General features: G+C 49.2%; 1 protein-coding gene across 1 annotated transcript; it reads left to right on the top strand.

Annotated features, from left to right (window-relative positions):
• Nucleotides 1-15,121: 15,121 nt before the first annotated feature.
• On the top strand, nucleotides 15,122-92,145 carry CNTN6 (contactin 6). The gene is made up of 21 exons (XM_040994943.1): nucleotides 15,122-15,252; nucleotides 18,850-19,025; nucleotides 34,966-35,061; nucleotides 39,535-39,738; nucleotides 41,370-41,472; nucleotides 52,383-52,567; nucleotides 55,523-55,659; nucleotides 56,280-56,409; nucleotides 57,489-57,639; nucleotides 68,547-68,674; nucleotides 78,843-79,021; nucleotides 79,256-79,373; nucleotides 79,884-80,042; nucleotides 80,159-80,308; nucleotides 80,993-81,063; nucleotides 83,187-83,421; nucleotides 83,526-83,641; nucleotides 84,807-84,993; nucleotides 89,635-89,747; nucleotides 90,470-90,638; nucleotides 92,042-92,145. The coding sequence occupies exons 2-21, from the start codon at nucleotides 18,884-18,886 to the stop codon at nucleotides 92,143-92,145; spliced, it is 2,877 nt and encodes a 958-aa protein (XP_040850877.1). The 5' UTR covers nucleotides 15,122-15,252; nucleotides 18,850-18,883.
• Nucleotides 92,146-144,179: the final 52,034 nt, after the last annotated feature.

The raw sequence follows: 144,179 nt of genomic DNA on the forward strand, positions 1-144,179 counted from the left end.
GACCCTGGTAAGATCATCTCACTGCTCTCTCTCCCAGGGATGTGTTTTCTTGCCAGTTTCCTGTGAGTTAGGGCTCTTGCATTTTTGTTTGTATTCGAAAAGCAGTACTGGCAGCACCGGAACAGGCAAGACAGCTCTGAGTGACTGGTGAGGAGAGCTGGGTCCCGCTGGCTGCTAGCTGCTGGCCGCTGGCTGCTAGCTGCTGGCCACTGGCCACTGGCCACTAGCTGCTGCCTGCTTTACGTGGAGCTGCACTCTGCTACGTTTCTGAAGTCAGGGGGTTGCATTGTTATTGTGCTGCCAATAGAGGGATTGAAAAAGGAGTGAGATAAATTGCCCTTGACAGCTTCATTCCTCTCCCTGCTCAAATACAGATGAAAGAAACTTTGCCATCAGTGCAGAGTTCTGCTTCTTATTACACAACAGGAAAGAGATCTTCCTTCTGTGGGTTCACTCCCCAATGACTGTAACAGGATTCGGTGCTGGGTTTATAGTGAATGTACTAACTATAATGTCAGAACTATGCCTTAGTTGTTTATTCACCAGATGTGTATGTTGCAGTTAGTAGATCCTACGTACTGTGACAGATTTTAAGAATTCAATGGTAGGGCCCAGCATGGTAGCCCAGTAACTAAAGTCCTTGCTTTGAACGCACCAGAATCTGATATCGGTGCCAGTTTAATCCTGACAGCTCCACTTCCTGTCCAGCTCTGTGCCTGTGGCCTGGGAAAGCAGTCATAGATGGCCCAAAGCCTTGGGACCCTGTGCCTGCCTGGGAGACCCAGAAGAAGCTCTGGGTTCCTGGCTGTTGCAGCCACTTGCAGAGTCAATCATCAGACAGAAGATCTTCCTCTGTCTCGTCTCTTCTCTGTATATCTGACTTTCCAATTAAAAAAAAATCTTTTAAAAAAAGAATTCAATAGTAAACAAACTCACCGTGAGTGAAGTATGTGATTGCAAGGATGGGGCCGAAGTCCCCCATGTCTGGCCCTGGCTTAGAGTGGAGGGCGAGTCTGTAGGTAGAACAAGACATTCAGGTCGGTACACACATTGCTCTAGCCCTCAGTGGATCTGTTGGCCTTACCCAAGCACTTGAGGTACAAAAGTGTTTTTCTGAGGCTGTAATCTTCATCTCCAATTCTGCCTGAGAGAATTCCTCAGCCAGATGGTCCAGGCTCTGGTCTAAATCGGCTGTCAGTCGTGCCAGGTCCACTGTGCCTTGAGAGAGGGCCCACAGTGGTCCTCAAGGCCCTGATTGCTGTTGAAACCATGGCTGCTCACGGAGCTTATCGAAGCAGTTCCCAGATAATTAGATCGTTTTGTGTCTAACCCAGTCCATTCTCTGGAGGCAGAAGTGACAGAGGAGCCAGTAATTTCACATCTTATTTTAATCAGCTGACACTGCTACTGGAATTGTTAAAGGCAATTGCCGTGAGAGGTTGTACGTGGTCATCTCTATCTGCAAGGCAAGTATACACATTGAACAATAACTAAGAAGCTCACGATGTCAAAGACAACATGGAACAGCAGCCCGTGCTGCCTTACGTGGCACGATTGGAATGCACGCTAAGTAACGTGGGCGGGGATGAAGCTGTGTCCTGCAGACCACGTGTGGACTCCGTGAGGAAGTGGCCGTCCTGGGCCACTGAGCCTGCTCGTCCATCAGCAAGGGCGGATCGTTTCCCAAGTTATTTTGTTAAGTAATATTCTTCTTTTTAAAAGATCTATTCATTTTTCTTGGAAAGGCAAGTTTACAGAGAGAAAAAGGACAAAGATCTGCTGGTTCACTCCCCAAATGGCTGTAGTGGCTGAAGCTGAGCTGATCTGAAGCCAGGAGCCGGGAGCTTCTTCCAGGTCTCCCACACAGCTGCAGGATCCCAAGGCTTTGGGCCATTCCCGATTGCTTTGCCAGGCCACAAGCATAGAGCTGGATGGGAAGTGGAGCAGCTGGAACATGAAGCTGGGCCCATATGGGCATGTAAGGCAAGGGATTTAGCCATTGGGCCATCATGCTGGGCCCTTGTTAAGTAATATTCGAAAAACACTTTTGAAATCTGCTCCATCGCCTGCATCATTGCACAGTAATTAACGTTACTCTAGGACCCTGCTGTATCCTCCCAACTCACAAAAAGGAAAAATGAATATTTCCTGCTAGAAAATTGTGTGTCCTAATAACCAGAAGGTGAACCTCACCGATGCTTCCCTTCAATAAGGGTGTCAGAGCATCAGAATGAACGGCAGGAGCAGGCTGGGTCATCCCTGGGTCCAGCCAAGTGCAGTGCTGCAGGGACAAGAAGGCACAGAGGAGCGTGTGGGAGCTCCCTCAGGACACCAGGCGTGTTCTCCACCAGCAGCCCTCGGAGAACCCCGAGACATGGCGATAACCTGCATTCAGATAACTTCAAAATACACTGAATATTAGATTTGCCCTTGGAAAATAACAGTTCTGGCTTTCAGAGTCTGAAAATTTGAGAAATCCTCTCATAAAAAGAATAGAAGATCATCTTCCCATCTTCATGCTTCATTTTCCCCAGACAGCCTGCATGGCGTGTGTTAAGCAGGTTGAACTGCAGTGTAGTAGCTAGAGGAAAAGCCCGGCAAAGCTGTCGTCTATCTGAAAGCCGGGAGTGTGCCGGGATTCCTAGGGACAAGACCCGAGGCCGGTGTCGTGAAGAGAGGAGGGGAGGAGAGAGGAAGGGAGGGAAGGGGAGGTGAGAAGAGAGGGAAGGAGAGAGAAGAAAGCAGAGGTGAGGTGAGCACGTGACAGCGGGGCAGGGACCCCAAGGGCAGCGAGGCCAGCAGGAGCACAGACAGGCTCTCCAGGGAACCACTGCACCTCCCCCTCAGCTGGAGGCTTCTCGCCCCTGGACTGTGTAAGAACAAGCTTGCTGGTAGAAGTTCCGCATTGCATGCTTGTCACTTAGGCAGTTCTGGGCAGCTATTTCTGGATGTGGGCTCCAAGTGCGCTTGGCTCTGTTCAATAATCACTATAGGCTTTTGCTCTTCACCTGTGTTGGTGGGCGGGGGTTGGGGATTGAAGGGGAAGAGGGTGTGACAGGAGAGCAAGGCTCCTCCCACCTCCTAGCTCTGTTCCTTTCCTACTGCATTTGTGGACTTGCCACGGAAAAGCCTTGCCATGTGTGAAACACTCAGTTTGTGGAAGGATGGAGCAGCTGCCAGACAACCTCTAAGGAGACAGACGGTATATCACGCAGTGAGGAGAAGCAGTGAGGTGTGTTCAGAGGAGGTCTTCTCCAGGCTCAGCTGTGGAGTCCGCGCAGGTACAGGGAAGCTCTGTGTGTGTGGAGGTGATGGCTGAGGAGGGCAGTGCGTTGTCCTCTGGCTCCGGACCAGAAAGGAGGTTTCATGCAGGACATGCGGTGGGAAGACACAGGCTATGGCAGTGGGAATGGGCTGCTGGGAGCCACCAGAGCAACACCCATGAAGCCCAGCTGTCTGGGTGCTTGGGACCCAGCTCTCCTCCAGGCCAACTTCCTCCTTGTGTGCAGACCATCTCGTATCCGGACTCTCATCTGGAGGCTGCTACTTCCAAAACACATGTTAGTTAAATTCCAGTGCAAACACAGGCTGAGGTCCACCCTGGCCGACCGTCGGCATCAGCCCCTTTGGAATGGCTGTCAGCAGGGCTCAGCAACACCCTGATTCTCTGTCTGGCTGGGTGGCAGGGTCGCTCAAGTTCTCCAGTTGTGTGGGTTCCTCTCCGTGCCAGAAGCTACATCTGCTTCCAGTCTCTCTAAATGCAGCCTCTGCTCCCAGTTCTGCCGTTCTTGAGTTGCCGAAATTGTGGCTTCAGATGCTAGAGCGACGGGTTTGACTTCCTTTCTCTGTAAAGTGAGGAATTAGCATTTTCTCTTGCGGTTATGCAGCAGGACAAGTTAGAGCGTGAACTCAGGAAGATGTCAGAAATGTCTTTCCCACCGTCCACTCCCACACCCAACCTGCACATCCCTGCCTCGGGAAGAACTGCATGACCTCAGAGGACCGACTCAGGCAAAAACGAGCAATGATTGCAGCAACTCTGAGTCCCTTCGTCCCAGGAACTAGATATCCAGAAAAGCGGAAGTAACGCCAGATGCCGGCACAGTATTTATAGCCACAAGGGCGTAGAGCGACACAAGGATTTCACGTTGACGTGTCAGTCACCACATGGATGGCCATGGCATTTTCAAAATTTATTATCACATTGAACAATGAAATCCTAAAGAAGCTAATAGTGCTACACGGTTAACCGAATAGCAACAGCCATTAAACTTTCATGAAATAATACAGAAAGAAAATGCTAGAAGTCGAAGTACTGCTGTCCTCACTGGAATTAATTTGAAATATCACATTGGGTTGTGTTTCTCTTTGTATTCCTGAGCATGCAGATGTTCTACCAAGAACATCCACAATTATTTTTAAGTGTTTACTTAAAAGGCAGAGTGACTGAGAGAGGGAGAAGCAAAGACAGAGAGAGACAGAGAGATGTCTTCCAACCAATGTTTCACTCCTCAGTGAGTACAAGAGCAGGCCTGGACCAGAACAAGCCTGAGAGCCAGCAACGCCATCCCGGTCTGTCATGTGGCGGGCAGACTTGGGCTGTTTGCTACTGCCTCCCTGAGGCTGTAACTGGCCCTGCGAGAGGCGATGTTGCTGTCAGATCATTTATTCATTTTTTTTACTTTTTTTTTTTAATTTAAAAGTCAGTCACAGAGAGGTCAGGGCAGAGAGAGAGAGAGAAAGTGAGAGAGATGTTCTATCCGCTGGTTCACTCCGCAGATGGTTGCCCAGCTGGGTCCGGGCCTGCCAAAGCCAGGCCTGTGATTGCATCAGCTCTGCCGTGGCAGCAGTGGAGGGCAGCCTGGGCAGTGCTCTGTCGCCTTCCCACACAATGTAGCAGAGAATCAAAGCGTGCTTATGGGGGAGACCGGGTTGCATGCAGTGGCTTAACTTACAACGCCCCAATCCTTACTCCCGTCCCTGCTCCCCAGTCAATGACTTTAGGATTGCTTAAAATAATAACTTCAAACTCAAACGCATGCTGGCAGAGCGGAGGCAGCAGCTCCTGCACACACGTGAGCTGGTGCCCAGCAGTGTCTGCTGCTTCTGAGGTGCAGCCTGTGCAGACCAAGATAAACAAGCAGCATGGGGGTGGTGAAGGGCAGGACAGGCGGGGAAAGCCCACGTGCCCCTGCCTGTGCGAAATATTGGCCACTAAGTGAGAAAAACGGAACAAAATTGAGAACTGGCTGGACCTTCGTGGAGTGGACAGAAAATCTCAGACTTTTGTCGCACAAGGCTGGTTTCCCTGCTCATCAAAGGAAAATGAAAGCTGTGGCTGGTTGTGGTCTGAGGCTGTGCCTGCTCTTGGGAGTGCCGGCCCATCTGCTGTCCTGGTTGTCTCATGTCTGTGCTGGGAGGAAGGCTGCACGGCCGGGGGTGGGTGCCGCTTACAGCTCTTCATATTCAGGCCAATGTGGTGCCACTCCAGCGATATTGAGGCTTAAAGGATGACCATGAAGCTGAGGGGATCAGCGCCTGCCTTCTCCACTGCTGGACAGGAAACGCTCCTGTGTGACAGGAGCACCCCTTAATTTTCACCTGTGAGAATCCTTCCTTGTATCGGAAACATTGTCTGTGTTTGAGCAAATGAGCTTAACCCCCGGTTAGGACAAGGGTGCTGAACTTGTTTCACATGTGCGGGGAGAATGGTAAGAGATGAAGCAAGACAGAGCATCTCCCCATAGATGGGAAGAAAGGGCTGGGGCGCTGTGGGCTGGGGGTGAGGTCCCCAGATGGCTGTCACGGGTGCAGCTGCCAGCTGGTGACACAGGAGCTCCTCAGAAGACATGGCTTCTGTGACAAGTGTGTTAGAGTTTCTGCATGGCTCTGAGGGCACGGGAGAGCAGGGAGAACCGACCTGGGGTGAGGTACAGTCTGATGGGCGACATGCAAGCCACACCAGCACATCACCAGAATTCCGTCTGCTAGCAGAAGCCCCCGACTGGGGTGCATGCCCACAGCTGAGTCTTACGCTGTCTTAGCACACTTACCTCAGCTACCATCTTTCTTCTCAAAGCTCCCTTTTGATGTATTGTTGGTGCAGACCGGGGACAGTGCCTTCTGGGGAGACCTAATCCTATCTCAGAGAGTAGCCCATTGGCCACTGTAATGCCTCAGTGGTAACAGCAGGTTGTAAAGGCTTGCTAGCATCTTTACTTTGGGTCGTTTTAGGAAAGCTCTTTCAGGTACTTTGTGTGTTAGCACACTGCTGCCTTGCTAAGGTTAATGTTGAAATGGGAAGTAGTGGGTCAAGTATGAACAACTTCAAAGGGCAGAAGCTGTGTCTCCTACCCATTTTACCTCTTAGCATCAACCTGCAGATAGACTTATGTCTTTCACCTAGACACAAAAATAGTCAGAATGCAACAGTCCTCCCCAAGCCACACAGGAACGCACACTCTCCAGGCCCTGTGTACCACCCCCCACCCCCAGCCAGCTGCTTCAGAGACACCATTAACCACGGCACAGATCCCAGCCCTCATCCCGCCGGAGCTTGACCTGTGCGCCCATGCGTCGTGACTTCAAAGACAAGCACGATGCTCCCAAAAGCCAACACTGATGACGTTCTGTTGTGTTATTTTTTGTAGCTGTCCTCCTCTCTAATATCTTTATCTCTTAGCATTAAGTGTGAGTGTGACTTTTCACAACACCATCCTTATTGAAATGTCCTCGTTATGACTTCCCCCATGCTGGAATCTGCAGGCACTGCCACAGCTCCACAAATGGCCACGTCCTGGTCCCTAGAAACTGAATGTTAGCATTCAAGGTGATTAGGGTTACTAATCATCTAAACGTGAGGTCCAGGTCATCCTGAGTTAGGTTGGGTGGCCAAGGCCAGGTGCGTGCTCCTGGCTAGAGTGGGCAGGTGCACAGACGATGCACACATCAGGACGCCGAGCATGGTGAGGTGCCACACTTGGTGATGGCCTTGAGGGGGAGGAAGGCAGCTGATTCGGGCCTTGATCTTGGCTCTCCGATAACCTGTCTGGAATTCTGAATAACAGGACAATGCACAAGGTGGGCAGGTGCTTTCACACCATGACGGGTCACAGCTACTTATATCACTGGGGGAGACTCAGGATGAGAGCTCTGAGGGACACTCAGGGTGACGGCACTGAGGGAGACTCATGGAGTGACAGCACTGAGGGGGACTCACAGTGTGACGGCACTGAGGGAGACTCATGGAATGACGGCACTGGGGGAGACTCGGGGTGACGGCACTGAGGGAGACTCACGGAGTGACAGCGCTGAGGGAGACTCACGGAGTGACGGTACTGAGGGAGACTCATGGAGTGACGGCACTGAGGGAGACTCACAGTGGACGGCACTGAGGGAGACTCAGGGTGACGGCACTGAGGGAAACTCACAGTGGACAGCACTGAGGGAGACTCATGGAGTGATGGCACTGAGGGAGACTCACGGAGTGACGGCACTGAGGGAGACTCACAGTGGACAGCACTGAGGGAGACTCATGGAGTGACGGCACTGAGGGAGACTCATGGAATGACGGCACTGGGGGAGACTCGGGGTGACGGCACTGAAGGGGACTCACGGAGTGACGGCACTGAGGGAGACTCACAGTGGACAGCACTGAGGGAGACTCAGGGTGACAGCACTGAGGGGGACTCACAGTGGACAGCACTGAGGGAGACTCATGGAGTGATGGCACTGAGGGAGACTCACGGAGTGACGGCACTGAGGGAGACTCACAGTGGACAGCACTGAGGGAGACTCATGGAGTGACGGCACTGAGGGAGACTCATGGAATGACGGCATTGGGGGAGACTCGGGGTGACGGCACTGAAGGGGACTCACGGAGTGACGGCACTGAGGGAGACTCACAGTGGACAGCACTGAGGGAGACTCAGGGTGACAGCACTGAGGGGGACTCACAGTGGACGGCACTGAGGGAGACTCAGGGTGACGGCACTGAGGGAGACTCACGGAGTGACAGCACTGAGGGAGACTCACAGTGGACGGCACTGAGGGAGACTCACAGTGGACGGCACTGAGGGAGACTCAGGGTGACGGCACTGAGGGAGACTCATGGAATGACGGCACTGAGGGAGACTCATGGAGTGACAGCACTGGGGGAGACTCATGGAGTGACAGCACTGGGGGAGACTCACAGTGGACGGCACTGAGGGAGACTCATGGAGTGACAGCACTGGGGGAGACTCAGGGTGATGGTTCTGAGTGTAGACTCATCAAGAGCCTTCTGAGGAAATGGTTTCTCAGGATACACTGCCTCGGAATGCTGGTGCTTTTCTTCCTTCTGCCTTGTCCCGTGCCTGTGTCCGTGCCTGCAGCTCCAGCTTTCTCGGTCCTTCTGACCCTCCTGCCGGAATGACTTCTTAGTGTCCTACTCTGTCTGAATCTGCAGGTCCCCTCCCAGCTCAAGTTGTAGATGCTGTAATCTGTTTTTTAAGTAGCATGAATCTCAAACAAACATGAATTGACACATATGAAAGGCTTGGTTTAGCTAATTAATAAATAAGGGAACTAGTAAAATGTTGCAAATTGTTCAAAGGAGAATTGAGAGAATCACATGCATAGACAATAGGAGATGCTAAGATGAATGCTTAAACAGATGCAAAACAAGCTTATGGTGGGTGGGTGACTTGCCTAGAATGTGAGCTATAGTTCAAGAAAGCTGTTACAAAACAAAAAGCCTAGTTTTTGTGTTTTTTCCACTTGGCGGTGCTGGTGGGGGGTGTTCAGTTGCTGGTACTGCACACAGTTAATTTGCATTTCAATAGCCAAGAATCATTTGCATTCCTAATGGTTTTCTCTTTACTTTGTGGTAGCATAGTTAAAAGTCATTGAAGGCAGAGTTCATCGGAAGGAATTGTGCTATGGAAGGCACTTTCATCTTCTGTATCAGAACTTTTTTTTTTGGTATACATACATTGTTCTCTTCGATGTATCTGCCATCAGATGTTGATTCTTCAGAGGGTTCCAGATTGAGGTGGCATCTTAGGGTGTCATCAGGATGAGTCTCAGGAACCTCGCTGTCACACTGATGTGTGCAGACCCGCAGACACACCCGGTGCAGGGCTCCCCCTCAGGGAGCAGAATCTGCATCTTGCCTCATGACTTCACTCTTACCCATGTCAGCCATCGCATTTTACATCTCATTGCCTTAGTCTCATGCACACACACACACACGCACATGCACACACATACACATGCACACACATGCACACGTGCACACACATGCACACACATGTACACACACACACGCACACACATACACACATGCACACACATGCACACGTGCACACACACGCACACATACACACATGCACACACACACATGCACACATGCACACACACATGCACATGCACACATACACACACGCACACGCACACATACACACATGCACACATACACACATGCACACACACACATGCACACATGCACACACATGCACATGCACACACACGCACATGCACACACGCACATGCACACATACACACATGCACACACACGCACATGCACACACACACACATGCACACATGCACACATACACACATGCACACATGCACACACATGCACACACACACATGCACACGTGCACACACACACACACACTGCCCAGGATCTAGTCCCTGGATCTCCGCTACAGACCCTGGTCTACACCACCGTTTTCTCCGACACGAGTTACCTGCTGCCTGCAGCCTCAGAAACCCAACACCTACTCTTCCTCCACTTGAATTTCCCTTCCGCACGAGGCCTGTCATCTGACAGATCTCAGCAGGTCCCTTTGCTCCCTGCTCCTGGACAACACCCTCCTCTCCCCTCAACCCTTACAATGTCCCCACACACGTCTTGTTTTGGCTGGTTTCTTGATGCATGCCTCAGTGGGAGCAAAGCCTTGTCATAGAAGTAGCAAGACCACTTCTTTCCACTGCTGTAGTTTCAGGCCCTCATATATTTCTTGGAATTTATAAGCCTTGGAATTTATAAACTGTTCAGTATATAAATAAGCATTTTGGTGCAGTGGCTTACTCTGCCACTGGGATGCTGGTTCCAACCCTAGCTACCCTGCTTCCAATCTAGCTTCCACCGAAGGCCCCTGAGGAACTGCAGATGGTGGTGTAGACACTTCAGTCCCCACTACCTGTGTGGGAGACCCAGATGGAGCTCCTGGCTTCTGGTGACCGCAGGCATTTGGGAGAGAACCAGTGGGTGGGAGATTGTGTGTGTGCTTGTGTGTCTGCTTTCCAGATAAATGAGCAAATCTCGGAGTTCATCGGTTACGAGCGTGGGCTCAGCTTGTATCTTTCCCTCAGTGTCTTCTCTGGACAGCCTGGACAGCTCTAGTGGGCACCTGCGGGTTAGCTGGAGCATCCTCAGCTGTCTTCCCCTTCTCACACATCTGCCCTTGGACACTGTGGCCGTCACTTCTGGACACTTGCAGAAGCGCTCTCTTGCCCTCCAGCTCCTCCTCACTCTGACCCTGCCCAGGTACTGCCTTCCCTCCAGGGAGCCACGCATCTGACTGGGGCCTCAGCCTAGGATAAGCTGTGTGTCAGCTGTCTGCTTGTGGATGATCCAGCCACTGCCACGTGCTCTCTGCCTGAGCTTACCACCCTGCCCATGCTTCCCACGTCTCCTGCCTGCCGAGCAGGTGCTGTCACTTACTGGGGATGTTCAGTTCCCTCACTCTGTTTCAGGGGGACTCATATTATTGTTTCACACTTTGCTAAAACATTGCCTCTTTTGTTTTCTTCCAAAATCTCTGTGTACAATGTATTGCTTGCTCCTCTGGGATTCTGGAAAATCATATTGTAGTTTCGCTGCAATTCTTATCTCATGATATTGCCGCTGGGTCACTGCTTCCCTGTGCATTCCCTTGTCTGAACCCTTCAGGAGCTAAGCCCAGCCGACAGTGAGACCCCAGCCAGAGAACAGCCCTCCTGGGTATCATGCAGCCTACAACCACTTCTTCGGGGGCACACGTGGCCTTCCCTCTAAATTAGGTGGAAATTTGGTAGACATTTCTTTCTTTTTCACACATTTAGAATTTGTTTATAAGAGGCGGAAAATTGCAAAGGAGAGGAGGAGGAAGAAAAAAATGGAGATTTCTTTCTGGAGGATATGAATTCTGTGAAAAATATAATTGATCTTAATCTAGGTTGAGGTTGATAGGTTAAACGATGTGAGTTTACAAAGCAGAAAGGTAGTAGAGTAATGGAGCTAAAATAAAGCACAGGAAGTCAGCTCTGTCCTGGGAGCACCTAGGGCTTCAATGGGCAAAGACGTACGGGCTGTGGAGCCAAGTGCAGACACACAGGTGTGGTGCAGTGTGCAGACACAGGCTGTGGAGCCGAGTGCAGACACACAAGGTGTGGTGCAGTGTGCAGACACACAAGGTGTGGTGCAGTGTGCAGACACGGGGTGTGGTGCCAAGTGCAGACACAGTCCATGTAGGGTAGTGTGCAAACACAGGCTGTGGAGCTGAGTGCAGACACACAAGTTGTGGTGCAGTGTGCAGACACGGGCTGTGGAGCCGAGTGCGTACATACAAGGTATAGTGCAGTGTGCAGGCACAGGGTGTGGTGCCCTGTGCAAACACACTACATGTAAGGCAGTATGCAGACACACAGGCTATGGTGCTGAGTGCAGACCCACCCCCTTGTAGTGCCGTGTGCAGACACATCCATGTAGTGCTGTTTGCAGACACACACCCCACGTAGGGCTGTGTGGCCCCTCTGCTTTTGGGTAGCATACAACACACAGCTTGTGACTACATGCTCAAGCGCGACCCCTGTGCCTGTCCACGTGGCCCCTCTGCCTTTATGTAGCCCACAGCACACAGTGAGGGGCTGCACGCTCAAGCCCACCCTGTGCCTGTCCACGTGGCCCCTCTGCTTTATGTAGCCCACAGCACACAGTGAGGGGCTGCACACTCAAGCCCACCCTGTGCCTGACACATGAACTCCCACAGTGGATCATTCCACTGTTCTACCACTCCCACCTTGAGATCAACCTCCTTAGTGTTACACTTTAATATTCATCATGCCCTCATTCTTCCATTATTCATGTGATCCATAGGATAGTTCATTTTTAATTGGAGGCATTTCGTGTGTGAATTACTTGCTTAAGACTCTGCTGGTATTATGTCGCCGCTTACCATCGGGAACGTCTCCTGCACACCACCACACCGATGGCACTCACATTCGGCACGGATGTAGACTGCCTTTGTGTTCTGCTGCTGAAAATCGGCAGTGTGACTTTGCTTTCTCTCTTGTGTGTGAGTTGCCCCCGGCTGAGCTCTTGTTCAGCCCTTCTCTCAGCGTGTCGTGTGTGCTCGGAACACTCCCTCGCTCCTGGGATGACGAGTGTCTCCTTATTGACCGCTCGTGACTGTCTGACACCAAGGATCTTTGTGTGGGATTGTTATCTGTTCTCACCTGCCACTCCCTCCTTTGCTGCTCTGTTTCTGTGCATTCTCAGGCACGTTCATTGTCATCGTCTCAAATCCTTGTCAGTAGCCTGACGTTCAGTGAATGTCTGCTTTGTGTTTTGTTTGATCTCATTGGTTTGTTGATTCTTTAATGTCGCTGTTTAGGTTGTGATTCTGTTTCTCAGGTGTGCTCCCTGTTACCATATCTGATTCTATTGTGTGTCTACACTTCCCGCCTTGCCATTGTGGTGTTATTTTTTTAGAGATTCATGCTCTTGTTGTATAGCAAGGAAGCATTTTGGGGGGTTGTCTGTGTCTCTTGACTGTTTTCCTTCAGAGGAGCACAGTTCCCTGGCCGTGTGCTTTCCTCCGCCATTGTGCTGCAGTTCTATTTGCCTGTCATTCCTTGTGTGTTTCTGAGGTCCTGCAATTTCGGCAGGCTTGGGAGCAAGAGCAGGCTGTGAGACCCTCTGACTGCCTTCTGTATCAGCAGACGTCGGGCCGCCACCAAAGTGCTGGTAGAGCAAGGGGCTGTGAATAACAAGGCAGGCTACCTGAGGGTCAAGAGTGGAATATACTGCAATGACCATAGCTAGCGGGCGGACCTGTATCACTGGGTGCACATGTGTTACACGTCGCCTGCACGGCAAGGTCTGAGTGGGTGGTGACCACAGTGAGGCGGGAGTTTCCAGGACTCTAGTTCTTTTCCTTCTTAAAGCAGATGTGGCTTTGGAAGTGACAGCTCAGCTTCCTGCCTGAGAGTCTCCCGTGTTTGATGATGGTGATGCTGATTGTCTTCATTTAATCACTGCATTTACTGTTGCTGAGCATAACGTGCCATAACTTAGATCATCTGCTGTGAATGCTGTTTCTGTTTTACCACTAAGCACTGGAGATCTGCTGCCACTACCCAAGCCCTGCTCGGCACCCCTGAACTTGCTCTGTTCTCTGCCCTGCTGTCTGCCCAAACCGTAAGGTCTTGGCTGAATGATCATTAGGCCTTCAGCCTGCTGCAGTGGTAGGCTGTGCTGCAGAGGCCTCCCCAACACACCTGTTACACACCTGTTAATGACTGAGTGGCCTAAAATTAACCCCTAGTGAATCAGACCTAGACTTTCTGCTGTGCATTTGCATAAAAACACACAGAATTTCAGCTTGGACTGTGTGTTGGAGCTGGCACAGAGGCTTCTCTCCTCCCCTGTCTCAAGTTTCTTTTCACATTTCAGCCCCAACATCCTGGTGTGAATGAGGACAGCCATGGGGCCCTGTTGAGAGGGAGACAAAATCAGACAGGAGTGGCCAGGGCATGGCTGAACCCTGCGATTTGAAGAGTTAAGGCTCAGAGTGAAAGTGCATGTTCCAGCACAGGAAAGCCAAAGGCACCAGGTTCGAGCTGGCCCAGTCAGCCAGAATTTTTTAAATGAGTAATAATGGATTGTGACTCTACTAGTAAATTAAGAAGCATTGGCATTACCCTGACTGAGTAGACCATACTGCTGGAAGTATGTGGAGGACAGCATTAGGAAATGCTGCATTTACATCATCTCAAAGATTGTACACTCAAAGCACCAATCATGGGCCCTGCGTGATGGCGCAGTGGTTAAGGTCCTCGCCTTGCATGCCCAGAATCCCATTTGGGCGTTGGTTCTAATCCCTGCAGCCCCGCTTCCCATCCAGCTCCCTGCTTGTGGCCCGGGAAAGCAGTTGAGGATGGCCCAAGGCTATGGGACCCTGCACCCACGTGGGAGACCTGGAAGAAGCTCCTGGCTTCGGATCGGCATAGCATCGGCCATTGCACTCACTTGGGGAGTGAATCATTGGACGGAAGATCTTCCTCTCTGTCTCTCCTCTCTGTATATCCCCCTTTCCAATAAAAATAAAATAAAAAAAAGCACCAATCACAAGGCAAAAGCAGAAACTGTGGGGAACCTGCGGCCTGCTGTGCAGAGTCCAGCTGTGGGGAACCTGCAGCCTGGTGTGCAGAGTCCAGCTGTGGGGAACCTGCCGCCTGGTGTGCAGAGTCCAGCTGTGGGGAACCTGCCGCCTGGTGTGCAGAGTCCAGCTGTGGGGAACCTGCAGCCTGGTGTGCAGAGTTCAGCTGTGGGGAACCTGCGGCCTGGTGTGCAGAGTCCAGCTGTGGGGAACTTGCAGCCTGCTGTGCAGAGTCTAGCTGTGGGGAACCTGCAGCCTGGTGTACAGCTGCCATGGAGGCTGTACCTGCCCCTGGTACCTGACACCCAGACAAGCTCAAGCAGAGGGGACTTGGCCTGACAATGCCTTGTATCACCTCAAACTCCGGAACCAGAGACACTGGGGATGGAGTGGTTCAGGGTTTCCTTGTGGCCCTCAGATGGGCCCACTGGTGTGGAGGCCTCTGACGCGAACTCTGAGGCAGTGTCAGTTCTTAATATTACTTCCACTTTGGTTTTGCAGCATTGGCCTCTGTAGGAAGCATAAGCCGTCACTTAGGAATCATTTTTAAAAGTTACCCTCAATGGTTCAGAAAAAAAAAATCTTGTGTCATTCTTGCAATGTTTTCGGTAAAGCTCAGAGTATTTCAGAACAAGTGCATGTAGACTGGCTGCGTAGAACAGACGTGTGCTGAAAGCAGAGCCGAGCTTCTCACGTGGGGCTGTTTGCTTCCACAGGTGATGGTGCTTTGAGCTGCCCCACCTTCACCCAGGAACCACAGGACGTCATTTTTCCTCTGGGTTCATCACTATCTAAAGTCATCCTGAGCTGTGCTGCTGCTGGCAACCCTTCACCCCGTTACAGGTAAAATCTGATCACCAGGATTCACGGTGCTTTATCTTGCCATCTGTAGCACATGCATGCCTGTGCGCACACACACACACACAAGTACAATGCCCGCACGCATTTGGGTATATGTACATGCACACACAACATATGTGTGCACACATACATCCGCACTCATGCATGTACCCAAGTAAAACATGCACACGGTGATGTGTACATGTATACACACATGTATGCACACACATGCACACACCTACACACACAGGTGCGTTAAAGGTGCCCTAAGCTGGGGCAGTTCACAGGGTGCTTCCATGGGAAGCTGTTCAATCCGTAGGCACATCTGGGGCCCCAAACGCCGTCCTCCAGGACTGCAGGCGTTAAGAGCGCAGCCTCCCGTCTGGGTGCCGGTAGACAGGCTTCTCCCTTACCCATGAGCTTCACTCACAGCACTCACTTCCAAGAATGGTTCCAGGAACGGTGTGGTGAGAACTGGAGAGGGAGAGAAGAGTAGAGCAAGGAGGTGGGAGGAAGAAAAAGGAAAGGCAAGGGAGAGCTGATTTTGAACTTGAAGCTGTGAAGTACACATTTATTCTTCATTTGTAAGGTTCCTCAGTGTCTCAGAGGCCAGAAAGGTGGAGGCATCTGTGGCTTTAAGACAGAGAGAAAAAAAGAAGAAAGCATATTTTACTCTCACATATTACCTGTGAATGACAGGGAGGAAGAATCAGCAATTCTTTCCTTGTCTGTGAAGTTTCACTAACGTCAAGGTGTGCTCCATGCTGTGAGCGAAACTCGCATAGTTACAAATACATGCCCGCATCACACTACCTGGAAACAATCGGTGTTTTGCTAAGGAGGAGTGCATGTGTGGTGTGATGGAGGAAAAGAGCAAACATCAAAATGACTTTGCAACATTTGATTTTTTTAAAGAGTTTTAAAAATGTATTTTTAATGGAGAGTCAAATATACAGAAAGGAGGAGAGACAGAGTGTCAGGCCGTTCTGCACACACATGGCTACCACATCTTTGTTCCTCCGAGGTGGCCAAGTCTCACCAAGCTGCCTTGTCCTGGACAGGAAAGTGGGTCACCCCTTGGGCTGTGCCTGGAGAGCCTGCGGAATGAGCTGGCAGTGACCTTTGCTCCAACTTGGAATGTCCATTTAGTTATGGAAAGCGGGTGACACACACAAGCATTTGCACATACAGTGGACTTTGGGGATTTCAGACATGTCGGTGGAGGGGCTCCTCCCTTCCGCCTGGCACTTCCTAACCTCAGTCTGAGTATCCCTAAGTCTGGAAAGCTCAGTGTTCCTCTGTCCTACTCACGCAGCACCTCCTCCACTCGCTGGACTCATGTCATTCCACACGTCTTACAATGGAGAAAAGCAGTTTGTGAGGGAGTTGGTGAGTCATCCCAGGAAACACAGGGTCAGTCAAGGCCGTGTGTACCCAGCCTGCATGCATTGTAGTTACCTGGAATCCTGGCATGTCTCCCTCCAAGGCCAGGGGTAGTCTCAGAACCAGAGCCTTAAATACCTTAATTAGGACAAAGCACATGGTGGGAGTTGAACCCCTGATGTATGTGCACAGTTTAACAATCATTGCACCGCCGTGATTGGAATGATTAGGTGACATTGTGAAAAATTCATTTGCTGAAGCTAATCCCACAACTCAGAATTTGTGTTGAAAAACAATTACTGGGCTTAATTAGGAACATGTAACAATGATGGCAGTGATTTCAATGATTGATTCCAAACTTAAAGAGAGCTGGCAAATTAAGCACGCTGTAGCCTTTGCTTTGAAAGCAAGAGGGCCAAAGGCCGTGACCTGAAAGCAGATCATGCAAGACTACGACAGCGCTGGTGAGCTGGCCACGGGTGACCAAGTAACTCCTGTAGAAAGCTGTGGTCAACAGGTCACGCAGCTGAGATGTGGTCTGGGCTGCTGTCTTCCAACTTCTCTTAGTCAAGCGTAGCTAGGCTGTACAGGAATGGCTAAGAGTGAGCAAGGCGGTTCACCCCGCACTTCACACCCTCAGTAGGGTGGCCGACTCCCAGAGTGCAGATGCTGCTCTGGAGAGCGTTTACAACACTGGGATAGCTACAGTGGTTGTGAACAACACCACTTCTCTCTGTCAGTTGCCCACTGCCAGCCCCATAACACAATGCGATTTCAGTACAAACGGGAGAATCATGGGAGAGCTAGTGTAGACCCAACAAAATGGCTGGAAAGTGACCACAGACCTTAGGAAAAGACCCTAAACCTGTGCTTGTAACTGGTCTTGATTGGTCAGCACACACTGCCCCAAAGTACAGCAATCGAGCATTTGGAAAAACATCACTCCTCCCTTCCCTCACACTTCTACTCTGAGATCACGGAAAGTTCATTCCGAATAGGCTCTGACACTCGGGCTCCCGGGGTCAGGGAAACGCTGTTCAGAAGTACCCTCCCTGCACCTGGAAGAAGGCCAAGGAGGCAGAAAAGACTGGGCTGGGGCTTGCTGTTCCCCTCCCGCCTCAGCCTCTGGGCCCGGCTCTGTGCTGTCACTGCTGCACTGCACGCTCTGCATCAAACCCAGCATAGACACGCAGTGTCCTTGTTCCACACTCTCCACACCTCACCAAGTTTCTGATGAACACACACGTGTGCTTTTCTCAAGCTCTCCTCCAGCCGTAAGTGGAGCAGTGAGGGAGGACAGCTACCATCCACCCTTATACTGGTTGGGAGGTACAGCGCTGTCCAGTGCTTCTCCCTCAAAGGTTTGCTGACCTCCACACAACTGGTGCCATTGGACGCATCTCCTTCCACATGCCAAATTCACACTTCGCAAGCTTGGGAGATTTCAGGGGAGTCAGTGAGTCTGGTGAGAGGCAATTGACTGGTATTCATAGTGTTGAAATGACCAAAGGAAGTTTATAGAACTGCTTCCAGTTTTTGAAAAATAAATATAACTTTAAAGCTGTTTAGCTAGTTAATTTGTCTGCTAAGGGTTTGCTAACTAATAACTAAACCATGAGGTGTTTTGTTCTCCAAAGTAAACACTTGTTGTATTGCATGTTTTGGGGACTCTGTTGGCATTTCTCCGTACCCGGAACTCATTCTGATGTGATTAGCTCTCCATGTAACACGGGGACAAAGCAGTCCGTTTCCACGTACCCAGTTGCTGTTGCCTTGCTGTCAGCCGCACGTTGGCACCGTCCGGTCTTTGCCGGCATTCTTTGTGTCTCGTGATACATGCTTCTCGGACTTTTCTCTCTCAATCATTTTGACATTCAGTTTTGCAGTATCAGTCATGGGCGTTCAGGTGCTGTGTATGTCACTTGAGCATCTCTGAAAGAACAGGACTGGCTGGTGTTATTGACCGAATGCCTTGTTTTTATTTGTCATGTCAGAGCTCTGTTGCCTCTTTGCGCACATGTGAATGTGTGTGTGCGACTTGTCAAGGGCAGGAAATCTTTGGAGTACGTGAGGTGTTGCTGCCACTTCCCTTTGGCGACACTGGTGGGTGCATTCTTTGCCTCTGTCATGGCTGCAGGAGTTGAAACTGCATGTTATGAGAGCAATTAATGCTCCATTCTAGATATTAAAGACAGAATTTGATTTTTTCCCTTGAAGGTGGAAGCAAAATGGTACCAACATTGATTTTGCCATGAGTTACCGCTACAGGCTGGATGGAGGCAATCTGGCCATCACCAGCCCCCGCGCAGAGCAAGATGCCGGGGTATACCAGTGCCTGGCGACCAATCTCCTGGGGACCATTCTGAGTCGGAAGGCAAGACTTCAGTTCGCATGTAAGTGTGGAGACCCTGTGGTCCGTGTGTACACGTAAGAATAACCTCGTGGGTGAAGGAATAGTCACCTATACATACATGAAAAGCTTTACAACATGTGTGCTGTACATCTAGATGCCTGGAGATAATGGAAACTATTCTAAAAGAAAATATGTGTGCATATGTGTATATGCATATCTGTATGTCCATTTATTACTGCTCTGTGTAAATCATAACCAACATAGCTCTAAACATTCCAGATTTAAGTATTAAGGAAATAGTATATGGTATTAGCATACTAGTATGGTGATAGTATATCTCAGCTTTAATTTTGCATTTCACTGTGCTGTGCAGATCCCACAGATAAAGGGGGCCAAGGCTGGCATTTGGGCTAAGCAGATGCTCTAGGGCGAGCGGTCATGCACCCACCATGTGATACAGTAGAACAGTGTTCAGCCATATCACGCAAATGCCATCTGGGTAATTACCTTGATGGCATTCGCAGAACAACAGACATGCTTCCCATCCTGTCCTTCATGTGTGGTGTTCCCAGGGACTGAGATGTTTGTGATGTGCTTTTATGAAAGCCTTGTTGAAAGTAATTATACCTGCTGAAGGGGACAAAGTGCAACTTAGTGCCACTGCTATGCCCCACACAAGAGATCAATGGAATGTGGCTGCACTTCCTTCAGGCATCATGCAGTGTGCACCTGTCTATTAAACAGGGGAATTAGTATTAAATGTATGCCCACATCCCCTGGAGGAATTGCCTCAGCCCTTGGCAACCAGGACGCAGAAACTGGGACTCTTTCTCACTGCTGACCTTACGTGCCAAAGCTCGGTCTACACCCAGATCCAAAGGACCATAGGCCAGCTATGTTAACCTGTATTCTGGTTGTACACACAGGCTGAACACATGAACCTGCACACACAGGCATCTGAGTATGCCCATACACACAGCACACACAAATACATTCACACATCTAGGAATTACACACATCTACAAATATACAAACACATGCACACAGTGCTAATTGTTTCTGAATGCGATTGCCTCTGTGGATAAAGAGGCTTGTGGGCCAGACTGGAATCAGGATCTGGGCTAGTGACTCTTCTGAGACTCAGGGTAAAAATGATCATAGAACTGTGTTTCCATTTCAGCTGACATGTGGCCAGGAATAGGGAGCCAGACAATACAGAGCCTCGGGCTGCAGAGCAGAGCAGTGCTGGGGACTCTGTTCCAGAGAGTGCCCATTCTCCTGCAATACAGGCAGGAATGCACTCAGCGCCAGCCAGTGCATGTGTCCATGCATGGGCAAACTTCTCAAGCACAAAACATGGTGGGCCAGATGCCCGCGGCACAATCGATGCCCCCCGCCTCGCATTTCTCCTTCCCACTTAGGAACATTATGTACATGCCATTATCATTAAAAGTGCATAGAACCAAAACATCCCTGGTGAAGACACATCTCTCTGCCGTGGAAGAGGACGGTGATGTTAGGAAGAAGTGGTCAGTTCCAGTGGAGAGATGGGTGGAGTCCCTTGTGTCCTTGCTGGACCTTCTGTCTGCATGACCATTGACCATTAGCATGGATCACATACACAAGAATTCCTTCCTCATGTGCCACTTGGAAGGAATCCAAAGACAGGCAGGTAGACACTACATTGAAGAGGAGGTGTTGATCTTCTTATCGATAGAAAACAGTAAATGCAGAATTCCCAGTCATATGGAAAAAGGTATGCTTCCACCATGTTCGCCCACTCTTAGAGTCACACTGACCTTCAGAACAAATGGACCTCGTAATGACCTCTCAGAGCCTCACCTGTGTAGGGGAGAGAGTCTGCAGGTGTGTGCCTCCCTGTCAATGACTTTGCTTGCAGCTTTCATGCTGATGTTTGACACTACAGAGGTAGGTTTGGGGTTTTTTATGCACACACCGTGACTCATCACAACTTGTCCGTGAAACGTCATGAAATGTGGTCCTTGCGTAAGATCTCCCTGTCTCTGACCAGCTAGGTAATCAACGTAATCAACGTAAGGCAGTCCCCTCTCTGAGCTCATAGATACACGTTGAAATATTTGATCGTGACAGTCCCTTTAAGCTCTTTAGCATTTGATCTGTCCTTCCAAATAATTAGGTAGATTGTAAATGAACCCCCAAGATCCCTACCCCCCCAAACTAACCCCAAAACGAATTCTGCAAAGACATCTGTCACAGGTGCCAGCTACCACCCTGGTGTACTTGAGTGCTAAAACCAATTTGACTTTGTAAATCACTTGTAGCTGCTTTGATCTCTTTTTTTTTCAGCTTCTCAAGGACTTTAATGGTAAAGGCTGGATATAGAATTCTTTCTTTAATATGTATGCTAATGAATTATTTTGTGCTTGTGTGGTGGACACTGTAGTTGTCAAAAAAAAAATGCCGTTCTTGAGAAAACGAGAAGGGAGTTTTCGAGAATCCCATGACTTCTCTCAGCCACATTTCATCTGGAGGCTCTTAGCAGCATGCTATCAATGGGAAGACAAACATTTAGGATGAAAGCGAAAAATGAATAGGATTTGCATCCTGCACTGTTTAATCTTTAAACACAGACACCGTTTCAAATAAGTTTGTTTCATTATTGCAAAAAAACAAAAAAGGCAGTTAGACCAGAGCCTCCTCTTTGACTGTTTATGTACTTATTTGCCATGAAAGTAGATAACTAATTAGTATGCATCCAGCACCCTGCAGTGTCCCAGCGATGAGAGAAGCTGTTGTCCCCAGTCCACACAGAGCAGACAGGTGGAAACTTTACAGCAATTATGGGCAAAACAAAATGGAAAGAAAGAAATGGAATGGCCAGCACTTGCAGGTGCATTTTGTGTGTAAGTGATGTGTGCAAGTGATGGCCTTACCTCTCAGCCCAGATTCAGTCCCCGTTAATAGTCATATATCACGGCCCGGGTCTTTGTGAGATGAGCAGTGTACTCACAGTAACACGTTGAAAGACCTGTGGGTGCTAATCAGCTTCAAATGTCTTTAGAATTCTTCCTTCTACAGGAAATTTAAAATAGTTATACATGATTCTGATGATATGATGATAAAGTGATTTACATTTGTAAAAGAAATTAAGACGCAGGAAAAGGGTTTCTAAAAGTAACACTTAAAAATGCATTTAGAAATTGTCAAGTGTCTGATAATTGTGAAGTGTGTATTAAGTGGGCAATGCGTATGTAATGGTAAGTGAAAATGCTGAATGGCTTTTAGCTTTCCTTGTGCGTCAGAAAGGAATTAGCTAAACCAAATGCACCAAGAAGCGTGATTTCTTTAATTTCTTAAAAGAAAGTTGAGAAATTGGCATCACCTTGCCATTATAATTTTGAAATGCCAGTAAACAACACTGCCAACATTTAATGTTCTCACCTGTGCTAATGCAGTAGTAGCATAACTGACAACTAGTATCACTCCAAGGAGAAAGCACTACGCTCTTAAAAATAATCTAAAGTGTGAACAAATGAACTGAGCGTCGTCGCGGGGCTGAATCGCAGCAAGCACTGCTGAATTTGTATTTAGTCAACAGGGACGTGGATTATCTAGTGCTTTGGTCTCCATGCACACATCATTCCTGCTGGAGAACCTGTTTATGTACATTCCTCCCAATGCTCACTGCCACGTCCACGCCACAAGAGGTGGTTTTTAACCAATTTAAATCAGCCCATACTTCTGGATGCACGGGCTGAGCAGCAGCAGGAACAGAGATGTAAAGAAGGGATTCATTCTCTCAGCACTGAGAGGTTTTGTTTGTGTTTTCTTTTCTCATGTAAAACCCAAACAGGAATGTGAAGCTGGAATGCTTGCCTATCTTTCATGTAAGCAGAACTCATAAGGGCTTTATTTTTTTTTAAGATTTATTTATTTATTGGAAAATCAGATATACAGAGAGAAGGAGAGACAGAGAGGAAGATCTTCCGTCCGATGATGCACTCCCCAAGTGAGCGCAATGGCCGATGCAATGCCGATCCAAAGCCAGGATCCTCTTCCGGGTCTCCCACACGAGTGCAGGGTCCCAAGGCTTTGGGCCATCCTCGACTGCTTTCTCAGGCCACAAGCAGGGAGCTGGATGGGAAGTGGAGAAGCCGAGATTAGAACCGGCACCCACATGGAATCCTGGCACGTTCAAGGCGAGGACTTAAGCCGCTAGGCCACGCCGCCGGGCCCAAGGGCTTTATTTTTTTAAGATTCACAGAATTGGTTTCAAGTCCTAATTTGGGGATTTATTTGTGTGTCAAGCTTAGAGATTTAGTTGGTACTCCTGAGTCCTGTGTCTGAGGGTCTGGGTTCAAGTCCCAGCACTGGTCCCACTCCAGCCTTTGCAAGTGGAGGTGTCAGCTCAAGTAACCAAGCTCCTGCAGTGCACCTGGGAGACCTGAGCTAAGGTCCCAGCCCTGGCCTGGTCCAGTCTGGCAATTGCAGGCGTGTGAGTTATGAATGGGAAGATGATAGTTTTGTCTGTCTCTCTCCAATAAATAATAATTTTTAAAATTCATATTTGCAGAATTGAATAGGATAAAACATTCTGGCACATGTTTTGGATTTATACCCAATAGTATCTAAAAACTTAGCATCACATGTTTAGAAACACGTAAGAGCAGCAGGGAGTTTTACAAGAAAGCCTTGGCAGCTGTCCCTATGTTTAAGGTATTAATCCATAGCTGACTTTGAGGCGCACTGCTGAGCCCGGTGCACAGCAGCACAACCGCCGACCACTGCGAGCACCCTCCCTCTGCCTCCCCGGAGATGAGTCTGCTGTGGCTTGTAAAACAGATTTGTTCTTGGGGCTCTCTGGGTTTTGTTCAACTCAAAAGCTGACAGCATGTGTTCCTTGGAGCCATGTGGTGCCCAGCTGTGTCTGTTGGGTTCACCTGTGCTCCAGGTTGACTGCTGCCATCCTGGCCTCCCACCTGGCTGCATTCACTCTCCAGGTGAAGGTCTGTTCTTGTATGTGGCTTGCCCTGCTTGCCCTTTGAGGGGACAGTTTAATGTCTTCCTATGGAGTTGCCTTTCTCTGTGCATTTGGCTCTAAATATGAACACACTGCTGCTCTAAGTGCAAAAAAAAAAAAAAAACAAAACAAAACAACACTTAGGGCTCTTTGTCATTGTACTTTCCAAAAAACTTTTGGCAAAGCAGAGTTCAGCGTTGAATCTAGCCCAATTGACCCTCACTGTATAGGATGATGCTTTTAGTAAAGAGATTAAGAAGTATTTTCCCACTTAGCGTAAAGATAGTTTGTGTAATCTTCTAGAATGCATAATATATCATTTTGTCCTTCATATTTAACATTGCAAGGCACCTGGAATCTCTCATTTATTTGCATACTGTGATGCTGATTCAACGTGCAGCTTCACCCTGTGACTAGGGAGTGTGTTCCAAGATCCTTGTGGAAGTCATCGCATGCCACACTCCAGTTCTTTCCGTGAATGGGGGCAGCATTGGCACAGAACTTACTGCTTTTCCATTACACTCTGCATCATCCCTACACTGCTTGCAGTGCCTGATACAATGTGAACGCCTTGTAAATAGCTGTTGCTCAGTAAAGGTGCAGCTTGTGCTGAACTAATGCCTTTGATGGGTGATTGGGTGAGCCTTGGAGATGTGTCATAGAGACCCAGAGGACAGCCATGTGCCTCCCAAAGCCACCTCTGACTGCAAAGCCTGCTCTGCAGTCTGCTTTGTGTGCGTGCTTTCTCTTTCTTGGCTGTGCATGTCTATGCCGATCCACATTGTGTGTTCTTACTGTAACAGCTGTGGCCAGAGTAGCCATTCACTAGATTCCTAACGTCCTTGATTTCTCCTAGAAACCTCAAACTCCCTCGGGTCTACACCTCAGGCAAATCAGTTCATCATTTTCAGCCAAAGTCATCAACTGTTCACAGCCATATTGAAGTGCCGTGCCCTTTACCAGCAACCCTTGGACTTTTGGAAAATTCTATACACTTTCCAATGCTGATTTAGAAGGAAATTCCAGTGTTTTCATTTTCAAAGTCATGGGATGTGGTTGAGGGGACTTTGAAGTGCAGGCCATTGGTGCTGGATGTCTTCCAGCCTCTTGACCAAGACTGACTGGGTGCTGGTGTTGTGGGAGCACAAGTGGCATGCCCAGGGTCCCAGCTCCAGGCATGTGTGGATGCCAGCCTGGGCTGCCTGGTGGCAGGAGCTCTGATAAACATCCATTGCAGCTCATGTGCTGTCTGTGGTCAGTCCTACCTTGTGGATACCGAACCCTGTGCACTCTTCACAATGGGTCTAGTTGATTTTCAAAGGTGCTGCCTGATGCCAGGGGAATACTTCGGGTCTAGAAATAAATCCAAAATAACTTTGGTCATCAGATAAAATCAGATACAGATAGCTATACTCATGCTTTTAAGTGGTTACATTATAGGACTTCATTGTAATTGTTTTAAAGAATGGGATGATATTGAATTTTACTAGACAGTCACATTGTAATTATCTGTTATAGATTCCTTCACTAATGTGTCCAACCATATCCCTAGAGTAGCTATGAGGAGGTTGAATTTCTGGTACAAAACGAATATACAGTTAAACGTGGAGACATCATAACCACAGGCAAAAGCAGTAGCTGTGCCTGCAAATGCTGCCCATCACCCTGGCTTACGGAGCAGGTTTGCTGACCAGATCTCTGTAGCAGAGGACAAAGGCAGCCACACCTGGACATGTGATGTGGCTCTGTGTTAGCAAGACCAGCTTGCAGATGTGGGGTTGAGTTTGCCAAGCTCTGGAGTAGACCACCTATAGTGTGATGGTAGCAACCCACAATCACAGGGCAAAGGCTCTACCTGTGGGACACAGAGAGCAGCATGGCCTGGTGGGCAAACACGGAGCCTTACCTGCCAAGACAGAGAGAGCAGCATGGAGTGGTGGCAAACACAGAGCTCTACCTGCAGGACACAGCAGCATGGAGTGGTGGGACACACAGAACCCTACCTGCAGGACACAGAGAGCAGCATGGAGTGGTGGGACACACAGAACCCTACCTGCAGGACACAGAGAGCAGCATGGAGTGGTGGGACACACAGAACCCTACCTGCAGGACACAGAGAGCAGCATGGAGTGGTGGGACACACAGAGCTCTACCTGCAGGACACAGAGAGCAGCATGGAGTAGTGGGACACACAGAACCCTACCTGCAGGACACAGAGAGCAGCATGGAGTGGTGGGACACACAGAACCCTACCTGCAGGACACAGAGAGCAGCATGGAGTGGTGGGACACACAGAACCCTACCTGCAGGACACAGAGAGCAGCATGGAGTGGTGGGACACACAGAGCTCTACCTGCAGGACACAGAGAGCAGCATGGAGTGGTGGAAGAATTGGGAGCACAGGGAGGAACGAGCTAGTCTCTTTCCTGGCTGAGCACCTAAATGCAGAATTGCTTGTACAGATGGGTGAGTGAGTGAGAATCATACATATCTAACCAGAGAACAGACAGTAAGATTAGACGTCATTATCTGCTGCATACACATTCTGACACAATATAGAACAGCAGATACTAAAAGGCCACTTCTTCTTAAAACAGGGCACAGTAGTTGTGCGTATTTCTTGGCTACAGAATGAGACTTCAGTACGTATGTATGGCGTGCAATGTCCAGTTCTAGTTATTGGGCATATTCAAAATTTGCCCAACCTGTATGCTCTGAAATACACAGTTGTGATCCACCACAGTCCCCTGCTGTGTGGTAGAGTTCCACCCAACTTTACCCACAGGCCCATGTTGATAGAGTCCTGTCCGTTCCTGTGAGAGCAGCACTTTAGCCAAAGAACAAGCCATTTGCGGAAGGAAAGAACTCTGGAACATCAAACGGCTCTTGTGTTTCAAGCGGTGTGGTGACAAAAGCCAGGGAGCTTCCCAAAGATAGAACCTCAGAGAGGGGTGTGCATGTGTGCCTGAGGCTCCTATTTGGGGCGCCAGAGCCAGACCGTGGGAGCTCCCTGAGTCCTGAGTGAGCAGCACAGTATACTTGTACGCCCAGGGGAGCCAGGTGCGTCCCAGCATTCGTTGAGGGCTCCCCAAGGTGAGCTCAAGGAGATCCAGGCTACTGGACCAGAATGTGTCATGAGGTTTTCTTGGATGTTTTCATGAGGGCAACCACAGCCACACCATTCCCGTGGTCAGGGTTTCAGGCTGTAATTCACAGAGTCGAATTGAGGTTGGCATGGTGTACATGCTCTGCCTTATGAGGGTATAATTAAGGACATTGCTGTTCACACCTACTGTAGGCTTTCAGAAGATTCATGTGTGTCATGGGAGAAACATTAAACCAACACTGATTGCCTGCAGCACAGAAATAAGTGTTGTGTCACCTGTCTGTGTTCTGGGCTCCTGGAGTAGTGCCTGGGCCTCACAGATTGTGGCGTCTGTGGCCCAGACTTCGTCTGCATTCCCTCCTGAAGTCGACCTCACAACAGGGCTGTGGCTTACTCAGTGCATTTGGACAGCAATCCCAGCACCTGTGGAAGTAGGGGAAGACTTCCCAGGATATGGAAGACACAGGGTAAAGGGTAGGGTGGTAAGCAGGCCCACTGCTGCCTGGGATGGCTGGTCTCTGCTGGGAGAGCCAAGGGGCTCCCTAGGGGACCCCAGCATTCCAGGACATGCCTGATCCCCACCTCCCCGGTAGAGGGCCTTTGAGGACATTCAGGCTTCCTGGTCTGTTCTGATAACGAGTGCGTGCCTTTCAGGACAATGACAGAGCTATCTGGCAGGAACACTGGGTGCTGGATGCCTGCCAGTGGCTGCCACAGCTGCCATGTTCCCAGAAAACACTTTTGTCCTGTGTGGGACAGGAGAGGTTGCGGCTCCTTCCTGTGCTCTGGGCAGGATTAACAGTCATGGGATCAGTTTCCATATCCTGGGCCCTGTTTCCTTTTCTTCTGCATTTGCTGATTTATTTCTGCTTTATTTCAAAGTAAAGGGTTAGGGGAGGAAGAGTAGAAGAAAGCTAGAGTGAGAAGGAGAAAGGGAGACAGAAACGGGAAGAGAGGTTGGGAGTTCTGTCCTCTGCTTCACTGCCAAAGTGGCCCAACAACCAAGGCTTGGCTTGGCTGAAGCCAGGAATCGGGAACCCCATTCAGGGCTCCCAGATGGGTGAGAGACCCAAGGACTTTAGCCACCACCCGCTGCCTGCAAGGTGTGTTTGCAGCCAGCTGGATTTGAATCCATGCAGTCCAGGATACAGGTGTACCAAGGACCAGCTTAAACCACACCATCACAAAACCCATCCCTGAATCTAGATTTTCTATGAGTGTCTGGGTTATTTCTGAGTTGTTCCTGGCTGAAACGGTCTTGACCCTGAAGAACTGTCTTCCTGTCCTCCTCAGAGACAGCTCCAGCCCCAGCCTGTGTACATCAATGCACTTGTAACACACATGTAATTGTCAACTTCCTCTCAACCACAGAGAACACAGGAAAAAATCATCCACATCCCTAAGTCAACACCTAGCATGGAGGGCAAGCCTGCCATTTGAACTCGCATAGGCAGGCAAAGCGCTGTGCCTTTGGTCATTAGACTTGTTGCAATGGATCCAGCGGTCCATCTGCACAGTCCCTTCGTGTGTCTGTCTACAGTGCGTCCTTTTATTTTAAGACCACTAATGTTGTCGTTACCTGACCTAGCATCCGGGTCTGGCCTGAGCTATGGAAGCTGTGGCCTGTATGGCTGTCTATTTGCCTCTGACCAAAACTGACAGACCAGAAGGTGCATTGTGATGAGGTGAGCACAGACCAGGAGGCTGCATCGTGATGAGGTGAGCACAGACCAGGAGGGTGCAGGGTGAGGAGGTGAGCACAGTCCAGGAGGGTGCAGGGTGGTGAGGAGGTGAGCACAGTCCAGGAGGGTGCAGGGTGAGGAGGAGGTGAGCACAGTCCAGGAGGGTGCCAGCAGCAAGAGGACCATGGCGTGCCTCTGTTTCAGATCCCTGCGACTGTCTGCTGTGTGCGCTGCTTTCCTCATCATCGTCATTAGATCAGTGGATTGTCAGTGGTTATCACCATGCTCCCTGGGTGTTGGCTGTCCCGTCCGCTGCCCTGCCTCTCTGTCTAGTGCAGCGCCACCTCATTGTGTCTAGTGCTGTGCATTGCCCCTTGTATCTGCAGATACCCAGGTTCTGGGCCGTTACCCTCAGAAGCCTCACCCCTTTCTGTTCGTATTTTCCTTCCACATCATAAGAAAATAATTCTCAGTGAATTTATTATTCCCAGGAAACCAAGAGACAATTCACTTACCCTCTGTTTATTTATGTTTTATGAAAATCTTTTCACTCCAAAAAAGGAGAAAGTTTTACTTGGATTATAAATAGAGTTGACACGAGAAACTCTTAATATGCCTTGTGACTTCCTCCCTCGATATTAACATTCAATTTATGTCCAACATCAAGACTTAAGTGTTGCCTCGGTTGCAGGATTTGACAACAGCATTGTGGTTATTAGGTTATGTCATGTTAAGTTACCAAGTTACACTGGGGACACGGGAGCATCATGGGCACCTGGAGACCAGGGTTGGGATGAGCTGGCCTCGGTAGAGGCATTTTTTCTTTGCCACTTTAATTAAAACCTGGAATATTTGTTGTAAAATCTCCAGGAAACTTTCTCGAGGAGCAGGAGAGCAGCACATTACACGTTGTTGCCCCTGAGTGTCCTCTAGCGAAGTGGGCAAGATGGCAAGACAGCTGCATCCCAGCACTGTGGTACCCGGTGGTAAGATGCCTCCTGTTCCATAGGTGACTTTGAGGCGCACTGCTGAGCCCGGTGCACAGCAGCACAACTGCTGACACCGCAAGCACCCTTCCTCTGCCTCCCCGGAGATGAGTGCTGTGGCTTGTAAAACAGATTTGTTCACAAAACCTGGGACAGGAGTGGGATGAGCTCCTGGGAGAGGCCTGAGGCCTCTGTGGGAGAGTAGAGCGCCTGGGCACCCAGGAAGGGTCCCATGGACTGATTTAGAGCTGGCACTCCGGATCTCAAGTATGATCCACAATGCCCTCGGTCTGCTTGAGCGGCTCCTGGGACATCTGTGAGGCCTTGGTGGGAAGGGCCTTGGCTCAGCCCAGGAGGTTTGGGGTCTAAGCCCCTGTGATTCCTTGAGCTGTAGCCTGTCTGGAAGACCAGGCCCAGCGAGCGGCAGCCCAGTGCAGTTGTGGAATCCTGAGTGTCAGCGGATGAAGGGAGGGGAGAGGACCCTGCTGTTGAAGGCTGTGGAGGGACTGTCCTTTCGACACCAATTGTCCCAAGCCAGGACCACCCGGAGAAAGGACTTTCCCAGGGGGATGGCAGCACTGGAATGGATGCTGAAGAAGGCAGGATGCTGAGCAGGTGGGCGGAGGTCAGAGGATGACAGAACTGAACTGCCATGCCGGGACGGAGGCTGACCCCCTCCCTGACCTTGCAGTACACATCCTCCCTGTGACTCTTTCTGACCTCCACCTTTGCAGGAACCCAGGCAACAGTTAGGGTCCAGTGGTACCCACATATCCTCCATGGTCCTCAGGACTCGCGCAGGCCACTCGGCTTCCAAGCTTCAGAGTTGTTGAGGTTCTTCCCTGTGCAGACCAGCTAGGAAGATGGATGCTGTTCCAGTGTGTGACTGCAGTGTCCGATGCTGCCCAGCCATGACTTCTAGTACTTGCAGCTGGACCGGCCTGTCCTCCTGCACACCTTGTGCTCCAGGAGACAACATATGGCCCTGTGACTCCCCAGGCCTGTTTTATGGGCCATTCCCAGGCACCTGCTGCTCGCCTTTGGAATGCAGCCTTGGTGTGGCTGCACTTTGCTTGTGGCCCTGCCAAAGGCTTTCCTAAAACCAGCCATAAAACCACAGGTCCAGTGAGCCATGGCCAGTGAGCAACTGCAGCAGCCACTGGCACAGCGGGTCTCCTGCCTCCAGCACCAGGACAGCCTGGCCAGGTCACCTTTGTCTGAGGCCATCACAGGGAATGATCTCACACAAAGATATTTTCTTTTAAGCAAAAATGAATAGGACAGAAATAGCAACTCATGATATCTCTGGCCTCTTTCTGCAGAAGAACAAATCTGGAATTTTCAAAAGAAAAAGGGAAAGGTAAAGATCTCACTGTCTGTTCATACGGCTACCTGGTTCATTCAGCCTCACGCTTCCAGCCAGCAGAAAGACATTTGAAATCTATTTCATGCGTAGAATGGATTTGTTCGAAGCATGTCACGTGAGATGGCATCTCACTTGGCCAAGGAAAGATTCTGTGCCCATGTTTGGTGGGCCGGCACGATGTGAACCTGTGTGCTGTTTATTGAAGCCAGCAAGAGTAGCATTTGCAATGACTGCTTTGGTAGCAATAGGACTTTTCAGACAAGTAGGTTTCCTTTCATGGTAATCCCTAAATGCAGCACTGAACTCACCGAAGGCCCGGACTGACTGGGACGGGTCAGGCCACTGCAGTGCGAGAGAGCTCAGGACACGGTGTAAGTACCCGCCATTCTTCCCGATGGTGCTAGAACGACTTCTATGAACACCAAACACGTGGCACAGAGAGAGTTCCCACAGCTTGTTAATTCATGGAATCATTCAATTTTTCATTATTTCTACATAAGAGCATTTTTTTTTCTTTTTTAGCAATTAGCAAGTAATGAGAAATTAATGGGGTCTTTCAAAAGCAATAGCAAGAAAAAAAAGCTCTGTACTCACCCCCATCACCGTGACTGGGGGGCAGCAGCCCATACTCACCTCCATCACCGTGACTGGGGGGGGGCAGCAGCCCGTACTCACCCCCATCACCGTGACTGGGGGGGGGCAGCAGCCCGTACTCACCCCCATCACCGTGACTGGGGGGGGGCAGCAGCCCGTACTCACCCCCATCACCGTGACTGGGGGGGGGCAGCAGCCCGTACTCACCCCCATCACCGTGACTGGGGGGGGGCAGCAGCCCGTACTCACCCCCATCACCGTGACTGGGGGGGGCAGCCCATACTCCCCCCCTGTTACTGTGACTGGGGGGCAGCCCGTACTCACCTCCATCACCGTGACTGGGGGGCAGCAGCCCGTACTCACCCCCATCACCGTGACTGGGGGGGGCAGCAGCCCATACTCACCCCCATCACCGTGACTGGGGGGGGGCAGCAGCCCGTACTCACCCCCCGTTACTGTGACTGGGGGGCAGCAGCCCATACTCGCCCCCCGTTACTGTGACTGGGGGGCAGCCCTGGTTCGGTGCACCGGATTCTTGATCCCGGGTGCAATTTGTTAGCTTCATGTGCCTTTTTTTGTCTTTAGGTTTACATTTTCTTTTTTTTTTTTTAAGTCCAGTTGAGTTTGTTTTATTGTTTTTTTAGTCCAGTTGAGTTGGCACTGGGGTCTCCCCGCCCCTGAGTCGGGTCTGCCCCAGCCCTGGCTGCTGCATGCTTCGGGAGGGAGCCAGCACAGGAAAGCTCCAGAGACGCTCCCTCTGTGTTTCTTCCTCCTCCTCCTCTACTAAATACCCCTGCCACCTGTTCACTCTGTAACTCTGCCTTTCAAATGAATTAATAAAGAGGGAGCACATGATTAGCTCATTTCGTGTATCAGATCTAGTGGATCTCTTTTCTCCTGTACCTCTTCTCCTTTACGTTAACGGAACAAGAACTTTATTCAGGAAACAATGTAATTTGGAGAGGTCTAATTTGTAGCTACCTCAAGCAAGATCACCAGCTACTCTGATGTTCCACATCCACAGCGTTCTGTTGGGCTGTCAGAGAAAACTGTTATCACTTAGCCCTAACCACCTGGAGCGTTACAGTCAGGATCGTCACCACTCCGAGTGCCCACTCCCTTCCAGCTGTGCTCAGTGGTGTGCTGACTGCCCGTCCCCACGTGGACCGAGCTCTTCTCACCAGCAGTCGGCTGTGTCAGCACACACATCTCAACCTCCGCCTCTCCTTACAGGGTCCCCTCATCACCCCCTCCGGCTCGGCAAGGAAGTCTTCATATTGTCTGGTCACTTATATCGGCAAAGTGCCTCACTTTCAAAACACTTCCTGCGTCCTTTCTCCCATCCATACGCAGCCCTGAAGGGCCAGTGCCCCTGAGGCCACATGTCCTAACTCCTTGGTCCACTCACTTCTCATTGGCATCCTCCCCAAACTCCCCCCAAAACCTCTCTCACCAAGATTACGTGACCGTGACATTTTCTGTATTCTTTTTTGCCTTCCACTTTTTCTCTTGGCTGCCTCCTTACCCTCCCTGTCTTCTCTATGGTCCTCTGCCTCTGAACCCTGGAGACTTTCAGAGTTTGATCCTGAATAATCACCTATGAAACTGCTCGTGCAAAGAAGCACGAGTGTCATCCACAGGCACCTCCATCCCCACATGCACACACTTTCTTTGTAACCATCGATGGTGTCCCATTTTATTCACGTTCCAGATATGTTACTCAGCTGCTTGCTGTACCACTGGCTTCTTTCTAGGCTTTCCTTCCATATTTTCCTTTGACTCGAATGTGATCTAAAAGCCCAAGGTACCCAGTTTGCTGTGGGTCTCAATGGAACCTGGACCAGGATGCACCAGCTAAACAACTTCCTCTGGTGCCTGACCCTGCCCTGCCTCTCCGAATGGACACCGTGGTCCTGCCTTTCCATCTGAGAACAGAGCTTGTCCAGTGCTTTATCCTAGACACAGCGTTCTCACCTGTCAGATCTGGGCTCACCCCTCTCTCCAGGTGTGTTAGGGTAATCACATAGATTTCTGTGGCAGGAGACCCCATGGGTGGGCTTCCAGGATCCACCATGGTTCTGCTGCACATTCGTGCAGATATCTAGCTGTTTGAAAGCTCACGGGTGCCGTAAGTGGCCTTGTGAAGGTGGCAGCTGGAAAGGCAACCCCTGAGCCTGAGGCTGTTTCCTCTCAGACACAAGTGGTTAGGGAAGAGCATTTGATCTGTCACTGTTGGCAAGCACTGACAGACTCCATCTCAGACACAGTCCATTTTTGTGTGTTGTAACACATGCTGCAGTGCCAGGTGCATGCCTTTCTCCGTCACAAACACATCTTCTACTCTCACAAGTGTTCCAGGCATTTAGTCTGTCCAGCATGCCCCGATAAGTAGGTGCTCACCCATTGTTGGACTGGATGAAGGAATAGGAGCATATTATAGGGGAGGCACTAAGAAATGGAGCAGTGCCTTGCCCTGGAGACCAGGAGACAGTTGTCCAAGAATGTGGAAGGTCTGTGCCTCTGGTGGGTGTTTAAGCAGCATGACAAGCACAGTCTTTGAGAGGTTACCAGTAAGTTCTTACTTGGCTTTGAGAAGGAGCGAACTGCTGAAGACAAGGAAAGTCTCCCTCTCGCAGTCTGTCTTGCAGCATGCTCCCCTTGCCAGGGCTTGCTCAGTGCCCACAGAGGCCAGCATCACCTGAGACGGCTGCCAGCCCTGGACTGCAGTCACAGCCTTAAACCATTCCCTAATCCCTGGGAGAGAAGAGCTATAGAGCAGATGGTGTGCCCATGCGAGGGCACTCATGCGGTCATGCTCTCTGTGTCACTGCTTGAGGAAGGGCGACTCAAGGCGGAACAGTCATTGCAAACCGATTGACCAGGGACCTCTGCTAAGCCACGGGTGGGCATCCACACCCCTGACAGTGCAAACCGATTGACCAGGGACCTCTGCTGAGCCACGGGTGGGCATCCACACCCCTGACAGTGCAAACCGATTGACCAGGGACCTCTGCTGAGCCACGGGTGGGCATCCACACCCCTGACAGTGCAAACCGATTGACCAGGGACCTCTGTTGAGCCACGGGTGGGCATCCACATCCCTGACAGTGCAAACTGATTGACCAGGGACCTCTGCTGAGCCACGGGTGGGCATCCACACCCCTGATAGTGGAATGGTCTCGGTGCTGTTCCTCATTTCTGCCCTGCAAAAGGACTCATCCTCTTCCTCTTTTTGCTTCTCAAGATATTGAAGACTTCGAGACTAAAGCAAGAAGTGCTGTGTCCGTGAGAGAAGGCCAGGGCGTGGTGCTCCTCTGCGGCCGCCCACCACATGTCGGAGGTAGGAGGGGTTGGGCAGCATGGTGGGCACAGGAGAGTGGGTCATGTGGCCCAGAGCCTAGGCCAGTCCTCCATCAGGTCGCAGGAACTGCGAACCTCCTATGGCCAAGTCTCAGCCATAGTTGGCCTGGTGGCCACTGCACACACTTCTCAAGGGGCTGGCACAGGACCCTGCCCGCAGGCTGCTGCCCAGGAAGCCACGCTGCTCTGGGCACCAGCCTCTTGTCAGGGAGTTCATGCCACTTGAGACTGTGTTTCTCTTGGATGCAGGTGCTCTGGTGAAGTTGGTCATGACTCCCGGCTCTCTGTGAGCCCAGGGAAGGTTAACTGTGTCTTCCTGTGGCACACGCTGCATGACACTGCACTCACCTTAGTGGCTGGAGAGCTGTGTTCACAGCTGAGAGCAGAGTGCTGGGTGCAGGTCCCACTCGGCCCCTCTGGTAGCTGCCAGGGCACTACTGGGCCTGTCATTTCCAAGAGCAGAACACTGCTCCGTGCCTTTGAGCAGGTGAGCCAGGCCTCAAATCCAGGTGACTCCCAGCCTGCAGGGCTTTGCACTCTGCAAGGGGAAGGTTTTGAAAACACATGAGCCAGATTTTTAAAATATTTATTTACTTGAAAGTCAGAGAGAGAAATAGAGAGATCTTTCATCCACTGATTTCACTTCCAAATGACTTCAACCCCCAGAGCTGGGTGAGGCTGAAACCTGGAGCCAGAAGCTTTCTCCAGGCCAAGTGTTTTAAAATAGAATGTAGACAACCCTTTTGTAATAGAAACCAAATCTTATTTGTAAGCTTTTAAAAGCCTGAGAATACATGTGTGTGTGTGTGTGTGTGTGTGTGTGTGTGTGTGTGTGTGAGAGAGAGAGAGAGAGAGAGATCTGAAAAGCGGAGAAAGATCTCCACCGACTGGCTCATTTCCCCAAGTGCCTGCAGCAGCTGAGGGTCTCCCACAGGCTTGCCATTGCCCCGGGCACTGAAGCCATCACCCAGAGAGCCATCGCCTCTCCAGGGACACATAAGCACAAAGCTGGATTACAAGTGAATGTAGGTGTCCCAAGTGGCCTAGTAACTGCTGCTCCGGAGGCCAGCCCACACCAACTATCGCCTGTAATTATCTTTTGTTTTTTCAACAACACAAATCGACAATACAGAAGGGGAAGGAAGCAGGTAGAAGCTCGTCATTTTGTGTGTGGCATTAGTGCTGTCAGGAGGGTGGCACGCATGCAGGTGATGGAGAAAGGTGTAATATTTGCACTGCTGTCTTACACTACTGCATACACTTGTACGGAAAATTATTTTCTTGAACTATCATGAAACCTCTTTTCGATGACAAAATTGTCTGATTTTGCTGCCAGCCTGTGTCATTTACACTCTGACATCCTTCAAGGGTGTCAGCAGCTTAGAGGAATGTTCTCAACTTTGTTTATTGTCATCCGGGATCACAGAAACATTTGTAAGGGAGTCAGTTGCCCTGTGAAACAGCTTTCCCTGCAACTTCCTTTACCTGTTCACATTAAGAATATGATCCCTGTACAACCCTTTCATACTCATGCCTTGAATTAAATCCCAGACAAGCCCGGGCTACCAAGATAAAGACCCTTGGTCATAGGTCTTTGGGGACACCCAGTGTCACAGGAAGCATTGACCTGGGGTACTGGTCAGTGTTGGGAACACGCAGTGTCACAGGGATTTTCATCCTGATTCATCTCTTGAGGCTTGGAATGCTGGAACAATGTTCTTTTGTTCTTTATAGCTCGGGGGTCAGAACACAAGGGAGTATTGACAGACGACCTTGATCCAGTGAAGCACCTGGTGGTGCGTTAGGCAGAACAATGATGATTGCTACCCATAGCTGCCACTGATTGTCTTGTCACTACGGACGTCTGACAGGAGTTCTCATTTCTTTCTTGTATTTGTCTGCTGAGAATATGTGCTCTAAAGACAGAAATTTGGAATTCATTGTACATGAAACTACTTCTTATGCTGTGTGGAAAATAGAGTTAAAAGATATGGCTTATTGGGTGTAAACATTCTGAATATCCTGCAGAGTTTTTCAAAGCCTGTGTCTGCTCTCATGTATTGAAGGCCACCTGTGTGGAGACGGTCAGTCCCAGTGCTGTGGGTGCTGGGCTGAGGGCCCTTTGTGGAGACGGTCAGTCCCAGTGCTGTGGGTGCTGGGCTGAGGGCCCCTTGTGGAGACGGTCAGTCCCAGAGCTGTGGGCGCTGGGCTGAGGGCCCTTTGTGGAGATGGTCAGTCCCAGTGCTGTGGGCGCTGGGCTGAGGGCCCCTTGTGGCGGCGGTCAGTCCCAGTGCTGTGGGTGCTGGGCTGAGGGCCCTTTGTGGAGACGGTCAGTCCCAGTGCGCTGGGCGCTGGGCTCAAGGTTTTGGCTTTGAACACTCCACACATCTCGGTAGTGAATCTGAGTTGTATGGACTGGAGACTCAGGAGAGACATGTTGGTGTTGAGGTTGCTGGGTGAACAGCACTGCTTTTTGCCTCTACCACACCTTCCTCTCCTTTCTGGCCCAGGTGAGGGTAAAACACAGGCAAGAAGAGGTGCCTGGTGTCCACAAGTCTTCACTGAGAGTGAGTCATTCTCCAGAACCAGAGCCGAAGGCTCTCTCCACTTTCACAGTTGGCCAAGGGACTGGAGTACTTTCACAGGCACCACACTTCATCCCTTTCCAGTTTCTGACCCCATTTATTCCTAGAAAGCTCTTGAGGGAGGGGGATGATTCAGCAACTAGCATCCCATGATGCAGCTACTACCAATAAAGAATGTGAGATTTTTTGACTGGCTCAGCATCGGCTTTGGGAACCCTTTGTTAGATGGCACATCTGGCGCTCTGTCCTCTCCCTACCAGCCACCCACTGCCTCCCATGACCCAGCTATGAGGATGAACACTATCTCCAGGTGTAGCCACACATATGTCCCCCACAGATGTCCGGAAGCTGGGACCTTGGGTGTGGCATCCTCGACACCCTCTGCTTTCTCAGGAGGGTGACTGCGGCTCTCCATCCCAGAGCTGGCTGTGTTTTCCCTCCACCTCTAGGTGGTGTTGGCCATGTGGGTCAGCCCTGGAGTGCTCTGGACTTAACCACCTGGGCACATAGAGGCCTTTTAACCATGGACACAAGCAAGCTGCAGAAACCATCACATCTGATGGGCACGTCAGGAGGGACCTGGGAAACTCAGGTGGTTTAGTAGCACTTGTGGAGAAAATGTGAACTTAGAGGTGGGTGGTGGAGCTGTGCGGTGGGACCTAGGAGGCCATGAGCATGTTCAGCACAGGTGTCAGTGGGTTCAACAGGAAAGCGGTTGTTTTTGCCATGGGTTTATGCAGCAGCATAACCACGACTTACCACCCAGGAGCAGCTGTGTTTAAGCCTGGAGCAGTGCACCAACATTGCAGTAAAAGCACACTCATTCTGGAATACTCCAAGGGGGATTTATCCACTAACCCTGAGCACGGTACTTCAGGCGCTGTTCTGCTCGTTCATTTTCTGACTGCGACGTGTTCTGCAATACCAAGAGCAGTTTTTCATGTCCGTTCTCATCTTCGTGAATCTTCACGTGAGACATGCCCGCTCCAATGAAGGCCATGTCCATTATGACCAATCTAACTGCACATACCTTCTGTGTTGGTGCCATAAATATTCCAGGACAAGAAGCAGGACTGGAACAGGTGTGAGCTGTATCCTCCTCTGGGAAGAACAGAATTTGAAGCATGTGTGCTCTCTGCAGTATTACTATCCACAATCCAGTAAGACCAGGGAACTGCTGTTGGTGTGAGCGACGGGATAATCCAGGAGGACTTTCCGCCTATGAGAGTGATCCCATCACAGGCGTTCATGACTGACGAGCATCACAGCATGCAGAGAAAGTAGCAGAAACTTTCAACATCTCAACCTCAGCAACTCATGAGTTACACATCCAGTTCTGAAAAGAGGTGGGGAGGTTCTTAAGCTCCAATTCAGAAGGCATTAATATTCCTTCCCCCTTTAACAGGTATACACACTGACAGTCTGTTGGATGCTTTTGAACACAAAGCAGGAAACACCACCTAGTGACAAGCTCTCTGAGGAACTCCCATGTGCATCTTGGGCCCGTGGTGCTTTAAATGCGAGGTCTTCCCCAGAGTCACAGAGACAGGGACCTCAATGATGGTTGTTTGATGTGAGAAATGTTGGAACAGAAGCACAGGGCCTTGTAACACTCATGGTGGGAACGTTGTGAAAATCTTGCTGTGTCTTACGGCTTTACCTGACACCCCATCCTTAGTGCCCCAGTCCCAAGAAGAGCATGTGTGGGTGGGGTGTCCGTCCCGGTGCACTGATACTGCAACTGTACCGAGATGGTTTTCATAAACTTGGCTCAGAAGACATCGCTTATTCCTAGTGGATAAGCATGGCATGGAATTAACAAATGACAGCAAGTACAGCAAGGAGAATACGTGTTTGCTGTGTTTCAGATTTGTCTTACGCGTGGACATTCAATGGAAACCCCTTGAACACCCACAGTGACAACAGGCGGTTCATCTCTCAGGAGACAGGAAACCTGTATATCGCTAAAGTAGAGCCATCGGATGTGGGCAACTACACCTGCTCCGTCACCAACAAGGAGGCCCGGAGGAGCGTGCACGGCCCACCGAGCCCCTTGGTGCAGCGGGCTGATGGTAAGTGCTGGCGTTGTGTCTGCCTCTGCTTGAGGCTACAGAGCACCTGGTTCCGAGAGCATGGGTGATGGCCATGAACAGCACGGGAGCCAGATACTCCCCCGGATCCCCTCTGCAGGTCGCCCCCCTGCACTGGGCCCTTTCTTCAGGGATACCCTGTAGCTGTCGTTGGGGGAGCTGGCCTGTATGTGTGTGTGCATGTGTGGGTGCCACCCTTTCCAGAAAGCAGGCTGCAGCCTGTCCTCAGCGCCTCCTCTCTGTCACACAGTTGCTTTTATGTTCACCTTTCATTCACCTGGTTGGCAACCTGGGGGAGAAGTTCATCTCCAAGGAAAGGGAAGCAAACCAGCGTTTGATTGAGCTTCGAAGGAGGAAGTGAAAGATGCACACGGACGGTGGTCCTTTCACAAACACATCTCAGCCTGTGTGGCCCAGCCAGGGGCTAGCTCGTGGGAAACCTAGGTGTGCAGGGAGCAGATGCCACTGGGTGATGGCCACGAAGGTGGAAAGAGCCAGTGGTCGATTATTGAACTAAATACAGCAGATACATTAAGGTGGACAATCAGCATTTTATGATCAGACCTGGGACTTGAAATGCAACATCTCGTAGAATTTCTGTCCCCTCTGAAGAGTCTACTGAAGCAGGGATGCCACACTGACACTGCCTAGAACTGTGCTCACATGCCAGGGGGGCTGATGACAGTCTGTCACGGTCACTTTCCACTCACATGTCACAGGGACACGTTGCTGAATCCACCCTCTGCCCTCACTCATCCTCAGTTCCTGACTGCACAGAGACTGCCTCGTTCTCCCATTCCTGGTTCTGCCCAGTGTCTCCTTCTGTCTTACTTAATCCCTCCCTTCCTTGAACCCCCATGCCATGCTCGACACATTATATCAAAACAGGCCAGCAGCATTGCAAACATAAAGTCAGCATGCAGAAGCCATCAGATGTCCAGAAATTAATTCCAGCTCAACAGAACCTCTGTTTGAAGAGAGCAGCAGCCCCCCCGGCTGCCCCCAGACTCCTCCAGCACTCAGGAGGGCCCAGGTCTCTTCTGGGACATTGCTGTTGCCATCCTTGCATTGTGCACAGCTGAGCTGGCCACCAGTACTCCGTCTCTCTGAGGCGTTCTGGCGATTCAGTGACCAAGTCAGGCCTGACGCTGCAGCTGCCATTGGCTGACATGGCGAGGACATCCTGAACCCTGCCCTGGCCCTGACCTCTGCCCTGAAAGAGGTGTGGGCACAGGCCAGGCCTCACTGCAAATTGTAGAATAGTAAAAACGGACACTTAGTTAGTGTGCAACAGACAACACTGGCTGCATACCCAGAGTTACACACATACACACACACACACACACCTTTCTGTGCTGATGTGGCAACCCCTTGGCCTGTGTGGCTGTAGACTTGAGCCCTCAGTTGAGGTAGGGCAGCCCCTTCCCAGCCTTCGTCAGGGCAGCCAACTTTGGGGTGTCCTAGAAGCATGTCTCAGAAGCATGCGTTCCATCCTCGGTTGGAAAAGGGAGTTTTCGTTGAGAACAACTGGCCAGGTTTTGGGTGATGAAGCATTTACTGCCCAGAAACCTCTCTCCTCCAGAAATGCTGCTAGCTCTTTTGGTGTTCGACAGGTGTGATGGGGGAGTATGAGCCAAAGATTGAAGTGCGTTTTCCCGAGACGGTCCCAGCTGCAAAGGATTCGTCTGTAAAACTGGAATGCTTTGCCCTTGGAAAGTAAGGTGGTTTTTGGTTTTGTTGTGTTTTTTCTGGTTCCTATAATTTTTTTAAACCTTTTTTGTTATTCAAACATTGCTTTAAGGTAAATCACAGTAGATTTCAAACACTGGGCAGCAGTGCAGCCGTCTGATTGGAATTGAAACAAGGGTGTCTAACACTTTGAAGTGATCAGCGGCAATTTCCCCCTAAGTGTGCTGACACTTCAGCTGGTGTGAGCTGGTGAGACTCATGGAGGCAGCCCGTGTGAGGAGCAGGTGTGCGTGTGTGAGCCGTGGGTCAACCACAGGGCCTTCCACCACGCTGCATGCCACCCTGGGCTGCGCCCAAGAATACAGGGCATGGGCTGGCTCCACTCTGAATCCACCCGCACTTCAGTGGGAGCTCAGTGCTAACAAACCTCACTACAGACTCACGGCTTCTACTGCAGCACGGGAGTGGGGCGTGCTGTGGGACTCGGTTTGCTGCTTCTCAGAGACCGGTCAGGCGCTGCAAGCCAACAGCGTGCTGCATTTCATGCTGAGTGGCAAAGATGTCTCCTTACCTCGTGGCGACATCCAAATTTTGTAAATGCGAGTGGACACCAGGTGAAAAGAGCAGACAGACCCATCCTGGCCCTGGGCTGACACCGGTGTGAATATGGGCTGGCTGGGACGTGCTTACTTCAGGCTCTGCCTGTGGTCCCTGGTTGGACCTGACCCTCCCAGCCAGCCTCACCTGCGGTCAGCACAGCCAAGGACCTCGCTGTACAACACACTCCACAGGACAAGAGTGCCGCCTCCCTGTGGGCTGTGAGAGCTGGAGCCAGTGACCTGGCCCCCCTGGGAAGCATCCACCAGACAGGCCCAGCCGCTCAGATAGTTCCGGTCACTAAATCTTGTAGTTCTGTTCTACGGGTGAATTTTGTATATTTTTAGTTAAATTACTCCAGTTTTTCATTTCTCATGAATTTCGTATACTGGGTCTTGTCTTTATATGGCTGGTCTCATACTGTTTGTCTAATAGCTCATTACTTGCTGGTTCAATGATTCTTAGGAAGTGGCAAATGGGGACAGGTGTGGTGGCGGGGGCAAAGCTGCCTCGTGTGGCGGCAGCATCCAGTATGAGCGCTGGTTTATGTGCCCGGTTCTTGTCACCCCCGGTTCCCGGGGGCCTCTGCACTCGCCACGCAGGGGCCCACTGGGGCTCAGGCTTCCGGGATGTCACAGCTCTGGCCATCACAGTCATCTGAAGAATGAACCAGTTTGTGAAAAATCTGTCTTTCCCCATCTCCAACGTTCTTTAAATATGTAAGAGAAAAAAACCATTTTATAAACAAGGAAACAATCAAGAAATGATGTCTTAAATGAGAAATCTTGCTTATCCCTGCCTCACTGGTGTGCGAAGATGCAGATTCTGGGAAGGCACTAGGGGTCGGTGCTGCAGCATCTGCGGGGAACGAGTTAGGCCAGGCCCACCTCCACCTCATGGACCAGCGCCTGCTCAGGCCCGGCACGGTCAGCTCAGTGTGGGCCAGTGGTCCGCTCAGCCTCTTGCTTCTGCTGAGAGGATTTGAAATTCTGAAATCAGGACCGCTAAGTGGAAAGATGACAGGTTTGCAGTCACTCCAGGCAGATTGATCCCTGATTCTCGCACGAGTCACATGGCTTCCCACGTCCACACACATGGGCGCCGCATCAGACGTGTTCTCGGTGCGCCTTCAAGGTTTCCATGAAACTGCGGCGTAGTGCACAGGCAGAGGAAGGCAAGGTCCTACGCTTATTGGACAAGAAGAAAGGCTGCTGTTCCCTGCAGCTGCGGGATCGGGACTAAAATTCCATCCTGCCTTCCTGTTTCTCGGCCCTGTGCAATGCGGCCACGGGTTGCAGTACCTGAGCTGTGGTTCCTGCCGTTGCAGCGCACTGTTCCATAGATTTAACATGACAAGAGCTGAGGACCAGGCATGCTATGACCGGCTTGGGGACTGTGCAGAGGTGGCCTCCCTCGTCCGGGGCCATGCATACCCTGTGAGGGGACAAAGTGCCTCCCACCAGTGCCCCGTGACTGTTTGCTTCAGTATGCCACCAGACACACTTTTCTAATTTAGAACTCCGTTTGGTATCTCAGCAGCAGTGTGCTGGGGTGTAAATGAAGTCCCTAATTGGACTGAGCATTCCTGTGTGTTCTGGGCTGTTCCCACTGAGGCGTGCCTCTCTGTGCACCTGTACAGCCTACTCCTATTCTGATCCTTGAAGAAATCTTACTCAGCTTGGCTCGCGATGTCAGACACAAAGCTGAAGTCTCTTCATGGCACTGCCGCTGTTACAGAGCACTTGCTCACCAAGGAGCTCTTGCAGCACTGGCTCCTCTTCTTGATCTCTGTTTCTTGAAAGCTGCAGCAAGAAAGCTCTTTCACTGACTGGTCTACTTCCTAGAATGGCCACAGGTTGCAATGTAAATTTGGGCACCAGGAGCTTCATCCAGGTCTCCGACGGGGCGGCAGAGGCCCAAGCATATGAGTCATCATCCACTGATTTTCCCAAGCCGCGAGCAGGGAGCTGGATCAGAAGTGAGCAGTGGGGGCATGAACTGGCACCTGCAAAGGATGCTGGCATCACAGGTGGAGGTTACACACTGTGAGCTGCAGCACCAGCCTCTCCTTTTCTCAGCACATGAGTGAGTGTTATTGCAGATCAGGCCTCAGATCACTCTGCTGTTTCACTAATGGTCAGACTCGCCAGTCGAGCTCAGTGAGTGACACTTTTCAGGCCTTTTATATACGCTTTTCAAATGCTAGATGCCAGGGTAATTTCCTGTCCAGGTATATCCTTGGTGGTTTCTCTTTCTCCTTACACTGAATCAAATGAATGGAGTGCAGAATCTCTTCTAATGCTTGGTTTACTCCATTTGCCCCAAACTCCATGTTCTTGAAAATGGCTTTGCATTTTAACATGACATTATATTACTTGACATAAAATCAGACCATAAACTGTAGAACTGTCACTTCTTTTGATCATGCATACAATCTGAAGACTGAGAAATCTGCAAGCGTATTGCTTACAAACTGAAAGAAAATGTTAACCCCCAAATACACCCGCACACACACATACACTAGTGGGTGAAAAATTTATTAGTGTACTTGTTATTCTTTCATCTTCCAAAAAGAGTATGGATTTTGAATTTAAAGATATAAAGTTAAGTCTCAACTTATGTTGTCAGTAGGTGAGTAATTCTAAACAGATAGAGTCAGATGGTACATAAGTGGATGGATGAATCCATGGATGGATCATAGATGATAGGATACATTGGTACAGATAGATGGATAGGAATATAAACAGATAATCAAGTGTATGAACGTGGGCAGATAACATGCGGATGGATGAATCGTGGACACATTAATGGACAATTCATAGATAGGCAGATCGATAATAGATGACCAGCTGGAGGACAGACTTTGATGGTACAGATACATGGAAGATGGTGTACAGAAAAATGTACCTATAGAGATGGACGGGCGGACAGATTCAGATGGGTGGATTGAAACAGTGAATGCATAGGTGGATGATATAATTAGATGTAAAGGTGGGTCAACAAAAGATAGAGAATAGACAGGTTAATTTAGATCCTTAATAGATAATGGTAGGATGAATGGAGAGCTGAATAAATAAATGGAGATAGATATGATAAGTGGATACATAGATGATAAATGCATAGATGTAGTTGGGCACATGGATAGTTAGTTGGTAGATAGATAATATATTGATGATAGATGGTAGAGCGATGATAGATACATAGATGAGAGGTAGATAGATTGATTTACCTGAAAGTGTATTTGACAGGTATGGGAATCCTACCAAGCTCTCCCGTCAGCGCTCTTGGCCCATAATGGGCAGGCGGTGAGCGAGGCTATTGTTGACCGTCATAGTTATCAAAGCTGCTTTACCTGAGAACATAAAAAGAGAAACTCATGAGAAAGAAATGGTTTCTGTAGAACAATCTTGAGCTAGTAAATCTTTGGGAATTCCTGGGTTTTAGTATTGGATTGTTGTCATTCCCTCACCTGTTCCTTCGACAAATTGAACAGCTATTTAATAATTCAGAAAAATGTGTTGAACACCTCATTCAAGGTCGATGGGATGTTGATATGTTGATATAGAGGAGTGCTGGTTAGTCCCTCTGCTGGGGTTTGTCTGAGGTTTTCCTTCTCGTTAACCTGAGGCTGCAGGTTTCCAGGAGGAAGATGGTGTGGGTGAGGTCTCCTTTCTGTTGCAGCCTCTTGAGCTCATAGCCATGCCAGGAAACACATGTGTGCTGTTACTGGTCTTGTCCCCCCACGCAGGAGCTCCGTCCACTGCTGAACCAACGGTTCCCACACTGACTCCCGAGGCGCTGCTATGGGCAGCCACGCAGTCAGCGTTCTCCATTCTGGCCACGGAATCCACATAACTGACTTGGAATTCTTTGACCTGCTTGTCCTTCTCCCCTGTTTACTAACTTTCAGTAGCTTACTAATGACATGCTATATATTAATATGTATTAATCGAGGCTAGGTCCTCTGTGCTATACAGGACCACCTCCTTGTATTGTGTAGTTACACCGCCTGCCAAAGCACATGTCAGCCAACATCTTTAGATACCACTGACTGTCGTGCACTGGGTGAGATCAACATTGGTGCTGTGGTCCCATGACCTACCCCATCATCAGACGGATCAGTTAGTTTCCACTCTTGCCAGTGCCATGCCATTTTGCATCCACACTAGTAACCCATTGGAATCACTGTTACTACCAACCTACACCTATCTTTGATCCCATGTTTTTACAATTTTAGTCATTCTAATGAGTGGATGGTATCTTGTTGTTGACTTACTTTGCAATTTTGGGAAGCTAGAAGATGTTGAATGCATTTTAACTTGTATGTCTGCCATCTGAGGATTGTTTTTGTAACATGTTTGTTCATTTCTCTTCTCTACTTTTTCTACTTTTTAGTTAGAATATTTATAATACATTTTTACTGTTGAATTTTTAGAGTCCTATATTTTTGGATAAAGGATTTTACTTTTTTTTTAATCAACTACAAGTTTTGCAAACATCTATGGCTTATGTTTCATTCCTTTAATGGTATCTTTCACAGAATAAATTACTGTTGTCTAAGTCATTTTTTTTTAGGTGGATCAGATTTTTGATATCGAATGTAAAAGTATCCAAAGTTGTTTCAACTTGTGTGTTATAGTTCTGTGTTTTGTCTCTTGGTCTGTGTTCCATTTCACATTGACTTTGTGAAAGGTGTGCAGCCTATGTCTGTACGTGCTTCCCAGCCTGTGAAAATCAGATTGTTGCAGCATTTGTCCAAAGCCTTTCCTCTTTGTTGCAAAACCTTTGTGCCTGTTACACATTAACTACGTACATCCAGTCTGCTGCTGGCTGCCCCGTGGCGTTGCTGTCTATTCATTTCATCATACATACTGACTTCAGTGCTGTGGCTCTATAAATTCTTGAAGTTGGGTGTTAGCAGGCCACTGGATTTGTGGCTCTTTTTCAGTATTGTGTGGCCTATTCTTTTTCATTCTGTTTTGTTTTTGGTTTTTGTTTGTTTGTTTGTTTGTTGTCTGAAAGTTAGAATTACTTTGTCTATATCCATAGACTGTGTTCTGGAGTTATCCCTGAAATGGCATTGAATTCACTGATCGGTTTGGAAGACATAACTTGTTAACAAGAGAGAGTTTGCTAGTCCGTGAACACAGAGTAATTCTCGACTTAATTAGGTCTTTTTCAGTGCTTTTGTGACAGTTTTGTAGTTTTCTTCATATAACTCCTATATGTGTCATATTATAATTAAGCATAACTATTTTATTTTATGGTGTTAATATAAATTATATTGTATTTTAATTGCATTGTAACTGTTTAACTCCAATTCCAGTAGTTCATTGCCAGTGTAAAGTAACTGACTTTGTTGTACTAACCGGTAACTTGTGACCTTGCTAAAATGGTTTATTGGTTCTGGGATTATTTTCTGTTGACTCTGGGGGTTTTACATTGCCATCTGCGAGTAAAATACCTTAATTTCTCCTTCTGTCTACATGCATTCTGTGATGTGTTGTTGTGACAGAATAATTCCCAACACAGATTTGACTTTGAGGTCGAAAGGTGACATGCGTGCCTTTTCCCCTCTCTTTGGGTAAAGGCACCCAATTTCTCGCAAGTAAGCATTAAGTTATTCCTACATTGCTTTGCCAGATGTTATTGTTAAAGATTTATTTATTTATTTTAAAGGCAAAATTAATGAAAAGGGCAGGGAGAGACAGAAGGAGAAGAAGAGAGAGAAGAGAGGGCATCATCTACCCACTGGCTCACTCCACGATGGCCACTACTGAAGCCAAATGTGGAGGCCTGGAACTCCATCCTAGTCTCCCTTGGGTGGCAAGGGCCCAAGCTCAGGCTGTCTCCCACTGGAGGAAGGTTGGCAAGAACGGATCCCACAGAGAGCCGGGATAGAAGTAGGATAGCTGGGGCTCAAGCGGTGCCTGCTTGTGCCTGGAACCCTGTCTCTACTGGCAGTCTCAGGCTCAGATTCTTTTATCTGGTGTGTTGCATGTTGCATTGGGCACATCACCCAAGCTGTGCTGGGCTCAGTCCACTTACGTGCACATGAGGATGGCCGTGCTGTGTCTCTTGGGGTTGATGTATCTTGGTGGAGCCCCCAGCACCATGTTCACATGTCACAGGTGCTCAGTAGACGTGAGGTACTTCAAGGGTAGAGATTTAAATATGTGTCACGGTCAATGTCTCCGCTTCTCCGCATCCAAGTTTATGATTATCCACATGGCATTGCAAAGTGCACTGCGCTGTTGTTGCTGTCCTAAGTGGCTGTGAAGGGAGTAAAGAGATTCAGAACATTTGACTCCTCTCATTCAGTCACTCGCTTTGTCTGAGGTCTCTCACTCCAAGCACAGGTACCATTGTGCTACCCACCTGCTGTTTTTCAATGGACGTGGCAGTTGGGGTGCCCAGTGCAGGCTGAGGCATGGCTTCCATAAGCTTTCCTCCCAAATAACAAGGAGACAGACCACATGGCTTATCCACAACAGCTTCTCACAGGTCTAGAACCCAAAATTGTGGTATCCAGTGAGGAACCTGGTAGAGCCCACTGAGGTTTGTGGCCTTGCATTCTCTGGAGGTCCTGTCCTAGCAGTGGGGCCACACCTCCGAACACCTGCGTCACGGGAGCGCTGAGCCCCAACAGGGCAGGAGGAGGGGCCTTTAGACTGAGCAAGCATAGTGTCCCCTCTCGCTGAGACAGTGTCAGGACTCATGAGTGTATCCACGTTGTATCTCTAAAGGACAGTCTTGCATTCACAGCTCTTTGTGCAAATTTTCCAAGTTGAGCAAATGAAAGCTGCTAGTTGAATAACACAAGAATTTAGCAAAGGTATTCTTCATTGGCTTTGTCGTTGTGTTTCGCTCTGAGATTGGAAATGTCTATTGTCAGGATTTCCTGAAATGAGGTTCAAGCTAAGAATAATTCCAAGTATGCGTATCTTAGCAAAGTGGTTCCCTGTACCAGTTTCTAGTTAAAAACCTAACTTGCATTTAAGCCGTGCAAAATGAGGTTTACAAAATCCCAAGGAGAAACACAAGCTTTCTCACACAGTACTAGCAATAAAAATTCTGTTTATGGGCCAAAAATAGAGAATTGAGGTACAGTTCCCACTACAGCATAGAGAGCTTTAATCCGAACCCGGAGTCAGAAGGATACCAAATGCAGCCTGTGTCTTTGGATAAGATTATCAGGATGCAGAGTCTGCGCAGTCACCAATGTTGTCTGAGCAAAGAGTAAGAGCCCTTATCTGGGGTGGCGTTTACTTAAGTAGCACAAAAGCAGAGTTAGGGGAAAGGAAAGAAAGAAAACTCTGTTCTTGTTAGTCTTTCGGATTTCACATCTGTGAGGACTCACATTTCAAACCCACTTGGTGAAAAAAGCAGGGACCCAGCAGGAAGGACCCAACAGTGTTCCTCCCAGGCCTTGGATGAGACAGCTGCTTCAGATTGCACTGCATCCGGCTCCACTTGTTAAAGTGTATGGGGCATAGAGCGAGGGGGAAGAGGGACCCGGGGCTGAGGGATAAGGCTGCTCTCTGTCGCCCTTTGTCTTGGCTCTCCAGGGCCTGGTTCTGGACAATCTCCAGCACAGAGATCCGCAGAGTCCCCAGAGTCCCTCTTGCTCCCTGGCATTCTAAGTGTGGCTGATGTATCAACTCTTTGAAGCAATGAATGCTGCACTGTGTGGTGAGACCAACATGTACAAACCAAGTTGAGCCTTAATGCTGAAACATCTGGGGGCACGGGGGCTGTAGCTGAAAGGACAGGAGGTGGTGCACAGCTGAGAACCCTGTGCTGCACCCAAAGGGGAGGGCTTGCAGGTGGTGGGTAGGGGAACTGTCTAGAAATGCGATCCTCCTGCTTGCCCACACCTGCCAGGGGGAGCATTTATCTCCGACAGCAGGAGGTAGCTTGGAACAGGGTGGACCTGAAAACACTCAACTGGCTGTGCAGGCTTCTCAGTGCTCTGGGGGGCTGTGTATAACGCCTGCCCCCCGTGGCCAGTGGGGAGCTGTGTATAACGCCTGCCCTCCCCTGGCCAGGGTGCTGAAATGCCCTCCACAGCGTCACCCGTGTCTCGCACATCCCTGGTCTGATGCGGGAACATCAGGTGAAAAGAGTCTCGGGACCAACTTCCCTGCAGACATAGCGAGGAGCTTCTGCTGACAGTGTATGTGTGTTGCATGCCTGTCATGTGGACTCCTAAGAGTAGAAACCAAATGCTTATAAACATGTGTAGTACTTGATCAACGTGTGCAACATATTAATCCATGCTCCTGAAATGGTAATGATCACATTATACTGATCTTACATTATTCAATCAATTTTACCCTTAACATTCAAATGTAGTTTAATGTGTGCTGAAGAGGGCGCTACATACATGACAGGTTATCTCATTTAATGCTCACCGTAAAGCTATGAATTACTTAGTATAAATGTGCCACAAAAAGTCTCTAAGAACCACAGTCTTTCTATGCTGCACAATTAGCATTATACTATTTTAACTTTATTAAAGTTATTCTTATTTATATAGAATGGAAAATCTCAGAAAAAACAACTTGCGTTAGGACATTAAAGCTGAAACCAGCATGTGGCACAGTGAGCTAGGCTGCTGCTTGCTGGCAAGGCATGTCAGAGTGCCAGGTTCTTTGCTGTCAGCTTCCTGCCAATGTACCTGGGAAGGCAGCAGAGTGTGGCCTAGGTTCTCAGTTTTCTGTCACTTTAGTGGGAGAGCCAGATAGAGTTCCTGGATGCTGGCGCTAAAGCTGACTATGTCGGGCATTTGGGGAGTGAGCCAGGACCAGGAGATAGGAGTGTGTGTGTGTGTGACTCTCTCTTTGTCCCTCTGCCTGTCAAATACCTTAACACCAGTAAAGCTCAATGCTAACATAATTGTTTTCATTCTAGTTACTTCCCCCCTTGGGAGGCGCTAAAAGAGAGAGGGTATAAAATCTGTAACAATTCACTGATGTCTCCCGGATGAACCGGAAGCTGTTATTAGGAGGCATATGCACTTTTAAATAGCCTGTGTTTTGCAATTGTTCTGTGTTGCTCTGCATTGCCAGCGATGACTAAGAAGAGCGGGGCATTCATATTGTGCAATATAAACTGTGACGTCTTACCAAACTGATTATTTTCCCCATTAGATATTCTCTTGCCATGAGATTGACCAAGAATGCACTTGATAAGTCTTTTACAGTCCTTGGAATCATTATTTGTGATGAAGTGGTTGCTGTAGGGATCCTACAGTATCTGGAGCATGAAATCAAAGACTGAAAGTGTGTGATGGCCCGGGCAGACCCTGGCCTCCCTGACATTGGAGCTGGAGCCTTCAGAGTCTGTTTGTCAGCTTTCTTTTGGCTGAAAGTGGCAGGAAAATGAGTCAATTGGGCATAAGACAAAAATAGAGTTATCGACTAACTGAGACGTTCAAAGAAAGATTTATTTAATTTGTTTGGCATCAGGCATGAGTTGATCTAGGTGTGCGTGAAGGATTAATTCCAAGTCTCTTCGGTGTCAGTTTTGCCTTTGGAGCTGCTCTCCAACTGCAGAATCACTGTCTAGACACTTGGAGTCCTCATCCTGGGGGGGAGAGTTCCCACTGTCATGGCTCTAACTGACCTCATCTTGCTCCCTCAAGGGTCATAGTACACGTTTTCTGTCTTCTCTGACATTCAAGTTCAATTCTGCAGCTTCTGTCCCTTAGGACAGTGAGAAAGAGGTCAAGGGACCGGGAGCAGCCAAACAGAGTGTGGAGCAAAGTCCCCCAGGATGTACCCTGTCCCCAGGCTGGTTGGAGGTTACGCCAGACCCCACCACTGCCCCAGGATGTGCCCTGTCCCCAGGCCAGTCAGAGGTCATGCCAGGCCCCACCACTGCCCCAGGATGTGCCATGTCCCCAGGCCGGTTGGAGGTTACGCCAGACCCCACCACTGTAAGGAGGGGCTGCTCCTAGGACTGTGAATTTTGGTACCTTCAGCTCTGAGAGAAGGCAAAGTTTATGCAGATTAAATCTTGTTACTTTCTCAGCACCCATTTCCTTTTGTACTGTTGATTACAGTTTGCAGATTTATCTGCTTCTGCTCTTTGTTCAAGGTATGTTTCTCTCACAGACTGTAAGCAAACAGGAGGTTGGAGAACATGCGATTTTGCTCACCTGGCACATCCCCAAGCACAGTGCAGTGACTGCACGTGGCAGGCCCCAATTCCAGGGTTCAACAAACTACTGTCGCGTGAATGGTGTATGACTGCATGCCCGCTGGATTGTGTTCCTGAGTCATTTGGAGGTGCTCCCGCTGTGTCTGCTGCTGCTCTGACGAGGTCTCCCTGTTTAGTCCAGTCCCTGACATTAGCTGGAGGAGGTTGGATGGAAGCCCGATGCCAGGCAAAGTCCAGCTGAGCCAGTCCCAAGCGGTCCTGGAAATCCCCAACTTCCAGCAGGAAGACGAGGGCTTCTACGAGTGTGCGGCAGGCAACCTGCGCGGAAGGAGTCTGGCAAAGGGTCAGCTTGTCTTCTACGGTGAGCTAAGTTCCAAACATGCCTATGCATGGTTGCCAACATGCTTCTTGGTAAATGCTGAGGGTCCTGAGCTGGTGGTGAAAGCTTCCTGGGGGACGGGGAGGTGTGCTGCCGAGTCAGCGTGCTTTCCAGTGATGGCAGGTAGGGGAGGCTGACTCTCACTTGTGGCTTCCGCCTCCTGTGTTCTGCACAGGCTAGAGCTATCCCGGTTGTTCAGGTGAAGGCACAGAGTGAGTGCCAAGTCAAGTGCATCGTCCTGCGGTCCTCCTAACTGTGACTGTGGATGGAACTTACAAATGGATAGAGTAAAGGGAGAAGGCCAGTCCCGGGGACTGCACAGCTTGGATCTCTGCTGGCTGGGCTCTGCTGCTCACATGGGGCCATAGAAAAACGAAGACCCTGCCTCATTAGAGATGCACGTTTGTCTGAGGACTGGCATGGGTTTGAGAAGTGGCGTGTGTCTCCTCCGCATGTCTCCTTTCATCCAGGTCAAGCTTCGCACTTGTCTGGAGTTTACCTCTTGCTTTATATCAGATCAACCACATAGTTGCCTCAAATTATGAAAACATTCTGTGTCTTTAAAATACTTTTGATGTATACATACTTCTCTAGGCCTGCATTCCAGAACTTTTAAAAAATGTGCAGCACATGCAACAATATTTTTCTGTGTGACATATTTGTAATCAATCATAAAGTAACTGAAGAAAATCACCATTTTTTGGAAACCTGGAGAAGTGCCAGGTATTCCACTGACCTAATAGACAACTTGGCTGGCTGGCTGGTGAGAAAGCATTGTGCCTTGGTCGTATTATTCTGCATTCCCTTTAGAGTTTCCAATTTTAACCTGAAATGGAGACTACTGTTTTCTATGTAGTATATGATTTCCTGCCAATTATTCCCCGACAGTTAAAGCAATGCTAGCAAAGAGAAAAAAATTATTTTCAATAGTATCTACTTGTTGTAGCAAAGTCTTTTAAATATAGCATCCTTTTCAACTAAAACAGTAAGAATTCAGCTTAGCATATTCGGTAGCAGTGGTGTTTTGAAAGGCTTTGGCTAGTTTTCAGCAAGTCTTTCCAAAGACAAAGATGACCTGGGACACAAATACAAACAGAAAGGCCATGATGAGGTGTTCCCTCTGCGTCAGTCTCACAAAAACAAAAACTTGTAGATCATAATTCATATAATTTCCAGTAAACTGAGGAGGCAAAAATACTTGTCAGTGACCCAATGAGTGAGACAGCAAGGATGAACTGAACAGGGTCCTGCAGGCAAAGGGCGTCGGACCCAAGAGGGACCTGAGGAGGCTGTCTGCCCTCACCATAGTTCCTGGTCACGGCGTCCAAATCACCAACGCTTCTCGTCCACCGCCCCCAACTGATTGGCCAGTTGATGAACCGAAGTGTTCGTGTTGGGGCAACAGTGGATGATCGACCAGTAAGGTCATCATTATGCCTTTCAGCCACAAGCTAACTAATTTGGCAAGCTGCTTTCCGAAGGAAAAAGATTTGGTGCAAGGACCTCACAGCTGAGCAGCGCCTTGAAGCCCGAGGAGAGAGGCTCCCAGTTCCATTGTGTTGCTGTGTTTCCGCTGCAGTCAGAACTGGGTACAGTGTGGAACCCTCTGTGTCAGGTCTTCGTTTTATAATCCCAGAAAAGAATCTGTGAAGTATTCCTATAACAAGAAACAGAAGTTGCTTGGGGAACTTAAAAAGCAATCTAAAATCTGAGCCTAAATGGTAGACCCCAGATCACAAGGACTCTTAGTCCTGTTTGTTCAAGACTTAAAACTGCTTGGAACCAGAACATGTGCATGCTAAAAAAAAAAGTGTGCTTTTAAAATTACAGTCATTGCACTGAGCAATGCGGAGGTATAGCTCAGACCTTTATAAGCGACTGAAATTCTCATGGGTCATACATAGATTAGGAACATTTCTAAATAATCGGATAAGCAACTGCTAGTTATCAAATGCACTTAACAGTGCGCACTGGGCTATTCAGTGTCACTGACACACCCAGTTCCTCCGAGTCTTGACTCATGTCTCCCTCAAGGCTGAACCGCAACATGTGGGACTGGAAGCTGTTTCCCTGGCCATTCCTGTCCCTGCCGAAGTGGCCTCCAGCTCGCAGCCCTTTTCTGAAGCCCCACTTGGGATTCACATTGAGGATTGCTGGATTTCTAAGCTGGTCTTCCTGGTCAGGTCGCCTAAGAGCTCCCTGGAATTCCACTGCAGGGGGCTGTAGAGTGTTGGGGAGCGCCAATGAGCGCCCCCACGGGGAGGGCAGCTGCTGGGAGCTCTCCAGGGCTTCCGGGCAGGGAGAGGGAGGCATCAGCAGCACCCCCACAGTCCCCAGTTGACTTGCAGGGAAATGTCAGCACTGAAACCCGTGCTTCGCACCACTCTGCTTCCGTGCGCACTGTAAAGTATTAGTGTGTTTACGTTCACATCAGCTGGCCTCATTCTACACAGAACTGTCTTAGTTTCAAAAGCACAGTTTTGAAAAATTCATGATCAGAGTTAAAGTTAGCTACTGAACGTTCATACAACTCCAAAAGTTCCCATCGCCTGTCAGGCTTTATCTGGGAGAACGTGGTCTTGGCAGTTCATGCCTGGAGCCACCGAGCAGTGGTGTCTGATGCCGCCGCATGTTCACCCACTGACAAGGTGGGGTTGGCTCACGTCTTCTAACCTGACCTGTGTGCCAAAATTTAGCAGCGACTTTTTGTCTGACACTCTTAGGTTCTGATCTTTTCCAGCACTCCTGTGTTGTTATGAATGGGACACTGCTTGAGCCAGTGCCCCTTGCTCTGTGTAGCAGCGCACGGTTGCATGTGGGTTTCTGCTTTCAGTTCACAAGTGTGCTCAGCCGGCCCCTAAACCTTATCCTCCCAGGCTCTGTAGCCCTGGGAAGGTGGATTCGTGTCTGAAAGTTGCCTTGCCTTTTTCTAATCAGCCCCTCCGGAATGGGAGCAAAAGATCCAAAACGCACACCTCTCTATCTACGACAGCTTGTTCTGGGAATGCCGAGCAAGCGGACAGCCACGCCCCCGGTACACCTGGTTCAAGAACGGGGCGTCGCTGCGCCCAGAGGTGAGCGGTTCATGTGCATGGAAGGGTGTCACGACTCCCTCCACCCTCAGCAAAGTCAGTCTGTTCACATGCTGCCCTTGCAGCGAGAAGAGCATGTGAAAAGCCACCACGAGCAGCTCACACAGGGCCACACCAGGACACACAGGTCGCATCAGCAGTCGGCACCAGCATCATCCCAGCTGACTGCTGAACCTGCCTGCTATCCCGCCCCTGTTTTAAATATGTTGTGCTCTTGTGATGACTTGTTAAGAGAGATACACCTGTTCCTTCACACCAGGGGTGTTGAGCCTCAATCACGGGGCCCAGAGGCCATAAAGTATTTTGCCTGGCCCTATGGAGACAATGGAGGCTGTGCCCAATATCCAGCCCATCCATTGCAAGTTGATGGTTAAGCTGGTAACTGTGTATGGCCTGTGTGATGCCATAAATATCCAAGTGGCCCGTGGCACAAAAGAGCTTCCCCACCCATGTTTGACACAAATGAATGAAACAAGTACATCACGAAAAGATGCTTGGAATGTGAATTCCACAAAGCACCAGGCCTCCCAGACGTGCTGTTGTGTTGTCTAATCACAGGTTCTGGCTCAGAGAAGTGCCTCACGTGCCTTTTCCTTTATCAGGAGAGAATTCAAATAGAAAACGGGACACTCATCATCACCCTGCTGAACACGTCCGACTCTGGCGTCTATCAGTGTGCTGCCGAAAACAAGTATCAGACAATCTATGCAAACGCCGAATTGAGAGTTCTAGGTATGCCATGCACCTGTTACCTGCCACCTTGTGACATTTCAGCAAGCTCCAAACATGCAACCTGGCCATGTTCTCTTCTGTAACTCATAAATCAGTTTCTCTTGAGGTGACAGGTAGTGTCTGCCCGAGCTCCTGCAGCTACTGGTGACCCAGGGTTTGGAGTCTGTTGGGGGCATATTCAGCAGGGCAGGTGTTGGCAGGAAAAGGAAATCTTGATTTACAGTGACTACAAAGCACTGATTTGTTTTCTCTTAGTGAGAAGCACTGTGGGCCTCTGTCTGTTGTCTCCATGGTACCTGCCCCACCCCTCATGCTTGGGCACTGTGGCTCCGTGCATTGTCCATGGTACCTGCCCCTTGTGCTTGGGCACTGTTGCTCTGTCCATTGTCCGTGGTACCTGTCCCTCATGCTTGGGCACTGTGGCTCTGTGTGTTGTCCAAGGTACTTGTCCCTCATGCTTGGGCACTATGGTTCAGCCCATTGTCCATGGTACCTGCCCCTCGTGCTTGGGCACTGTGGTTCTGTCCATTGTCTCCAGGGTACCTGCCCCTGTGTTTTCAGATTCATTGCTCCAGGATGACGAAGGTTCCTCCAGAAGTCACATCATTGCTCAGGGTCACAGCAGTGACTGGCACACCTGTCCCTTCTGTCAGAAAGCAAGCTTCCCTGAGCTGCCCAGTTTCATGCCTCCTTGTCCTCAGCCAGAACTGTGCCATATGACCATAGGCTGCTGAGGGACTGTGGAAAAGACGGAGCCAGTGGTTAGGGTCCACCTAAAACCTGGGCCTACAGTCCCTCCTGGAACAGCCCCCACCCAAAGCTGCATCAAATGCTGGTGGAAGTGTGACTTTATCATGCTTGCTGCCTTCCTGCCTGCCTGTTCTTGCTTTTGCCAAACCATCACAGCCCAAAGATGGATAATCCCTCAAACTGTGCTTAAGTAAAGCTCCTCGACACCCAGAGTGCCTTGGGAAGGTGCTTGTTCAAATGTTAAATTCCATTCAGTTTTCCAGGTTACCTGTGGGGTCAGCAGATGATAAATAATTGAATATCCCAACATTTTCCAATTTTGTTTTTAGCGTCAGCTCCTGATTTCTCAAAAAATCCCATCAAGAAGCACTCAGTTGTTCAAGTTGGTGGGGACATCACCATCGAATGCAGGCCGATCGCTTTTCCCAAAGCAGCTGTGTCCTGGAGGAGCAGGACGGAGAGCCTGAGGCCGAGCCAGAGGTGAGCTGACTGTGTTTCTGTAGATGCATTGCCTGCGGGCCATGTGACATCTTCCCACTGTGGAGGGCTCCAGCACCCAGGAGCTCCCCACTCCGGGGAGTGTCCACTGAACCTCAATAGAAGGACAGGGGCATCGTGGGGGGTGGGGCTGTGAACCATTTGCATGTTTGTCTGCAGTGTTTTCAGTGCATGTATTTATAAACCCTTCAAGAACTGGGTCTGTGTTCAGCATAAAGATTGATGCCTGCCCTAGGCTGCTGAGCAGTCGGAGAGGAACATCCCCAAGGAGAGAGCCACATGTGTGCACACCTGGCATTGGGGTTTCCAGTCACATAGGTATCCACCCATGGATATCATGGGGAAAGGCAGCTGTTCCTCCCAACGTGGCTACAGATGGGAGCCTGGATCAGCAGGTGAGATGACAGGGCAGCTGTTTCCTCCAGTTACCATAGACATCACTCCACTGCACAGCAGAACCTCACACAAGTGTGTGACTCAGCACAGCCCTGGCTTGTCTGAATAACAACGCATGCCACTGTGTGAACAGACGTGGAGTGCAATCCCATCGGGGATGGAGCTCCCGTTCAGTGCAGTGTATGCACCGTGAGGTCTCCTGCATAGCTAGCAGCCAACATACGATGAAAGACTGTGGGGAGCGGGGTGCTGAGGCTGCTCCTGGGATTTAAGAGGGGCTGTCGCAAGATGGCGGCTGGGCCAGGGCCAGGAGGCAGGGTTGATCTCGCCAGCAGGTAAACAGGAAGTCACAGGGATAGGCTAATGCCCCCCCCCACCGCTGCGATTATGTCATTGCTACTTGCCTATCAGATAGCGCCAAGTGAGCCCACTGGGAGAAGTGATTGGTGGAGAACGATATAAAAGTAGCCGGTAAAAGCCACGACAGACGGACCACGACAGATGGACGGACGAGAGGATGACTGCGACAGCTGACGGACAGACAGACAGACAGATAGACAGATGAGAAAGACTGGGGGGCAGGAAGAAGGGTGGCGGAAAGCTGGCCAAAAAAGCGGGGAGGAAAGCTAAGGCCAATAGGGACAGGGCCAGCAGAGAGAAGGATTTAAACACAGCTGCTTTTGGCAGTGAGTGTGCCTCGTCGTTCTAGTGTCGCCACTGCTGGGCGGCGGCAACAAAAGATGTCAGCTGTCAGTCCTGGGAGAAGGGACTGTGACGGTGGGAGAGTGAGTGTGGCGCCAGCTCTGGACCTTGTCAGCTCTTGTGTTCGTGGCAAGGCAGAAGCAGCAGGCAGCACCCCAGGGAAAATCAGGATTTCAGGCATGAACCCATGAACCAGAAGCAGAGTCTCCGAGGCTGGAGGCGTGGACTGCCTTTTCCATCCTTGAGCTATTGCGTCTGTGGACAAGGCAGAGAGGGAGTGGGTTAAAACCAGCTGAAGTGAAGGGTACGTGAATGGAGTAGTGTGGGGATCACCCCATGCGTGATGGGTGAATGAGAGGGCCACTGCAGCACATGCTTCCTGCTCTCCCTCTGCCTGCCCCTGGACATCTTCCAACTCCTCAAGGATAGGAAGTCTGCCAAACTCTGCACACCTCAAGCATTTGGCCTGGCACAGATCCAGGTCAGGAGTCAGCAGATGTGTGATGGGTGCTGTCCTGAAAGGGACCAGATGGACAGGCTGCTGGCTTAGGAGAAGGCTGTGTGCGGGAGGAGCCTGGAAGGCAAGGGCCGGTATAGAATCATGTGCCTGTGTTCAAAGTGGCTTTCTTGGCCTTGGAGATACCCAGGCAAGCAAGTGAATGCTTTTCTGGCTCTGTTAACTCCTTCCTGGTCTGCCTTGAACTTACACTGTCACCAGGTGGATAGTGGTCACTGAGAGGCTCCCTGTGGTGTCCTTGCTGACTGCCTGCTCATAGCAGAAGCACACAGCATGTGCTTGCAGCCTCTGTGAGTTGAGCCCTGGCAAGTTACAGGGCCTGGGCTCAGTGCCTGGTGCCCCGTCCCAGCTTCATTTTCCCTGTGGTCTGGAGGGTTGGTCATTGAGATCAAGCAGTGTGCTTCCAGGGAGCCATGTGTAGTAGCCATCTCCACCATCCTGAGAGCTCTGTGCCTGGCAGCTTTGAGGGGACGAAGGTGTCCACAAATGAAAGACAGGCAGAGATGGGCCCAAATCCAAAGGCTGCTTTGGCACAAGGCACAAGGCATCTGCCCCACCCTCGTTGGGTTTAGCAATGACAAGCAAGCGTTGGCACAGAATAGTCCTGTGGGTGAAGGCAGCATACGCTTAAAGGGTCCAGGCTGGGACAAGAAGTCAGGGGCACCGGTAGTGATCCCATCACAGACAGACAGTCCAGCCTCGAGTGAAGCTGCCAGGCTATGTGGCTTCGAGGCCACTGCTTCTTCGATTGATGTTAAGGTGACACTGCATGAAAGCAACTTTGGGGAAAATGAAGTTCTATGTCCGTGCTGCACAGGCTGTGAAGCAGTCCCGTTGTCCCCAGTGGCAAGCAGTCCCATTGCAAGGTGGAGTTGTGAGCTGGTTTTAATTATAACCATGTATGCAGCTCTGTGATTTGCTCAGTGGACCAAGCAACTATGCCAAACATGACAGTGGCTGAGAACTGATATGGTAGAGCAATTAGGGGGATCGGCTAGACGTGCTCTGAGAGACACGGTGAGTCCTGGCAGTGGACGATAAGACCCACCACCCAGCACAGACCTGGATGCACGCAGGCAAGGGGTCGAAGCTCGCTTAGTTTAGCTGAGCTTTGAGGTTCGGCGATTAAACTAGAAACTTCAGTAATTCAGACACCCACACATCCTCGTCACTCTGTGCCTGTCACCCCATTTGCTCTGCCCTGGCCTGTCAGTCTGCTCTCCAACCCAAAATTCCCATGTGCATCTCTAAGTGGTAGATCTGGGCTCCAGTACCAGTTCCACCTCTCTTCTCGTGGAAAAGATCTAGTAAATTCTGTAAGCTCGGTGGATCCCAGTTTTGTATAGAGAACATGGCATAGAACTTGCATTCCCAAGGGGTGGCTGGGACTCAGGTGATGCTCTATAGAAGGACGATGGCCCACATTGTGTCTGCTGCCCCGCCTCTGCACAGACCCCATCTGTGCAGGCTCCTCCCCAGCAGCCTGACAAGTGCCCCAAACCTCACTGGCGAATCCAGGTGCATACAGATTAAACTTACCTTTGCAAGCCATTCTGAAACAATGAGGGAATCAATTCCACATCTGCTGAGTTTGATTAATCACTTCTTCGCCTGGTGGAGCTGCTTAGCAAGGGAACCAACAGAATTCAAGATCCTGATTTGCCTCTTGTGCCAGTGACTGATGGGAGCCTGAACAGGCTCAGCTCCTGTGGCACAGAAAATGCTACCCACGGGGCAGACAGCACCATGCTGGGCTCTGACAGGCATCATCAAGCACAAGGCCTGCATCTCCCGGGCCACAGCGGGAAAGTCACAGACGGAGGGAGATACTTCACCTTAATACAGGAAAGTGACTGAAGCCATAAGCAAGTCTCAGCATTTCTCCTACATTTTCAGAAAATAAGTAAATAAAATAACCCATGGCCTGTCGAACCGACTGTCCGTGATATCTCACAGAACCTTCTGCAAGCCTTCTGGATGCCTGGCAGAACCTCGAATGCTCAATAGTTTTTCCAAAGGCAACTCCCATTTTCCACTTCCAGGTGTGATTCTTAGTTTTATTTACTTGTTTGATGGATAAAGATAGAAACAGAAAGAGGAATGTTTCTTCAGCTAGTTTACTCCCCAGATGACAACAGTCATGGCTGGGCAAGGCTGGATCAGAATCCTGGAACTAGGCCTCATATGTGGGAGTTAAGGACACAGCACGGTGGTTACCACCTGTGCCTCCCAGCAGGGCAGCAGCAGGAAGCTGGATCAGCGCTGGGGGAGGAGCTGAAGGCTGGGAACTTCTCAACAGGATGGGAACATCTTCAGCCACAGCTGAACCCTCTGTGCCACAGCCCCGCACCTTCGGGTATGTTTCCAGAGATCAGCATGTCACAGACCAGTCAGGACCCACCGTGGAGACCACAGATGCTGAAGTTCCAGGTGCAGAGCAAGGGCTGGGGGTGCTGCTGACCTGGATTTTCAAGGCTGTCTGTCTCCCCCATGAACCACATCTGACGCTGTAAGTCTCCCCACCCCCGCTGGAGGCACCTGTGCAGCTTTGCTCTTGTTCTCAGTGCACATGCCTTGAATGGACAGGGCACCGCGGTGTGCAACTGCATTTGCTTGACTTTTATGCCAAGGCGCTCCTCAAGTTAAACTCTGCAGGGACCCTGAGATTCCAAGCAGGACCAGCAGGTGGTCTCAGAAGGCAAGGGGTCTGAGCTCTGGCACCCATGCCACTGCCTGCACCATGGATGCCACCCAGGGTACTTGTGCAGCTAGGACTTGCCCAGTCTCACACCCTGTGTGTGCACATGTGCCCTGGGGTGCACAACACACATGTGTGCCTGAGAACCAGTGAGCCTGGAAGGTACATGAGGCTGTCTTTAAGGTTGAATGAATCACGTTTACCATATGCTTACACTCCAGCTTTCAGGGTCTGCCCTCACTCTGGGACATGCCAGTACAGGGGCTTGGACAAGACAGTGGGGCAGCAGGGACCCCTTCCCCCTGGGCCTCTGTGAGTCTCTCTTCCCCTCCTGCCCAAGCCACCTGTCTGCAGAAGCTTCCTCTGGTGTAGCCACCACTGGAGCTTCCGGGGTCTGTGGACAACTGGCCATTGGCCACAGCAGAAGGCCTAGCTCTAGGGCCTCCTGGCTGCACACCTCCCTGCCTAGAGCAAAACTGTCACAGTCCATCCTTTTGACCCCGCGGGGCTCAGGGCTCCCCCGAGCCCTTCCAAGACAGTCTCTGCCACCAGGGAGAGCAGGCTAGCTACTCACTCCCCCTCCCCCTTGTAGAGCTTCCTAATGGAACAAGCAAATAAGCCTAATTCTATTTTGTATCACCAATGACTTGATGTAATAGTGCTTAGTACATGAGGCAGCGTGAGTAGCGACCAGGCAAATGGGCCATATGTCCCCCTGTTTAAGGAGGAGTGACAGTCTGCATAAGCAGCCTTATTACAGCCTTCCTTCTGTGCAGCTGCCTCGTGATAAAATTTTAAACTATTCGTCTCAACTCCCGAGGGCCTTGTTCAGGTGAGCGCTCCCAGGGAGTCCACACAGCCAAAGGTGGCAGGAGCCACTGGGTGCACCTGTTAGTGTCACATGGAGTTGTAACCAGCCTGACTCCAGGGAGTACCCCCATCAGCCTTACCCCGCTTCTTCACTCTGAGCCTTTCTCTTTCTCCCAGCAGCCTGCTCAGCTTGGGGTGCTCACTCTTCAGGCAGCGGGCAGAAGCACCTGCCTGCAGAGGACACCCACCTGAAAACGGCCTGCTTGGGACAGGACCATGACTGTCCTGGCTCCCTGTCCCCAGCCTGCTCGTTACCCGAGCCTTAAGCTACTGAAACCCGACATAGCAGGCATTGATGTCATCTTGACAATTCCTGCACTGCCTCCTACAACACAGAGTGGGTGAACTTAATCGTGCCGCACCTACGAGTTCTCTGGGCTCAGTGCCTCTCAGCCTGGGCACGTGCCACTGAATCACAGGACTGACTCAGTGGGTGCGAGAATGGGCAGCTAGGGCACCATGTGTACACCACCCCCAGCCTCACTGCCCACACTGTGCTTCCTGTTCAGGAGTTCGGTTCCTCACAGCCCGCTGGTGTGGAAGAGGTGGAAGACTGAGCCCTTGGTTTCCGCAAATAGCAACATGATTGACCCCGCAATGTGTCCACTTAGTTTAGTGCCAGCCTCTAATTTGTGAGTGACATTTACCTCTTCCTCATCTGCATAAATATTCAACAGCAATAATTTTACAGACAGAAAAGGTCAATTACTCCTGTAATTTATACAGATGACCTTTTGTTCTTGACTTAATTCTAGAGAGAGGAAGTGACGACTCACTGCCTCTTAGCTGCTGAGAGTAGGGCAGCCAGCTCTGGAGTGGTTCTGCAGCAGTGCGGGTCCACTCTGCTCCTCGCTGGGTCCTGCTCTGTCTGCCCAGGAAGGAGGCTGGGATTATTCATGACTATTCCGTGAGCAGACACAGGCTGACCTACGCTGAGACCTGAGTCCCGAGGCCTGGACTTCGGCATGTGGGACACCGGCCCAAAGCCCTGCCTTGAGGCATTGGGTTGCCCACAACAGTTAATTCACAATTCATACAATGTAGCTGCAAAGACCAGTGGTCCTGGGAAACCAGGTGCTGGCAGCAGGAACAGCTGCAGTCCCAGCTAACGTCTCCACCTAACACTGCTGAACAGCCTGCACTACTTGAACCCAGTCAGGTCTAGGCAGGAAGTCCCAAGCCGTCTTGACTCTGCCAGCTCCCAGGGACTACAGCCACGGCTCTGCTAGCTGCCTGGAACGCACAGTTCTCGGTCAAGGTCCCTAGGACTGTGTGTGTCTCTCATGTTCTGATGCAGCAGGGAAGCTGGCCTTATCTGTGCCACCACTGCTGCTGTAGCCTTTTCAAGTAGATGTGCGTTTGTGTGGCTTCGGCCCAGCTCAGCTCCGAAGTTTATCTTCTCCGTGCCCAGTGCAGCTCAGCGTGCCCCTCCCCCGAGGCCAGAGGTGAGGGGAGTGCTTCCTTTCTGTTAGTTCACTATTTAGGACCCTGGCCACGTCATCACAGCCATCAAGAGCACTTACTGTGGCTGGCGCTGTCACCTCCAGTTCTCTAATCAGAATTGTCCAGAAGAGCAGTGACTATTCGTTTAAATGTTCAAGGCTCACCCTGCTGGTTCTAATTCATTCCTTGGCTTCAACTCTTGCACTGACTTCCAGAGAACATCAACCAAGCAACATAAAGTCACCAAGTGAGCACTTGGTAGAACCCTGCAGCCAGCTCTTATTTTCCAACAAAACGGTTGTTGCAATACATGACTTTCTGTTAGGTCACTGAATTTGGAGATTACATTAACAAACAGACATCTGAGTCCTGAAAGAAAGGCTGAGTAGTTAAGAGTGAATATGATCAGAAAACATGTGCTAATGACAAGTTACTTTTGAGAATATCAGCCAGCTACCACCTGGCCCACTCATGAAGCTCCAGGTCTCATACTGCGTCTGTGATGGTATCACATGGAGTACGTGGCGTATGAGTGTTATATGGTATGTGTGATATATATGCCTTGTCTCATGACAGGTAACGTGGCATACAGATGATATGCAATGTATAAACGTGGTTTCATCTTGTGCTACCATGGTATCAAACATGGTGTGCAGTTGGTGTGTAGTAGCCATGACATAGGACATGCACACATGTGGATGCATCACCCTCCTTGAGGGCTGCAGGAGACGGGTACCCAGGATACCCCCACACATATTCTCTGCAAAGCAGTGTAGTGTTTACACATAACCACATGGTCCTCCCACATGCTTCAAGCAAGGGCTGGGTGCTGCGCAGGGGTGAGCAGTGGCTTCCCCTGCAGGCTCCAGTCCTCTCCCCGAAGCCGGCAGCATGGAGGAATCAGCGCTATGTGTGTGCGTTTCTTGCGTTGTCCTCAACTTCCCACCTGACCAGTGCTGCCTTGCACTGCTGCATCTCATCTCGGAACACGGACCACACGGACCGTTCCCACTGTTGCTTTTTTGGGTTTTTTCATTCCCTGAGGATCTTATACGGAATGAAAAATTAGAATCCTTAATCTAGAGTTGGCCTGGCCAGAGGCGTCCGATAGTCTCTCTGACCTCCGACAACGCTACTTTCAGTTCATGCAACAAGCAGTGGTGAAGGGTAACCTGTATTTTTCCTGATTTGAGCCTGCTTGGTATTTGCATGTTTGTAGATCAACATATTAGTTGCTTCTGGTAGCTTCTGAAAATAAGGAATTTTTGAAAGATAGCTTATTAAGTGAGAGTGAGATTAGCATAGATATTGCACCCTAAATATGAAAATCGTGTGCAAAATCATTAAAATGCAGTATCAATATTTGATCTAAAATGCATTCCAGTGGGACATTTTATCTAAAATTTAAATTGTGAAGAGTAAAAATTTTCTACTTCTTATCTAACTCATTTTAATCCAATCTATTTTACATTTTCAAGATATCAGTGAAATTAGAGAGTCAATTAAAATTTCATGGTCTACAGTATTATCTTTAGACAGAACTGGAAGCAATACTCCAGTTAATAATCTAACTATAAAAATAGCAGTACTGCTCTAGTTTCAGCAATAAGAAATTATAATTGCCCAATGTCCTAATTTTTCTTAGTTTAAGAAATTTAGCTCCTGCTAATCTTCTGTGTTCTCAAAGTTTGTGACAGAGTGTGGCTGGCAGCAGAGAAGCCATTGCTTCCACTTTCAATGCACAGTTGTGAATCTACATACGTATAGACTATCTTTCTGTTTGCAGACAAACTAAAGGTTGGTGTTTGTGCTGGGTTAGTTGTGGAGGTAATGTGTTAACTCCATTATGTCAATATAGCTTACAATGAATGAGTTCCCACACAAGCCGAGAAAGCAAGGGCAAAGGAGCTTCACTCGGTGTTGTGGAGTTCTGTAGATGGCCAATGTTGGATGCAGCCGCTCGGGTCAGCAGCCTGCCTGGAGAGCCTGGAGCGACGCCCTGCGCTTGTGCTAGGGAAAGCGGCGACGCAGGCGCTGAGGAGTCTGCCTTGGGCTCGCCTGTTCACCTTGAAGTGCGTGTGCTGCTGGCTTGCATGTCCCACGTCCCAGAGCCACAGGACACAAAGCCTTGTCCAGGCTCATTGGCTGTGTCTGCCATTCCATGATGCCACTGGAGGAAACGTGGGAGCTATTAAAATGTTAGCTTGATTTTCCAACAGTTGAATAGTCATACTGCACCCACACACGTAAATGTTTTTAAATTCTATCTTTTATGGAGCATTCTTAACACGAATGTTACAATGTGTAACTTAATCATCTGACCAGAAAGTAAAGCTTTTAGTCATTTAGGAAAGATTTTTCTACTCAGTTCCATGAGGAGCTGGAGCTTTCTGATTGAGTGTTTATCTGAGAATTCAGGACGAGGGCAAGGTCACTGCACCATGAAATGATGAGAGTTAAAGAGCGGATCAAGTGTCCGGGGAGAGTCGGGAACTGCGACCTCGGCTTAGTTAAATCCACAGGACCCGCTGCCAAGTCCAGCGAGGCATGAGGGCTCTAAGACGCTGGGCAGGAGCTTCACCCTGAACGAGAAGGAGAAGTACTAGCTGAGTCATGGAGAACAAAGGCTAGATATTCACACCAGCAAACCAAAAGCTTGGTTAGCATCTGGTATCTAGTTAATTCTGTGTGCTCAGAAAGATTCAGGGTCTAGGATCACTGACAAGAAGCTTGTGAGTTCTCGGCAGGGATGACCTGGGAACGCTGGCAACGCTGAGCAGGGTCTTGCTGGCAACAGACTCCCATCAAAGGTCTCACCCACACCTTGCACCTGTTGCTGGAACTGCTCTGGGTCAGAACCCTGCCCTGCCTGCTGCCTGCTGCTGCTGCTCCCCATGGAGCTGGACACGGGCTTACATTCTGAGCCATGGGGGAAACTTGGCTGCTGGAGGCATGTCCAGGGCAAGTGTTTCATGCCATTCATGTCACTCAGTCCTGTTCTCTCATGACACAGGTGGTATTGGTATCCCCATGCTACCTGTGAACTATTACTATTAATTAATTAATTAATTAATAGTAATATTTACTGTTGCAGTGTCTACTCAGTGGCAAGCAGTTTGGCATCAAAGCATACGCTCTCCTTGCTGTGCTGGGAGCGCTGAGGTTGCACGGCACATTGTGGGGGGTGGGTTAGATACTGGTTCGTCACCTCTGTGGTTAAAACACCCTCAGACAGGGTGCACTGAGCCTACCCTTAAGAGCTCAGAGACCTAGGACTCCCAGGAAATGCACACACAGGGGAGCTAAGAGCGGGTGTGGAAGGTTACAGGAGAACTCTGAATAAAAAAGTGAACGTTGATGGAAACAGATGAAGTCCTCAGGCAATTTTTGGTAACTACATCTTCCTGACCCTTAATGTACTGACTTCAAAACTTTTCACACTGAATAAACTTATCTTGTATTTCCGTTTCCGAACCTGTCGGCATGTGTACACACACAGGTGTTCCATCACGTTTCAGTAAAGTAGGGGACTCCTGGGAACCCAGATAAAATTTAAAGTAGGAAAAATTTCTAGATGATAGATTGTGAGGAGACAGGTGTTGGATAGATGACAGATGGGCAGCAGTTGGTGGAGATCTGTACTCTGTGCAAGTGGAGAACGCCTGACAAGGAAAGTGCTCCTGGGCTGGGAGAAGCGGCTCCGCCCTGTGCAGTGGCTTTCCCTTGTGCCGGAGCCCAGTTTGCCTGCAGTCCTTATACCCTCTTACTCCCCCAGTGGCCTCGGCTGCAGGGTCCTGGAGCCGTGTGATGCTCCCTCTAACTCACTCCCCGTGGCAGCTGCCGCCATCATTTGGAGTTTGGTGGCTGGATGTGTGCAGCAAGACTGGGCTCAGGATACCACACTTGACACCATCTCAAGATTGGTTTGGTTTTTCCCAAAGCCAACTCAATGTTCACCTGTCAAGTAAATAGTTGCATTCCTTATTCATCAAACAGTTGGTGTTATAGTGTCAGTTGCTCACTTGATTTTTAACGTGCCCTGAAATCAACAAATATCATTCTGGTAACAATATGAGAGTCACCAACATGTGTGAGTGTGAGAGCGAGCAGCCTTCATGTCCAGGTCTGGATCCAGGAATTGTTTACAATGAAAAACAGAGTCACAGAGAGGAGTGTATTTGTAGGATTAGTGATGTCTTGAGAACTCGCCTTTGTACTTTACTCACACTGCACTGTCTTGCTCCCACTGATGGCCTGTTTTAGGGTGGTTCTCCTGGAGGATGGCAGCCTCAGGATACACAGTGTCACCCGGGCGGACGCCGGGCCATACACATGCCTGGCCTCAAACCAGTTTGGCACTGCCAGGGACACCGGCCAGCTGATTGTTAAAGGTAAGCCACTGTCTTCATCTGCTCTAGATGCATGTTGTAGATGGTCCGCGCACTGCATGCTCTGACAGCACGCTCAGTCGTCCTGCTGGGCAGGTGCAGTAAGACACTGCAGGACACACCTGTAGCCAGTGGTGCTGTTGGCTAACGTGCTGCCCGCGTGTACGTAGGCAGAATCAAGGCTCTGCAAGCAGCACCGGGATGTTCTGACGTGATCAATCACCACTCAGAAAGCTGTCACAGGGTGTGGCATGTTCACATGGATGTAAGGTGCCACAAGCAGAATCAGTTCACTCAGCACATGGCTGCTCATCTGTGCGATGTTCAGCTTCTCAGGGTTGAAGTGAACAGCAAAGGGATAGCTGGTTCTTAAACACATTTGCTTTGGCATACCTGGCTCATCTGCTGAAGGGGCAGGACAGGAAGCGAGCCCCACAGACACCCAAGCCTTTGTGGGCACCAGAGCAGGGTGGCAACACCACAGAGCAGTGTCACAGCCTGACATCACACTCCCCCTCACTCTTTCTAATACCGAGGGGGACAGTTCACTTGTTTCCTTCAAGTTCGTGACAGCTCCACAGCCTGTGGAAGGAGTGGAGGCCTTTATATCTTTGTCATTGGAAGAACCCACACCAAACAACCTGGTGAAAACACTGTTAAACAGACATGCACACATCAATACACAGTGTAAACGCACACACATCACCACGTGATGTAAACACAGACTTCAGACACGGCATGCATGCATACAATGTTCATAGCTGTGCCTGATCCCGGTCTGTAATGTGTCTCTGTTATGCAGTCCAACATGCAGACAGCTCCAACACACACGTCAGCAGCACTCGCCCTGTCGCCTTCCCAGAGGTTAGTGCTTCCCAGAAACTCCTTTCTTTGTTTCTTTCTTCCATCTTTCCTTCCTTCCTTCCTTCCTTCATCTCTTTTTTCTTTCTCCCTTTCTCTTTCTTCCCATTGTTTCTCAGGTTCTAACTCAGACAAAGTTAGAAGAGAACCTTGGAGAACAGGTATAGACTGAAGCGGAAACAGCATGAGAATAGAACATTTTTAGACCTCCAAAAGGTTTCTTCCACTTGTCTTTGGAATACATTTTTATTTTTGCTTTATTGTTTGAATCTGCTTTTCTTTTTTTTTTTTTTAATTTTGAATTTTATGGTACAATTCCATAGGGTCTGGGATTCCTCACTCCCCAAAACCCACCCCCTGACTGATTTTCCCTGTGTTGTTACAATAGTATAGTCCTTCATAAGGAGTTATAATTCCTTCAGTCTGTTTTTCAAGTGTGTCCCAACAGTGCTGATACAGACAATGTGGGCAAGCAGTCCAGCATCCCACTGTCTAGATATGTCCAACAGTTTCACTGGGAGTCCATCTTTGATTTGGAAGCAGGGACGCATGTTGCAATGTATCTTCATATCTGGATATGGTTGTCTCTATTACTCCATCACTACACGTTCCCTTAAATGAGAAGCCATGAGATAAGGGAAACAACAGATACAAAGTTAGAACAAAAAGAAAACAAAATTACAGCACCATGAAGTCGGGAAAACAGGCCACTGAATAACCAACACATGGGTGATGAAAACACAAAAGCCTCTTGGGCAAAATGATGCCACGGTGTGATCCATGAGCCAGCCACGAATTTGACAAGAGAAAATAAAGTATTTGGAAGAAATGAAAATGGAATAAAAAACATCAAAACATATGGAATACAACCAAATGACAGTATGGAAAGGGTTATTGAACTTACAATTTGCATGAGGGTTTCCTTATATTAGAACATATGGTATTTGTCCTGTTGGGATTGACTTATATCTCTGAGTCCAATGGCCTCTAGTTGGGACCATCTACTTGCAAATGGTATGATTTCATTCTTTTTAATGGCTGAGTAATAGTTCACGGAGTGGATTACCACAGTTCTTTAACCACTCCTCTTCGGATGGACATCTGGACTGTTTCCAAGTCTATAGTATTATAGATTGTGTAGCTGTAAATATAGGATTACAGATCCCCTTCTCATATGCAATTTGCATTTCCTTTGGGTATATTTCGAGGAGTGGGATGAACATACATGTTTCAAAAGAACAGATTCGAATGGCTAACACACAAAGGAAAAGATGCTCAGGCTTCCTAGCCATTAGGGATAAACAATGAAAACCATGTTGAGGTACCACCTAACTCCAGTGAGGCTGGCCTACATTCAGGACTCTGCTAACAGCACCTGCTGGCGTGGATGCGGTGAGAAGGGTACCCTCCTTCGCGGCTGGTGGGAGTGCAGGCTAGTACAACCACTATGGAAATCAGAATGGAGAGTGCTTAGAGAATTGCAAATAAATTTGACACATGGAATACATTTTTAAATTAAAGCAGAAATTAGAAAAACTGTGTTTTAGCTCTAACTTTGATATTTGTAAGAGCTTTAGGCAAGCAAAACTGATTTTGGAGGCTCCCTTTTTCCAAATCCAAAGCAGACACTAGAGTAAGAGGCCTTGTGTGTAAATTCTGTGGTGGTGTTTGCAACTCTAAGAACACTTTGTAACTGGGCATAACGGACAGGCTGGGACTCAAGTCCTCATTCTCTGAGCTCAATTGCTGATATCCCAAACAGAGAACTTGGTGCCAAACTGTTATGGGGAATTCGACACAAAAGACTACAGCAACCTTGTTTGTTGTCTCATGTAAAAGAAGAATTTTCATGTGCACAATTTCAGTGTGCTGTTGTGGTTCTAGGCAGCTAGTTCAGGGTCATAAGCCTGGAAGCCACACACTCGCTCGACTCCGCCCTCAGTATGGTCACTTCTGCCTACCTTTGACAGTCACCTGGCATCACCTGGAACCTGAGAGGAGCAGGTGGCATTGCTACATAACCACTGCCCTCACACACCCCCATGAAAGCCCATGCTAAGGAGGTGCTCTCTTTCTTGGTCCCATGCTTCCATCACTTTTGCACTCCAACTCCTGGCCTGCCCAGTACATGCTTGCTCTCTGGCTTCCCATGGACAGACTCTGAAGACAGGTACCCCTAAACTTGGCCCTGTGTGTCTGCATTCCTCACCCTCTGTTCACTGCTTAGGCGGGACAGTCAAGATGTTAATGCCAAGATGCTTTGTATCTCTAATTTGTGTACTTTCAAGAGGAAGTGAGGCCTAGCAGTGATGAAATGTGGAAGAGAAGCCAGGGAAAGGTGAATGTTTACAGCTTTGTAAGCATGTTCAGGGTGTTAGCTGTGTATCTCTTGTGATAATTTACATTGCTGGGGAAGCTGGGACATAAGTCTTCAGTTTGGTGGCTGGGTTTCACAGTAATGACCACTTGTTCCTCTCAGGGTTCTGGTTCAGACTGGATTGCCATGAGTACTTGTCATTTGCTGATTTCTGGTTGGCCCTGTTATCACCTGACTTGTCTGGCATGGTCTTGCACACACCCCACAACAGCACAAAAGCAAGTTTATTTAAGAGAGAGAGGTCCCCTGCCACAGTGACAGGAGGGGGCTCCAAGGGAAGAAAGACCCAAGAAAATGGTGCAAGCAGTGTCTTCCAGGGACCCAGGAGGCTATGGAGAATGTACCCTTGGAAGGGTAAAAAAATGGTGAACAGTAGGAATTTATACTTTAAACAATAAATTGCCAGGGACCAGAGGCCCTAGCTGCCTCTCAGCCCATCTGACTGCTCACGACCCCGCTTGCCTCCTCTGCTCACTAATGTGCTGCTCTAGAACCTTCCCAGGACACTCCCTCCTTAGCTCTAAACAGTGGTCAGCAATACCAGCAAGCAAAAGGCTGGGATGTTAGTGTGGGCTGAGCGGAAGTGACTCCACCACTCTGCTGAAGCCAAGCAGACACTCCACCCAGGAGGGTTTGGAATACTGAATCACCTAGCCCTGTCTCTGGGCGGATGGTCACTGCCAGCCGCGATGGGTGCCTGTGCTACATCTCGAGCATGTAAAAACAAGCAGCAGCCACCTCCTCCCCCCCGTCCCTAAGATGCATGAAAGCCCTGGGCAGCCATTTCCCTCACATGAGCACCCTGTGATGTGCAAGTGGTCCCGGCATCTCTCGCCAGGCAGCAGTTCGGCTCCCTCTCTTTCTTCTGATTAGTAAAACTGTCTCTCTCTCTCTCATTCTCAATGGCCTCTTAACCTAACATTGCTAAGGATTCATTCTATAACCTTCCTGAGACTTTGATCTGAGAAAGGACTGCAGTTACATGTGTGGATCCCACCGTTTCCCTGACTCATGAAGATACAGACCTCTTGTTCTGTTGGGACAGGTGTGTGTGTGTGTGTGTGTGTGTGTGTCTGTGTGTCTGTGTATGTATGTATGGATCCCACCATTTCCCTGACCCATGAAGATGCAGTGTGTGTGTGTATACACACATGCACACACGCAGACTCTGATGCACTTCTGACTCTCATTACAGAGCAAAACATAATTTTGTTTTTGCAACCAAAATTGTCATATCCTGACCTTAGCAGAGACAGGTGGTAAGGAGTAAATGAGAGATCCCAGTGAAGCTGATAAACAATCATCCCTCTTTGAATTTGCTTATCAGCTTCAGTCGTGCAAGAAATGTTGTTAGATAACATGTAAAAAGATAATAGTTACATGATATCTCCCAGCTTAGTTTTTGGTCGATAGGGCTTATCTGTGTTAAGAGGATTCTGCAGTTATCTGCACCCTGTGTTGCAACTTGTGCTTCCCTAATGCAGCAGGGCAAGGCGGGATCCTGTGGCTGAGTGCAATTAGCAGCATTCCTGCCTGAGCCGGGAAGCTGCCCCGAGTTCACAGATGTGTCCCATGAGCACAGGCAGGGGCACAGAGACCCAGTGTTCCAGATGTCTGTGTCAGACAACGCAGATTAAAATTATGACATGTTCATACAGCGAGATGAGTATCAAAATCTCATATAAAACATACAAAAGGGGGATTATTGATCTGGCCCTCAGAACAAGATTAAAAAGCAGGATAGCAGCAGGCCATGCAAGTGATCTCGTTTGCAGGCAACATTTGTTGGTGCCTCCCCACTGGAGAAGTTCGGCATGTTCAATTACAGGGCTCATTGCTTCCGCATTATTTTCCACTGAAATGTCGGAACTTGGAAAAGCATATCTAATGTGCAAATTAAGTATATTGCTGCTCGTTTGATTGTTTATTCTTTGTGATAGAAGCCTTCATCAGACCAGTGAGCTGAGCTGCTTCTCTATGCTATCCCACAGCTGAATCACTCTCTAGTCTGAGATCCACTGAGCAGGAAAGGAGGGGGCAGCTGAGTCGCCCAGCAGTGTGGGAGCACTGAGCAGGAGAGGAGGGGGCAGCCGAGGCTCTCAACAGTGTGGGAGCACTTAGCAGGAGAGACATGAGGCAGCCGAGGCTCTCAGCAGTGTGGGAGCACTGAGCAGGAGAGGAGGGGGCAGCCGAGTTGCCCAGCAGTGTGGGAGCACTGAGCAGGAGAGGAAGGGGCAGCTGAGTCGCCCAGCAGTGTGGGAGCACTGAGCAGGAGAGGAGGGGGCAGCCGAGGCTCTCAACAGTGTGGGAGCACTTAGCAGGAGAGACATGAGGCAGCCGAGGCTCTCAACAGAGTGGGAGCACTGAGCAGGAGAGGAGGGGGCAGCCGAGTCGCCCAGCAGTGTGGGAGCACTGAGTAGTAGAGGAGGGGGACAGCTGAGTCAGAGGCATCATGCTCTAACTGCCAGAAAGAATTTGAGGTGTGTTAATGTAGCCCCACGTGAGTGAGTGATGCCAAAGTGAGGAGACCCTAGGATGCACCGGCCCCAGGACAGGAACAGAGGGTGCTAAGGACCACCCCTACACCTCTGCTGTTGCCCACAGAGTGAGTGAACGTGCCCTGACATCAGCAGAGTGCAGGTATGAACCTACTGGTGAGGGTACTTCAAGAAGAGAGAATGAATCAGGAATTGCTGCACTGACCATAATGGGGAGCGCCTTCTCTTTCCACACTGAGAACACTCTGAGTGAATTCCCAAGGCTTGAGTTCCACTGTGAGTTCAAGGGAATGCTCAGTACCAATCTCTCTCTCTCTCTCACACACACACACACACCAGTTCAAAGAAGTCTACTGAGAGCCACATCATTTTGGACTCCACCATATTCTCTGCAAAATGAAACTTATCACTCAGCTGAACCAAGTACTTTGAACAGTGCACCACACAGCATCCTTATCTGTGTGCAGGAAAGGGCAGGCAGTGCCTGTGCAGTCCTGCCTACTTGTGAAGTCATCAATGATGAGCTTAAACCTAGTGTTGGTGGAGGAGCATTTGTTTCTCTTCAGTGAACACATCCGGGATGGAGCGTAGTGCTGTGTTCCCAAGTGAGCGTCATGCTTCCCAGTGTCACTCAGGAGCTTGGGTCACTCCTGTGGCTGTCACAGCCTCGATGGTCATGGAGGAGCCTGTGTCCCTGTGGATGTCATTCATTACCAGGGTGAACTGCGTGTACCGTGAGCCACCGAGCAGGAACTTCAGCAAGCATCCGGCTGAGGCTTCAGAATGATGCTTTATGTCGGAAGCATGTGCAGGGGAGTCAAACTAGGTGCTGCTCACACCAGCCGGGGCCAGCTGTGTGGGTGAAGCAACGGAGGGCTTTCCCTTCTCATCGACCCCTTCAGTTGTGCCCAGGCCACAGCCTCAGGACCGCACCTACAGACCCGTTTTTCAGCTGCTCCTCTACTCTGCTGTCTGTCTTTGAATGCTCACCCTACCTTGCCTGCACATTGCAATGAAGGATCAGCAGGTAGCAGTGCCTGCAGGTGAATCACACAGATGACTCTGGGGTGGAAATTGATTGTTGTCTGTGGTTGTGCACACTGCCGGTGTGTACAGCACGTGAGCAAATGCTGCTGTGCTTGGCTGAGAGGATACGAGCATCCCGAGTTTATGCAGCCTGTGCACAAGGAGGGAAAGCATTTTATCTTCCAGAAAACTGCCTTTATGACAGAGAGAGGAACAAAGGCTCATTCTCCTGCTTCCTTGCTGATTCGTTTGTTTCTCTATCCAAGGTTGCTGTCTGATTAGTCAGTAGCCCCAGCTTGCCCGTGTTGGTGTCCTGTGGTTTCCGTGGCCTCTGTAGGGCTCACGCCCCAGGTGCGCCACACTCACTTCCTTGGATGGCGGTCTGCCCCGTGCATTGGGATTCCTCTGCCCTTCTGCTTCTCCAACACTCCTACATTTTGTTACAGCAAATCTTCCAAGGAGTTCCTGAGAAAGAATTCAAGAGCTGCATGTATTTTTTTAAATCTTTCCCTGTCTGAAGATGTCTTTATCCTGTGCTTGTGTTTGATTGATGGCTTGCTTGGAAGGAGAATTCCAGGCTGGAAGGCATCCCTCCTCAGACAGCAGGATGCGCTTCTCTGCTGTGATGGATGGCCCGTGCAGGTGGTGCCCAGGGACCCTGCGGGCTGGCCCGAGTCCACCCCCAGGCCCCACCCCCAGCACGTGCTGGCCTTTGCCACATGAGGCAACATCTCACCTTTTCTCTGTGCTCCTTTTTCTGAACATCTTATTTTAACTTTGACACTTAAATGTATTTGTCTGCAAGTCTGAGAGACTGAAAGAGACAGAGACATACAACTTCCATCTTCTGCCTCACCACGCAACAGCAGGACTGGTGCAGAGCCAGGGACTCCATCCAAGTGTCCAAAGGAAGTGGCGCTCCAACATGGAATGCACAAGGACCTGTGTGCCACAATGCCTGCCCTACAGACCCAAGTGCCAGCGTCCCCTACAGGCTTCCGTTGGCTGGCCACAGATTTCTGTGGTGCTGCTGTTACACAGGCAGGACATGTCCCTCTCCCTGGCTGCCTCCTGCACTGGGCTAACTCCTACCTTTAAGTCTGTACTCTTCGGCTAAAACAATTCCTTCTCAGTACAGTCCCTCAGGATTTACCAGTGGTTTATTGATAACATGATTGATTGATTGATTTGAAAGGCTGAATCACAGAGGGAGAGACAGAGAACTCTTGAAGTGCTTGTCCATTCCCAAACGGCTGTAATGGCCAGGGATGGGTCAGGCTGAAGCCAGGAGTCCCGCACATGTCCACTGCTTCTCTAGCAGGGAGCTGGATCAGAAGTGGAGCATCAGGGGTTTGAACTGGCACCCATACAGGATACTGGCAGTGCAGTCAGAGGATTAACATACTGTGCCACAACACTGGCCCCAAGGCCACTCACTGGTGAGGAGGACTTGACCGGAGCCTCCCACTGATCAAGGCAGGTTCCACTCTGGATGAGCCTACTCAATCTTCACCTCTGTGAAGCAGATGCTGCGTCTTTCCCATCTCCTTTACCATCACAGGCGCCCCCTTCAGGCGGGGATGGACATGGTGGTGGGCACTTAGCAGATGTCAGCTCTGAGTGACTCAAGAACATAATCAGTCTAAGCTGAAGACCAACAGTCCTTCCTGGTGGCTCAGTCTTAGGATTGCACGTACAAGACATGGGCACAGGGGATATGTCAGCTAATTTAGCCACCCTGGAGTTATAAATGCAAGGAGTGGCTGTCAATCTTTAGTGCTTGAAAATTACTTTAATTGCAGGATCTAAAACTTTAAATCGGGGCAGTTCTGTCCTATCAACACATCCAAATCCAATTAGCCGACTAATCCATCCATAAATGTAAATAAGACATTAGTGATTCTTTTTTGTTTCCAAAGCACACATAAGAGGAAACTATTCTTCCTGATGGACACGGTTTTCTGGAACCCCAGGTGTCATTCACTGGAGTGGGAACGGAAGGTGATTCCTTCCCGAGGAGTAACAAGCTGGGGAAGAGGCTTGGGAATGCAAGGGGCACGTTCCACAAAGCCACTTCTCAGACTCTTCCTAGAAAGTGTTGGGTTGAAAGGTCTAAGTAGCAAATAGAGTTGTAAAAAGGGTAAAAAATGAAGAGGGAATTTCAAAGATTAAGAGTTGGTGTTTTTCTTCCATTATCTTTGGAGATATATTATTTATCCAGTTAGGCTCCAGAACAAGGTTCTTCCATCCTCCTTTCTATCCCCGAATCCCAGAATCCCACCGAAGCCATGCCTGAAGCATCTTCATGGACGGAGGGCTGTTGTGATGGTGCAGGGCGGGGCCCACAGCCCGGCCGGTGGTGACCAGGTTTGGTAGATGGAGAGGGAAGGTGGCAGGACACGAGCAGAGCTTGATGCATCTCCTGGGTCGTGCAGCCAGATCTTTCAAGTTCCCTGTGGTGGAGACAGACTCCCAAGGGCCTTCCTCCTGCCCCTGCCTGTAGTGTGTTCCTTTCATGACAGTTTGCCTGAGACCTAAAGTCTCACCTGCAAATCCCATAAGCCCTGTTTGATTCTTAGTAGGATAGTTCATCTCTGCAGCTGCTGATGGTGCATCTGTGTTCAGTGGCTTCAGTTCCACAATGACCAATACTCTGGAAATGGAACCATACACCTTACTGTTAAAAAAAAAAAAGTCATGTACGTGATCTCCTTTAATCAGAAAAGAATGTAGAACTCTGTGAGTGCTGCTGGATCACACTTCCAATTAAGATTTTTGTAAATTAAATACCAGGAAGTGTAGACTATGGGCTGATATTGAAGTAACATTTATAGAAGGAAATGGTTCCGGCTGAATGTCTTATTCTAGCATTGCAAACCCTGAATGCAAATGGGAAGCTTCCAGCTTTCCTGTTTGTGTTGCTTCTTCACTACAAAGGAAAAGTATTACTAGGATTATGTTAAAAACAGGATAAACACGGTGGGCAGTATAAGCTTATCGCTGGCTCGTGGTGTTTGGTGAGTGAAGCTGTGTAGAGAATGGTAACATTAGGAAACAGGAGCGGGGCCCAAGGTGTGGGCTCCATGTGTAGAGAATGTTGTAACTTTGTGTCAACTATTTCTGAGCACCGTAAGATTTTGTCTTTAATTTCCCACGTAATAGCAAGGTAAGAGAATGTTGTAACTTTGTGTCAACTGTTTCTGAGCACCGTAAGATTTTGTCTTTAATTTCCCAAGTAATAGCAAGGTAGGCTGGTGCCAAGGCGTTTGAGAATAGAGTGTCTAGCTCTTAGAGATGGAGGTGGAGGAAAGCCTCGTGGTGTTGATGCAAATTCACATGACCACAGATCTGTTTTATGTGCCCAGGCGGGCATTTTATGGGCATCCTAAGTAATGGCTTTCCCCAACAGAGAGGACTGTCATCACGGTGCCACCTTCCAACGTGGACGTCACCGTGGGGGAGAGCATCATCCTGCCCTGCCAGGTGTCCCGCGACCCGTCCACTCGAGTAGCCTTTCTGTGGGCTTTCAATGGGAACTTCCTAGACCTGAAAACCGGCGCGGCCGCCCACTTTGAAAGGGTTGGAGGCGTAAGTAGCTGGGGTTTTCACGTACCTAAATGTTCTGATGAATCAATGCCTCTCTTACTCTGCCCGTCTTTCTGTGCGTGGCTGTTTATGGTGCTGCATCTGCTTCTATTCTGTGCCTTTTACAGGAATGTTTGTTTTCTAGACGTGGTTCTAACAAATGGGAGGATACGGTGATTGGAAGTGGGGTGAGCTGTGGGGATGATGCTTCCCCCTTTTCCTGCTCTCCACCTGCAGGAATCTGTTGGGGACTTGATGGTCCGTGACATTCAGCTTCAGCATTCCGGGAGGTACCTGTGCGCGGTGCAGACGCCCCTGGAAAGTGTGTCGGCCGGGGCAGACGTCATCGTCAGAGGTGAGGGGCAGGCCGCACCGCGGTGGCCATCACGCCGCCTCTCCGCAGAAGCGGGCCACATGGATCCTTATTTTCTCAGTTCCGAGGCTGAGGGAGTGGGTAGCAAGGGCAGGGACACGGCCTCGGCCGGGTGTCTGTAGACCATGCACGCCCGGGCTTGACTCGCACCCAGTGTGGCTTCTCGGAGCGCGACTTCGCTGCTTCTGAGCAGTCAGAGCCTCGCGCCCCGCAGGTCTCCAAGCTCATTGCACTGGTTTGCTACAGATTTGAGGGAGAAAATGACAAAAACGGTTCCTTGAGCACCACCTCTCCCACGACTCCTAAGAAAGCGCTTCTGTGTGTTACCATGTGACCTGAATTAACAGCGCCTGGTCTTTGATCAAGTGCTGCTAATTCGTTGTGGTCAGCAGCAAAATAAATAACAAGCAAAAGTAAACCACGAGCCCGTGATTGCCAAACCCCAGCAGTGCGAGCATCTCCGTTGTGGCCCCCAGCACAGTGTTCTTCCAGGCCCCCCAGGTCCTCCGGAGGACGTGCGTGTGGGAGACATCTCCAGCACCACCGCCCAGATCAGCTGGAACGCGGGCCCCGACCACAACAGCCCCATCCAGATATTCACCGTGCAGGCACGAACACCCTTTTCCGTGGGCTGGCAGGCTGCGGGGACAGGTGAGCCACGCAGGGTCTCCCTAAAGTTTTCTAATAATAGTATGTAACATAGTAACCGGGGAAAGTAATTTGAACTAGTGCTGATTTAGGTAAACTCAGTGTCGCATGCTCCCTAGTCCCAGAAATCCTCAATGGGCAGACGTTCAACGCCACGGTGGTGGGCCTCAGTCCCTGGGTGGACTATGAATTCCGAGTGGTTGCCGGGAACAGCATTGGGATCGGAGAACCGAGCAAGCCATCCACAGTGTTAAGGACCAGAGCATCAGGTAAAGAATTGGTCTTGTAAACACTGGGTGAGCCTAAAGTTGTGGGGAAGTTTCCTTTTTGGGCCTTTCACACGCAGGACTTTGCTGTGCCACCAAGGGTGCCGCTCCCTGATGGTGGCCACACAGAGCAGGGCTTGCTGGGGAGCTGCCCGTCCCCGAGTTTTCGCGCTGCGATCAGCAGTGTGCCTGTATAGCCGCACATGGATGTGACTGCTCTCCGCAGGAACATGCTCTGGTCAGGTCATGGACACTCTTAGAGCGTCTCCACACTGAGCTGCCAGAGCTTCCTTGACAAGTTCTGTAACTTCCTCCCGAGGCAGGTCTGCACCTCCTTGTACATACACACAGGACGCAAGGGAGCTGGGACCCCGGGGCACAGAGGCAGGCAGAGCCTGGCTCATCAGGAAGGTTCGGTGGTTACTAGAGAGGATTAGTATTAGTTTGTTCCTTCACAAAGATGCTGAGTATGCTGCCTGTCTATTGCCAGTGCAGCTGCATCAGTGGATGCTTGGGGTGGAGCCTCTGTGCTGCAGTGGTCACTCCCGCACTCACCTGTCCCTCACAGAGCTGCATCCTTTCTCATAACCATGGGAATGGGCAAACCCTTGGAAGTATGTCTGTGAGATATTGAAAACGTACCCCTCTCTCTCTCTCAACCGCCACCCTCACCCTCCTCTCTCCCAGTGCCTATGGTGGCTCCAGGAAACATTGATGGGGGAGGCGGAAGCCGGTCTGAGCTCGTTGTCACATGGGAGGTAAGTCTGTGCCCAACCAGGTTATTGTGAAGGAGGAGGATTTAGCTGGACAGGAAGACGCCCAAGAGCATTCAGTCACTGTGAGTCTGGCTTGGTCACTGGAAGACATATACCTGTGGCACACCATCCTGCTGTTGGTACCTGGAGAGCAGATGCTAAACTGGCTCACTTCCACTGAAGGGAGAACCTGGCTTTCTCCAAATCAGGCCGGCAGCTCACGAGGCTGGAGGGAGGGTCACGTGGGTATAGACGCTGCCCTCCTGTCACGTGGGTATAGATGCTGCCCTCCTGTGGCTCACCTCCCTGACACTCCCCTTTCCCCAAGCTCGGGCACGTGATGAGCATCCCTGGCCCTTACATTTCTTGCCAGCATGAGCCCATCCTTACCAGGTTCAGCCTGATGGCGACCATCCGCTGCAGACTCGAGTAGCTCCATGGCGTAGGCCGGATGTAGATGTATCTCTGCATGTCCACTGTCTATGTATCTACTTCCCAACCCAAGTGCCTGAATGTTTCCTGGTCATTTCATTCTGTCCTTGGGAGTAAACCTTGACCTCTGGGCTATGCTGAGTCAAGCCATGAGCAACACTGTTGCCCTTGACCAACAGAAACAAAGTCCTCTTCCTAATGGAATGAGCCAAGTGTCTGAATTAAGTAGAAAGACTATCGCAGGCTCTAGTGAAAAGCTTCCATTTCCCGGGGCTCCAGATTAAGTTTGAATTCTGTTCTCCCAATAAGAAGCGGGGCTTTCAGCCAGGGAGAGAGGCTTCCTTTCCCTGGGGAGCAGGAGCTGTATTTTCCCTCCTCATTCAGCTTCTGGATTTGTTGGAGAATCTTACACAGTAAGAGCGTGGCTCGGGGAGCCTGTGTTAGTGGGGGACCGACCAGTGCCCTCAGCATCTGTCTCCCCACACTCAGGGCTTGCTACTTCCCTGTTCCTATCTGGCAACCTGCTCTCTCTTCCCTCTCTGTTTCCAATAAAGAGCTTCCGTTTTCTCATGGCTCCTCCAGCCTGGGTCCCCACTGTGCTGCTTCTCTAACACTGCACCATTGTGTGTGTCATATGCAAGCCCTGTAAGCAACTAGAAAACGCGCAGATGTAGAAAGAAATAGACAGTTTGTACAGAGACTCTGCACCCAGACACCACCTAGACACTGACCCAGTGGCATGTTTGGCAATCAAATAGAGTCCAAGCAGCCAGCAGAGGCCTGAAGCCAAGCTGGGGAAATTGGGGGTCCCAGAGCAAGGGGTCCTAGAGCACTGCATCCCAGAGCAGGTGTCCTAGAGTGTAGGGGTCCCAGAGCAAGGGGGTCCTAGAGCACTGGGTACCAGAGCATGGGGGGTCTAGAGTGTGGGAGGTCCCAGAGCACGGGGTCCCATTGCTAATGCTTCTAACAGCCCATCATATTTTTGGAAAATAGAAGCGAAGCATTTTCCTTTAGAAAAAAAAAATTACATTGATTTTCTAATATAAGTTGTTGTTTTTATTTTTGTTGCAACCATATGGTTTGTTTGCCTAAATTTAAGCATAAATTCCTTTTTTTTTCTGAGTCTCTGTGGTTATTTGCAATTTTTAACATTTTCAGCATTTTAGGGGAATTTTAAAATTTTAGTAATTTTTAAAATGTGAATGCATGCTGCAGATCGGATGTTGTGGGAGTTGGTATCGTGCTGCATGTCAGCATTGAGGGCACCGCATGCTCAGGAGACCCCAGAGGGCCTCTGTCACCCTCGGCAATACTGCGAGCATCGGAGCTCGTTATTACAACCAGGTCTGCGCTCACATCTCACACAGGGTTACTCAGCCTGTCCTTGGCATAAATAGTTAATGAGTTAATTTTGTCTGATGTTAAAAATTCATATCAAAATTACGTTTTAGATTTTATCATAAACTCTTGCAATCTCCTAAACCATTTTATTATTAGAATTTATGAACAATCAATGGAAAAAATATAAATACGTAAAGCCCATTTGCTATTTCTACTTGAAATCTTGGCCGGTTCTCCCGTGCTTTTAGACAGACTTGTCTCTGCAGAGGGAAGGGTGCTGACCATGAGTGGACAATACGGTAGCTCAGTGAGCGATATTTTAGGGCCTGACTCACTGACCCCTCTCTTCCAAGCCCATTCCAGAGGAACTACAGAACGGAGAGGGATTTGGCTACCTGGTCATGTTCCGGCCAGTGGGCTCAGCAGCTTGGACCAAGGCCAAGGTGGCATCCGTAGAGTCCTCCAGGTTCACCTATAGAAACGAGAGCATCGCCCCGCTGTCTCCCTTTGAAGTCAAGGTGGGCGTGTACAATGACCAAGGGGAAGGACCGCTGAGCCCTGTGTCCATCATCTACTCTGGGGAAGATGGTGAGTGTGCTCAGGCTTTGGAGCGGGTTTGTGTCTCTGCCGCCTTTGCACCTGCTTTCCTGTGAGCCCTCTGCTAAAGTCAGCCGTGTCTTTCCTTGGAGCAGAACCCCGGCTGGCTCCCCTGGGAACTTCCGTCCTGAGTGTCTCAGCTTCTGAAATGGAGGTCTCGTGGCATGCCATCGCCTGGAACAGAAACACAGGACGTGTGCTGGGCTATGAGGTAACAGCCTGACTGTGCTGCCCTGCTCCTGGCCTGGGATCATGCATGTCTGTCCACGGCGGGGAGGAGGACAAGGAGAAGGTCTTTCCAGGTGACCTGGGGAGGCAGGGAAGATTGCAGCAAGACTCACAAAGCACAACATGTTCTCACCAAGTTAAGGTGATGGGGCGTTAAGAGAGAAAGTCACCAGCTGCTCACTGCTCTTGCTGATTTCCAGAGCTGTAACTTGGTCTCTTCACAAGTCAGAAGATGCACCTTCTGCCCAATGCCTTGGCCTTTTTTTCTCTTGCTACATGAAGCCCCTGCCCGGGCAGAAAGCTACGCTCACTAGCGGCATCCTGGCCACTCCAGGCCCGAGAGAGCATGTTCTCATCTGGGCCCTGCCCACTTCTCGGAGCCGTCTGCGTGCCTGTCCCCTGTGGATGTCCTCTGTCCTGCGCAGTCTTACCTCACACCCCCGTCATGCCTTTCTCAGTGCCACTTGTTTGGAATACTGCTGCCTTCTCCCACACACACAAGGGCACTTCAAAAGGTCTGTGGGAGACCGAATGAAAAACTGCCTACTTTATGCAAAATATTGAAATCCATGTGCAATATTTAATCGTACCTATGAACTTTATGAAGATCCTTTATATGCATGGATTTCAAATGTTTTATACAAAAATAAGCTTTATCTTGTAATTCCTTCTTATGTTTTTAAGGACTTTCCTCACTAAACTGCAAAAAGGTGTGAAATGTATGCTCCACTTCATTCTCCTCTTCCAGTTACTGTGTATTTACAACATGTCGGATGCATTGGAAGGAGTTAGTGGGAGCTGAATGGTTAATCAGCTCATGACTCCAGAGCTGGGACCAGCATTAGTGCAGCATCTTGGCCAAAGTCTTCAACTGATGGTGTGGTGTCAGCAGTGGCTTCAGTTTCAGCTGCTGGCCCTGAGCCATTTCATGAAATGCTATATTTTGGAAATCATCAGAAGCCCACCTTTTTCCACTTTCCACTGTGAATGTGTGTCCACTAATCCTGATTGGTATAACCACATAGAAATATCACACTTTGGTTATATTTCCTTGTGTGACCACTTTAATCATAAATGCATATTTTTATTTGTGCTGATACCTTCTCCACATCCTGTTCGTGGCTGACAGCCATTGTCTTAACGGTCAGGTCTTATACTGGACAGAAGACTCGAGAGAACGCACGATGGGTAAAGCGAGAGTCAGTGGAAATGTCACGGCCAAGAACATCACGGGGCTCAAGGCGAACACTGTCTACCTCGCTTCTGTGAGGGCCTACAACACTGGTGGCACAGGTCCCTCCAGCCCCCCAGTCAACGTCACCACCAAGAAGTCTCGTAAGTACGGTGGCACTCCAGGAAGGAAGACTACGTGGGCAGGCACCTCCCTCTTCCTTCCCTCACCTCACCACTTACCGGCTGTCTGGCTTGGTTGGACAGTTTGTCTCTTGCATAACTGTTGACACATTCTGGTAACAATCAAAACACTCTAAATCATTCCAGAACTTCCAAAGAGAAAATGGTTTGAGCACCAACATGAATGACAGTGGTGGGACATGTGTGAGAATGGGGGTTTCAATGGCCTTACCCCAAAGCGAGTTCAGAAACTGCTCCCATTCCTGAGACCTTGGGTGACTGTTTATCCATCAAGGTCTCAGGACCCTCATCTGCGAAATGAGAAAAACAGAGAACCTGTGTCTTATAGGGTTTCATTCACTGATGACCAGCATCCAACTAAGCTTTAGTAGGGCTCGGTAAGGAAGTGTTTGCTTTCTCACTTCAGTCCCTGGAGTGTGTGTTGGCCTGGCTTTACTGTGCCAGATGTCACATCACCCCTTTCAAGTGGTCTTGCCTCCATGGCTTACCTGGAGGCCCTGAAGTCCACCAACAAACCCAACACCTCTTCCCAATGATACCAATCTCATTTGGCACCAAAACCCAACACCTCTTCCCACTGATAGCCAATCTCATTTGGAACCATGATAGTTGCTGCTTTGCTCCTCCGAACCTGGGTTTGCACAGGTATTCCGTTCTGCTGGACACAGGAATACACTAGGTAAGGCTTGACCATATAGGATGTGTTAACAGCTGGAAAATATTCTGTGTGTGATCACATATTGCAGATGAGCGTTTCTGTGTAAACAAACCTGGAAGCACACGCCTCTGCTCTGAGACCCTGTCCTGGAAACGCAGTGATCAAGTCACCCGCTCCCACCTGGTGGCCTTACACAGGCAGTCCTGTCAGGGCACAGGTGACCCTGAAGCATGAGAAAGACCAGAGAAGTCACCAACAATGATGATGAAAAGACACAATAGGGAGGCATCTCTGCCCAGGGGAGCTACAGGAGCCCTGTTGGGTGTTGTACGATGATGGTGGCATTGTCCATTGTAAGCACCACCGCTTGGTGGAAATGATGGCTGCCCACAGACAACCGAGAGGCTCTGCACACACACTGTTATCCACACAGGCACCACTCAGATGGAAGTCAGATTTAAAACTCAAGGAAGAAAAATATTTACGCAATTCCAGGAGTAAAACAAAACAAGCAAATCATAGAACAGACATCAGACTGTGGAATGGGATCTGCAGATTTTGCCTTAATTTGGTGTCTGACATTGACACCACTCTCTCCCAGGTTCCTGCTTGCTGTAAACAGGCATTCGATCCACACTTAGACTCAAAGGATGGGTGTGACTTTGATTTCATCTTGCACTTATGCTCTTCCTCCCCTGCCCAAATCTCAGTCCCATGCTGTTACTTACAAGTGTAATTCAAGAACTTGATTTTGAATTGAGCTCACAGTGGGAGCTGTAGTTGAATATAAATACTGTCTGCAGAAAATCTGATGACAGGGACACATTGGAACTGCACGGGGCTGGTTTACATTGTCATTTAGTACAAAATGGTTTAGTCTTTAAAAATCGACTAGAAGGGTAAAAAATTACAAAATTGTTTGTATGTTGAGTTATCCCTTGACAAATCGAAGACAAGCATCATGACATGAATTTCATATTATCCATGTGACAGTGTTCTGGTTGTTCAAGGAAACAGAAATGCTAATTCCATGATAGACGTTTGCAATCACACCAAGCCAGAATTGTTAACGGAGCTTGGGTTTAGATGATGGTGTTTCCAAAGTAGCTGTCAGGGCTTTGAAAAGGCTGACTAGAAAACATTAGCGTGGGAGCCAAGACCTTGGGCACAGTTGAGCAAGGCTGTGGACCCTGGGCACTCTGACACAGTGAGCAGGAACTCTCCTGAACCACCCTCCTTCAGGAGGCGCATGAAGAACCCAAGTAAAAGCAATTGCAGGGGCAATCTTGAGTCCAATCCAGGCTGACTGTGCTTGAGAAGGGAATCACTTGCAAACCTTGAGACAGAATTACTAGGAACAAGCTATCTGAACAGAGCTGGAAAATTGATTCTATCATAACATCACAGGGGATAACCTCTCTTCTCAAGAAGTTAAGAGCTGTTGAGGGACATGAGTTTCATATTTGATTTTACATAGGTTAAGAGTCTTTGAGACTAGGACTTGTCAGGCTCACTGTAAAAAGGGGAACCTGGGTTCTCAGAAGAGACAGAATCAAGTTCTAACATCAGAGCTCAACACTTTGTTCGCCCTTGGAGCTGGTAGAGGAATCCAACCCTAAATTACCCCTGCAGTCATGTCCACATGATGCACCACTACCTGTGGAAGAGGAGACATGCTGACACACACACACACACACACACACACACACAATCTCTCTCTCTCTAACAGGCAGCTGGGTCAGAGCTCTAACAAGCTTCCATTTTCATCAACAAAGAGTTAGCTGTTACCCTCATTCAGACACACAAACCCTACACAGGTGCCCAGAATACCATCCTTAGCATTTTAAACTTTGTTGTTGTTTTCTAGGTGATTTTAAAAAATAATTCCATGTTTTACATTTAAAAATGGTCATCGACACTGGCATCTTGAATGCAGCAAGCTCTACAGAGATGCTGGAACTGGGAACCTGTGGGCCAGAACCCTGACCCAGCACTCACTGGAAGTTCTGTGACAAGTTATGGCTCTGTCTTGACTTTGTACACTGTGTTTGTAAAATCTGAAAAAAGATTAATGTCCAAAGTATATAAAGATCTCAAGAAACTCAGGAACATATACAATCCAGTGAGGAAGCACGTAAGAGACATGGCCGGGTATTTTACAAAGGATGAAACACAGATGACAAGCAGGCACGTGACTAAATCCCCGGGATCACCAGCCATCAGGGAAAGGCAAATAAAAACCACAGGGAGATCTTGCCTCACCTGATTAGAATAGCTAGCCTCCAATGCTGGTGACAGTGTCAGGAAACCTCCCCTAATGCTCTGTTGTTAGGGCGTAAGTAACACACAATCATGGAAGACAGCATGCAGATTTCTCAGAGATTTAAATCTGTCACATGATCCAGTCACCCCATCCCTGGGAATTCATCCAAAGGCAATGAAATCGGCATATAGAAGAATTCTTTTTACTTGAATATTTTGGGCAGCTAGGCTTATAAGAGCTAAAACATGGAATCAACCCAGGTGTCCATCCATCAACTAATGACCAAAGAAGAGGTAACATATGATGGAATATTACCCAGCCATAAAAAAAGAATGAAATCCTGTTTTTGTCTTCAAAAAAAAAAGATGCAGCTGGGGGCTGTTATGATAGCGGAAGAAGCCAGTCCCAAGGAGACAAATACTGTATGTTTTCTCTGATATGGGAGAACAAATGCAGCAAGCACAATAAAGAATGTGTGTGCATGCCACTGACCTCGAGATGGCGTGATGGCAGTCCTCGTCTACACTGCTGAGGCGCAGTGCTGTTTCTACTTCCTGTTGAATTCTTTATTTAGTGGAGGATAAAACTTATGATCATAAAGTATGCCATTACAAAAAATAAAACACAATGGGAAGGAAGAGGGAGTGAGGGAGAGCGGATGTGCGGGAAGTATTCTTATGTTCTTAACAGTGTACCTGTGAAATACGTGAGATCTGTTTGCTTTATGTAAATAAAAAATTCTCTAGTTGGACAGCATCTTCTGCTTCAGATGGAAGCTTCCAAGCACTGTATGCCACCCCCCCATCCCAGACAGCATTTCTTTCAGATAACTGAAAGCCACTTGAATTTGCAGTGGACTTCTTGAGTTAATCAATACTTTGTGACCATCTTTCCCAACAGCTCTATTTATACTAAAATTGTAAGTACCTTTCCCATGATTCAGCCTCGCTTGTTTGGGCTGAGGTTGACATATGGGCATATTATGTCAGTCATCAACCTTCTTGGAATTTCAGTCTGGGCTGCCTGTGCAGAGAGTAGATGGCACACAGCAGGTGTGGTGGGCAGGCGTGGCACCTGCCATGGGCACTAGAGTGGTCCACAGAGGTGCCTTGTGGCAACAAGAGCAGGCACAGGCTTGTGGAGGCAATGGACACCTTCTTTGTCCCTCTCTTGTGCTGGCTGCTGCCTCTGCCAAGATTCCAGAGAGCCTCCTGCTTCCTTCACAATGTTGGAATCAAAGTTTACGTAATGTATCTCGACATGGTGGTGTCAGTTACTCCTAAGAACCCCGACTAATGCCATGTTAAATAACAGACTGCAGGGAGTGAACGTCCCTGCCGTGGCTCACATGGAGTCGAAGCTGATGCAGCATGGATCTGCAAGCCCCTCCACCCACATCTGTGCCATGCGGTTTACAAGTCAACAGCAGTGATTAATACTGGACATTTAACAAGTCATTATTATTCAGAAGTCTGCCATTAAGGCTTTCTCAGATAGCCAGAATTTGAATAAATTTGCTTCCTCTGATAAGAATTAATATACTATTTCAAATGACACTGAAAACGTTCGAGTTGCTTGCGCACTAACCATTGAGGACTTCTTTTTCCTTTTCATGTTGATGATCACACAGTGGCTGTAAGCTGATTAATATTCATTTGGATCTTTGATTATCTCTTTAAAGCTCCCAGCCAACCACCAGCAAACATTGCCTGGAAGCTGTCAAACTCTAAATTGTGCTTGAATTGGGAGCATGTAAAAACCATGGAAAATGAATCGGAAGTGTTAGGCTATAAGGTGAGTATTCAGTTTGTTTTTTAATCAAATCAGCTGAATTACTGAAGAACCAAGCATGTCACGAGCAAATAGAAAACAAATTTCATGCATATGGAAACAATCTTTATAAAAATGTTTCCAAAATACAATCGTTCATCCGAAATCCATCTCTGAAGAGTAGTGTACCATGGAGGATCTGAAAGTGAAACTCAGTAGGCTACCACATGGAGGACAGATGCTGAATGTGCCTAGAGGATGGGGACGAGTACTGGATCAAAGACTAGGATATTCTAGTTTATTCTGATGGAATTGCTGGCAGTAAAATGTGATCTTTTCACAACATGCACGAAATTTAGCAAGATTGGAGAGCAAGTCATTTCCATGCAGAGTACCACCGGTCACCTATTGGCAGACGCATGTATTAAGACATTGGATATGAGTCCAAACTCCATGGCCACTTTCCCAAAGAGCTCCAAAGATAATAACATCAAGCTATTTTTAATTGGTAGAGATAAATTTACTCTAATTCCAGAATCATTGGCCAAATAGGAAATCTTTTCCCCAGGAAGAATAATCAAGCTTAAGGAAGCAAATCCCTTGGTCTGTGTTCCAGGAGGCCTGGTTCACAGTGGTGGGTGACCTCGTCTCTTCCCTAACAGGGCCTGCCCTTAGGAACATCACATATTCTGCCCTTGGGGAACACCACGCACCCATCCTAATGACACATTTGCCGTCTCATTTAGATTCTCTACAGGCAAAGCAGACAGAGCAAGATGCATATTTTGGAAACGAATAACACGTCGGCGGAGCTTCTGGTTCCCTTTGAAGAGGACTACCTGATTGAAATAAGAACAGTCAGTGATGGGGGTGATGGGAGCAGCAGTGAGGAGATCAGGATCCCCAAGATGTCCAGTGAGTGCACCCCCACCCCGCAGGTGTCCAGTGAGTGCACCCCCACCCCGCAGGTGTCCAGTGAGTGCACCCCCACCCCGCAGGTGTCCAGTGAGTGCACCCCCACCCCGCAGGTGTCCAGTGATGTCCAGTGAGTGCACCCCCACCCCGCAGGTGTCCAGTGATGTCCAGTGAGTGCACCCCCACCCCGCAGGTGTCCAGTGATGTCCAGTGAGTGCACCCCCACCCCGCAGGTGTCCAGTGAGTGCACCCCCACCCCGCAGGTGTCCAGTGAGTGCACCCCAACCCCACAGGCATCCAGTGAGTGCACCCCAACCCCGCAGGTGTCCAGTGAGTGCACCCCCACCCCGCAGGTGTCCAGTGATGTCCAGTGAGTGCACCCCCACCCCGCAGGTGTCCAGTGAGTGCACCCCCACCCCGCAGGCATCCAGTGAGTGCACCCCCACCCCGCAGGCATCCAGTGAGTGCACCCCAACCCCGCAGGCATCCAGTGAGTGCACCCCAACCCCGCAGGCATCCAGTGAGTGCACCCCCACCCTGCAGGCATCCAGTGAGTGCACCCCCACCCCGCAGGCATCCAGTGAGTGCACCCCCACCCTGCAGGTGTCCAGTGAGTGCACCCTCACCCCGCAGGCATCCAGTGAGTGCAGCCCCACCCCACGGGTGTCCAGTGATGTCCAGTGAGTGCACCTCCCATCCTGCAAGTGTCTGATCCAACGTGAGGTCTGTGTCTCCAGGTTCAATTGCGCATGGGAGGTGGTGACCTGCTTTTTTCATAACTGATCCTTCAGACTTGCACCATGCTTAGAAATCCAGTTTTATGTTTCTTCACTGAAGCTCAGAGTACAAGCAGCCCACCTACGAGTCCCTGGAGCATCATCTCACGACTCCTTCCCTTGGCACAGACAAGCAGCTCCCTTGCAGGCCTGCACAGGTGGCCGGGCCACTTCCACGGTCAAGGCAGTTGTCACTCACAGGGGACAAAGTTGGTACTGAGCTGACCCCAGCTTTCTAGTCCTCCTCAGTAGAGACTCTTGAGCAGGCCAGTACCCGTCAGGCAGGGTTGGGGTGCAGAGACCATTGGCTGCTGTGGCTTTAGAAGGTGCACTTGCTTAGTGGCCTGTGCTGAGTGTGACATCTGTGAGGTGACGGTGGTGGCAAGGCATCAGTACCCTGCTGGGCTGGATCCTTCAGGTCTGCCTGATGGGAAAGCTGTGCCAAGGCTGGCATTCGTTGGCATTTCCACACTGGAACCAGATACCAAGCATAGAGGATCAAGGCACTTACTCAAATAAACTGAGGGAGTCAAGTTCACTGCAAAGTGCATGATTAGAAGAATGACAGTCTAACAGGCAGCCTTGCTTTTCCCCAAGATAATTCTACTTGATTTTCCTATTTTGCAGGTCTGAGCTCCAGAGGAATTCAGGTCTCAGGGTCCAGTGCCCATCTCCTGTCCACTGCCCTGACTTCCGCTGTTTTGCTTTCCAGCCACATATACAGTGAATGAACCGTCATCTGCACTGTGGAGAGACATTGTTAAGAGACACATTCTTAATATGGACTTGTTTGGAAAGAGAATGTTTATTCATAGGATCTTGTACATTTCTGTGGCACATTAATAAACAGGTTTTAAACACATTTGGGTAGTAACTTCGCCATGATCACACACACGCAAAGGTGCCACATTTCCTACAAAGTTGTAGTCACTGGGTCTCATGGGTGAGCAGCTTATCACGTGATGGTCTCCGTCTCCCATCGACGTTAGTGATTAATGAAAATTCCTCTTCAGCCACCACAGCTATGGGGTGTGTTGCTACATGTCCCAGCCAGTTTATGTTACCCTGTCAAAATGTACACCGCCTCAACACAAACAAACAAAACAAAAGAACCCTACAGTGTAACTGCTGATGATTGAGAGCCTTAGAAATTGTAAGTCTTCAGAGCAAGCTGTGACTTTTATCCCCCAGTCAGACTGGAGCAAAGCAGTCGTGCCCAGGAGCCAGTCACTGTATTCTAAACCACTTCATGGAGATGAGAAGTGGGCAGCTCCACGAGGCCCTTGCCCTGCAGCTCGGCCAGGCTGGCTCTTTCTCAACGGTGCATGGGCATGTCTCAGGGGATTTTTACAAGTTGGTATGAGGGCGGAATATGTGGCTTTTAAAAGAAAGCCATTGGGAGCAGGATCCTGGACCTGGTCTTCACACTGTGGCCAAAACATATGTGAGCCAAAAAGCAGCTCCTGTGAATATCTGGGCCAGCAAAGAGAAGGCTTGTTTTAGTTTGTTTGTTTGTTTTGTTCTTGTTTTCTGACTTCTCTCCAGTGACAAAATAACCCAACCAAACTGCGGCTTGAGAGGTTTTGTGACTTGGCTCTACCCAGGCTCAAACAGGAGTGTTTAAACTGGGGAAGACAAAGAATTCCTGCTGTATGGGCACCATTTTCCACCACCACAGCCCCTTGCGGGTGCATGCTGCTGCCCCACAGTCAGCTGTGTTGGCCTGGGCAGCAGAGGGCTAGTGAAAGGCCCAATGGCTTTACATTCTTGGTACAGGATAAACTGAGTGATGATGCAACCACCTTCACGGCCCTCGGGTCACACAGCCAACCACCCTCAAGCCCTCGGGTCACACAGCCAACCACCCTCATGGCCCTCAGATAACACAGCCAACCACCCTCACGGCCCTCGGGTACAGCCAACCACCAGGTCACACAGCCAACCACCCTCACGGCCCTCGAGTACAGCCAACCACCCTCACGGCCCTCGGGTCACACAGCCAACCACCCTCACGGCCCTCAGATAACACAGCCAACCACCCTCACGGCCCTCGGGTCACACAGCCAACCACCCTCACGGCCCTCAGATAACACAGCCAACCACCCTCAAGGCCCACGGGTACAGCCAACCACCAGGTCACACAGCCAACCACCCTCGCGGCCCTTGGGTCACACAGCCAACCACCCTCACGGCCCTCAGATAACACAGCCAACCACCCTCAAGGCCCACGGGTACAGCCAACCACCAGGTCACATAGCCAACCACCCTCATGGCCCTCGGGTCACATAGCCAACCACCCTCATGGCCCTCGGGTCACACAGCCAACCACCCTCACGGCCCTTGGGTCACATAGCCAACCACCCTCATGGCCCTCAGATAACACAGCCAACCACCCTCACAGCCCACGGGTACAGCCAACCACCCTCACGACCCTCAGGTAACACAGCCAACCACCCTCATGGCCCTCGGGTCACACAGCCAACCACCCTCACGGCCCTCGGGTCACACAGCCAACCACCCTCACGGCCCTCGGGTCACACAGCCAACCACCCTCATGGCCCTCGGGTCACACAGCCAACCACCCTCACGGCCCTAGGGTCACACAGCCAACCACCCTCACGGCCCTCAGATAACACAGCTAACCACCCTCATGGCCCTTGGGTCACACAGTTTCCAATCACTCCATGCACCAGCAGCAGACAGTTGCAGGCCAGTTGCTCCTGGCCAAATATACAGCATGAGCTCACATGTCTGCCCCTGCCCAGTGCTGCACACATATGCAGACAAACCAAGAAGCAGCCGTGAATATTTGTGGAACAGTTGCTATCTATCCAAGGCTTCTCTTGGTCAGAAGCACTAGGGCCAGAGTAGAGCTGTGTCCATGTGTGCTAAGAGACGGGACTTGTGTCTTTCTCACAGGGCAGAGGTGAGAAATAAACACAGCAATGCCCGTGCCCACTGACATTGTAGGTTGGGGGCCTAATGATCATTGTGTGGCTCTGAGCTGAGTTCTTACAACTCTGGGCATTTGCAGAGCATGCTCTGGCCCACAAGCCGTGGAGCATTACGTCTGCTGTGTTCAATGTCTACAATACTAGGTATGTTTTTCTCAATTCGCTCTAAGCCTTTCCATGTGTCATCTGGCCCAGGCATTCAGCAGGCCCTGCTCTGGGCTCATTCCACACCTCTGCAGTTGGCGAGACTTCCTGCACATCCTTCTGCCTCTGATCTACTGATCCTGCGATGACAGGTCTGGGGCACAGGCTGTCGGACATTGCCTGCAGAAAGAACTGCTGTCTTCCGCTGCTCGGAAATCAATCGCTAGCGATGAAAGTTAACAGCGTTTATTTAAGTATGTAATACAATATAAAAAGAAATGAAATATTATGTCTTTTTATGTCAAATCCAAAACATAAGTTATCTAACTGCTTTTGACACTAAATTACAGAAATGCATAGTCAGTAATGGCCTATCCACCTGCAACAGGGAAATAGCTTACATGGTCTGGGTGGGAAGGGAGAGGGAGAGATGAGGGAAGGAGAGAGGAGAAAAAGAGGAAGGGGAGGAGAGAGGGGGTGAGGGAGCAGAGCAGGAGGGAGTCGGTGGGGAGAGGGGGCTGGGGAGAGGAGAGGCAGGGAGAGCGAGCAGCCTGAGGGAGAGGAGCAGCTGTGTTCTCTGCACCAGGCAGGCTGCGTGAGGCCCAGGTTCTGCTTTGCTCGGCGAGTTTTCTCATCAGACATCGCATGGACACGCCAGGGTCTGGCCAGCGTGAGGTACAGTGAGTTGACACACAAAGTAGCCAACACAGCAAACGCTGTTCTGATGTCAAACAACCTGTTCTAATCCCTCAGCTCTGAAGTGGACTGAGGTACCAGGCTGACTCATTCCACACCCCAGAGCACCCAGGAGCCTCTGCAGGGCCACCCCTCCCCTCAGCTGTGAACTCAACTGGGGTTCACAGCCCCCAGTGACCCACACTCTGCGGACTGAGTTGAGCTTTCTTAGCTGGGGTTCACCACAATGGAGTTTTCGGTGTCAGCCCCTGGTGACCCTAACCTGGAGTGCCGCCCCAACCCCCAGGTGGCGGGAGTAGATTCCAGGGGTCCCCAAGGGAAAAACACTCCTACAATTTACATTTCCCAGCAGATGACAATTGAATTTGGAATATCTGGTAAGGTTTTTGCTGTGAATCCTTGTGAAGAACCTGTGAGATTACATCTTATTGTTTCATGAAATGCCTAGTGTTCAATGAAACAAAGTTTAGAAAAGACAGTTGGCTTACAAATTCTGTTAAAAATATAATTGCAAGTCAAGAGAATGAGTTAGTTTGTATCAAGTTGAAATCTTATTATAATTTTAAATATCTACTGTATTTATTTGAAGACAAGAGTCATATGCAGAGACACACAGAGAGAAGAGACATCTTGTATCTGCTACTTCACTCTCCCAGTGGATGCACTGGCTGGGTCTGGGCAGGCTGAAGTTGGAGCTTCTTCGCGGGCTCCCATGTGGGTGCAGGGGCCTCAGCACTTGGGCCATCCTCCAGTGCTCTCTGGGATTTCCAGCAGGGAGCTGGACGGGAGGCAGAGCAGCAGGATTCAAACTGGCAACCATACGCAATGCTGGCATTTCAGGTGAGAGCCTAACCGGCTGTGCTGCCACACTGGCCCCACGTTATTAAAGTTTATCCTCTGAGAAAAAGGCGTAAGTTTAAAATTCTCTTTTGTAGCAGTTCTTCTCTCATCAGTGTCTATTTAGTAAGTTTGACTTCACACGTGTACAACCAGGACTTGTGTGCACAACTCTTCCCTGGGGCCTAGAGCACCACGGCCCGTGATGTGACACATTCTTGTGCACAGGCCTGGTAAACAGAGCTGAGTAAGACCACATGGAAGAGCTGATGTTACAATCCTCATCTCATTATCTTAGCATATGGGGATCACGTACTCTCCGCTGGTCCCTGCTAGGGAGAAATTATCTACAGTAGCTCTCTTTCATCTTGACCTCGTGAAATAGTTTCTATAAAAAGCCAACTGCACTTTTCCTGTTGTTTTCAAAAGGTGTGAGTTTTCCACCATTTGAAAAGAAATGCGATCAGATCTTCAGCAGGCTGAAATCCCTGTTAGCGCTCCTGCAGCCCCAGGGACAGAACGAATGGGACCAGCAGCACTTGCTCGCCCTCTGCACTGAATGACTCAGTCAAGCGTGGGCACCATTTGTTTTCCCTTACTTTCCTGTTTTCCCGAGGAAATTCATTATTTTCTTTTTTCTGGCTTGACTGAAAAACAGACCAATCTAAACTGCGCATGTGGTGGGGAAGTGGCATAAGCTTGGAACAAATATAATGAAAGCATCTGAAAGGCCAAATGACTGCTGTTTTTGATGACGTGTGCTTCAAAATCTGCTTGGCGATGCCTTAGGACTGCTCGTGCCATCCAGACTGGGGTTGACAAGGAAGCAAGCACAGCGATTAAAGAAGAGTGGGCAGAGGCACTCCCGGGTCCCCAGGCCTGGGCCTTGATCCTCACCCCAGCACGGCCAGAGCCTGCCAGCGGGGCACTTGCTGCTTGTCGCATCATTCCTGGAACAGAATGGCCTATTGGGCAGGACCCGAGCTCGTATTCATAAATCACTGAGATGAAAAGCACTACATAAATTCTAATAATTTTTATTACGTTGATTTTTTTTTTCCCAGAAATGTGCTGACTTCTGCAATGACATTGTGAAAAAGTATGCATTAGTGACCGAGAAAAATAGTCATGGGGCATTTCAAAGGTCAGAATCTTTAAGCAGTGAAAATGTAGATGATTTCCTCATAGGTGACCCAATTCGAACGTGAAGTGACAGGCACTGAATAGTATGAATCTCAGCAACAGGATTTGTTCTGTAAGCGACATGACATTTTACAGGCCTCAAGGATTCTCAGCAACCTCAGTCACAATAACGTGAAGAATTTCTGCCTACTTTGTTTGCCAGCAAAGCACAATTGAATATATCGCTGCCTTCCTCATCACATTCTTAAATGTTTCCATCTAATGCACAGTTGCCAAAGCCAGCACGCACACACGGAGCCATTTCCAGACTCCAAGGCTCCACAGCGATACCTGCGTCCCAGGACACAGCGCCACCGGCTTGGGCGATGTCGGGCACAAGCTCAGCCAGATGGTGGCTGAAGAAGGAGCTGTGGCCAAAGAAAAAGTGAAATGCTACAATGCGTTGATGTAAAAACCCCAACAGGAATGAGCGATAGTCGCTTGTAACATCTAAGAAATACATCTAAGAAGTACATTTTCCAGATCCCATGCCCCTTTATGCATGTTGCTGTGCTGTCTCACATTACCACAGGATGGCTTTGTGGTAGCACGGTGCACTATGTCACCATGTACAGTATCAGCATCCTGACCATGTGCCCAGAGAGGCAGTGGCTGATGGCCCCAGGCCTTGACTCCCATGTGGCAGATCTGCGTGGACGTTATGGCTTCTGGCTTTGGGCCAGCCCGAACCAGACTGTGGGCATTTTGGAAGTGGAGGAAAGATTTTCTCGCTCCTTCCTCTGTCTCTCCCTCTCTCTTTTCTTCCTTCTCTCCCTTTTTCTTTCCAGCCCCTCTCCCTTTACCTATTTCTGTCTCTCCTCTGTCTGTCTCTTTCTCACACACACATTCACTCTTGCTCTTTTTGCCACTCTTCCTTTCCAAAAAATAAATGGGTTTCCAAAAACAGCATGTGTAATGGACACTTGTGGTCAGGAGTTCCTTTGAATTCACTGTGTCTGCTGAAGGTGGTTAGCACAGCAGGAACAGATATGGCTTTCACAGTTCATTCTTTTGGTTTTCACTTTAATTATGTAATTTCTTAATTTTAGTTCATTTTTAAAGCTTGGTATTGAATATTGTCAATGTTTATAATTCTCATGCACTATGTCCATTTAATATGAGAAAATGAGCCATTCATGTCAAATGAAATGATAAAGCTATGCTAATGAATTCATTTTTCAGGGAGAATCAAGATGGCAGACTAGAGGAAGGACACGTTTACACAAAGGATCATTAGCCAGGGTGAAACATGGCGGGTGTGAAGCAGGGAAACAGGAAAGGGACAGGCTGATGGCAAGGACACCTGGAGACCTGGGGACAGAGGGAAGCAGTGGAGACAGCAGTGACCAGATACCCCAGCAGCGGTCAGCAATCAGTGATAGAAGTTCCACCAGTGGCCAGTGGGAAGGGGCATTCACCAGGACCTCAAGAGGTTAACCCAGGAATAGAATTGAGCATCTTGCTGACTTGCTGAATTCCATTATGAACAGAAGCAGAGCAGCAAAGCCCAGGGTGCAGGAACAGGGTAAGTTTCATGGCTCAGATGTCCGCCATGTTCAAGGAATGTAAGAAATTTGTCACACAGGGCATAGTAACACTGAAACAAAATCAGACCAAATTATTAGGAATGAAGAACACATTGGAATAAATCCAAATTCAGTGGAAATACTCAGTAACAGAATGAGCAAGGCAGAAGAAAGAATCTCAGATTTAGAAGATAGTTGCTTCAACAATAGGAAAACAATCAAAAAACTGGAAAAGCTGAAAGAGGAACTGAGTCAAGCAAAGTATCCAAGAATTAAGAGACAGTATTAAAAGGCCAAATATAAGAGCCATGGGAGTTCCAAAGGGATTAAAAATGTATTCAGTTAAATAATAAAGGAAAACTTCCCACATTTGATGAAAGAACTGGGACTCAAAATGCACAGGGGAACAAAACTCCCAATAGGGTTGACCAAGAGTGATCTTTGTCACAACACATGATAATCAGACTCTCTTCAGTTGAACACAAGGAAAAGATCCTTAAATATATACATGAAAAAAAATTAATTCACATATAGAGGAACCCCAATCAGACTCACAGCTGACCTCTCACAGGAATTCTTAGAGAATGGAGTGACATATCCCAGGTTGTAAAAGAAAAAAATCATCAGCCCGGAATAACCTCCTCAGCAAAACTTTCCTTTGTCTTTGAAAATGAAATAAAATTCTTCCACAACAAAGAAGAGCTCAAAGAATCAGTCTCTTCCAGACCCACCCTACAAATGATACCTAAAGATGTTCTACTGACAGAGAAGAGGAAGAGCACCCGCCAAAAACAAAGGCAAATGGGAAGTATGTCTCACTAAAACAACAGAAGACCAACTCAAACAATGAATGACGCACTGCTAAATGACAGGACCAAATTACTACCTGTCAATAACAACCTAGAACGCAAATGAAAAGGCAAAACCCATCCAGGAGATGGGTTGCCTACAGGAGACGCAGCTCACCAACAAAGATAACAGAAACTGAAAGGATGGAAAATCTATTCCAGGCTGACGGGAAGGGAAAACAAGCTGGCATATCATTCTTACATCATTTAATGTAGACTTTGACATGAAAAATATTAAAAGCCATGAAGAAGGACACCACACAATGGCCAAAAGATCCATCAGCAAGAGAAGATCATCTTACTAACTTCTTACAAGTTTTTTTTCGTCAGCCCTAATTTTACTCGGTTTTTCTGTCTTGCTCTTCTTTGCTATTCTGGCTACGTCCTTGTTTCACTCGACTTCTTAAATAATGGCTGCTTCTTGTTGCAATTTGTAGTTTTTTAGTTTTAGTTCCATTTAGTTTTGCTGTGATTTTTATCATTTCTTTCTTGTCTCCTGCTCATTTTTTCTTTTTAATAAGTCCTTGAGATGCATTATTAGGTAATTTATGTGTGAGATTTTGATTTTTCAAAAGCTTTATTTATTTTTATTGCAAAGTCAGATATACAGAGAGGAGGAGAGACAAAGATCTTTTGTCTGATGATTCACTCTCCAACTGGTCGCAACAGTCTGAGCTGAGCCGATCCGAAGACAGAAGCCAGGAGCCTTTTCTGGGTCTCCCACATGGGTGCAGGGTCCCAAAGCTTTGGGCCATCCTTGACTGCTCTCCCAGGCCACAAGTAGGGAGCTGGATAGGGAGTGAGGCTGTTGGGATCAAAACCAGTACCATATGGGATCCCGGCAGGCTCAAGTTGATGACTTTAGCCACTAGGCTACAGTGCCAGGCTCACATTTTAATTTTTTTTTATAAATGCCTGATATTATAAATGTCCCTATCGATACTATTTTTGCTACATCTCATGTTTTTTTTTAATTTTTATTTCTTCAACTTTTTTTTCCTATTAGTTTCTTCAGTGACACATAGGACATAGAGTAGCATCATTTTCTCCTGATTTTCTTGTTCATTTCTTCCGTGACATGTTGATCATCCAGTAGCATGTTAACTTCATGTTGTAAATTTTCTATTTTTCTTCCTGCTTTTCTTTTATGGATTTTCATTCAAGGCAATGTATAGTAACTTTGTAACGGAGACTGTCCTATCCAGACATGAAGCTACAATGCAGCACGCATCTCTAATTCCAAATCAAAAATGGACTCCCAGTAAAACTGTTAACTATATCTTAACGTTAGGATGCGAGACTCTGCCATTGTCTATAGCTACAATGTCAGGATACACTTAAATAGCAGAATGATGGACTTGAGTGTTTATGAAGGGGGGCATTCAGTGTGGGAAGGGGATTTGGGAAAGAGGGAGGGGAAATCTCAGAGCCTGTGGACTGTATCATATAATAATAATAATAATATAAAGATATGCAAAAATAATAAATAAAACATTGAAAAAAAGAAATCCATCTTCGCTCTTGCGTTGGGATCAGGAACGCTGCAGGTGTTCGTGGAATAGGTTCCCAGTCATAATGTATCCGATCATTCCGAAAAACACTGTTTACCATGTTCTGTACATTGTGCTTGGGCCAGTAAACAAACAAACAAAACTACAAACTCCTAGAAATGTGTCACTGAGATGCCAGCAGAGGAGTCCCAGCGGCTGCGATGGGAGTGGGCTTGCTGCACTCCAGTTCCTAGGACAGATGGTACGGGTGCAAAGTCGGAGCCTCTGGCTCTGGGTGTAGTGGATGTGCAGCGATGGAGGACTGGAGCAGAAGCACTGCCCCGGGTGGGTTGGCACTGCTGTGTGAGACGCCTGCTACAGGCTAGCAGGGTCGGCGTCAGCTGGCCACATCGGGCATGGCCACATTAAGTGTTTCCTGTTTCATTATCCCATGGAGAGACCTGGAGAGCAATGCACCTAGAAATGCAATCAACTGTGAGGCCTTTGAGGACAGGCGTCACACGAGTCACCCTCTCCCCAAACAACCCCACACCCAGCCAGTGGGAAGCTACAAATAAACGAGAAGCAAATAATCTCAAATATCTAACAAAACCACATGCAGCTGCAGACGAATGAGCCAATCACTCCCACCTCTTCTTGAAGATGCTAAGACTTTTTCTCAGTAAGACTCCGGTGAAGGGTTTGGCCGACCATTCTTTCTTCAGACCTGGATATACATTTTCTCATTTTCCGCCACTTTTAACAGCACAGAGAATACTGTGAAATGACACAAGTTTTCATTGCTTGTGATTTGAGTGTGCTATTCCTGCACATTCACTTCCATGTGCTGCAGCTGCCTCGGCTCTCGGCGGCAGCTGGTCAGCACCGTTTAGCTGTGTCCTCCTGCAGGGGCCTTCGTGGCACCACGCCGCAGGCAACATTACTAATTCATTCTCTGGCAGCGTGAGGTGGCTCTGACTCTCAACCCCTAAAAGAGGTAAGGCGAGACTGCCCCTTCCTTGTAGTTTCAGCAAGAAAAACTGTGCTGGAAAATATGATGGGAACTGACTTTCTAACTGTTCTCGTGGCTTTGGTTCTGGCCATGCAGGAAGAATTGCTTTAAAACGATTGCAGTGTTTCAACAAAATCTTCTCACCGGCCAGCCATGAGGCACAGTGGCTTGAGCCCCTACACATCACACCTCCATCCCACTTCGGAGCAATCACCGCAGTGAATGCCATTCTGTTTCTAGTCCAGCTTCTTAACAGTGTGTCTGGGAAGGCAGCAGGTGGTGGCCCAAGGACCCAGACGCCACCTGTAAGACCCAGATGGACTTCTTGTCGCTGACATACCCCATGCTGGCACTTGCAGTCATTTGAAACATGCACGCTGGAAGGTCTCTATGCTCATGAAGCATTAGCTACTCCCAGTTCTGTGTGTAGAGCATGGATGCATTTGAGGTCAGCGATAGCTCATCTGTCCTAAGATTTCCTGTTGCCTCTTTGATGTGCACTCAGAAGAGATGGGACTATTGAAGGTTTTCTTTAATGATTTCTTTATCTGACTAAAGGACAGTGCAAGAGAGAGAGAGGGAGAGAGAGACGTTCCCTGCACTGGCTCACCTCCCCCAAAATGGCTACAATATCTTGGGAGAGAGAGAGAGACTCCCTGCACTGGCTCACCTCCCCCCAAATGGCTACAATATCTTGGGAGAGAGAGAGAAACGTTCCCTGCACTGGCTCACCTCCCCCCAAATGGCTACAATATCTTGGGTTGCTATAGGCTGAAACCAGGAGCCAGGAACCCTATCAGGGTCTCCTATGTGATGGTTCCATGCTATTGAGCCTCAATAGTTTGTTAGCCACAGTCAGCTTGAAGCGTAGCACCAGCAAATGGTGTTGGCTGAGTCTGCCGCCAGGCTCTGGTAAGCAAATAAGCAACGAGCACTGACTCCACAGATTGCCACACTTTTGCAAGATTGAAGTTCCTTCCCACCAGATGTGACCAACTAAAGCTGGGCTCTTCAATGCTTCCATTTGCATCATGGTTTCCAACCTTTGATCCTAACAGGATCCAGGCTTCCCTGGGGGTGGCCAGCTGCCAGCTCCTCAGAATCCAGGGAACTGGAAGGGCCTCAGGGGTGGGGACTCAGCTCTGTGACCCTCCCCCAACCCTCAAGGATGTCTGTGGAAGAACTCAGCAGAACTCTGAACTGGAGATGAGGGAGGTGAGCCGGCCTGCCTGTGGACACAGTTTGCGCAGTACAGCACGCACTCAACCCAAAGTTTCCCTGGATGGAGTTGCTCAGTCACTGTCCTACATGTACTCTCCCAGTGCTCAGCTGGTGTGGCGGGCTCAGGGCTCCAGCCTAGGCAGCCACAGCCCTGGGATTGTCCTCAGCTTGGGCATCCTTGCCTGGAAGCTTGTCTCTGGATTTTAGGGCACAGCGCCCAGGACTTGGGAGCCTCAGTACTGCTCGCATCAGGCTGGAGATGGCAATCCATGAAACATACCCAGCATGCTTCTGCCCCCAACTCAGTGGAGACGCTGTCCCAGCAGAGCTCAGCAGTGACGCCCATTTCTGCTGCTTTGTTCTGAGCCCTGTGACGCACAGAGTGTGTAAACTGACCAGAGATCCCAAGGCCCTCACTGCACAAACGCCTCTGCATCATCCAGGAGGTGAGAAGACACCCACGGCTGAACTCAGACTTCTCTACCTACAGAAGCACACACAGCCAGCACTCATGAGTCAGACACCCGCACCGCAGGGCCAGGGCCCCTGGCTGCTGAGCATTCTGCCTTGGTAAGGACAATCGTGGAGGCTAAAGCTGGTGGGGGGCCCCAGGGGCTGCCCACCCTTGTGTGTGTATATGAGACATGCACATACATGGCAGTGCTGGTGTTGGCTGACTGTTGGATTCAAACCTGGATTCGCTAAACCTCTGATGAGCAAATATCACAGTTGTTAGATAATGACTAACTGACAAACGACCTGAGTAGATTCAGTGAACACACTGCTCAGCTCAAAAGTTCAGGAGCAGGAACTCAAACCTTCCGACATATCCCAGGTCTTACAAAAGTAGGCAGCACAGCCAACTTCTGGCTACACCCCCAAGATGTGGTGGTACCCACACAGCCCACATGCCTAGCCTGAAAATCAGCAGTGTCATCACGGAGCCAGAGACAGAACAACCGAGGAGGCAACTGTCTCAGCACGTCAAGAACAAGGATGCTCAGGACTTGGACTTGAAACCGTGCCAGAGCTCTGCAGCCAGGGAGGGTGCTGAACAAAGCAGAAGGAGAAAGAGGATGGAGGGAGACCCCTGCCGGTGAGAGGCTGAGGGCACACCACGGTCCAAGTGCGTCACTCCCATGACTCACGTAACCCCAGGAGAAGAGGAAATGGCCTTAGGCCTCCCAACAGAGAAACCAGGTCAAGGATTCCATCATCAATTCCCTTATCAAGGTGGCAACATGGCAGACACAGAAGTGAGTTAGATCAGAAGGTTAAGGTCAGAAGGTGCCCATCTGCCCGGGGAGCAAGGGACAAAGCAAGCATTGTCCTCTTGGTAATCCTAAGAAGGAGAAAATGCAGCTTCTGTTCTTTCAGCCTGAGAAAAAGGATCTCTCCTGGCATTAGATCACTTTGAAGAGCAGAAGGTTAAGAGGGAGCAGCCTTCTTTCAGGAGCCTCCCGTAACGATGCCCACACTCAGGAGATGAATAAATTATTCATTATTTTTCACTCTGCAAGAAAATCAAAGGGCTGATTTTGGAATATTAGACATGCCACAGCAGTAACCTTTGTGTCTAATGTCCACTGTAATGAGCCCATCAAACGTATTCACAGCACAGCTCTCTGGCACAGAGAGCTCAGGGGCTCCGAGAACGAGGCCTTCTTCAGGTCATGACAATTCCCTGTGTCCTATTGTTGGATTTCAGAATTTGAAGTCATTCAGAAGAGTCTCTCAAAGGAAGGTGAACTGCGTTGAGCATTAGCCTCTTTGTAAGAAGATTCAGCAAGGACTTACTGGGCTTACATCGCATACAATCACAGTCTATTGCTTTTCACAATCTCTACCTTAACCCCAAGGTCCAACTTCCCTACTGTGTACTTCACCATGACCACAAGAGTTAATGTTGACTGAGCAGTTATTATGAAATGACCTTAATTGCCCAGTTTGTGAAAGGCAGGGGGTATCCCTTGCCCTGAACTCCAGGTGCCTGTTCTCAAAGCTGCCTGTCACCCCTGCCAGCCATGGGGCCTTGGGGAAACCATGTACCATAAACACAGAAAAGTCCATTTCTCTGCACAGAGTGCACGCCATCCTCTTGGATCTGGAGCCCAGGCAGTGGGAATGCCTGAAACACCATGGCAAAGTGAATGGCTCTGGCCCACTGTGCTCCCAGCCCAGCATGTCCAGCCCATAAGAATGTGCTTTGTGGACACAGACCTGACAGTGTAAATGGGATTTCATGGTCTTCTCATTAATGGGGCTGGCGTCACAGCTCTGATGCAACACTGCAGGTGAAATGACAGGGGCAGCACAAAGCACTATGCCAGCACTCATCATCATTTCCCTAGGAACCTGATGAAAGACAGGACAACTTCTCTTCTTGAAAATGGCCATGGTCATCTTGGAAGAAGCGGTCACCATGGAGACAATGGCTGAAATTCAGTCCAGAAGGATCCTCTTGATTCAGGACCCAACCCCTGTGTCTGCAAGGGCGCTCAGCCCTGCAGCGCTTTCTGCCTGGGGGTCCTGTGAAAGCCAAGAGCTTTCTGAGTCATAAAGCTGTGGCCAGGAATGCAGCCATGTCCTGACATGCAGACAGACAACCCCCAGGTGAGTGCAGGCAGCTATAGCCTGGCCCACTGAGACCTTCAGCCTGACTCTGCCTTTCTCTTGCCAGTCATCTTCCACGTGAAAACTTTTCAGTTTTTAAAAGGTTTATGTTTTCTGAAGCATAACTCGTATTTAAACTTAACAGTAACTGTTATTGTCTGCATTGCATAGAATTTACATAAAAAGCAGGTGGAAGTGTTTCTTGCCTGTTACTTTGCCGAAGGCAGAAGGGGAACCTGCTCCATGAAGCATCTCATGGCGGTCTTCCCACCAAGCTTTTCTGGGGTCTGCCTTGTGGTTCAACCTCGGAGGCAAGCATCACTGCACTGCCACACGGGGGCAGGTTCTGTGTGTGGCATTCGCTGCTGGCCTTCCTAACTCCTCCAACAACACTTCTTTTCAGACTCCTCCATCTGTCATGTAATGAGCCAAAATGCCGTAACTCTGGGACAGGATACACTCGGTGCTGCTGGTGCTGCCACCATGGACCACACCATTTCTGCAGATATCACAGAGGAGAAAAGTGACAGTAAACTTCTCAAGGCACGTGAGGGAGGTCGGGTGGGAGCCAGGCTGGAGCAGGACAGGAAGCTACTCAGACTCAAGCCGCTGCAGGTGGAATGATGTTCCAGGGCGGAGGCTGCTCAGAGCATGAGCCGCCACCAGGGGAGGGTTCTGATTGTACTAACAGGCTCCCACCACCAGGAAATCCATCTGCCTGCTGCCTCCAGAGGATGCTGACCCACCATTCAGCACTGTCACAGTGGAGGGACGGAGGCGGCTCGGGCATAAGCAGAGGCTGCTCTGGGAAGGCTGCACGGGACTGCTCCAGCACAGGTTCCACTGCATATTTAGGTGCCACCCATCAGTAACAAAGCAGAGGGGTGACCAACACCACCTGTTTGTCTGTCTGAGACTCCGGCCCCGGCCCTCTGTCTGTCTGTGTTGGGCTGCGATTCACATACTCTCCTGCCTGCTGGGGATTTCCTCTCAATCATGAAACAAAAGCTAGAGAATCCACATGCAGCACAAGAACTCCCCATGAACGCAGGGAATATGGGAACATGGGGAATGGGGGACTGCCAACATCACCTGCACTTCTTCTCTCGTGCAAAACTATTAACTCACATTTCCGATGCAAGCAAATGTATCTATTCCCTGCTTGGGAAAAAAGTTCATTTAGTCTTAAAAAGAACTCAGACAGTGAAAATTCTGTTCTTATGAATCAGATTTTAAAATTTTAGTGTCATGAATTTAGGAAAAGACAAAATATGATGGGAAATTCTCTCTATATGGGAGATTGTAAATGGTCAGAACATCATTCCTTTACTGTTTTCTGTTAGGTAACTCTCCTGGTACTTTCCTGGTAACCTGTGCTAGGAATTAAGAGATTGGTGTTTAGTGTCATTGCATTAATGAGGATTAGCATTCACAACACAATGGCCGGAGAGAGACTGGAGAATTAACTTCAGCAATTAAAACACTGCAGGTTCCTTTGAGTTTTAAAAGCACAGGCTCCAGGAGGAGCCCACTTCTCCAGCGTGTGGCAACTCCCAGCTCGCCTCTGCCTGGGACACGGCTGTCTGCTGCCAACTGGGCTGTGGGGATGGCGTGGTTTAATTACCACCTGAGCGCAGGTTTAGGACAATCAACCTCCTCCCCAAACACCTGGATTTCAACCCTCTTTACAGCTATTACAACCATGAGAGCTCAGTTCATAACATAATCCTGGGATAATTGGAGGTACGACATGGCTCTCCTTCCCGTGCACATGTTCTGTTCCTCAAGTGGCCCGCTGTCGGCAGGAGCTCTGTGCCTCCTCTGAGAGCTTCACCTCTCCCCACTCATGCCAGGAGCTCCTTCCTGGGATGCCCTTCCAAGCCACCTTCCTCTTCTGGCCCAAAGCGTGGCAACGGCTGCACTGCAGCAGCTCCTGCCTTTCCCCCCATGTGGTGCACAATCAGCCAGCATGGGTGTCCATGTGACTTTCTCCCTTGCTGACCTGCAAGGGCCTCTGGGTGTGGGGGCTCAGAAGACTGCAGCTCCAGGCTGACCCTCCTCAGTCTATTCTCTGAGGGCCACGCCCTGTCAAAATCGCCGAATGTTTCAGGAAATATAATGCTAATTGTGACTCTATTCAGACAGTGGAAGGAACATGGAAGGTTGATGACTCTGTTGATGGTGTCAGTGCGGAGAAACAAGGAGAATGGTGCACTTTGCATACGGGACACAGGTATGTGAGCAATTGGTCACATGTATTTATGTGTAATAGTTATAGGGGAGAAATGCTGACTTTTTTAAAGACTTATTTTTTTAATTGAAATGCAGATTTACAGAGAGAAAGAGAGACAAAGAATTTCCATCTGCTGGTTCACTCCACAAATGTCACAACAACCAGAGCTGAGTTGATCAAGGATTTAGCTGCTAGACTATCATACCAGGCCTGAAATGATGAATATTTATAAACATTTGTAACACACACATAAAACATACTATGAAAATCACACCAAAAATGCTGCAAACACTTGAGGACCCCTGGAATCCTGACACACAAGCATGGGCGACACACCTGTGCCACTCTGCAACCTCGGCCCGCCTCCTGCTACAGCGTCCTGCTCCTCATCAGGCTTGACTTTGCAAAGCAGAACCTGGGGATGCCCAACCCCGAAGCAATTAACTGTAAGTCAGGACAGCCTAGACGGCTCAGAAGAAAGATCCAAGATAAAAAGGGAAAGGAGAAACCGACATGCCTGGATCATGCTCCTTATCTCTCAGACAACCTGAACTTGTTTTAGGTATTTGTAAAAGCAGGAGAAAAATCAATGGGGATTAAGGTTGGCGGAAAAAGCCACTCAGGCCGCTGCCAGCAGAGCCTGTTCTTGGGGATTCCAGATTTGCCTCAGAGAGATGGGGACCCACACAGGCACCCCTCCTTGTCTGTGGGGAGGCTTCCGTCTGTGACCCGGGAAGCACAAGTGGTGATGCCACCAACACCACAGGCTCTGTGAGAAGTTCAGGGGCTCTCGGATCTGAGCTTCACCTGCTGGGACCCCGGGCCAAGCAGCTGGAGTGGACACCCAAGGGGCTGCAGCTCAGGGCCCTCTCCTGCTCAGCACCAGGCAGCCTGAGCACATGAGCCATCTCGAGGCAAGGACTGTCTTGTCTCCAGCCCTCACAACCTCACACACAACCGGGGCGCAAAGCAAGCCTTCGCTTGGGCACAGTGTGCACCTCACAGAACCTCAGGAGCGAGGGCATTGCCCACACTCCCTCCTGGCAAGTTCTTCAGCTTCCACAGATCCCATTTACGTCATGTGGTGTGACCTGGGAGGGGAAGCCGTTTCCACAACCCAGACAGTGTGGACAGCAAGGCAAACCTGCAGGGAGTCGTGAGTCCCAAGGCCAGACACAGCGGGCTTTTAGTTTCAGCACCACACATTATCTCAGGCCCATTTCTCTCTACTAATTTATGATTCATAAAATTACAGAGCCAGAAAGCACAGGAGAGCATTTAGCTCACAGCTTACATTCTGAATGAGAAGGGGTGACCCACCGAGGGCACCTTTCCAGATGTAGGGGCAGAGCTGAAGGTCAGCTCTCACCAGAGGACACGCCTGGCCCTGAGGTCCTCACACCACACCCATCCCAGTCCCTGAGGGTCATGGCTGTGTCCTCAAACCCCCACTGTCCCCGAGGTCAGGGGCGGCGTCCTCACATCCCACCCGTCCCTGAGGCCAGGGGCCGCATCTTCAGCCCCCACCTGTGGACGTGCCAGTCTTTGAGACTCATGTGTCACTCTTTCAGTGGCGTTTTCTACACTAAAGGCTCGGCCTGATGCTCATCACAAGCACATGACCTGAGACTTCCTGGGCCGACCTACTCAAGTACCAATGTCGGGATCCATCTACACCGACATAACAAGGCATCTTAATGCTCCTGTACAAGGGCATGTTGGGCAACTGTGAGCCACAGAATCAAAATGTGTCCGTGCTGAGTCTAATACAACGGGCCTCTCCCATTCTCTGTAGAATAGGACAAAGCAAGAAGGCTTTGTATCTATACATAAAGAGACATTGATTGGCATAGTCTGCTCAGGAGAACAAGGAGCCCCAGAATGACTGGACCAGCCAGTGGGAGGAAAGTCTACTTAGGAAGCTCACTAAGCAACTCCGGAATCATGGCGTCCCGTCATCTTTGAGCTCCGTGATGGCGTCTCGTTCCATTCATGGCCTGTTTGCTAATTATTCAGATTGTGCTTCCTACCAGCCGTGGTCCTCCTTACTCATTTTCAGGACTTTGATGACTTCCTGTTATCGCCACATTCCACGAGTTCCTTCACGCGTCTGATGAGGCTCCTTCCTGGTTCATAGCTGGGAATTCCGTCCTGTCCAGTCAAGGGCAGGATGAGCTTCAAGCTTTCCTCCGGGAGCAGCAGCCTGCACACCCTTTCTTCACGTGAGCACTGTGCCCGGGGAAGTGCAAGGACTGGCACCCCGGGCAGATTCATGAGACTTCAGTCTCCTTGAGCCCTAGCTGTGCTGCCCTGGGTGCAGAGACAATCTGACATGTGTCTAACATAGAGGCAGGGCGGGAGCTCTGGCCGCGCTGGCCTCATCTCTATGTCACTGCTTTCACACTGGTTTAATAATCATAGAGAGCGCGGTGGCTTGAATAACTGAGCATGTGTTTAATATTTAAACAGCCAGATTCTCCCAGTGGTTAAACTAACATTAAGTCAGATGGAGGCAGCTCACCTGCTGACCACTGCTTGCCCTAAATGACTTGAGCCCCTCAGTAAGGGCGTCTCCTGAAGGCTCCTGCAGAGCTCCACAGGTGGGACCCCGGACCCCCCACACAGCACCTCCCTCTCCAGAATGGGGCCACAGGCAAACCTCCGTGTGCAAAACCAGGGCATAACGACTGAGCTCTCACATCTCGTCTGCTCCCCTCGCTCTGTCTATTCATTGCAGATATAAATTTTCTGATAATTACAAAGAAGATAGGGTGATGTTCATATTAGATCATGCACTAGGAGTTATTTCACTTCTGAATAACCTTCAAACTACAAGAGAGGCAAGCGTGTGGCAGTGGCTAAGAAATTGCAAGCCAGACTCTTCATTCAAAAGATTTACCGGAGGACAGATCTTGGAAGGAGAGCTGGAGAGGGTTAGGGGTTGGCAGAATGAGCCTCGGCCACAGCCGGTGACACTGGGGCGAGGGGACCCTAGAGGGCCAGGTCTGAAAGCTTCTGGCCAGGCCAGTGGGGGCATCCCCACCCCCTGTGCCTATGAGGCAGGACATGCCATCAGTGCTGCTGCAGTCCAGGCTGCGGGCACAGCATAGCACAGGATCTGCAGAGACACCAGGCTCCTGTCCCTGGCTTCCTGGGCTCATACCTGCTCTCCCAGCTCTGCTCCCTTAATGGGGCCCCACCCCAACACGCATCACTTGTAACACAAGGTGGAAGAGGTGCTTCTTGCTGGGATGGTTCAGAAGGGGATGTGACACAGCATTCCCAGGACTCCCGGGTCTGGAGAGCCTGGGGGCAGGAGCCCAAGCCTTGGTAGCTGCACCTGCTATAGAACCATGGTGAGCACTGTGGAGAGTTCCCTGTAAAAGTATCTTTACTTTCGCTGTTTTATCACAAATTCCTTCTCCCAAATACCACCAAAATGTTCGAGTTTCCTGGGCAGTCCAGGGCACAAAGCTCAGAATCTGACACCGGGCAGGCAGGGAAGGACAGGGTATGGAGGGCAGCTCACCTGGTGCCACACCCCAGGAACTTTTACTCTGGAGAGTCTGCACTGCTCCCTCTCCATGGGGGCCAGCACCCCTTTCTGAGAACTGGACCCCAGTGGATGTTAGTGGATCAGGGCCACAGGAGACACACAGCTTTGTGATGAAGTCTGAATTCACAGCCAACACTCTCCACCCGGGACTGCACAGCACTGTCCTGTGCTCATGAAAGGGGGACTCTGGGAGGTCGCTGAGGGCTAACCCACTGTACCAGCAGAGCCTGGCACTCTGGGCAAGCCCTCTAAGATCGGAGCCTGGCCTTGGTTGTGTTTTCAAGGAGTGGGCAGCAGTCCTGGCCTCACAGCTGGCTGTAGGAGTGCGAGCCAGGCCATGGAAAGGGACACATACCATGAGCAGGTCTTGCACCCCACTCTGTTCTTGGTTTGCCCTTGGCACTCAAGGTGCCTCAAGGTCATCGCTGTGTGCAGTCCCTGGTACTGCCTCCCCATCCCCAAGCTCCTCGCACTCCTGGCTGTACCAAAAGGCAAACCTTCAAGACGGCATCCCCAGAGCACAAGTTTCGGGGGACACGGGAGCAGACACACCACATAGAGGGGCTAACACTGTAGCTGTACTCCAGGGCAACTCGCATGGGCCAACTAAGGGTGCAGCCCCTACAAGTCCTACAAGAAGGCACTCTTGGATTAGTGTCTAATACTCATTCTGCAAAATTAGGCGGAAGGAAGCAAGCCTACACCCAGCACACCTTTAGGAAGATAAGGTCAGTGTTTGGTGCATCTGTTGTCCTCGTGGTTGCCACTGGCAACCAGTGCAAAGCTTCTGAAGTTTTCTAAGCCTGAGGCCCCAGAGCCAGTTAAATCAGGCAGTCTTCCTGGGCTCTAACTTAATGTTACCTTCCTCCCCATTTTAGCATCAAATCCAGGGAATCTGTACCTGAGACCCTCTGCAGGTGCTGTATGTAACTAACCTTTCTATGAGATTAAGTGCCAGACTGTGACATTCGAGGTGTGATAATGCACGGCGTTGTGAATTTTAAATGACTCTGCAGATGAAGCCCAGTTACAGCAAAGGCTTCCTGAGATGTGATTTAAAGACCAGCTGCCAAAAAACTTTAACTACAGAGACTTTAGGCAGGAGCATGCAAGGGTTAATTCCTGAAGGACACGTTTCTCAGGGTGTTGCAGACACTCCACAGATTGGGGCCACTCTGCCTGTTGTCCTGGCCATGGTGCCCCCTGAACGTAGCACCAGGAACTGTGCTGTCACACCTATGGGTGCATCCATGACCCCACACTGTCTGATATAACCCCTGCGTACTCCTGGGTGCTCAGGTTTTTAACACCCGCTTTAGAATGGGAGGGACATGGGCTTCACTGCTTCTGAGAATCCCAGGATCTTCTCCCTGCGCAGCCATGGGATCATAACATACGAGAGCTGCATCCCCAGGCAGGTGCACCAGACAAGCTGCTGGTTGGCATGCCTCTGCTGCCCCCTTGGGAGCCGCGCTCAGGTTCACTGCTGTCCTGTGGCTGTGCACGATGACCACGCTAGGCCTTGTTGCATCCTCAGCTGAGAGAATGCAGGGCCAAATTTGTGGGCCACTCAAGGCCACAGAGACCAGAATATCTTCCCAGGGGCCTTAAGTTCCCCGGGCAGGCAGTCACATGCTCCTGCCCCAGCTGAAGCACAGGATTTGATCTGAGCTGTTCTGTGAAAGACGTTATAAACCTCACAGAATCCAACATGTCAAGGCTAACCCAAGGGCATTTCCTGTGATTGCACTTGACACAGGGAGCAAGTAGTCCTTCCCAGAGGCACTCCCAGCTCTAGGAACCCCTGTGGCCACACAGACTTCACTTCAGAGGCAGACACCTAACAGGGCCACTGTTTGTTGAATCATGGGCAGCCAGTTCTACAATGACTATAAAAACGCCACTTTTAGGGTCAGTTCTAATAAGCCACAGATATTTAACCACAAACACAAATGTATTTTTCTAAATGAGAGAGTGAGTGCATTATCTGGGTTTTCACTTGTCCCATTTTGGAAGGAGGAGCAGAGTGTTCCTACTTTTGGAATTTATCACACGCAATGACCAGCCTGTCACTGTTGCTTTAGCTCGTGGGAGAAAGCAGGTGCAAAGAATCAGGGCCACCTGTCAGGAGGACTCCCAGGGACCCCTGAATCTTGAATCTTGGCTGAGTTTTTCAAGCAGCCTAGCCTGCCAGCAAACATTCTATGCCTACAGGAGAGGGAGAGTTTCTGGGGAGCTGACTTTGTGCAAGGTGATGCTGGAGAGTGCAATAACTCCGACCAGACCAGAACTCCATGACTGGCCAGTAATAGGATATTTGTCATGAAAAGTGTACGAATGCATGTTGACTATGAAACTATTTCAAATGAGTTGGCTGATCATTTTGTAAGAAAGCAGATCCATTTAATTTGAGTCCTGCTTGGGGAAAGTCAATACCGAGATTGCCAATATAAGCAATTACATGCTAAATGGAATTTGTACAGTGCATTTGAGCGTAGATCTCACTTTTCCATTTTTTGCATAATTGCAAATAATTATATTTCAATCAGACACTCCACCCTGTGTGTCCTGGGAAATGCCGAATGCTGCTCCCTGCTAACAGGCAAGAGGGCTGTGGGATGGAAATGCTGCGAGATAGCAATGAACTCCAAGCAGAAGGGTCATGGGACAGCAGCCTGGTCCCGGCTCTGCTCTGGAACTACCTTCCATGACACGGAGTATGGGTTCCAACTCCACAGCCCACTACCAATGGATGCGTCTTCTCGGGGACACCCTCAGTGCCTCAGTGATCGGGTCACAGTGTCTGCTTTCTGGGCTCTGAGATAACACACAGTCCTTGTGGGCCCAGCTCTCACGCTGGGGAGGTATTAGGAAGTCACGTATCCTGTTGAAATCCGTAACTTCTTCATTCAGGGAGACGCAGGAAATCGTCTCTCAAGAATCACCGGCTTGACTCCAGCCAAGGTTCATTATTCACCTTACACCAATAGTCAAGCTACTTCTGATGGAGAATCTATGTCAGAGGGTGTTGAAAAGCAAAAGCTATGCCTGAGTGTGCCCAACTCTGAAACTGGAGCAGGGGACAATGTCTCTCTGCAGGATGAAAAGGGAGTTGGGTAGAAATGATGGCCACTCCACACTTGATCAGAGGACTTCGATTCACGTCTCAGATGTGAAGATGGGAACTGAGGCCATAAAAGCAGACGTGGGTGGGGTATTTAAGATGCATGAGGACTTTCTCTGCCATCCTGTCTTTCAAACAAAAATAAATTTTTAAATTTCTTGTCACAAAATTCATTTATTTTATTCTTTTATGATACAGTTCCATGGGCTCTGGCATTTCCCTTACCCCTTCCACAAACCTCAAACCCAACGCATTCACTATGTCATTACAACTGTATAGTCCTGTCAACAGCCATAAGTCCATCATTCTGCTAGTTTAGTGAATCCTGACATTATAGATAGGGACAATGGCAGAAGGTCCAGCATTCTATTGTCAAGATATATTTAATAGTTTCATTGGGAGTCCATCTTTGTCTGGATGTAGAGATGCATACTGCATTATATCTTCACATCTGGGTACAATAGTCTCCATTACACAGTTACTATATGCCCCCTTAAGTTAAAAGCCACAATAAAAATCAATAATAGCAGGAAAAAATAGAAACTTTACACTATAAAGTTAAATAACATGCTACTGAATGACCAACATGTCCCTGAAGAAATGAAAATCACAAACTGTCTTGAGGGAAATGATGGAGTAATTTGTGTATCTGAGTACCTTCGATTTGTATTCACTAGTTTTGCATCCTGCTACTCTGCCAAACCCTCTTATGAGTTCCAATAGTCTACTGATGCAATATTTTGGTAGTCTTATGTAGAGAATCATGTTATCTGCAAATGCGGATAATTTTAATTGCGCATTCCCAATTTGAATTCCTCTAATTTGTTTTTCTTGCCTAATATCTCTGGCAAGGACTTCCGATACAGTGAGTGGCAGTAGTTAATGTGGACAACCTTGTGTAATTCTAGATCTTAGTAGAAAAGCTTTCAGTTTTTCCCTGCTTAGTATGTTGCTGGTATTGTTTTTCATATGTTGCTTTGATTGTGTTATAGAATGTTCCTTCTATGTCTGTCTTGCTGAAGGTTTTTAATATGAAATGGTGTGATTGTATCAAATGCTGTTTCTGCATCTATGGAGATGTTACATGATTTTCATTTTTCAGTTTGTTGCTGTGGTAAAATCACATTTATTGATTTGCAAATGCTGAACCATCCCTGTACCCCAGAAATAAATCCATGTGGTCTGGGTGAATGATGTGCCTGATGTGCTGTTGGATCCTGTTGGTTAGTGTTTTGTTGAGGATCTTGAATCTATGTCCATCAGGGATAGCGGTCTGTAGTTCTGTTTCCATTTATTTCTATCTTGCTTTGGTATTAAGTTGATATTGGCTCATAGAAGGAGTTTGGAAGTATTTTTACTCTTTTGTTGTTTGGAAAAGCTTGTGGAGAACTGGGTTAAGTTCTTGAAATGTTCGGTAGAATTCTGCAGTGAAGCCAACTGGTTCAAGGCTTTTCTTTGTTGGGAGGGATTTAATTATTGATTTGATTTTAGTCCTTGTCATAGATCTGTTTAGATTCAATTTTGGCAAATTGTGTGCAAAATTTTATCAAATTCTTTTAGGTCTCCTGATTCATAGCTTACAGTTGCTTGTAATAATTCTTATTAATTCTATGCACATCCAAGGTGTTTGTTGTTATATTTCCTTTTTTGCCTTTGATTCTATTGATTCATATTTTCTTCCTCCCTTTTTGATTATTTTGAATAGTGGGGTGTCCATATTGTTGATTTCTGAAAGAATCAGCTCTTTGATTGCTTGATCTAAATATTGTTATTTTGGTCTCTATTTGGTTTATTTCCTCCCTTTATTTTGGATATATATTTTTTTCTGCTAAACTTGGGGTTGCTTTGCTCTTGTTTTTCTAGCCCCTTTAGTGTATGGTTAGCTCATTTACTTGGTGCTTTTCTAATTTCTTAGCAAACACATTAATTGAGATGAACGTACCCCTTAACACTGCTTTGGTTTTGTCCCATTAGTTTTTATATGTTGTGTTGATGCCTTCATTTGTTTCAAGCAATTTTCTTACTTCCCCTTTGGTTTCCTCTCCAATCCATTATTCATTTATTAGAATATTATCCAGTCTTCAAGTATTTGCATTTTTAAAAATATTTGGACCTATTGGTCTCCAGTTTGATTCCATGATAGCCTGAGACAATGTATGGTATAATTACGGTTAAACAGCAAAAGTCACTCTTTTCTGAAGTGTTGAACATTTAATTCCAAAGTGTCAAGGAATGTGTTTAAAATGTTTAAAAATCATTTTGGACTTACTCACAAATGGATATATATAGATAGATGATAGACAGACAGATAGTTCCTACATGTAAAGGCAAGCCTTGTCAAGGGGTACAATGTTTTACTCCTGGAGCCGTTCGGAAGGCTCTGAAAGCTCATGGAAATACTCAAGTCCTATGGTAAGAAGAGCACGTGCCTGTGAATTTAAACTCTGCTCATCCCGCGTACTGCTGCTTGGCCTTTGTCTGTGATTCTCACCGGTGTTTGTAAAGCTGCCGCTAATTAGAGCAAAGGTGTGCAAAGAGGTCCCTTACTCAGCCTGAACCATAAAATATAAAATAAGCCTGGAAGGGCTCTGAGTTTTAGCATCACCATAGTAACCAGAGCTGGAATCTTCTGTTTAGATTTGTTGTATTGCCTAAAATAAATTTATAATTAAAACGCCTTTTAGTCGAAAATAAAGATAAAATATCTATGTACTGAATCATGGAGTTAATTACCTGACCTGAAGCTTACAGAACAGGGCTGGAAAGTGTTAGAAGACTCCGTGTGACCTTCCTTCTTGCTAGGGAGAAAACAGCCACGCGTATGGAACTGACATCAGTAATTTTGAGAATGACACAGACAGTTGCTCCCGGAGAGGAAGGGTGGTGGCTCCCTGCATCCCAGGTGGGCACCTCCTGCTCAGGCGGGTCTCTTCCAGCTGTCACCCTGCACAAGAGCCTGGCACTGCGGGCACAGCTCTGCCACACCTGGGCACCTCCCGTTCCCTCTGTAGCTGGGTTCATCTGGCCACGCTGTGGACAAACGGCCCCTGCAAGCACTGTGGACCTGAAGGTGCTTGGGCATCACTCGGATTCTGACATCTTTGCTGTTTCTTTAGCAGAGCTTTAACTACATTTTATCATTTAAACACAAATGTAAATAGCCTCGGTGATTGGCAAATGAATGAAAATCTTCAATCTACAAAACAACCCACACACGACAGGCAGGCGATGTGGTGTGGCAGGTTCAGTTGCTGCGTGGGATGGAGGTTAGGACTCCTCCCAGTTCCAACCCATCTTCCTGCTCACGGGCACCCTGATGACTCAGGGAAGCTGGGTGCTGCCACCCACGTGGGAGGCCTGGGTAGAGTTCTGGAAACGTTCCACTGTGTGTGCGGCCCTGGGGAAAATAGCTAAACCAAGCCAGAGACTTGTCCACTGCAGGGCTGTGAAGGAAGCCGAGTTCTGCAGCAGCATGGAAGAGGGGTCCCTTGGTGTTTTCAGGTGGGGAGGGCAGCACCTTACTCCACAGAATTCGTGCTGAGAAACGCTCTTGGTCACCGACCTGCGGTTTCCTACACCGACCTACCTATTCCTACAGTTCAGGAAGAACGTGTGTGGTGCTACCCTGGTGAGGACCAGCAGGTGCGAGGCCTCGGGGCGACAGGAAGAGCTGTGGCCGACATCCCCTCTGCAGCCAGACTGTGTCTAAGCAATCGAGGCCCACCCCAGTGGCACTTCAGTCTGCGAGCTGCAAGGCATGGCCACTTACCAAGTAAACCAGCAGATGAAAGATTTTTCTGTCTCTTTCCTCTGTGAAAAATCTGCCTTTCCAATAAAAAATAAATCATTTGTAAAAGAGGTAAACATTTTAAAATAAATTTAGCAAAGGATGTGAAAAAACTGCAATAAAAATCACAAAATATTAAGAAAAGAAGATACAACAAAAAGGAACAATCTTCCACATTCATTGATTGGATGTATTATCAATGTAATCCAATCAAAATATCAAAACCATTTCTCTCAGATCTAGAAAAAAGTGATCCTAAAATTCCTGTAGAAACACAAGACACTCCAATAGCTAATGCAACTTAAGCAAGAAAAACAAAGCTGGAGGCATAGCAAAGGCAGATTTCCAAACACAGCCCAAGGCGGTCCAAAAGAGCCTATCGCTGACAAGAAGTAGACAAGCAATGCCTCCCGGGAGAGGATAGAAATGATAACATCGATCCATGCATCTACACCCAACTAATCTCTTTCATATGACCTAAAATTTCCCAACAAAAGAGGTTGAGAAAATTGTATCTGTATATAATAATAATGCAGAATATAATATAATAATAATGCAGAAATACAAAACAAGACCCCTCCCTACAGCCTATACAAAAATCAACTCAACGTGGATCAAGGGTCTAAATCTATGGCTTGGCAGCATCACATCATTTGAAGAAAACATGGGGGAATTGTGCCAGACATTGGCACTGGCAAAGGCTTCTTGGATAAGACCCCAGAAGAGCAAGCAATAAAAGCAAAAATAGACAAATGGAATTACATCAAGCTAGGATGCCGCAGAACTGCACAGGAAACTCAACCAAGTGAAGAGGCAACCAACATGATGGGGAAATATCTGCAAGGGTTGCTTCAGAAAAAGGGTTAATATCCAGGAGTTCTAATGAGTTCTGGAAATTCTGCAAAAGAAACATCACCACTAAGAAACAAAGAACACGAGGAGGCATTTGCCCAAGAATGAAATTCAAATGGTCAGAGACACATTTTAAAAAGAGCATTTATTTGTGTGTATTGGAAAGACAGATGAGATTTACAGAAAGAAAGACAGAGATAATGACCCTGCACCCGCTGGTGCACTCTCCAGATGACCACCACCGATGACACTGAGCTGATCCAAAGCCAGAAGCTTCCTGGTCCCCCGCATGGATACAGGGTCAAGGCTCTGAGTCATCCTCAAATGTTTTTCCAAGCCACAAGCAGGGAGTTGGAAGGGAGTGGAGTAGCTGGAACATGAACAGGTGCCCATGTGGGCTGCAATGTGAAGATGTGATCATTGCACAATCACACTGGGCCCAGTCAACAGACACATGAAAATATGCTCAAAACCACATCAGGGAAATGCGAGTAAAAGACACAGCAAGGTGTCACCTCACCCCAGTTAGACTCCCATTACTCATTTTTAAAAAAATGCTGGCAAAGGGGGCCCGGCGCGGTGGCGCAGTGGTTAAGGTCCTCACCTTGAACGCCCGGGATCCCATATGGGCGCCGGTTCTATCCCGGCAGCCCCGCTTCCCTTCCAGCTCCCTGCCTGTGGCCCGGGAAAGCAGTCGAGGACGGCCCAAAGCTTTGGGACCCTGCACCCGCGTGGGAGACCCAGAAGAGGCTCTTGGCTTCGGATCGGCATAGCACCGGCTGTTGCGCTCACTTGGGGAGTGAATCATCGGACGGAAGATCTTCCTCTCTGTCTCTCCTCTCTGTATATCCGCCTTTCCAATAAAAAAATAATAAAAATAAATCTTTAAAAAAAATGCTGGCAAAGGTAGGTAGAAAAAGGTACCCTAATCCCACCCTGGTGGGAGTGTAAATTGTGGGATGCGGCATGGAGATTCCTCAGAGGTCTGAAAATGGGTGATGCATACAAACATACCACACAGCCATCCAGAAATCAACCCGACAGGATTATTTATACATCCTTGTTTATAGCAGGCCAATGCACAGCAGCTAGGATATCACATTTCTGTCAACTGATGATTAGATGGAGAAAATGTGGTACATCTACATTATGAAATACTACTCAGTCCTAAGAATGAATACCAACCAGACGCCACTGAAGACCACCATGCCTACTGAAATAAGCAGTACCAACAAGGCACATATTATCTGTGATATGTGGAGTTAGTGCAGGATACAAAGGAGTCACACAGAAGAGTGAAACTGACACGCTGTGATCAGATGACTGTTTGCACGCCTTATCTATATTCCATGCATGTGGTCTGGGAAAGCCTTGGGACCCTGCACCCACTTGGGAGACCCGGAAGAGGCTCCTGACTTCTGGCTTCAGATAGGTGCAGCTCCGACTGTTGCGGCTGCTTGGGGAGTGAATCAGTGGTTGGAAGATTTTCCTGTCTGTCTCTCTTTCTCTCTGTATATCTGATTTTCCAATAAAAATATAAATTTCTTTAAAAAAGATAAATGCCTGAATTATTGTTTAAATATGCTGTATTTTCAATCTTTGTAAAAGGCAGAGCCAGCGCATCTGTGCTCCAGTGCCACTTGGGAAGCCCTTTCCCGGCATGGGTGGGATCTCCCCTGTCGCCCACCTGTCTGTCCTCAAATGAGGCAAGCAGCCATTACCTGAGCCAAGATATCTCCCAGGCTCTGCATGAGCAGGGAGCTGTGTCAGGAGCGTGAGCCAGGAATAACCCCAGGGAAACAGGTATCTGAATCACTAGAATAAAGGCACTCTCTCCTGTATCATCTTCAAGAACTAAAGCGACAGTAACCAACACCAAAAACCAAGGCAGCACCTTGAACAACACACCGGACATACCAGAAAAAGCGTCAGTGCCCTGAGTGATGAATCGATCGGTTAATTCTCCCCTTGCCAGTGCTGGGATCCCATACGGGTGCCAGTTCATGTCCTGGCTGCTCAACTTCCCATCTAGCTCTCTTCTTTTAACCTGGGAAAGCAGTAGAGGATGGCCCAACTCCTCAGGACCCTGTGCCATGTGGGATTCCTGGAGGAGGCTCCTGGCTCCTACTTCAGATTGACTCAGCTTTGGAAGTTGTGGCCATTTTAGGAATAAACAAGTGGATGAAAGATCTTTCTCTTTGTCTTTCCTTCTCTCTGTAGATTTGCCTTTGCAATAAAAATAAATACTTTTTTAAAAAAAATGATGCCAATATATTAAAACAAACAAAAGACAAAACATCGGTAAAGTTACACATGACAAGAAAGCACTGGCAAATGGAGACACAGAGGATAACGGGTGTAGGGATCCCAAAGGAAAAGGATGCACCTCGGGGCTCTACAGCCGAGGGAGAGTACCTAGCAGGAACGGCATAGGAAGGGCGGTTTCTGTGGCACAGGGGATTAAGTGCCTGCTTGAGACGACCACAGCCCATATTCGAGTGGCACTTAGAGCTCCAACTACTCCCTGCTACTCGTTCCAGGTGCTCAAGTCCTGCAGTCCCTGACATGTACAAGGGAGACCCAGATGGAGTCACTGGCCCCTGGGTTTGGTTTTCCCCATCTTTGATATCACAGCCACTGAGACAGTGAACCAGGGAGTGGCAGACATTTTTCTCTCCGGGTTTCACATCCTGCCTTTCCATCATTGTCCCATACAAATTAAAGAAAAAAAGGTCTTCCCTGAAAATGGCATTTCAGGGAAACAATAGCTGTAACACTTCTCACCAACAAAATTCCAGATCAATAATAAATAATGATGAATGGTTCAATTTATCAGGGAAAAACTGCAAATATAAAGAAACCATGAAATTCCAACAACTCATCTAACAGAACAACAACAACAGAACTGAGTAGAAGCAAGTATCCAGTGAGTTGAGCAAATTGCAAATTGGTTTTGTAAGAAGTATTCACGGAGCAGTAAATTACACAAGTCCTTTACTTTAAGCAGTCATTTGAAGGTGTCTGCATGTCTTGCTGAATTATAGAAAGAAATGTAGTGCAGACATTGAAACAAGTGTCCAAAGATTTTGGAAGTTATTCTGCTTAAAACAATACTTAAAATACTTAAAGTACTTTGGAGTGAATATGAATAATTTTATTTTATGGCTAAATATCATGTTCCCTAAATTGGCAATAAAGTATGTGGATTTTAACGAAACCCCAGGTATTTTCTAGCACACGCTGCAAAGAGAGTAATATGGTTCCTACGCCTTGCTCTGTTACTCAGCAATGCTGTGGTATAAAACAATTACTCAAATTTCTGTGAATCAGATTGTCCACCTACAACAAAGGGAAGTTAGGGAGATGAATGCCACTTGCCAATTCTGTAAAATGTCTGGTGAAGTGTCTGTGTGTCAGTGTCTGCTGGCATCTCTGTTTGTGTGTTTAAGAAGTGAAATCACTGTCATGAACAGTCCAACACGCAAACCATCATGACGATGAACAAGTGTGTAGAAACTGTCTTTCCATGTGTGTATCGATTGCACATCCCAACCTTCCCAACAGGACCCCCGGCCTCTGCGACAGGGGTGGCAAAACCTTTCTCCTGTCATGTGGATATCTGCAGCACCACTGCAGGATATACAAAGTGTAACATTAGCAAGTACCCTGCTCTAGATTTACTGAATTTGGCAGGGCCAGACCACATAATTTTGTAGGCCTTCTGTGGCCTCATGCCTGCTCTGTGGGATGAAGACATCAGGTATATAACAATGGCAAGGTCCAGTGCCTACTCAGGAGATGGGCGGGTGGAGCATCCAACTCAATATGAAGTGCACAGGAGATGAAGTGCACAGACCTCTACACCTGCCAAGCTGAACACCTGCCCTCAAGGCGATGAAGGTGCCAGGTGAGTGGCAGCAGGCCCGCTGGGTAACTATGCAACAGGATACTCCATGCAGGCTTGTGTGGCCACATCAGTTGCTAGGATCTGAACTGACCTTAGCATCACACCTGTGGGGAAAAGCATTATCACCACCCACTGTGCTGTGTGGCTCTTACACCCAGACTTGCCAGACTTCCTCTGTGGAGTATCATCAGTTGTCAGCAAGACCTGGACACAGAATAGCTACCACTGTTTAGGGAGCTGGTCACTGTCGGTCTGTGCAACAATCACCAAGGCACACCTGTGTCTCATGTTAAGGGTAACCAAACCCAAGAAGACAGTATGCATGAGCAGAATCATGGAGTTGGACAGCGTGCCCTGGGGGAGGGGCTCCCTGTTGTCCTCAGATCCAGTCCTGTGTCCCAGGAGAGGTGGGTCACACAGAAGCAAGGACGGTGACCAAGGGGAATATGAGAGCTGCATGCATCCCCATTCAGATTCTGGCTCGGAACATAAGTGGGTGGTCCTCTACCTGTCTCTGCTCCCAAGGCCACACTTGGCCTTCTCTGAGTTTACATTACATGGACAAGAAGCACACGTGCTTCCTTTGCCAACTGCAGATGGAAATCAGATCCTTGACTCTTCCCGAAACTGGGATGGGAATGTGACAGGCTCGACTTGTGCCTCAGAACTCTCCTACTCCAAGGAAGAAATTGGCTGTGTAACAGATGTCTAACGAGGCCCACTCCTGACATAGCAGCTGAGCTGTCCACAGCCTGTTTTCTATTTCTATGCTCTGCTGAGGAATTAGTCACCACCATCCTAAGGCTTCAGTCTCAGACAACCAGGGAAGCTGGTAGTGAAAATCTGAACAAAGCAAATGCTGTGTCCCACTCAAAGACCCTGTCAACCAAACCAGATCCACACGACGTGAAAGCCACATGGTGATGCTGCCAGGGCAGGAATCAAGAGCTGATCTGTCTCCAGGCACACAAAGTCCTTTCTATGGTAACTAACTGTTCTCCCAAGTATGTTTTGTGACAGTATTTCTTGTTTTTGCTGTTTTTATATTACATTGTTTAAATGGCCTGCTCTTGTAGAAAAGAAATTATTGGTTTTTTAAACTGCATTTAACCTTCACACACAGAGCATGTAGTAGTAATTTGTTTGAAAATACACTTGCTGCTCAATTGGTTGGTGAGTTTGGGAGGGGGCAGTTGGTAAAAGGAATGTTTTTGAAAATCTCAGTTGAGAAAATTGAGATTTTCATTGCATAATCTGTTTATTAGATCGAGCATGCAAATACAACACTAGTAAATTCAGAAGTCAGTGGACTGCATCCCTGCTGTGACTGAAAGAGTGAACCTCACCTCCAGAGTGCTGCTGGAGACCAGGCTCTGTAATTTTGAGTTTACAGAACCATGAAAGTAACTCCTAGTTTACTTGGAAGGACTAATACTGTATGACTTGGAACTTTGCAAATCTGATACAAATGATGCTATGCACAATTAAACAAGAACATATTTTTCATTAAAAGTACGCGCTGTGTGCTTGGTTTGTACACAAGCGATTTCGATAATTTCCTTTATAGCAAAAACATTGTTAGACTTCACTTCATAGCCACACATAGCTGCCTTTGGTCCTGAAATGCTGGGCCTACTCTGACAATGGCCAGGTGGTTCACTGTGGCCCTTTGCTCATGGATGGCAATAGCTGTGTCTGCTCTGGGTCTGCCCCCATGAGGTCACCTCACGTGGATTCCTTGTCTTCTGATCTTCACTGGGAACTAAGCAGAGAGCTACAGGGCTCTGGCAGGATTAGGAGTCAGGGTGCAGCAAGGACACGGCATTGACCGGCATGCAGCAGGAGGAAATGTCGGGACCAACAATGCCTGATGTGACCATGAACTCCACCACCTGTGTGGGAGCCAGCGAAGAGTTCCTGTTGTTCTCCTGTGGACTCTGAGAAGCACCTGCAGTCATTCACTGCTCTAATTTTGCCCACGCAGTTTGGCAACACATGTGTTGACATGGTTGTGGGTAGAGTGAAATATTTCAGTCGTGTCAGCATAGATACCAGTTTGGTTGATTCTTGCTAAGGACACCTTGTGAAATGAAGCATTATTGGAGAAGATGCAAGATGGCGATTCAGGGTTTGGACCGGTTTAAACTGACAGAGAATCATTACCCAAGGTGAAGCACAGTGGGCAGATTCCAGGAATAACAGAGGACAGGCTGACAGCAGACAGGGACCTGGAGACCCTCGGACACAGAAAAGCAGTGGAGACAATAGAGTGGTGTTGCAGTAACCAGATAATCCAGCAGTGGTTGGTAAATGGTGAACTGAGCTCCACCAGCAGCAAGAGCTGCAGCGGCAACCAGGTGGGAATGGGAGTTCACCAGGAACTCAGCAGGTGAACACAGGCAAAGAACTGCCAATCTGCCGATTTGCTTGATATAACCATAAGCAGAGACACATGGCAGATTTTAGGGCATGGTACAAGAATAGGGTGCATCTCACAGCCCAGACCCCCACCAGTGCCTTTTCGTAAAGTGAGGCAAAGGCGGTGCGACTGGAGGGATGGCCAGAAGCAGCCTGTTTCTGGCTCAGCACATTGCACTGATCCCACAGGGAATGTAGTGCCAACTTTGCATCCTGCAAGTTCCACTGATGGTGGGTCTGTGTGGCCCCCAGATCAAATGGCCGGCAGACCCAGAACCCCACCAGTGTCACGTCAGGTGCCATTTTAGGTAGAGGGGCAAAGACTGGAGGCATGGCAGTAAGCTGTGTATGTGCTAAACCAAGAGTGATCAGGCGCCATTTTGTGCATGGGCACAAAGGCTGCGGCACTAGAGGGGCAACAACGAGCTGTGCATGTGTGCTAGGGTAGACGTAAAATCACTTCCAGCTCAGCAGATTGCACTGGTTCCACAGAGGAAGTGGTTCTGATGTGACATCCTACAGGTTCCACTGAAAATAGGTCTGGGCAGCCATGAGACCTAACATCCAATACATCCAGAACTCCACAAGTGCTACATCAGGTGCCATTTTGTGCAATGTAGCAAAGGCTGTGGGACAACAAAAACAGCAGTAGGCTATGCATGAGCTAAGCTGGGAGCAAAACCACTTTAGTCTCAGTGCATTACACTGGTACCCCAGGGAAGAAAGTACCCATGCAATAGTCTGCAGGTTCAACAGCAGATATGTCTGGGTGGTCCTCGGAACTAGTGGTCAGCAGATTCCAGCAAGATCAACACAGCCAACCACCTAGCTATTTAGGTCAGCTGCTATCTCCCTAATCCTGGGAACTGCTCAAACTGGAATTGGGAGAAAGGCTGTACAGACAATGGTGCAGCCTCAGTACAGGATTACGAGAGATGGAGAGTGGTGAGCCAGGAGCTGGGGCTACAGAGAGAGTCTCTGGTGGAAGCCTAACAAGAGCCCAAACCTGAAGTTCACTGGAGGGAGTGGCACAAGTGATTACAAACGAAGAACTGGGTACCAAAAGCAATCAGTAAAATTGACCTGTAGGCCTGTGGGTAACAGCTTAAAAACCTATCCTAAGGAAAACGATCTGATGACTAGAATTGTAATGACCAAGAACAAAAGAGGAGACAGCGGAACATTAGTTAAGACTCCCCTGCAAAGGAGCAAAAGCTTTAGCCAAACTCAGAGTTAACTGAGGAATACATTGAGGAAATGGGGGATATAGAATGCAAAACACTTGTTACAAAGCTTCTTATTAACAATAAGCAGCACACACAGAAGTTCAAGGAATTTAAGGAGTATGTCACAAAGGTAATAGCAACACTTAGATAACAGAGCGATGGACTTACGACTGCTTATGAAGGACTATCCTATTGTGAAAATATGGGGGATTTCATTGGGGGTTGGAGCATGGGAAGGGGGCAAGCAAAATGTCAGAGCCTGTGGAATTGTTCCGTTAATCTAAAAATAAAATTAAAAGAATTATTGGAAAATATAGTGCACCAGAAGTAAAGAGGTTTGTACAGTTGTAATTAACATATTGTAAGAATTATTTTAATTGCTTTTAATGGCAAGCACACAAGTGTATTACTGAGGGAGAGTGAGAAAGACAGAGTTAGGCTTCAGGTCTAGGTGGAATCCAGGCACCTGGAGCTCAGTCTTGACTTCAGTATGCATCTCCCTCGAGGCCGTCAGACACCCAGGTACTTGAGCCACCGTCTGCCGCCTCCGAGGGTGTACCCTAGCAGGGAGATGAGCCAGAAGCAACACCAGAACCCAAACCCAGCACACCAACACATCTTCTCCACGCTGTACCCAACAGCCCTCGATACAACACTTCCCCTCCCGGTCGCCCTAAGGACTGTAACTAGGTGACCTCACTGAGCAGAGCCAAGTTCCGCTTGTGTTATTTAATGGACGTTAACTGCAAAGTTTTAAAGGAGCTTCACTAGCAATTCAGTTAATCCTGCTTGAATCCAATTCAGCATAGACTCAAACCTTATGGTTCAGGCCTCGTGCTTGGCAGGCACCGGAAGTACAGTACTGGCATAACTTGTGCTTGGCAGGCACCGGAAGCACAGCATCAGCATAACTTGCCCCCTAAAGAGATGAAATCCAATAGGATTCCTAGTCACAGGAGAAGCGAGAGTGAGAAGCAGACCACCACATCAGGCTTGCTTGTTTTTGATAAAAACTTCCAAGAACAGCAAAGAGCAGTCTGACACCCTGGCTACCAGGATCCAGCATCCAGTTCTCAATGTGTGAAAGCATTTTCTCCCTTCAATTTCCCTTCAAATTACGCTGGATTGGTTCAAAGAAAATACCACGTGCAAGAGCATTTCATCCACTGAGAAATTCAATCTGACTTTCCAAAATATGAGTTGTTTTTTTTTTTTAATGGATTCATTCGCTTGAACACAGAATGGCAGTGAGAGAATAAGAATGATCTTTCATTTAGAAACAGCTGGAGTTGATCCCGGAACTCCACTCCATCCATGTTACCCATATTGGTGTCAAGGGCCCAAGTACAATGGCCACCATCCAATGCCTTTGCAGGAGCAGGGTCTGGACGCTGCTTCAACGAATCACCAGGGCTCCAACACGCAGTGTGACGTGGGACCAGGCATCCCCAGTGGGGGCCCAGTCCACCAAGTCCTTTTTCAGAAAGCATGCTGCCTAGCGATCTGCCAGCTCTGGAAGTCCAGCACATCAGACGCTCAGGATCAGATGGTATTGTGATTCTGTCCTAGTTTCCTGTTGTGCAAAACAACTTTTTCAGTATACCCAACTCAGACAGAAACAGTTCCCTTATTATTTATTTGCTTAAAACACTTTTTCCTAGCATTTTAGCAAAAATCTGTAAACTACCTAAAATGATGAAAAAAATTACAGCAAGCATCTATTTAACAATTTAATGCATTTTGTCTGTTGTATCGCGTATCTACCTAGAGGCAAGTTGTACACTCCATCACCAATCTTCATCTCGATTGTAAACAATAAATGTGCTGTGTGCATTTAGGGAATACGACATGACGTCATGGACAGATTGACAAAGAGATATTAAAATGGTGACTCCCGTGAAGCTTGGAAATATCTCGCAGTTACTCACTTTTTTGTTTTGTTTTTGTGATGGGAACAGCTAACATCTCACTTAGCCATAATTCCCTTGCTTCTGACATCTAAGAATTAGGTGTCACCATTTTTCGCCCATGTTAAGTTGTATTTCCAACCAACTCTCTGGTTTTCCCAGCATCACAACAGAAACCAGCGAAGTGAGAGTCAGAGCATGCACCTCGACTATTTTGGTTAAAAAACAGATTCTACTGTTTTATTTTGTATTTCTGCTAGAAGATTCCATCTGTGCCATGTGTTTAACAGCTGTATCTGTAAACACACAGACCACATGGCCTTGCTTTCTTGCACGCCTTCAGCCTCCGCCTGATACGTTTTCTAAACACTATTTCTCAGAAAAACTGGTAGGTGGACATACACACTCTGTTCTTTGCTTTACTTTTGGAAACACAAGAAAATATCTGTAAAACAGAATGAGCATCTAAGTTGTTATTATTATTAAATTATTCAAATGTTTTGCCTCTCCTTTGATGAAAGAAAGCACTGCGTTTGGATGAGTGAGTGTTGAACCTCGAAAAGGAAGCAGACAGACACCGGCTCATGCCCTCTCTCTTCTGACTGCAGACACGCAGAGGCACACAGCCCAGCGCAGCCTGGGGCTCCTGGAGCTTCTGCTCACAGCCTCCTGCTGTGGGCTCAGCCAGAGCACAGCGCATCCTCGCAGCGGGCACCACTCCTGAGGGACCCTCGGCCTGAGCCCCAGCATCCTGGTCTACAGGGCCTGACCCTGGCTGCCATGGACATTCGGGCTGTAAGGACCAATGGAGGATCTTTCGCTTGCTGGGTTTTCTGTCTCTCTGCCTTTCAAACGGTGAATAAAGAATCTGGGAAAGGAGTAGAGACTACTGAGTAAAGCAAGCTCACGGAGGTGCTTGGGATGGTGTCCAGTGGCTGTCACCACGGCAGCAGTCCCTCCTCCTCTCGCGTGGTCACTGGCTCAGTGACCACTCACTGGTTTCATGCTGGGCTTCGTCAGAGCAGGGGCGCAGTCTGCCACCCAGTGCCCGTGGGGTCTCTGCGACGTGAGGATGAGCCACACCTGAGGGTCCTCCCACATCACGCCATGCCCGTGTCTCTCTGCTCTTGCTGCAGCTCTGGTCACCAACAGTTCTGCTTTCTGCTGGGACCCAGGGTATGGTTCCTGGCAGGAAGACCTCCTGGGGAGATTTCCACCCTAGCACTTCCTGGTGTCGTATGTCTGTCGTTCCTGGATCTTCCGAGGCCTTCCTGCGGGCAGAGGGTGGACACAGAGAAGCTGCCAGGAGCTTGGACAGATGCAGCGTGCTGCGTCTTGCTCTGTGCCTCTCACTGCAGCAAAGGCACTGCTTTGAACTGCTGGTGCCTTCTGCCTCTCCACACTGGGGCTGTAGGGCGCCCAGGAGCCTTCCTTTGGAGAAATTCTCCCAGCTGCTTGAGTGGATGCACCTTTGTGGCCTTGTGCATTACTTTTTTTTTTTTTCCATAACAGTAAAGTGACAGTTTTGCTTCCCGACAGACTAGAATCATTCCCGAATGCCACCCCAGCTTCACCGGCAGGAGAAACTCCACAGGCGAGGCACATCAACACATCCGAAGAGCCGCTTGCTATCGAGCAGCTTCAAGTTTGCTTTGATTTCTGTTTTTCCTCCAACAAAGGTTCTTTTTTCCATAGTACTCTCTTTCAGGTTTGGTTTTGCCTCCTTTCTCGTAAGGGGGACCTTTTTATCTCAAAGCCCGGCTTCTGTGGCTTATTTTAACCTCTCTTTTTGCCTTGCCTCCCAAGCATTTCATTGCTGCCTTCCCAGGGTGCTTTGAAACAGCTCTGGGAGCCGTGGGTTTCACATGGACTCCTTGTGGACTCTGCAGAACAGCCCTGCAGGGGTCCCAGCAACCTGCCAGTTCACATCATTTGCCAGCTCCCCTGAGACTGAACAGGCAGGAAGGCAGCAGGGTGCCCACCCCAGGGGAGGCAGAGGCTGCGGAAGGCCTGAGCATGGCGTCTGGACCCCAGAACATGCAGGGATGGCCTGGGCGCCGCCACGAGGAAGCAGCTGCCCAGGAACACTCAGCCTCTTGTACAACAGATCACTCACTTCGGGTTCTGCTCACTGAATGTCTGCCTGAATTTTCCTCTTTCCCTCATGCTGTGTGTGGACATCTTAAGAACAGTTCTGGGAAAGGAGTGGGCATCTACAATTGTCCTAAGAGACAACTCAGGAACTTAAAAATGTGTAAAGTGACTTAAAAATTTGCAAAATGAAGTTTTATATGCAGATGGTCTGATTCTAAATCTGATATTTTTCCCATTATGTGCCACTTTTCTTGTTGTATATTTTATAGCTAAAATAAACAAAAACAGCCATAAATTTCTTGTGTTCTTCCTAGAAAACCTGACATGGAGGGGAACCCCAACATGGGCTGCTTTGGAGACACGTACGAATTCTCACCCTGATGTCCCATTTCACAGTGAACTGCTCTCAAAGCAACTTGACCCACATCACACCGATTTGCCCATTGTCGGGCTGTTCTTAGTTTAAACTGTTTCCACCTTGAAGGTCCTAATGTCCACCATGAGAGCAAGCTCTTTCTGCGGCCACATGCTCTCCCTCTCTCTCTCTCACTCACTCTCTTTCTCTCTCACTCATTCTCTCTCTCTCTCTCTCTCTCTCTCTCTCTCTCACACACACACACACACACACACCCCGTGTGTACACAGGGGCACAAGGCAGAACTCCAGGCACAGCTCCAGCTCCTGTGCCTGGCAGCAGGTGCTCAGAGATGCTCAAGCTGTGGTGATCTGTTCTGGCCATCACACACAGTACACTTTATTGCTCTCACTGAAAACATGGACTGAAAGGTGAATTAACTTTGGCACATAAGTATTTCGAAATCCATGCAAAGGTTTTCATAATGGACATTTCAAATTCAACTTTGCAGCAGCTCACATGCCTGTGTGTGTGAATGGCTGTGGTTGTAGACACTTGATATCCAGATGCTTATCTTGCACGCACTGCATTTAAGGATTGCATTTAATGGAAATATAGGGTGGGAGAGCCAATCACTACCTGCGACTAATTCACTAAGAACAGGACCTGAATGAATCAATCAATGTGAATGAAGCATAAATCATGGGATTCTGTGTTTCTCTACACTTGTTGTATGAGGCCTTGAAATTTATTTTAAACTTTATTTTACTGATACATATTAATTCATCTCAAGAGAGTATAATGATGTGCCAGCACTTTAGGAAACAGCAACGTGGTGAGGCGTTTGCCCCACAGCCTCATCCTGTACTTCTTCTCCTCGCACTCTCCCCATGGTGCATGTTCCTGAAAGCGTAACTCTGAGCAAGCTCTCAGGGGGCATCGCGAGGCTCCTCCCAGCAAGGGGAAGGGGCATCCACTCTTGTCCCTACCACAGGAGACCACATGTCCAGGCCATAGCACACCTGCCCCATCCCTGCCACGGGAGACTCTACACGTCCAGGTCACAGCACACCTGCCCCATCCCTGCCACAGGAGACTCTACACATCCAGGCCATAGCACACCTGCCCCATCCCTGCCACGGGAGACTCTACACGTCCAGGTCACAGCATACCTGCCCCATCCCTGCCACAGGAGACTCTACATGTCCAGATCACAGCACACCTGCCCCATCCCTGCCATGGGAGACTCCACACATCTAGGCTGTATCCTGGCAGGCATACTCCTTTGTCACTGCCCTGGCAAACCTGAGCCCAGTATCCACTCCTGGGTCTGACCTGGCTCTCTCAGGGCTGCCCTCATCCTGGAACCTACCCCTAGCAGCAGCTGCAGAGCCCCACTGGGGCATGAGCTGTGAGGTGGTCTGTGGAATGCAGGGTTCAGATACACACGCAGCCCCCAGGCAGGCTCCTAGGCAGCTCTCCACGCAGCCCGCTCTGGAAGAGCAGTGATGTGTTTGGTACCTTGACTTCATCAAGGCAAAATGGATGCACTGATAACGTGCAAACATCAGGACTCAGTGAGGTCCTTTCCTTGGTGAACTGGTGAAGCACAACCCATACCACGTGGCTTAGAGTTGAGCCAGCACCAACCATTTAATCACAATGGCCATGACAACATTCTTTCCATCCATCATTTTTCCTGGACACATTTGTGTTTCCGTGGAATGATGTGGTCTGAAATCTCATCCCCAAGAGTTGACCATGGTCGTGCATTGGGATGAATGCCATGTAAGGTAAACACAGAGTCTGGGGCATCCTAGGGTCCCATCATTGCCCTACGGAGTGGAGATTGGAGGTGATGTTGAGGTTGCACAAAGGCTGAGGCTATGCAACCAGGGCTTGCTGGCCTAGCACCAAACAGTCTCACTCTGCTAGAGTGTAAGGGCACCCTCAGGATGTCAAGATGTATAGGAGCTGTAGGATGCTGGCTTTTTCACAGCACTCATGGTACCCAACAGGCACACCTCGGTTCTCTGTGTGCAAGTCTCCATGTGAGGCAGCTCCCTGCGGTGTTTAGACAAGGCCGGTGTGTTCTGCTGTGGGGGCGCAGGATTGAAGCAAGTGGGCTGTGTATCGACTCTGAGCTGAGAAGTGGGTGTGAGGGCGACGTGTGATTTATACGCCTATTTATTTGCCTGCTCTTGCCATCTGCATGGTAGCAGGAAAGCTGAGCCACGGGCCTCCATTTATTTAACAACCGTATTTAACTCCCACATTGTTCCCAGGATGCAATAAAAGTGTATTAATGATTACAAGGAAAACATTAATAAGGAAGCAAATCAGAGAGCTCCTGGGCTCAGCCAAAATCAGCTTCCCCATCCACGCCAGCCCGAGTGAATAGGGATCTGACTCCGGTCAACTCTGTGCTGTCTTATTTTTCCATTTGCAAGGCCACATGAATACTAATGGAGGGCCCGGGACACCTGGATGGGTGACAGGGAGTAAGGCAACACAATAAATACACAAATGCCTGAGTCTTGGAGGAGCTATCTCTCAGAGGGGAGCAGGGTTTCCCTGGGGCTCTCTGTGAGTGCATGGCCTGGACATGGTGGGCATCAGGGCCACCCTGCACCATGGCCATGGAGGCTGCCCCTTGGCCAACTCACAGGCCTGGGCGCAGTGAGGAAGGTCGGGCAGACATGGCAAGATTCTGTGGGCTGCAGTGGAGCCTCTGGGCCACGTGTACTCCTGAGTTGTGCTCCACGGCACTTACAGGGAAGACCAGAGACAAGTATGTAATGTATAAAGATGACTACTGGCTGGACACATCACTCAGCTCCATTCCACAGATGGCGGCCGACTCACAGGGCTACACAAGGGGCAAGACCACCAATCTAGGGACACACAGCCGGTCCTTACCCCCATGGCTGTCCAGGGACACACAGCCAGTCCTCACCCCCATGGCTGTCCAGGGACACACAGCCGGTTCTCACCTCCACAGCCATCCAGGGACACACAGCCAGATCCTCACCTAATGCAGCTGTCTGTCATTACTTCTCTCTGTCCTGAGCTGCAAGCCCCTCCTGAGCTCCGACTGCCAAGTTCTCGGCCTTGCCCATCACCCCCTCTGGCAGTGCTCAAAGAACTGCACACCTAGCAGGAATGGATACTCTCCCTTGACCACTGCATGGCTCTTGTACACATGCTCGCTGGAGCACTATCAGGCAACCTGGGCACAGACTTCACCTCCTCCAATCCCACAGTCTCACCCCTCACAGGAGATAGGACCCCAAGTCCTAAAGCTCCACCTCCTAGACACGGCCAGGGTTCAGCCCCAGCCTGGGCCTTTCCCTGTACATGTTGTCTGGGGGCTCACGGCCCACTCCTCACAGCCTGCCAGAGCTGACGCTGGAAATGTCATTCTCTTTTCTGCGTTGAGAATCTGATACCATGCCTCTATGTAAAATTCCTCAATGACGTCCTCATACTTGAAGAGCAAAACAGACCCCTTCTTGTTGATGTTGTCAAAGTCCCTCCCCACACATACTCAACTCGCTAAGAGCAAGATTGTAGGGAGCTCCTCTCTCATCTGACTGCTGCCTAACCCTCTCTGCCCCTGGAGTGAGTGGGGTGCAGTGTGTGACGAAGGCCTCGCTGTCAGATGCTAATGGCCCACACGGCACGCTGTTCACAGCAGCCATTCAACAGAGAGGATGGGAAGAGCCACTAAAGCAGGAATTTTGCCTCAAAAGCCAAACATTCCTCATTTGTTGCAAATGAGTAATAAAAATGATGAGGTCATCAAGATTTGTAAAATCAAATTAGAAGTTACAAAGAAACCTCACCAGGAATGCAGCTTGTAAAGCAGGTAATGGAAACCAGACAAGATGCTTTGGAAAAGAAAAACCGTGGTGGCCTTGTGCAGACCAGAGGCACCAAGCCAGTCCAGGAGGGAAGTCCAGTGCTGGGGCAGGGTGTGCACTGAGCTGATCAGAGGATGGAACCATGGTAAATTAACTAAGGACATGGAGAACCGGTGAGGGTCCAGGAAGCTATTGAAGTCAAGGTGATGGAAGAGAAGGGGTGCATCTGGGAGTGGAGGAGGAACAGAAAAGACACAACTTGAGAAGACATTTGGGTCATTGCAGGACAACGGTGGGGACAGAGGGGAAGGGATTTCCAGAGACAACCCCAAAGTGGCATCCAGGTACAGGTATGCACAACATGACTGAGACGGGGAGGGACGCAGGGGAGGAGGGTGGGCAGGGAGGGGCTGCAGAGGCATCCAGGTGCAGGGACCCACCACATGGCTGGGACAGGGAGGGGCTGCAGAGGGAAGGTGCAGGGACCCACCACATGGCCAGGAAGCCGGTCAGTCACCGGTCGCCCATCAGTGCCACTCAGAGACCAAATCAGATTGTCACAGGCTATGCATCCCTGTGGGAGGTCGTCTGTGGATCCAGGCCTTCCTGACCTACACCCCAAGTCATGACAGAGCACACTGTACCCCGGGAGACCGACAGGGGCTTGGCAAACTGAGTCCTGCTTTGAAAAGATGGAGGAGGCCCAGACGGGATGCACATAACGCATATCCCGTTTTCCTCTGCTTGGAAGGCCCCGCCTGAACCAATTAGGGCTCACTGTGGTCAGGTCAGGTTACAGATGGCTCTCATCAGGAAGGACTGTATCTGAAACTGACCCTCAGTTTGATTGGTGTCTATGTGGTGCCTCAGCCAATCAGGTAACTGCTGCTGATGGGTTTTCTGTTTATCACCTGCACATAAGCTTCACTACTGGACTCAATAAGTGGGTCGGCTGGCTGGTCACCTCCTTTCTCCGGTGGTCTTCCATGGAGCCTCCATTGTCTCACCTCGGGGTCCTCCAGGAGGACCACAGAAGGCAGCCTTGTATCACTGCCATACGGAGCCATAACCGGAAAATGCCAGCGACTCCAGAGGGCAAGGGGCGCAAGCGGTGTGGACTGTGCTATCTAGGGATGACACCGCAGGAAAGCAGAGATGTGGCGAGGTGTGAGCAGGGTGTGGACAGCGTGGAGCATGCGGGCGTGTGCCGTGAGGGGAAGGTGTTATTATTTATCCTAACATTCCTAGGGCAGCTCCACCAGTGGCAGAGCAAGGTCAGAGATGCCTGACGTCTCGGCCACAGCGCTCATGGCAGCCCCCTGAACCCCAGCTGGTGAGCCCTGGTGATGCCAAACATGTGCCGCAGTTCAGTCTGGTCCAGGACATCCTACAATGCACGTCCCGCGTGGGCCTATGTCTGACACAGCCGGGAGAGGCACAGCTTGTAGCAGGTGCTTCGTGACAATCACACAGGCAGAAACCAGTCTCGCCAGTTCTCAAGGACATTCACGTGGGTGCTTTTAGATGTTACCTGTGATTCTGATGTGACTGAGTCACTGGATGAAGCACAGGCTTGGGGCGCTATTGCACTATTGTCTAATTGCTGGGAAACATGAAGCTGAAACACAGAGGTAGAGTGGATCAAGAGTCACCTGTTAGTCTTGCTGGGAGCCAGTCATGGCAGGGCCAAGGTCACCAGGACTGCCAGCAGGGCCCTTGTCACAAAGGAATAGGACATAAGCGAAGCCCTGGGCACAGCAGGTGCGGGGATTGAGAGAGGATGCCAGCTGACCGCCGCTTTGCTGGGCCCTTTCAGAGATGCCTGGACTGTGCATCTGAAGGCCAGGCCTGGGTCATCATCCCCAGCTGCCTGCAGCACGCTACTCAGCGGCAGAGGCAGGCACAAGCTGGCTCACGGGCAGCTACTAACCCTTCCTGTCTGGACACTGGGCTCCACCCTCAGTTGCCGTCTTTCTGATGGCAAGGCAGCTGCCTGAGGCTATGAGGCCAACGCACTTTGCTGTGTGCCCTACAGGAGACATGGCAACCACCCAGAAAGCAAGCTGAGTACATCTCCTTCCCTCTTCCCCCCATTCTCTGTCGTCAGGAGGCATCCATTTGCCACGAAAGATGGGTCTCTAAGAACACCAGTTCTGCTGCTGCCCAGCAGGCCGAGGGTGCCGGACAAGTTAGCAGAAGAGGGGAGGCCAGACCAGGCAGCAGCGGTGGGGGCATTTTCTGTGTTCTGCCAGCTGAGTTCCCTGGCCAGACACTCCCCGCTTTGCTGTTGAATCTGGAAACACCGATCTTGGCTTGGTGGCGAGCCTGCACAGACTGGTGTTTGCCACAGTTCATCTTAGCTTACGCTCTGAGCTCAGGCACTTCCTTGATCAGGCCCACTCAGCCCTGTCTTCCAAGCAGGGCTCAACCCTGTCTGGTTCAGCTTGGTGTTTGTCCTGGGCTAGCCTTGCTCACGGAGCCTCCTCTGCCACTCCCCAGCTGTGTGCATCAGCAGCAGGGAGCATCTGCTGGGCTCAGCCCCTCCTGTGCACTCAGAAGGCTCTGGCACCATTTGCACCCTTCCTCAGTATCTCCACTCTGATTCTCCATTTCTATTTCCCTTTTACTGTCCGTGCCGGCCCCCTCTGCTCAGCAAGCAACCAGACACATCAACATCATGACATTTCCTGCATCCAGTTGGACAGCCAAGCATTGCCATCCATTCCATCAGACTGCCAAGAAATAAAAGGAGTTGCCAAGAATGTCCCTGGGTTAGACTACGTAACTATAATCTTTAAGCATATTTCTGAGCAGTTTCAGAAGACAGTAGGTCAAACCTTTACCTGCAAGGAGAAAGCACAGTTGCACATTTCACAACGTCCTGATGAGTCACTCAGGTCGGGCACCAGGATGTCGCTGCCCTGTGGGAGAGTGGACCAAGCTCACCTGGTCCAGTCACTCATGTTGGGCACCAGGATGCCCCGTGGGAGAGTGGACCGGGCTCACCTGGTCCCTGTCTGATTTATGCCCACACCAGCCACAGCCCAAACTTATCATTTGTGGATTTACATTTCCCAGAGTCTGCTCAGTACTAGTATTTCAAAGGGTTTATGTATCTGACAAAAAAAAAAAAGAAAACCACAGCAACATTTGCCTAAATCTTTTCTCTCTTGGTGCCCCACTTAAAATTCAGTCAGGTATTTAAATCATTTTTATAGCTCAAGGCTTTCCGGTAGAGACTTCTAATCAGAACCAGAGGGCGCCTGGGGAGTCCAGGTCTGGAACATGCCCCCCAAGTGAGCAGCTGTCGCCAACGCCCAGGTCTGCAGACAGCTCACAAGCACACATTGCCGGTTGCACTTCCCCTTGAGCAGTGGGCATACTCGTGAGCTCTAGTGTTGGGGTGTCACAGTTCAGCAGTTCTACTGTGGGCGGCAGGTCTCGGGGTACCAAGACCCCTTGGCGCACCTGGGGGAGCAGCTGATGTGGGGCGGCAGCCGCTCCAGGTGAGGCTGTGGCCCTCCGGAGTTGCTGGTGGTGTGCACACAGCAGGGACAGAGCCTTCCCTGCCCACAGGCCCCGTGATGGCGCCCCCGTTGAGAGAGGCTTGGTGGAGGCAGGCAGGTGCCGATCTTGCACTCTGAGAACATAGAACACAGGCATCGGAACTCCACAGTTCCTTCCACACTGCAGCTTTTGTTGTTTCCTGTCTTCTTTAAAAGACAGCAAAAGAAAAGACAGCAGGAAGGTTTCTGACCCTGTCAGCGAGGGGTGTCCCTCTACACCCTCCAGGCCCATCCCCCTTCTGTTCATGAGCTGCCCAAGTCCCAGTGTGTGCGCTCTTCAAGGTGGTCAGCTCTCGTCCAGTCTGATGACCAGCTCACGCGCATCCTCTGGGCTCTAAGAGCTGCGTTTATCCAGAGCTGGTCACAGGCCTCTCCTTGGCCCCGCCTGTCAGTGCTGCTGGGCGTGGAGGGCTGTGAGTCCTCATTGCCCTACACTGTGCAGGTGAGCAACCTGTCGTGTCCAGAAGATCAAACACAACGGTCGCTGTGGGACACAGCAGCAGGAATCCCCAGACTGAGGAGCCGACGGACTGTGGCAGAAGATAAAGGAACAAGATCCCTTCTGGCAAGGACTTCTGGAAGTCAAACGTTGCATTTCAAGAAGAGCCTTGGATTCTCCGATCATTCTTTGGCATTCCAGCAGGCAGAACTCTCAGAGCATGTATTTTACAACAGTAATAATAGCTCATGATGTCTTGGTTAGCAAACCACTCCCGGGAGACGTGAGGACTTCCTAACACTGAGAGTGACCCGCAGGCCACGCCAGACCACACATGGCCAGCTCCCGGGCTGAACAAGAGGGCCTGAGTGCTAGCATTGCTGCTTTCATGTGACTCCTGGCATTGGTTGCTGTTTTCTTTAGAGCAGTGACAATAATCAGTGTGACAGTAATGTAATATGTTCCAGCCAATATCATGGATCACAGTGAAGCATGATCCTGTGGCACACACCCAGGGCAGTATGGCTTCACTGTGAAGGGTGCCCGTGGCTTCACTGTGAAGGGTGGCTGCTCCACTCCTGTGGCCCGTCACCCCTGCAGCACCGTGGCTTCACCGTGAAGGGTGGCTGCTCCGCTCCTGTGGCCCGTCACCCCTGCAGCACACACCCGGGGCAGTACAGCATCACCGTGAAAGGTGGCTGCTTTGCTCCTGTGACTCACAATTACGATCCTTCCCTTGTTCACCTATGCCTGACATGGCATCATCTGAATGCCATCTCAGTGTTATCTTTAAGGCTGTGCTGCCTTGATTTTTCCTATGTGTACATGAACCTGGAACATTCCAAGCCTCTCTTGAGTTCCTCATACTTCTGTTCTATCAGCTAGAGTCTACCTTAGAACTATTCATACCACTGGAGTTCAGAAATCACTTTGGCTCAGCTTAGTCACCTGCTTAATATCACCAAAGTTTTGGAGGTTTTAACCTAGATGTTACATGAAATTTATGCAAGGTTTTGCAGGCTCCTATCTTTTTCTCCAAGACTGAAATGGCGGGGGGAGATGGGGGAGCATTGTAGTTGATCAGGTTAAGCCGCCACCTGTGACATGAGTGTCCCATGTGGGTGCTGGCTGGAGATGTGGCTGTTCCACTTCCAGTCCAGCTCCTTGCTAACAGACTGGGAAAGCAGAAGAAGATGGCCCACATGCTTGGGCCCCTGCACCCAGTGAGAGACCTGCAGGAAGTTCCTGGATTTCTGCTTCAGTCTGACACAAACTCAGTGTTTGAGTCCATCTCTCTCTTTACATGCAACTCTGCCTTCCAAATAAACGTAAAAACCAAATCTTAAAAACAGAGTGAATTGGACTGGAAGAGCTGAGAACAGGACGGTGGGTTTGGCGTACTGTTCCAGCTGCTGGTGGATTGAGGGAGTTGATCAGGCAGGATGCTGCATCACTCTTCAGACATGCTAAATGCTCAGAACATGCGTACATGCCTGTGTTCTGTATTATTCTGATCCGCACGCCATGTCCAAGTGGGTGGGCCACATCCTGTTCACGTGACAGTCCTCCTAAGCATGGTGGTCTTCCCTGAAAGCAGGGAAGTCAGGAAGTGTATTGTAGTTGAATGTGTGTTAACTCTCCCTTACTTCAGATACTTTCACACAATCCAGGCTTCCCACAGAATGACATTTAATCCTTTTCCATATAATGAGCCTTTTCTCTTTACCCACTGTAGGATTTGTCTTCCACCATCTGGACGGCCTACAGCAAAGTTGCGGGGGAGCCAGTGCCGGGGCGGGGGGCGTTCGTGGTGGCTTCTCTCTTCCAGTGACTTCTTTCTTGGCTCCCACAATTTCTGAAAGCATTCATTGTGTCAAATGTTCACAACGTTCTCCTAGACATACTACACGTTTGCACCATTTAGGTATATCCTGTGTTCTCCTAGTATACTAAATTTTCACACCATGTACATATGTCCTGTGTTCTCCTAGACACACTAAATGGTCACAGCCATGCATACATGGCCCGTGTTCTAGGTATGCCAACATTACGCACTTCACTACTTTCCCACATTTGGGAAGCACTTCCAGAAGAATCTCGCACCCTACACCAGACCTGTACCACCCATGGCTGTATGAACAAGGTGCAGTTCAGACATGGCAAGAGTCCTAAAAATTAACCCACAGAAGCTTCCTTCTTCCCAGTGTGTAAATCCTGCCCCTTCACACTGTCCACCTGGTGTCTGCTGGTATCACGAATTCTTTCCACAAAGTTGTCTTTTCTGCCCACAGAAATCCGCCAACCTTGGAGGAGGCAGCAAAGTGCCACTTTGAAAACTGAAATTGAAGCCGCCTTCTCCTCCAAGATGATCTGCAGGATTTTAAAGCTCAAGGCTTTCCGGGAGAGACTTCTAATCAGAACCGGAAGGTGCCTGGGGAGTCCAGATTTGGAACATGACCCCCAAGTGAGCAGCTGTTGCCAGGCTCGGCAGTGTAGCCACCTGGAGTCAGAAGGCAGAGGCAGGGACCCAACCCCAGCCCTCCAGCATGGGACACAGACTTCCTAGCTGTCAGGATAAAGATTGGTGTTCTCAAAACCAGTTTACTGGAGATCTTGCTGTCTACACAGGGACTCCCAAGGATGCAGCTGGATGGATCGTGCCCCCTGGGACATGCTATGGGGTAGGGTGCCTCTGTGAATCAGAGCTGGCCCTGGAACTGGGTGTGTGTGTGTGTGAAATCCACCTCAATGTCCAAATCCTACAGAATAAACGACAATCCGAACTGCAAATCCCAGCCCCGTGTCACACCTGTCCCCTGGTGCCCAAGTCACCTGCTAGGGTGCATCTCACACTCTGCTGAATGTGTACATGTCACAGACATAGACACAGAAGGGGAGCCATGCACAGCAGCATGTCGGCTGCCTGGAGCCTGAGGGTGGGTTTGCACTTTTCACGGTCATCTGATCGTCACTCGCACGGGAGCCCACACAGCAACCTTGGTGCTGCTGCTTGGTCTGACCGTGGGGAACAGCTTGCAAGCTCTTGGCACAAAATGAGCTGATGTCCAGTAGTCTTTGTATTTACTGTCACACCTTGGAGATACTTCTGTGAAAGTTCCTCATTCTTTGGCTGAAAGATGACAATCCTTACGTCTTATCATAAGGTGTCTTATCCTTGGTGTCTCAAATCACGTTGCAATGGCCACATTTCAGACTTGCTTTTGGCTATACATGGCAAGCATTTGCACATGAATGTCTTTCCTTAATTTTATATAAACAATGCCAAAATTAATTGGCATTAATTTTATATGCAGTTCCATAATTTTATAAATTGATATTCATCACATAATTATTGCCAAAGTCAAATATTCTGGCTTATCCCCTGTGACAATTATTATATACACGTGAGTATAATTAGCAAGTGGAGAGTTCAGTTACATCAGCAGATGTGACATGTTTTTGCTCCAGGCAGTGCTGTATAAGGTGACCAGTTCATGAGCAGAGCAATGCTTGGTGAACACAGGAATAAATCAATTATTTGAGTCCAATGCTTAAAAGCAGCAGGCAAATTCGGTCTAAGGTGTCTATCTGCATGACAGAACTGCCCCAGTACCGCAGCACTGTGCCACAGGCTGCTGCTCTGTTAACGCGACCTCATTCCCCACGCTGGCGCACACGAAGCACTCACTGTCACTCACTGGGTGAGTCAACTCTGGCTTCTCCTTGTCCCTGAGATGGAACTTCAGTGTGGGATTAGAAAACGAAGCTGAACTCAGTAAGTGAGCTTAATATACAGTAGAAGTGGAACCATGTTATCCAATCGGTGTCTTAGGAATGCCTGTTTCAGCTGGTCTTCAAATATTATAGTTAGTGTGTGGCAAGTGCAGAGCTAATCAGCTAATCAGCTAGAAGATGAATGTTTGAACAGACTAACTTGTTCTAAAGCAACCTGATGAACACTGCCAACGCTCTGGCCTGTTCTCAAAGGCAGCATCTGTAGAATGCCATTGCAGGTTCTCGGCGCATCTTCCCCTCCTGCGGCACAGAGTGTCCCAAGGTCACAGCAGAAGGGGAAGGACCAGGGGAGGCTGAGACCCCAGGGGTGAAAGCCCACAGCCCCCCGGAAGAAGCACAGTGCTCAGAGGCACATGCACGATACACATATATACCACCGATACGTGCACACCCACAGGAAGTCTTTCACTGACAACTATTTACGCTAGATCCTCTGGGAAATGCAGCTCCCCTACGTGACCATGGGCAAAGGGCAGGCTTGACACCGCTCATCTCGGGCACTCTTCCTCCGCCCTCAGAAAGCGCCCCTCACATGATTTGTTTTGTAAACAGTCTTAGTTTGGTAAACACAATGCTCAGCTCCACGCGACTTGGATAAATGTTAACATCTTAATGTTTTGTAAGAGCACAGATAATGATTTTTTCTATCATGGGACAAGCTGGAGCGAGGACCTGACTTAACCCAACACTCCTGATATACTTTCTTTCCCTTATCAATCTGTAGGCATCTGTAGAAGTCCCAAGTGTGCCGGGTTCTGTCCTGCAGCACAGGGCTGGAACAGGAAGGGTTTCCAGGACTTGACATTGCACGGGGGACAGCAAATTTCTGGCCATTAAATCCCCTGCCCCCTCTCTGCTCTCGCTTTCCTCTGGGTGGCCATCACGTGTGAGGGGAGAGTCGCTGCCCGACAGTGCTGCAGGTGCATAGCTCGAGGCCTCTGCCACTAAGCCAATTGTCTGACAAATCTCCCCGACTGCCTTGTTCACAGTGATACGGCCAGTGCAGCGAGGAGCGAGCTGGCTCTGCCCCATGACCTCTTGGGAGCTCTCACATCTTAAAACTTTTGAAAAGCAGAAGCCTTCTTCCTTAACGGGGATGGACACATTATGCTATACATTC

The sequence above is a fragment of the Ochotona curzoniae genome, unplaced genomic scaffold (genome assembly GCF_017591425.1).
Source record: "Ochotona curzoniae isolate NIBS_2020 unplaced genomic scaffold, NIBS_Ocur_1.0 contig_908, whole genome shotgun sequence".
NCBI classification, from domain to species: domain Eukaryota; kingdom Metazoa; phylum Chordata; class Mammalia; order Lagomorpha; family Ochotonidae; genus Ochotona; species Ochotona curzoniae.

Excerpts from the sequence above, each read along its gene's own strand:
- CNTN6 (XM_040994943.1), top strand. The coding sequence starts at position 18,884 with ATGAGTTACCGCTACAGGCTGGATGGAGGCAATCTGGCCATCACCAGC. Across the intron at positions 80,043-80,158 it reads CTGGCAGGCTGCGGGGACAG|TCCCAGAAATCCTCAATGGG; the intron begins GTGAGCCACGCA and ends CATGCTCCCTAG. Across the intron at positions 90,639-92,041 it reads CAGGATCCCCAAGATGTCCA|GTCTGAGCTCCAGAGGAATT; the intron begins GTGAGTGCACCC and ends CCTATTTTGCAG.